Consider the following 125489-nt stretch of genomic DNA (forward strand, 5'->3'; position numbering starts at 1 on the left):
ATAAAGGTCACTAATAAATCAGAAAAAGGAAAATAGGAAATAAAGGAAAAAACAGAATTTGTGGGAAAGCTGTAGCTGTTAGCCTTATACATCTTCCAGCCAAGGCCTGTTGCAGAGAAAAATAGCAACTTAGTGAAGGACAAGGACTTTAGGTGCTTTGCATGAGCTATGGGACATAAATAGGGGAGCAACACGTGTGGGAAGGAGCTTAGTAAAATGCAATATTAATGATTCTAAACTTTATGAATGTCAAGGTACCACGACCTCTGGCCATGAAAAAGGAAAGCATCCAGACGAGGAAAAGGAAGCCTAAGAACATTACCAAAGGCAAAACCTCAACAGGTACAGTGCTGCTATGATCCATTGTGGGGGCTTAGAGCATAATTCACCTCAACGTGTCTTCTGCAGGAATTTATGATAATTAGAAAATAACATTCTGATTTTTATTTAGATGGCCTGTATTTATGCATAGACCTCATGTGGAAGGAGGAAGCAGGGTGGTAAATCTCACTGCTGTCATATTCTTCTGAGGTTCCTCTGTGCTGTGGGCACCCAGCTCCAGTCCAGCAGCATTTTGTTCACACACATCTGGGCTAAACTGAGTAATGGGAAAAAACAAGGTTGGGAATGGTGTATTAAGGAGTTAAAAGGAAGGTATCACAATGCATTCAACATTAGCCCATCTGGCTTGTGCCAGGATCAGCACTGCCAGGCTGCGGAAGGATGCTGCTCCTCTTTCTCCATTGGCATCTTGGCAGCCAAATACAAAGCCTTATCCTGAGAGAGATGCGGTGGAGAAAGAGAACAGAGCAGTCATGCTGTGAGATGTGATGGTAGCCATTAAAATACAAATTTCTTAAGAGCAGATTTGCATCTCTGTTTCTTCACTGTCCTGAACTGATTGTTTTCCAGGGTCTACGACTTCGGCCACTAACTCCCCTTCTTCCATTACGAACTCAGACAGCACGGTCACTTTAAAGTCAGAGCCCAGCGCATCCTCGCAGTATCCCGGACAAACCATGGTGTCAGTGTCCCAGGTAAGGTACAGAGGCCTGCTGGGATGGGTGCTCCACACACCTCAGTAGTCATTGACCTGGGGAGCCTTGATGAGGCTAAACAATTAGTTCATTGCATTAGGGGCCACCAGCATCATAGACTGCCTCAGATGGAGGAAAGCAGGGAGTGCGAGCCAAGACATTGCAGACCAGGAAGGGCTCCAGCCTGTTGGCTCCACATCAGCTCTTCCATTTTGCAGTTGGGAACTGGGAGGTCCAAACCCTGCTGCTAGAGGCAATCAGTGATGAGCCATCTTTGGTGCAGAGCAGGATTTAATTCTAATCTCCTGCCATGAAATCCTGGAAGTTACAACTCTGTCAGGTTGGTGGGATCAGCCCAGAGTGGAAACGTCTGCAGCTCTCATGAAAAGGCTCCCTGGGCATACATTATCTGGAGTTTATAGCCCTGAGGTGCTCAGTGCTCACAGAGCTGTAATGCTGTCAGAGACCCCAGACTGCAAGGCTGTGCTTATGCCCCAAGGAATTCTTTGGGGCGGGTTGCTCTTTTGTCTTGGCAGAGTTAAAAATGGCTCTAAATCAACCCACACATCAAAATGTTGTGACCCAGCACTATCTTTACGCTGGGTCTAAGCCCTCCCCAAGCTGGACCTGGGTGCATGGAGAGGAAGCTCAGCCATTTGCGCCATACGAGATAGGCGTATTTTTGGCTGAAACTGATAAATCTGATTTGTGCTGTGCTCTTAAAAAATATGCACGTGCCTAGAGATCCCCAAACTGGATGTGTTTAGTCAATAACTAAATGCAGATGGGCCCTGGGATGCTTTCTCCCTGTTCGATCTTTGTGCTTGCTGGGGATGGAGCATCCTACCTGCCTGGCTCCTCCTAAGGGAAGCAGTAGCATCGGGGATAACCCACCTTGTTCATAATCCATCCTCAGGAATAAACTGCTCTGTTCGTAATCCACCCTCAGGGATAATTCACCCTGTTCATAATCTATCTTCAGGGATAATACACCTTGTTCATAATCCATCCTCAGGGCTAACTCAATCTGTTCATAATCCATCCTCAGGAATAAAGCACTCTGTAATCCATCCTCAGGGATAATCCACCCTGTTCATAATCTATCTTCAGGGATAACCCACCTTGTTCATAATCCATCCTCAGGGATAACTCAATCTGTTCATAAGCCATCCCTAGGGATAACTCAATCTGTTCATAATCCATCCTCAAGGATAACCCACCCTGTTCATAATCCATCCTCAGGGATAACTCAGTCTGTTCATAATCCATCCTCAGATATAACCCACCCTGTTCATAATCCATCCTCAGGGATAACTTAATCTATTAATAATCCATCCTCAAGGATAACTCAATCTGTTCATAATCCATCCCCAGGGATAACTCAATCTGTTCATAATCCATCCTCAGGTATAACCCAACCCGTTTATAATCCATCCTCAGGGATAACTTAATCTATTAATAATCCATCCTCAGGTATAACTCAATCTGTTCATAATCCATCCTCAGGTATAACCCACCCTGTTCATAATCCGTCCTAGTCCTACCACCACGTTACAACAAGGGGGAGAGTGACCTTTTGGCTACTAACAGGCTCTCTCATGACTCTCTGCTTCCCTCCCGGGCAGGCACAGAGCCAGTCGGATGAGACACTGGCCGGCGGCCACGGCGAGTTCAAGTTTGAGCCCGAGGACTACACCTTCTCCCCCAGCAGCATGGCCCCGCAGCCCGGGCTGAGCGTGCCACTCCGGCAGGACTCCTGGTGCGCCCTGGCGCTCGCCTAGAAACCCCCAGGCTCCAGCAGAAACCCTCAGGACCAACGTTTTTGGCTGGCCCTGCAGATGGAGGATGGGCAGGATGGGCTGCCCCAGCGCTTGGGGACTGCGGGGTGCCCAGCTGCAGCTGCAGGACGAGTTTCTCTTGGAGGATGCGCATGGAAAACATTGGCTGGATGGGGCCGGGATGGCCCCGCTGTGGCACCAGCTCCCTAAAAGTCTCATCCTCAGCTGGAGCAACCCAGGGTTGCCTCTTCGAGGCTGGAGCCCTGGGGCTGCCTCTGTTTTCCTGAGGAAAAGCCTTTCCTCCTTTGAGATGAAACCAGCAAATAAATGCATCCCAGAATCTATGTTTATTCGCAGTGATTTCTCCCTCCTATGACTCCTCTGTGTGCAATTTATTCAACTTTCCAATAAAGACTGTAATAACGTGGCACCAAATAACTTAATTTTATTAAAATGTAAACTGTGTGGCCTCCCTTTTGTTTCATTGGCCACAACAGGAAGAGAGGAGAAAAAGCAGCAACGGTTGTTTTAAACATTTACTGTTTTATACTAAAAAGGATCATCTCTATAGAGTGTTAGCTTCTGAAGCGTTCAGTGTATCAACACTGAGCTCATGAGTCCCTCTTCCCTTTCCAGCTCCAAAGAAAGAGTTTTTTGATCATTATTTTAGGCAAGCCACAGGACAAAAATGGTCAAAACCTCCCAATAATAAAAGAATACCAAAATACTCTTTTTCTTTTGTATTTCCTGACTGGTTTTCATACTGCCAACTCTGAGCAGTAGAAAATCAGAAGTTAGGCCTCCAAAAGTTAAAAGTTTGAGGGATTGAAAAATAAAGGATGCATTGGAGGGTTATTTGTTTGCATTCAGTTTTGGGGAGGTTTTGAATCAAGGATTTCCATGCAAGGCAGAGATTCCTTAGGAATTGTTTTAATAAAAGCCACGTAGAATATAGTTTCTTGGATCTAACCTGTAGCAAAAGATCACCGGTGATGCAAACCCCACATGAAACCTCAAAAAGCTAGCAACAGTGTGCTGCTACAGCTTCTTGGAGCTGCCCTGATGAGGTGGCAATGGGGGGATATGCTCTGCTGGGGGTATGCAAGGGGGCTCTGAAGCACCAAAGGAGCTTGGGGACCCTAGGCCGTATTGGTATTAGTGGGAAATGAAGGGGGAGCAAGGTCATGAAGTTACTTCTATGGCCTGCTTTGTTATTTCTAAATCAAATCCCCAGCCTGGCTCGATGGCTATTTATGGCCAGGAAGCTGTCAAGTAATAGTTCCTTAATATAGAAGTTGACCTGTCCAGGGCTTCCTGGAGCAACTCTTCCTCTTGTCAGAAGAGATGGATCACTTGATTTTCATTATAAACAACAAGCTAAAGATGATCAGGGAGAGTGAATATGACATCAAGTCACAACTCAGCTGAGATGGAGGGTGCTGCTTTCCAGCATGCAATCCTTGCTGGAGAAAGACTTGCTCTAGGCACTGGGAAGCATTGGTTCCTTTCAGTGCTGCCATAGCTCATAGGCTGATCATACAACCATTGAATCACTAGGATTGGAAGGGACCTTAAGATCATTTAGTTCCAGCTTCCCTGGTACTCCGAAATACCCCAATGTGAGCATGGAGGGTTTAAGCCACCCTTTTGTCAAAGCTCATAGACAAAAACTGTTTTGGAATAGTATTTCTCGTGCCTCCAAAGCTTCATTAGCACCTTTAATCACACCAACCTCCAGTGCCAGGGTGTTAAGGAGGGGCATCTCTCCAGTGCTGGGCAAACTGTGTTTACACGGCCGGGCTCTCACCATGGATCCACGTCTCCATCATTTGTTTTTCCACTCTCTGGCCTGCCAACATCCAAACAGAGCCAGGCACAGCGGTGCAGCAGATAAGCCAGCAGCACCAGGCTACCGCGGTGCCACCACCCCCAAATCCAGCCCAAACGGTGCCACTGGGAGTCAGGGAAATTAGTGATGTGGCCTGGGCTCAAGCAACCTGCAGGCACCCAGGATGACGTGTCAGGGCAGGGGTGGGCAGGAGGGAGCAGGAGCCCTGGGTGCAGCATGAGCAACGCTCCTGGGCAGCTCCCCAAACCCCAAGCTTTGCAGGCAATGTAAAGGCAGCACAACACAAGTCACGACAAGATGAGTTCTATGGATGATGGCAGGGGGGTCCTCGTTTTTTCATCTGCATGACCCTGAGGGGGAGAGTTATTTTAAAGGCAAACAAGAAGACCCAAACAATGCCAAGATGTTGACACCAGTGGCTCCAGAGGTTTTATTTATTGCCTGTTGGTAACCGCCGACTGGGCGTCGGGATGCTCCGGGGGTTGGTGGCTGATGAAACCAGGCAGAGGGACAAGGAGTGAAACAACTGGGATGTGTGTAGTTTTTCCTTCCTGCCTGCTCCCTGCACTCACTGGATGGCATCAGCCACAACGCTGGGTTTTCATTTCATGCTCCGATCCCCAAGGCAGAAGTCATCCCTGCGGACTTCTGTCTCCTGGTCAGCCCTAATGGGAGACCTTCTATGATCAGGCTCACCCCTCCCTGCCCCATCCCCAAGCAAGACTCACTTCAGAGATCTAATTCTACTTCTCTTTCCCAAACCTTTCTCAGTCTCCTTGGTGTTCTCTCCCCTTCCCAGGCATGGTGTGCACTTCTCTCCTAGAGGTCTGGTGGACACCTATTACCTTCACTGTTGTTGTACATCTGCCTCGGAGCTATCAATTGCCTTTGTTCAAAGGTCACCTGCCCAGAGGATTTTACAACATGACTGCAATGATCTGTTCCATTTTGCACTTTATACTGATGCCATGGTGATTTTTACCAAGTCAGCGAGTGAGTAATGAAGCACTTGAGCTTATAAACACATGTTGTTCTTGTTTATGATCATATTCATAGCGCAATAAAATCATTGTGCACCCAAGCAGCTGCTTTCAAAAGGGAAAAGTTTGTTTCTTTTTGTTTTCTGCATGGAAAAGGGAAAGTTGTGGTTTCATTTCTGCTGGGAGCCCTGCAGCCCCAGACTCTCTAATGGGGTGTCACTCTGAAGCTGGAGCACAGAGAGCCATCATTTTTAATGCACTGCACACACAGAAGGCTGCAGCACAACTTGTGTGGCAGCTCAGCTGCCAACACCACCCAACTCACAAGGGGTTTGACTCCTCCTTTGCACAAGCTTTTGAGACACACAAGCCCCAGGTGAAGTTAAGCACCAGAGTCATCAGTTAGGTTAATCTATGCCAGCTGTGGAGCATGCCCATCATGGTTATAAGAGGATGGGGAAAGCTATTTCTCCTTCTTGTTCCTAGTGGTTGGTAGGTCTGGGAAGGCTCATACGGATCCAAGAGGTTTTTCCTGGGAAGAAGGTGGAAGAAAGGCTATGATCCAGGTACAACACTGCATGAGGGGGTATAGGGGCCCTGTTGCTGTTTTTAATGCCTCTGGAAGTGCTTCATAGTGCAGAGAAGCAAATTCACTGTTACTTCCCAGTCCTTGTCCACTGCTTCTCTGCTCCTCTCCGGTGCTTTTTATTGCTGAGTTGGTTGTGTGCTATTATGGAAAACAACTCATGCTGCTTTCCAGGTCAATGTGCAGCAGTAATTAAATGTCCAGGCTGTTTACTTGAGCAGCAGCTAAAGGGGAGCTGAATATTCAATCTCACCATTGTATTCATAGAGGGAGAAAACAAACAGCACTGCTCCTTTCATCACATCAGGTGGTGGTTCTTGGAGACAGCTTTGTGGCCAGGGGTTGGTGGGAGGTGGTGTCTCCAAGAACCTTTCTTTTTCAACATCAAATTTACATTGAATAACCCAAAAGACACTTAATGAGGAGCAATAGCACCTTTTGCACAGTGTTTTTATTTCAAAGCAGCTCCTTCTCAAGGGGAAGCTTGGTGAGAAGCAGAACATTCCAAAAAGGCTCTTGCTAAGGGGAGTTTATCCCCATCCTGTTGCCTTGTCTGAAAACCTCAGATCCTGTGTTTCAGTAGAAGTCCTACCCAAGAACACAGCATGTCATGGATACAGTAGGTGTTGAGAGGAAAGAAAGGGAGAGGGTTTGGACTGTCTTTATGGTCAAATGTGGCAAAAAGCTGCTTTATCTACAGTGCTTTAATGTCACTAGGATTGAGCATTTCCCATCCTTTCTGCTGTTCTGCCAGGCTGCTTTTAATGTTATTGGGAAATGCGTTGGTATTGGAATTTAAAGTAAGGTTTTCTAACAGCCATTTCTGCAGCAATGTTAAATGTGGCCATGAGTGGACCTTGGCTACTGTGGTGTTTGAAAATGTTGGAGTCTGAGCTGCCCCCAGGACCAGTTCCTCAGCTGGCACAAGGTAACAGTGCTGAATTGGTCTTCTATATCATAGTCCTGTACTGTAGGACACAACTGGCTGTCTCGGCTGCAAGTGCACATTACTCAATCATGCTGAGCTTCTCTTAAACCAGCATATAAAGGTTTAACCTTATTAGCAGGATGCTCTTTATGTTTCCTGATGATCCAGAAGAAAACAGGAGAAAGAGGGAAAATTTTATCATCCAAGTGGAAGACTGTTTTCTCTTGGATGCAAAACCAGCTGCTTAATGCCTGTGAAACCTTCGGGAGCCCTCATCTCAGGGATGAGTGAGGATAAGAGCACACATGGGGGAAAGGATGGATAGAGAACACTAAAGAGCGCATCTTACCATTACTTTCCTCCAAAACAGGCAAATGGCTTAAAGCAAACACTGCTTCCAGCCCTTGTCCCAGTCTCACCTGTACCCCCATTTCCCATAGCTCCAGGGCAAGGCATGGGACTGACCCTCCTGTGGGACCACTGAAAGGCTGAATGCGGGAGGAAAGGAGAGGTGGGTGCAGACGGGATGTGGAGCAGGGCCCTGATGTCACTGTTATTTCAGGTGTCAGTATCGTTCTTCCCATCTGTTCACTCCTTCCTTGCAATAAAAAAGAATAGTCCCAGCTCGTGAAATGAATGGAAATGACGGGCATTTAGCTGCAGGAGCCTGCTATAACAGCTGACTGGAAGGGTGCTTGAGTTGCTTTTAGTGATATGGCCTTAGTGCATGGGGTAGGAAAATGATGCTGGAGACATCACCCCACCACGTGGAAGCAGCAGGACTACGGGGAGAGGCAAGGTGGAATGGGCAGTGTTAATCATTTACCCCAAGTGTGATGGAGGCTATAATAGACACACTGTGTGTATAGGGAACTATAAGCATAAATGTCAAATGGGGAAGCTGCTGCTCAAAGGGCACCGTAAAGTGGCCTTTTGGGGAGGCAGCTTATTCAGATCCACCTTTGTTTGCTTTGTGGGAGCACATTCCTGTGCTGTGGAGCTCTGTCACAGTGAGACAGCACTGGTGGGGACTGCAGGGTGATTGCCACTCCTGAGCCTGACCTTGACATCCTTCCTCCCCGACTGGTAATGTCTCGGCATCAGATGGGGCAGAGGACTTCCATGGAAGGTGATGGCTAATGGTGAGGTGCCAGAAAAGTATATTTCTCTTGGTATATTGCAGAGTTTGCTGCTACATCCTGTCTTGCGTTCACTGAAGAGAGTCTATGAGCCTTGTGTGCCATCTCTACCCTGTGCTCTGCCTTCGGGGTAAATGTACCTGCAGTTTCTGGCTTCCAGGAAAGCCCCAAAGCATGAAAGGCCACACAGCATCTCTTGGAGGAGGCTGAGGACCCAGCAAACCTGCACTTAAAGTCCCCTGCAGGGAAATTGGTCTCATCAGTATTCCTGCAACAGGTTTTGCCACATGCCCAGGAGTGATTGGCAGTGGCTTGAGCTTTGCTTTTAAATCATGCAGCATTGCCTAATATTAAAACATTATTAGAAAGGATTTAGCAATTTAAAATATTAATAATGGATAACTCATTTTTGAGCAGCAGGTTTTAGTATCAGTGCTCCTTTTTGGACAGGCTGCTCTGAACTTACTGACTTTCACATTGCTGCTTGCCCTTATCTTTAGACAAAGATACGGAATTGGTCCTTATGTTGCTTCCTTTTCCCTCCTGCATAGGGTGCTGTGGGCACCCCTGTTTCAGAATTGGTGATACCTTTGCGGTGTTAATGGCAATAAACCTGGGGAGAGAAGAGCCACATCTGCCCCATCACCTTAAAGGCTCATGGCTGGGAGAGCATGAGCAGCATCCTGGGGTGCTCATGGGGAGGGAGCACTTGATCTGCCCTTGTACCCTACCCCTGGAAGCTTGTACCTATGTCTAAAAGCTGCAGACACTGAAAACAGATTGGAAACATCATTAGCTGGTTTGGGATGCTGGCACTTTTCCTCCTTGGGAGCTTCAGGTTGCAGAGTGATTTTCCTGAAGCATTTTGAAGCCTGTGGTTGCTCTGAAATGAAGATATTCTTCACTTTCCATTTTCTGGCTGGGTTTGGGCATCACCAATCATTTTGGTTACAGTGATGTCAACGGGGCTTGTAACATAACCACAAAATCAGTTGCACCAGCAATGCGCTGAGCAAGGTCACCAGGGATGGAGCTTCTTTTGTAAAGGCAGCCTGAAAAAATAGCAGCCAAACCCCCTTGTGTTTGCAGGAGGCAAAAGCCAAAACTAAACCCACAACAGCATCCATGTTCTCCAGTTAAAATAGCTGGTTTCTACTCTTGTAATTACATTCAGCTTTGGTTTTTTCAAAGAAAGCCAGGCTGTGGATCAGTCTGTAATTAGGAGGAAACTGGTTTGGATACAATAGGAATCTACTTATGTCTCCATCAGAAACCGAATCTAAACAAAACCAGAATCTGATCTGAGGTTGATAAGCTTTGTTGCCTTGATGTTTGAGTGCTGCTTCGTTTCCCACTGAGGTCCAAAGGGAGGAGTAAAAGAAATCCCCATCATTTTTCAGTCCTAACTCAGAACCAGGAAATTTGGGGACTTCCTCAGGAGGTTTCTTGGGTGACCAACACGCTTTCTGTTATCACCAATGCCTTTCTTTGAGATGTACAATTAGGCTGCAGAAAACACTGTAAAAGTTGAGGTTATTTTTTCCACACTGAGTCAGGCCGCCCAAATGTGTTAATTCATTGAGCACGCTGCGCTGCTGCTCACTGCCAGCTCGGGTGTAGGCTTCAGCCAGCTCGGAATGTATCCTCGGAGTGGAGGCTTATCTCGTGAGCTTCCTGAGTCTGCAGAATTGAATGAAAGTCTCACCAGGAAAAGTGGTTTGTTTTGCTCCGAGTTTGTTTTGTAAGAAAGCTGGGAATTTCCCTTCCCAGCCAAGTCTGAATCGACTCCAGAGAAGCTCGTGTGCTGCAGTGCAGCAGCTCCTCAGGCTCTCCAGGCTCCAGAAGTGCTAAATTCCTTTTTAAGGATTAAATAAATCCAGCTGTGGATTTTTGGTCTTCCACTGAAACTGAGTATTAATTCAGTTCTGATCGGAAAGAGGCTGTGAGTATGCTGTCAGTTGATTTCCTGCCCTTCCCCAGAGATGTTTGTGGTGAAGCACTGGTTAAAATGTTTGATCTCTATCAGGTTTCCAAGCATGGATCCCCACCTTTAACTCTGTGGTGATAAGGGAGCTTTCTGGTGTCATCTTGTCCAGTCCCTGGCAGTGTTCAAGGCCAAGTTGGACAGGGCTTGAAGCAACCTGGTCTAGTGGAAGGTGTCAGGGGGTTGCAAATAGAACATCTTTAAGGTCCCTTCCAACCGCAACCATTCCATGATGTTAATGCAGGAGGTCATCTGTTGCATCCGTACTTCATCAGTGACGGAGCTGAGATGCAATGAGGCAAAGTGACTTGCTGAAGGTCCAACAGGAGGTCAGTGGCAGGAATGTTTTCTTGAGGCTGGATTTAGTTATGGAACGGGAATAAAAACAATCTATATAGTAAAGTTTAGGCTACAGCTACTGCCAGGCTTCTGTGCTGCAAAACCAAGTGGGGCCTTGCTCGCTGTGTAAAGGTCAGTAGGATACTTATACCACTAAAGTGATGCCCAAACCAAAACCTCATCTATCTACAGAAGAATCCTGTGAAGGCAGCTGTGTAGTTAATAAAACGATTCCCTAGTAGGTGGATTTCAAATTCTCTATGCAGTAGTTTTCCTTAAAAGGATCATTTCAGGCCAAAAGGCAACAAAGTTCTTCCATTTCAGAACAAAAAGGGATTTTGTTGGGGAGGGGAAAACAGACTAAATTTGGAAAACACTTAATAACAAAGTTGCCTTAATTTAACAGCATCTTTTATTAGATTGCACTTGTCCAAAGAGATTAATGGACGTTTTCCTTTGAAACTCTGGGAGTCTTTCCTAGACACTGGGAATAAGTAGGCTCCTTCAAATGTTCTGCTTCCTACAGGATTTACTGGTGAAAGATTTAATACAATTCAGCACAAACATTTTAACCTTTCCATCTAAAATGCTGAATTCAACCATTTCCTGAATGTGTATAATTTAGAGGCTTGTGTTTTCCTGTGTCATGCTCTCTGGAGCATTTTATGTCGCCTTGCTCCTATTGACTCTTTTAAGAAAACACTGCGTAAGTGTACAGTCGCTTTCAGATAACTCAGATGTTTACTTTATGAATGAAGGAGGAAATGGAATACTCAAATAAAGTTATGCATCTAAGTGCCAGAAGCTAACTGCCCTCTTCAATTTGCTTGTCGTCTTGAAAGAGCCTTTAAATACAATTTATGACGTAAAGAGCCTTTCCGTAGTGCTGAGTAGGATCTCTGCTGTCTCTGTTATAAATGGATGCTCCCAGCAGCCACATGTGGCTCGTGATGAAGACTGGATGCTTGTAGGGCAGGGACAAATATTGTGTTTCCAGAAGCTCATGTGCATCCCGTTGATCTGGTGTGGGTGCTGTTTTGATGTACCTTATGCAGGCAGAGCTGCAAGTGGATGTAAAGCAAAAGGAGGGCTTCTAGCATCATCTAAGCAGTGTCATGCTAAACTTGAAACTAGGTTTAGATCTTGCAACTGGGAGAAATGATACATGGCTGCCTGGGTGAGCAGTGCTGTTTGCTGTCCTATTTCTCCTGCTCCTGTAAATCTGGCTTGTGTTTAGGGGTGTAACTCGGGTCAATCCGTAGTTACGCTTTTCTCTGCGGTATGCTAGCACCCAAGGTAATTGTGTTTTCCTTAAAGTAGTTGGCAAGCATGATTGAGTTTGCTTTGAATTGAAAAGTAAAGCAATTCCTCAGTGAATTAACCTTGCAGACTCCCCAGCCTGTTTCTCCTCCCCTTTCCTTCAAGGGGGTTTCTCCCAGGATCTTATTCCGACGCATTAATGAATCACTACAGTAATGGGAATATGATTGACTTGTTAAATGTCCTTCCTTGAGCCAGAGAGGTTATAGGATGATAAATATGAAAAGGCACATGTGGCTGGTTTGGCACTGCCAGCTGCAGGCAGGGCTTTACAGGAGGCTTGGTGTGTGCTGGGATGCCAGATGGACTTGTCTGGTGCCTTCCCTGCAAAGCATATGGCTTTGAGGCTCCTAAGCCATCATTTGGCACAAAGCTTCTCAGGTTCACATTGAGGTATAACACTTTGACCTATATCACTGTATTATGAGAAGAGAAAAGGTTCTGGGGTCTCTTTGGGTTCTGTTGGCTGGGATTTGATGGCAGAATGAGGAGACAAGGCTTATTCCAGTGGGTTCCAGTTGGAGGTGGAAACGTGTTGGCCTTCAGCTCCATACTCCTCAGCAAAACCACACCATGCTCAGAGGACAGAGTGACTGGTTTGTCCAACATCCCTGTCCAGAAGCAGGGCTATGGGCCAAACTCTGCTTCATGCAATAACCTTTGAGCCAAGTACTGCTGTCACTTGCCCCCTGGAGCCTGGGCAGTAGGTGCAGGTATTATCCCTGAATGGGTTATTCAGGGGGCAAAAAGCTCCTGCCAGTACAAATCTCCTTTGTTCCAGTTCTTATGATTTCTTGTTAGCTTTGGAATATTTGATGTTTTTTCATCCTTAAAGATTCAGCTTCAGATTTCATGTTATTACACCTCAGCCTGGCTTTATAAACAGCCTGTTATCCCTATGGGTGAGGAGGGCAGTTGGATCATGCAGGTCCAGTGGCTTGAGATGGAGCCTCAGATGATCGCACTCCTGGGGACAAAGTTGCCTGGCTCCCCACACCTCCTTCTGCACCCTAAAAGGGGAGCAGTGGGGCTGACCTGTCCTCCTAAAGCCACTGCCCTGTGCTTTAGGGCAAGTGGATGTTAACAGAATAAAGGGCAAATAATGGTACTTCCATACCCCTTGTGATTGCTGCATTAAAAAGGTGAGGTCCTTGAAAACTGGGGTAATTGAGCAAGTTTAAGGTAAAGAGCTGGAACTCAAGTGAACCTGTGGCCTCCAGGGTGGAGGACAGGGCCAGATCTGGAAGGCAGGCTGATGGGAAAAGGCACTGATTTGCACCCAACCTTCTCCCCTTCTGCCCTGCTGCATCCCCCCAGCACACAGCTCCTCCTGCTTCCCATGGTCCTTCCTTCTGTAAGCTTGAGAAGCTTTGAGAGCATAAAGGAGGCCCAGAGAGATTTGGCTTTTCCTGATGGCTTTTCCCTCTTACAGAGCACCTTGCACAAGGGCAGTGACCGAGGAGGAAAGATCCCATTCCTTTCTCTTCACTCCTAAAGCAAAAAGTACCCATCTCTGTGCAGGGACATGCTGGGTATGCAGCAGGTGAAGGTGGACCTGTGAGCCAGGCAGAGGTCACGCACAAGGTCCAATCTCTCCCCAGGCACAGTCTGCACCAGCAGTAGGATCCCTGCCGCACACTAATATTGGATTATGATCCCGAGACTCCACAATGTCACACTGATAAGGGTGAGGTTTTTCCTCTACAAGCCTGTTTCATTTTAACACGTAGGTATGTCAAGTGAAGGGAATATTTTCCCTTCTGCATCAGGCTCTAACTTTGCCAAGGCAGGAGCCTGTGTGTAAATGTCAGGGCTGGCAGGGAGGGAGGTTGTGGGGTTCAGAGGCTGTGGAGAAGGGAAGGTGCTGGATGGGCAGCTGCTGATGGGAATGGGCATGATGTGGGTCAAGAGGAGTGAAGGCAAGTCTGATGTTCATGAGTTGCAGTGGCAGAGCTGCCTGGCTCTGCATTTCAGAGGTTACTGCAATGTTACAACAACAGCAGCCTTCATAGCAGCTTTCCAGTATCTGAAGGGGGTCTATAGGGATGCTGGGGATGGACTCTTCATTAGGGACTGTACTGACAGAAAAAGGGGTAATGGGTTAAAACTTAAACAGGGGAAGTTTAGATTGGATGTAAGGAAGAAGTTCTTTACTGTGAGGGTGGTGAGGCACTGGAATGGGTTTGCCAAGGAGGTTGTGAATGCTCCATCCCTGGTGGTGTTCAAGGCCAGGTTGGACAAAGCCTTGGGTGCCATGGTTTAGTGTGAGGTGTCCCTGCCCATGGCAAGGGGGTTGGAACTGGATGATCTTAAGGTCCTTTCCAACACCAACCATTCTGTGATTTTATGGTTTTCCCAAGCTTATCCAGGTAGTATTTCTAGAGTAGGCTATAAGAACACCTTCTTTCTTGCTCAGACCTTTCTGACACAAGCAAGAGCTTGGCATAGCCTCTGAGGATAAATCACATCTTCATTTACAATGTCCATCAGCAGCGTGAGATGCTTCAAAGGCAGAGTTGGATCAAGAGGTCATGATGGCAACAGCTTATTTTACTGAAAGAATGAGAAAGCCCTTTCTCAATCCTGGATAAAGATTTCCACTAGAAACTGATGTTGCTGAGACAGAAATACCCTGGGGGCTGGAAAACTGACTGCTGCTTCCACCTGAACATGACCTGCTTGCAAAGTGCCCCTCCCAGACCAAGTCACCTTTGAGGAAAGAGATGTGGGAGTCATTTGAAGGAGAAAAATATGGTGGCACAAAGTAAATATGGATTGGGAAACTCTGTTCTCTGAGGCTGGTTCCCATGCAGGGGGGCAGTCACCTTCTCCCTCTAAACCCAAGGTCCCTGGGGGAGAAGATAAAGGAATACTTGAGGAAATGCATCAGCTTCCCTTGGGCTGAGCTCTACTTAATGAATTAAAATGCAGAAATGCATCACAGCTTGTGTTCACTGGTCACTTCCTACTGAAAAAAACCCTCCAAAACCTCTCCCAGATCCATGAGCATCCAAGTCAATACAGCACCAACCAAAACATCACAGTGGACAATGGCAACTAAAAATAGGGAAAGACAGGAATTTGCTTATAGTATTTTTAAACTTAGAGGACAAACCCATATGTAGGCAATACATAAAAACGGGGTTTGCTGCTTAAATGATGAAATCAAAGTGTGTGACTCTTTAGCTGGATAACTGTTTTGATGTGGATTTGATTTTGAAACTAATAATGCTTTTGGGGCACTACCTTTCTGCACTTACCCCAGGGCTGTTGCACAATGTGTGGGCTTCCCAAGGGAACAAATATGGATTGTTCCATAAAGAAACTAGGTGTTAGCAGAGGATTTTACCCCCTTCTCTGCTTGTTATTTAGCTGAGTACAGGAGACGGCTGGAGGACAGGGCTGTAGCTGCAGAGGAGTTTGGAAGCAGGCTCTTGCCTGGCTTTCTGTGCCATGGAGCAGTGTGTAAGGTGGCTCCTGGTATCACCTTGTGCTTCTGAGCTTGGAAACCTGCTGTCTGCACTGCACCTCAGAGAGACAAGGAGCAAGTCAAGGCTCCTGCTCCCTCTGCTGACTCTGCGAGCCCTGGCTGGTACCTGTGCCAGAGCATTGCTGAGAGTGGAAACCCTGCTACCAGAAGAGCTGCTTTGGTAAATACTCCATAGAGCAGTTTTGCATTACATCAGTAGATGAATAAACAGGAAGTGGGTTTGAGCAACACTTTCTTATGTATCTCTATGACAAACAACATCATTTTCCCCAAAGGATATCTTGATGATAAAACACTCAGGATCCAACCTTGAATCGAGGAAAACTTTGCCACTGAATTTAATGGGAACATGTTTAAGTCTGTAATCTACGAGAGCTTTCTGGGTTTGTGTTTTTTCCCTGCAGATCCCCTTTAAACCTTTAGCAACTATATGTATTTTCTGAAAGGGTTTTCTGTCTGTCCCGGGGGTATAAAATCACAATGGGAAAGAAGTGCTGCTTATAAACTGCGAGCGACTGCAATCTGTTTCCAGCTCTGCTGGTAACACCCTGTGGATATTTGCCTCTCGGAGATTAGAGGAACAAAGCAAGAAGAGAGCAGCGTTCCATTATGGTAGAGCATATAATATTGTGATTATTACTCATGCCCTCTGTCTAATTAATCATTTTGTGTGTTATTTGAAGGCAAACAGGGCCTTTGGTTCATTATCGCTTATACATACACAGAACTGGAGTCACTTCAGTGCTGTCAGACTTGGTTAATCCCTGCCTGGGTTTTGTACATGTCTGGGTATCTGAATCATGTACATGGCAAATGATCTACTAATATGTTTGCTCCACCAGTTTGTTCATATGGAGCCAAATATATGAAAGCATTCAAACTCCGGAAAGGGCAGATATGGTCCTAATGGACTTGACAAAGGCACCTAATGTTAAAGGTTGTGAAAAAAGGGTTGCTGATGAAATGATTTTCTTCTCTTTTTTTTTTTTCTTTTAAAGTATTTTGTTTGTGTTTCTTATTTATATTTTAGCCTGCTCAATGTTTTGAACTGGGAGGCAGAAAGGGGGTCAGAAAAACTCTGAACTCTATGAAAACAGGATTAAGGGGCAAAAATGTCAATTTAATCTAAAGCAGAGGGAAAGAGTGGTTTCTGAAGATGGGTGTTTTGTCGTACCCAAGAATGGGAAGCATAGTATGAGCTCAGCCAATTACCAGAGTTACTGTGATGCTGCAGTGGTGGAATAAATCACAATACCCACATGACTATCTGGGTAGCTACAACATAGAATCACAGAATAGTTAGGGTTGGAAAGGAATTTAAGATCATCCAGTTGAACCCCCCTGCCATGGGCAGGGACACCTCACACTAAACCATCTCACCCAAGGCTCTGTACAACCTGGCCTTGAACACCACCAGGGATGAAGCATTCACAACCTCCCTGGGCAACCCATTCCAGTGCCTCAGCACCCTAACGGGAAAGAATTCCTTCCTTATATCCAATCTAAACTTCCCCTGTTTAAGTTTTAACCCGTTACCCCTTTTCCTGTCACTACAGTCCCTAGTAAAGACTTTCTCTCCAGCATCCTTGTAGGCCCCCTTCAGATACTGGAAGGCTGCTATGAGGTCTCCACGCATGCATTATCCTGCCTGTACATGCCTTGTTGTATGGCAGCTTCTTTTATCCTGTCACTGAAAAATTGGGCTGTGAATTTTAAAGAAGCTCTGTATCCTGGAGGATATCCCCATCCAACCGTATCCTGGGCTGCATCAAAAGGAGCGTGACCAGCAGGTCGAAGGAGGTGATCCTGCCCCTTTATTCTGCTCTCGAGAGACCTCACTTGGAGCATTGTGTGCAGCTCTGGTGGCCTCAACATAAAAACGACATGTATCTGTTGGAACAAGTCCAGAGGAGGCCATGAGGATGATCAGGGGCTGGAGCACCTCCTGTATGAAGACAGGCTGAGAAAGTTGGGGCTGTTCAGCCTGGAGAAGAGAAGGCTGCGTGGAGACCTCATAGCAGCCTTCCAGTATCTGAAGGGGGCCTATAGGGATGCTGGGGATGGACTCTTCATTAGGGACTGTAGTGATAGGACAAGGGGTAATGGGTTCAAACTTAAACAGGGGAAGTTTAGATTGGATATAAGGAGGAAATTCTTTCCTGTTAGGGTGGTGAGGCACTGGAATGGGTTGCCCAGGGAAGTTGTGAATGCTCCATCCCTGGCAGTGTTCAAGGCCAGGCTGGACAGAGCCTTGGGTGCCATGGTTTAGTGTGAGGTGTCCCTGCTCATGGCAGGGGTTTGGAACTGGATGATCTTAAGGTCCTTTCCATCCCTAACTATTCTATGATCCTTTTCTTCTCTGCTCATCTGTACAAGAACAGCATGCGCTTTCAGGCTCTGCACTTGGAAGACTTCACGTTAAGACTGTAACATTTTGATTACAAGTGATATAAAAAGCCGTTTGCTTTATTTCCTAATTAATGACAGTACATAAGGCAACAATAAACTCAATTGCTTCCCACAGCTTTTTATATTCACTTGGAGGCATTTTCAGAAATATGACTCGTGTACCCAGCAAAATCTTTCCTTGACCAGATGTAGAAGGAAAGCGCTTTTATTGGCTCCATGATAATATCACTAAAGAGGAAACAAGCTATAAAACTAAACCCCCACACTGAATTTGAGAGTTGCTAAACCGAAGGATATAGAAACAAATACAGAGAAGATAATAAGGCTTTTTACTGATAGTGCTGTCCTGTGTAAATAATGCAGATGGGCTGAATAAGTCCCTCTGCAACAAGACTCATTAGAAACACGTACGTTGGCCCTGAGCAATTACTTTGATTGTTCCCCAGCTGCTTGTCACAATAAATGTCTGCAGAGCCACCAAGGTTGCAGCCATTTTGCTCACCCCATGTCCTTGCAGATGTATGGCCACACTGAAAACAGGGAAGTGTGATGTATTTCCCACCCAGGATCTTGGCTCGTTGCTTTATAGACCAGTATTCAGGAGAAGCACTAGCCCAGGACAGTAGATTAAACAGGGGGAGAATGAAGCACCCACTTCCATAGGGAATGAGTATGGCCAAGGAATAGATTGACCCACGGTTGTCTGGCACACAGATCTTGAGTTTGCATCTGTGAAATGCTGAGGTGCTTCTAAATTGCAGTAAAATCCATGCAGACATTTCCTCCATGGTGCCCTCCGTGGGCATCAGGAGACCAGCACCAAGTTGGGAAGCACCCAATATGAAAGTTACACTTCATGCCACCCAGACACAACAGGAAGGGGAAAGAGGGAGCCAGAGGCAATCCAAAGGGTTTAGATGAAAACATACCGGTGGGTGGCTCAGCTCCATCAGTGGTTTATTGCTTAGCATCAAGTCATAGCCTGGGTGGTAAAGAGCTAATAAAGAGCCAGCATTGTTTCGAGAGGTTGCATCAGTGACAGTTGTTAGCTGTGGGATCACCTTCAACAGCCTCTTTGATTGGCATAGTGCCCTAAGGGAAAAGTTGCCATCAACTAATTCGGAACACCAACAGTCTTCTCCTCAAGTGATCTTACTGGAAAAGAAGAGCTACACTCTGTTGTTAAATGTGGAACAACAGCACAGGCTGTGTGCCATTTATTTAAATAAGAGGACTATAAACTTCAGGTGTTGCTCATGCAAACAGCTTTATTAAAGGAAAAATGATGTATTTTGAATTGTCATCCTCGGACAAATCCCCATCACTTTGCCTTGCAGAGGTATAGCACAAGTACCCACACTGCAAACCACATTGGTCCTGTGGGAGCCGCAGGAAGCCTGGAGAAGTGTTTGGCTGAAAGTCATAATACACACTAAATTTTCTAAATTAAATTTTCCTTTTTTTCCCCCTTGGTCTTAAATATTTTGACCAGGGAAGGTCCAATGAAAGGACAAAATAAATGAACATGGGAGATTGCAGCTCTTGGCAGCATGATACAAGTGTAATGTAGTAATAAAAGCAAGTTGAAAGGTAGTCAGAGTGAAAATATACATATCAAAGACACTTTGCCTTTGTATCTGTATGGTACATTGGCACTCTGAAGGTAAGGGTGTGGGTGAATGATACCCAACAAGCAGAAAGACTAAAGCTGATTTGGAGCCATACAATTTCATCGTAGCATGGGGAAAGATGGGCAGTGAGAGTCAAGACTCAGGAAGTTATTAAATAGATCTGTATATCACTGTTCCTAAGTGACAGTAACCCCCATTTCCCTTTTCTTGATGTCACAAGATTCCTCTTCTCCATGTAAGTTTTACAGGGCGGTTAGGCAAAGCCAGCCCAAAACCTTTCTCTAGAAGGGCAGTTGCTAAGGGTCCAGCTTCTGAAGGCAACTCTTACTCTGTCATGACCTGCTGTGGCAATGGAAAGAAGGGCATCTCCTTTGGTCCAAGGCTGGACCCCAGGAACAGAAAAACATAGAAAATATATAAGGGGAAAAGTGAAGGGAAAGCGAAGAGACATCTAACGTATCCTGAGATCCCCTTCCTTTGCAACAGTGCAATCCTTATAGATTAATCAGGACGTGTATTTGCCTGAAAAGAGTTAATCTTTATTAAGAGCCCCAGAATGCCCTTCAGCTGGTGTACAACCTGGTTCAAAGGTTTTCAAGAAAAACAACATACCATAAACCAAAGGGCAACACTAATTGGAAGCAAAGCAATTCCTCTGAAAACAGCAATACCTTCCTGCAGGTTAATAACCGGAAATTAAATTTCATGTATGTTAGCATAACCCATCATAAAGTACCAGGTGAATAAGGGGCACAGGCAGTAAGGGCAAGGGTTCGGAGCACACACAGTCATTGTCCGACAGCAACCCCTATTCCTTGGTTGAAGTCAGTATTCCCAAAGGATTAGACTTCAACCTCCTGGTTGAAGGAAATGGTTTGTACAATGTGGCTCCTGTTGCTGCTTTGGTAGTGGAATAAGCTGTCCCCAGAAGCAGCACTGCTCTGTTCATGTCCTGGCACATGGAGCCAGGGCAGCAGCAAATGGTTTCTGTGACTTGTCCCTCTGATTTGATGTTCCTCCAATCCAGTGCCGTGGGTCAGGATACTTTGGATGACCCTGCCTTCTGCACTGGATACAGAAATGAAATGCGAGTCTGAAAAACCAAAGAGTTTCAATGTTGAAATGTCATGAAGCAGAGTTGGGTACAAACACATGCTGGGATGGAGTTTGCTGATGATAGCATTGCCCAAAATGGAAACTCAGCTAATATTTGGACTGCAGGGTGTGTGTCTCTTATAAGGAAATGGCTTAATCTGGAAAAAAAGGCAGAAACACATGGTCAGATCTTTTCTCCTCTGCCCTTGTTTCCTCTCCTGTCTGCACTGACACTGCAGAGGAGTCAAGAGGATGATGTATCCAAGACCAGTCTCCAGGATGCCTCTCACCAGGGATTCCTGCAGTGCAAACCATCACCCCAAGCTACGCTATTTGTAGTGGAAAATAGGTGATCCTTAAGGTCCCTTCCAACCCAAACCATTCTGCAATTCAATGTTTCTATGATTTGCTTTATTTCAGCTGGTGGTGGTTAAGCTGAAGAGCAGGAAATCCTGAAAGCCAACGTACACCTGGGCAAGAGAGAAAGCTCTCATTTACAACACAGGCTGCAGAAAGGATGATGACAACTAAACATCCCCAAGAAGGGCCAGCTCTTTACAGCAGTGAACCACGAGCTCTGCTCACAATAAGCTGCTGCTGCTGCTCAGGGTCTATTTTATTTTTGCCTGTCGCTGTGTTTGAGAGACTTTTCGTCTGTAGTCCTCTCTCCCAGTGAACCCATCCATCACCAGCACTGACAGAGGTTCCTGCTGCCCGAAACCGCCAGGAAGACTCGATGGAGCCAGAACCTCAGGGGTCAAGTCCAGGTTGTCATGTCTGAGCGAATGCTGCTCAGGATACACGTGGCTCAGCATCATATTTGGAAGGCAGCAGAGGACCGAGAAGGAGGAGAAGGAAGGATAGGATGTAATCTTTCATCCTGAGAGCAAGCATGTGGGATGGGAGTGTTTCTTATTGCTGCTGCCGGTGGGCTGGCCCCGAGTAGATGGAGGAAGGGAGTCCCCAGCCTGATCAGACCATAGCCACTGTGTCCTCAGCCCTAGCACTGCTCTCCTGAGACTCAGATCTCTATTTTTGGCTGCAGAAAAAGCACAAGATGCAGGACATGCTGGGGACACCGTGCTGAAGTCATGGGAGCTTCTTGAGTGGAAAATAAAGAGGAGATTTAAAGGTACCACTGGTAAGGGTCCAGAGTGGGTGTGTGAGCAGAGGAAGAAGGCTGCAAAGCACCAAGTAGATGGATGCAGAAGGCTTTAGGTTAAAACACACTGGTGGGTGGCTCAGATCCACCAGGACACAGAAATGAGCTGAGGTTGCCTCTTGGCTCACCTGAGAGAGCAGGCAATGGATGCACTGGGCTTCCTTCCTCTCCAGGGTACCACCACCATCCTCTTCTTCACTCTCACCAGCAACTCCAGCAGCACCAGTGTTATAACTAAATAATACATGCAGCTTGTTTTACCCAGAGCTATCACCCAAAGGTCCCTCCAACACATCCCTCAGTACTCCCAGTGCCAATACTCAACTCATCCAGGCTGGCAGCCCTTATTTACCTGAATTTACACTTTCTACCAGGCAGATCCCATAAGGGAACCCTGACTTCAAACAACAGAATGATGCCCCAGAGATGGGCACCCACTGAGCTTCCCTCCAGCAGGCACTGCAGATCCCCTACTGAGCAGTGACAAGGGGTCTCCTGGCCATAACCCACTCCCACATTGCCCATTATTCAGTCCTATCACCCTGGAAGAATGCTTTACCTTCTCTGTACCCTCCTCAGTGGCATCAGGGCTGCCTCCTGCCCTGAGAGCAGTGCAGGCAGAGGAGCCAGCACCCAGTCACACTCACGTTGCTTCAACACATTTACTTAATTAGGTTATCAAGAAACGTGTTTGGCCTCGTCTGATGCTCGGGAAATGCTGTTTGTCATTTGCAGGCACCCTGCAGGGCCCCGGGGAGCTGACAGACCCTGGCTCCTTCCTATCTCTCCTTAACTCCATTTGCTGGGCCTATTTCCCGCTGTTCTTTGCTCTGTTTCCATGTAGCATTCCCTCACCATTTTGGGATTAAAATAATAGATAACAAAATGATGCCTAAAGGAAGACCATGACAGGTAGAGGAACAAGCTGAGAGGAGTATCCAAAGGAATGTTAAAACAATTAAAGTGGTTTTGTATTAAGGAAAAGGGTATAAAAAATTCCCCCTTTTCCAGCTAATTCTCTGCAGATTGGAGCCACTTCATAGAAGTGACAATGAATGAAAGATGACTAATTATACATTGAATACTCATTCTGCCCTTCCCTATGTAGAGCAGAGGATGCTCCATGAATGTTGTGTAGCCCAAATGAGTGGTGGGCACTATCCACATCCACCCCTGGCTGCAGCACATCCATCAGTCATTGCCCAAAGCTTTCCTTTGCAAATCCCTCTAGCACAGCCTGTTTCAATGAGGATGGGCTGGATCTGGATAGTACTTCTTTAAGAGCGAGCAGGATGTCCCCCAGCCCTGCCTGGAGGGGCTGGGCTATATAAGGGAGGTTACTTGGGTGCTTGAGTGCTGGTGGAGAGGGAAGGTTGAAGGCACTGCTGGGCTCAGGTAAGCAGCACCCACCTTTGGTGATGCAGCATTTACCCCCATGTGGGTACTTGCTGCTCTCCTGGTGTGCAGCAGATGAGGTTCAAAGTCCAAACAAAGACAGTGAGAGTCATGGACCTGCTCCCGGTTGGGGCCTCTGCAGATGTTATCTCTGTTATGTATTGTCTCAGGATGGGACTTTAAGGTCAGAAATGACTTTGGCTTCTGCCAGAAGTGTTTCATTCATCAGTGAAGAAGCTTGAAATCACCCTTCCTTTGTGGGGCTTCGGTCTGAGACCCCCCCTGTTCCTGCTCCCAAGTTAGTGAGGAGGACATGACACCTACAGGGTTTCTGTGCTCAAGCTTGGCAGGACATGGTCCAGGGAAGCTCACCTATTCAGCTCCACCTGTGGCTATTTATCTCTATAGGGGATTATTGTGGTAATCCTGGCTGCTTTATTAGCCAAACCCCAGCTTTGCTGAGCAGTTTTAAGAGATTATTTCTGTTCTAACCCTTCCCAAGTCTCCTTATGACAATCCTGGGTGTATCTCATGTTTCCTACTGCTTCATAACTGTCTTCTGGTTATCCAACACTGCTACCAACAGAGTAACTTACTGCTCTGGGCAAAGCTGGGGTACCAGGGATCTGAAGAGGGTGACTCAAAGCGCAGTTCTTGTCTTGGTGGGATTGATGCAGAAATGAAAGCCTGAAAGTGAGATTTAACTTACCTAAGCTGCAGAAGGAAGCAATACAAGGGCTTTTTCCTCCTGACAGTCATGCTTCTCTGCTGAATTAAACAAATATAGCTCAGATGGGGGGAAAAAGACCCAATTTATTCTGTTCAGTGCCCCAAATCAAGGATGCATTTTCAGACTAGTCCTCTGCTCCCAAAGAATATTGCCCCTGAAGGAGGCAAAGTTTACCTGTGGGGGCACCCCATGCTATAGCTGTCAGCTATCACATAATCAGTGGTGTTCTGCTGTCTCTGCAGGCAGGTTGCTGCGCCTGAACAACCAGCTCCAAGGAAAGGTTGGAGAGCTTGATATAGATGTGCGGCTTCATCATGCGTACCCTAAGAATCCTGTGAGTACTTCTGATGATCCCAAAGGGGTTTCTTTATCTTTGATGCCATTACATGGGGTTCAGGAGTGTGGCTGAATCCTACCACCTAACAGCAAGTGATAGCACCTGAACAGCAGCAATGGTCTGGGTGTGCTGTCAGCCCAATGCCAATGCTGAATGTTTGCCTGTAACTGGTAGGGTGGAGAAAAACATCTTTAACTGCTGCTGTTCAATTCTTACTTGCACTAGTAGGACTACTATGAGATAACTCAATGTGTAATGAAAGCTGTGCTGCCTTCAGTATGTCTAATCCCCTGTGCTCATGTTGAAACTTGTGCATCATGGTTGTGCTTGTGTTGGTGAGCTGGGACGGGGCTCTATCCCCTCTGTCCTAAATCAGATAGGAAATCCCGTAACTCATCCATCTGAAAGTGATGTCTTTCTCTTCCCTAAAGATTGATGCGATTCCAAGTTTGCTCACTAGGATTAGGAATTTGCAGGCTCCTATTATCATAGTGGAGGCAATGTGGGACGGAGCGAGGGCAGGCGGTGTTGAGTGATCCTTGCCAGGTACCCAGCTGGTGCTGCCAAAGCATGCAGGGCTTTCCTCTGAATGCTTTCACCACTGGAGAAACATGACTTGTGCTGCCAAGGGTACGGGAATGTCACTTAGCTTGGGGAGAGCTTGCCATTGCAGCGTGACAGCCACTTCAGCAGTCAGTCCAGCAACGCTCCATGCAAACAAAAGGCTGCGTGCCCTGTGCCAGAAGGATTATCTTCACTCGCAGTGGAACACATCGGATGTCTGGCAACTTCAGGGAGCCTTTCTCAATCAAAACATAAGGAAATGAGATTCATGAGTTACGCAGCAGTGTCCTCTATAGTTCAAGGCATGTTGGCTAAATATATGTCACATTCCTATAGTTCTCCTTAGGATTAATGTTGTACAAGCTACATCCAAAGCCTGCTTTCCTTCGCCATCAAAAGCCCCTTCTAGATCCAAAGTTATCTGAGCCTCTTTTATGCTGGATTTCTTTGGGATTTTGTTTGTTTGTTTGGGGTTATTTTAACAAACGAATAAACATGGGTGCTTGTTTCTCACATGTCACTTCAAATATAACACCATTTCTTTGACCTGCTTCTATGTGCTTCGCTCCCTATCACAACATCCTTTAAAGACCATGACATAAGACAAGGAAATCTTGTCTGCATTTATCAGTAGAAAGCCCGTGTGTTCCTTGTCCAAAACTGCAGAACAAGCATATGGGGGTGGAAATAGAGAGGCAATGAAGAAACAGTAGCTCTTGGTCACAGGTCTTTGGGGAAATATTCCCTCAAAATGGCTCAGGAAGACTGCCTGGCTGGCATTACTTGCTGGGGTACTAGGAAACACATATCAACCTCATTCCCAGCTCTGCCAAGCAGGTACATTTAGGACAGTTAATTAAAACAGCTTCAGGGAAGCTGGTAAACTGGACTGGGATTAAGAAAGGAGCATCAGTCTGCCACCACCGCTGTGCTGGAAGGGCTGTTTGTTGCTAACTATATCCCAGATTTCCCAAGGCTGTCATACCGTCAAACGCTGCCGTGATCTGTGAGTCTTTATTCCTAGATAAAGATGTGAACTCCCGGCTCTTGTCACAGATAACAGCACAAAGCATTACAACAGCAATACAAAGACTTAAAACGGGGTTTCAAATACACAGCCATTTGTTACTGTCCTCAGTGCAGCTGCTGAGCTAGTCAGGTTGTTCACAACCGGGAGAACTGAGCTCATCCCTATGTCCTCTGGTTCTTTATGGGGTTTTTATCCTTCTGTGTTGCTAAGCCAGTGCCTCTGTACCTGCCACCAGCTGCTGCAGCGCTGATAAAGGCTTGTTATGGGGTGAGCATGCGTAGCTTTAAGGTTCTTCATGCCAAAAGTGGCCCCATGGGCATCCTTCCTGGCATCAGGTTCCTCGTCACTGCTGCTTAACTCTGTAAGTGATGGCACAGCAGGAGCAAGTACACATCAGAGGTTGCTAGGACCAGAATCTGGCCTGTGGGTTTCTTTTTTGTTGCACTGAAGGTCAAGAATTGAGATCTCATTTTCCTGTTGCAAGTGTTCCACCCATCTCCACTGGGAACTTGTAACTCTGATTCATTTGCAACATCATAGGAAAGTTCTTAAAAAAGCCAGTTTTTCTAAGAAAAGCTGGTCTGAAATGGATTGTTCAATGAAGATGCATCTGGAATGTTCTACCTGCCATGGCAATGAGTACAGGGTAAATTTAAGTCATGTTTATAGCAGTGCACAACAAGAGTTACATCTTCTGAAGGTGGTATCATTCCTTCAAGTAGAGTTGTATCAACTCTGGGCTGATAAATCTGATTTTGGGGGTCCGTATGAATTACTCATGATGTATTTCACTGGTTTCTTGGAGTTAGAAAAGCTCCTTGTACATCTGTCCCTGGTAGAAAATGCTTTAAAAGATAAATCACTGCTCCACTGTGTTACAAGTGACCTTTTCCATGGAGGTGGAGGCTGGAACTAGGATGATCTCCAGCATCCTCCTTTTGCTCAGCCCACTGCCAGTGCCAGCGGCCAGGCAGGGACCAGCAGAGCTAGAACTGGGATCCCCAGTACGGGGCCGTGGCCAGGCTCCCATTGTTCCCGGCCTGCCAGACAAAGGGTTAAGTAAATGTTTGGAGAAGATAAGGTGCCCTGTTGACAAGCAGCAGGCTCCAGCGGTCTCAGCAGGATCTCTCCCAGCAGTGATAAATGGGGAGGTTTTCAAAGTGGGATCAGCAGACGCCACGGAGAGGGCGGTTGCTGATGCCGTGATTGGCAGCGGGGAAGGAATCTGAAGGTGTTTAATGATCCCACACTCTGCCACAGCTTTCCTAAAGACTCTGTGTCTAGCCAGAGGAAAATCCTCTATCAGCCACAGAGGCTCCTGCGCCGGGTCGGTTTTGTTGTCGTTGCTTGTTTTTTTTATTCCATTAAAACATGGGAACATCCACTGAGAGGGATCCTGATAAGGACCCTCTGGGATTCTTCATCCTCTCATATCAGTTTTGTCCCTTTTAATTTTCTCTTTGAAGTGTCCTGTGTATAAGTAGGTGGACTGTTTTGTTTGGCTGACTTTAGTCAAGGGCTGTGTGTTGGGGGAAATGATGTGTATTAAACTAATAAGGTAGTTTTTAGTTCTCTGTATAGCCACATTATTCCAATCACTGTCTTGACATTCCTTTTCTATAGCTGTATTATTCAGTCACTGAATTTGCTATATTAAATACACCATCAAATGACATCAAGGGTAGAACCCATGGGAGGATTTGAACCCCCAGTGTGACATTATTTGGTATATGGACCATTAAAGAGTTTTCTTCCTCTAACAGAGCCCAAAAACTGTTTGAAGAGCTGAACACTAAATACTTTCTTTCCAGATGGGTGAAATGTTTTCTGTCTTCATCTCTAGCTGAAAGCTGCCCTGGGCACTAGGAAAAGCTGTGGTGGTAGTGTGGGAATTAGGGTAGAGCATCTGGGTATGGAAGGATGGAGCTTTGCCATGTGTATTCAGGGACTGCCTCTCAAGTCAGGGTTTTAACTGTATTCTCTGAGGAGTGAGAAATGGGTATAAAAATGGGTATAAAACACTGCCTCGTCTGATCTAGACCTGATTTACACAAAGAGGAATGCGCTGGGTGGGAAAGCTGCTGGATAACAGGGAACAAGCTCATCCTTTGGCTTCTTTTGGCATCCTTATCCTGGAAGGACTGGGATGGTGGATGAGTCTTTTGGGGGAGAAGAAAGCAGCCTAGCCGGTGCTGCCACTGCTGGAGGGAGCAGGGGATGGGAGGCTGCTCCACCAGGAAAAGATGAAAGGAGCTGGGTACAACCCAGCAAAGGGCCGAATGAGTCAGGACATGAAAAGCAGCGGAAAGTATCTGAAGAATGTAAACACCAAGGTGGAAGAGGAATTATTTAGCATGTTACGGGCTTGGAACTAGGTGCGAGGGGATGAAACAACAAGGAAAACTCACCCAGGAGAATGCGGAAGCTTTGCAAGCAGCTAAGTCTGGGGGTGAAAAGGAAAGAAATGGTTTCAGCAGAGCAGCTCTAGCAGTCTCCTTGTCTGGAGGTGGGAGGTTGATGGGGCAGGGGGGCAACCGGAGCTGCTTGATTGCAGTGTGCATCCATGCTCTCTGCCTCCTCCAGGCTACGAGCCAAGGGGGGGGTTCACACTGAGAACAAATAGGATTTAGTGCTTGTAAGAGGGGAATGTGGAATTCCCAAAGGAATTCTCATTGAAATTTTATAAGTTCAAGGAAAATCTTTTGCAGATAAATCAGGAGGTGGTTTAATAAACAGTTTGAGAGATTAGTGTTGAAACAAATCCCAGTTAAGTCTCCGCAGAGGAGCGAACAAGGGGAGATCACTGCGGCTGAAGGACGTCAGGGGTATTACAGGCACTAAACAGAAGGCTTTCCGAAAACATAAACAATGTGGGGAGGGGGCAGATTGGGAAACCCATAAAAATAAGCAGAACCACATTAAAAGGCCAAACACTGGAGCAAAATCAAGTATTGAACATGGGGTTGTGAGGGAGCTTTCAGCTCATGGTGTTGGCCAGACCTGTCCTACCCGAGCAGGAGCCAAGGCCAGGTCCCCGGGGGTGCATGGGGCTTGCACAGTCTGTGCTATGGTGGGCCCTGGCAAGGCCAGCATCCTCCTCAGAGATCAGGCATGAGATAACAGGGGAATATCCCTTTAATGAGCATCCTAAATGAGTTAGACACTAAGCAGATGTCTTCCGCCCAAGATTTCCCAATATCTGAAGAAATAAAAGGGACCTGTAGCTAAAAGACCATGTAGCAAAGCCTGAAGATCTGCAGGACATGGGAATTTGAGAAGTGATGAAGGATCTGGCAGAGAGTGCGTGCAGGTGACAAAGTCTCGCTGTAAGCAATGGACTACAAGACCAGGAAGGGGTCTGCAGTGATCTTCCCCACTGGGATGAAAATCAAACCCATTTCCATTGTAGAAACCTGTACATCAGTCAATAATATCACTGAGAAAAGGAGAGGGAGTGAATGCAGAGGTCTTTCATTTGGGACATGATTTGAAGCCAGAGTGTTCAATGGGCATCTAACCCATCTTCAGCCTTGCATCCCACTTGCTCCAGGGCACCTATGGAAGAGCAGGCACACTGCTCCCTGCCCAGGCTCCAGCTCTTTCACCTACCTAGAATAAAGCTGCAGTGATGCCCAGGTCGTCTCCTAGATGGACACACCAGGAGCTACAGTCCATAGCTAACCATGGGGCACATTTGAGTCCCCAGATACCTGTCACCAGCATCTCTGCACCACATCAGCGTGGGCAGCCCCTGTAATGAGAACTGCCATGCAAGAGGGTCCATAAGGAGCAGGAGCTCCCCAGCCAGGTTGGTGAAGGGAGCTGGGTACTGATGCTGAAGGCACAGGCAGCTTTCCACTGGTGATGACTGGCAGAGGAGCTCAGTGTCCAGCTGGCACTGGTAGCATCCTCAGGTATCACTGCAAGATCTGCCGAGACCCATCCAGATGAAGCACTGTTGGTCCATCGGTTCGATCAGCTTTGCAACCATGCTACTTGAACTCAAGCAACCAGCCCTATCCCAAAAGGATGGTCTGGGTGATCCATGGTCCTTTCAAGGCAAGATGTGCTTCAGCCTCCAGCACAAGTGGAGATTTCCTGCCCTTGAACAATGTGATCCATGCTGAGGGGAAACTGAGGCAGGGGGCAGGCGGGCTGATGGAGCTGAACCAAGAGGAGGCGGTGCCTCCATCCTGGTCCTCTGGCTGACGCTCCCCATCGGTGGTGCAGTGACAGACCCTGTAGGTGTTAATTGAGGGCCTATTTTTAATCACCTTTCCACTGGCTTTCCCTGCGCCCCGTACACACTTGCTCTGTGAAAAAGGATGTCAGAGCAGATTAACAGCTGGTTCCTGCCTGCTCCGACAGTTCTGACAATGCGTCCCTTCTTCTCAAGGTGACAGGAACACGCAGCTGCCTAATGGGTACAGAAGTGTCTATTCTTTCCCAGTGACATTTATTGTGAAATATCTGAGTGGGACTGAGAGACATGCAAGGCTTTCCCTCCCTTATCAGGCGACCCTGGTCAGTGTCCTGCTGTCAAGGACTAAAGTAATTTATGTCAGTGCTGCAAGTGTTTACTTATCTGCCCCAGCGCCCAGCTCGGCCGAAAGCAGCCAGACTGGCTCCAGTGGGGCTCACCAGCCTTTTCCTGCTGGTGGGAAAAGCTGGGTGCTGGCCCCGGCACAGGAAAGCAGAGCAGCCGAAAACCTTCCCGCAGCTCCGGTGCCACAGCAGCAGTGCGGATGCGAGAGGCAGGGCTGTGCCAGCAAGAAGAGACATCCCAGGATGGAATGGGCTAAAGCAAAGCCCAAGAAGCAGCACAGGGCATCTGCATGGGTAGACATGTGGATTTAGAGAGGGGTTTCCTGGTTGGAGTGGACCTGGTGTGATTTCCCCTGGGATCACACCTGGGAGCCTGCAGAAAGCACTAGGGAAGGACAGGTTGTCTGCTTGATGGCTTCAGATCCTTTGTTTCTCATCTCATGGACCTCTTGGGTTTTACTGAGTAATAAGGGCAGTAAGTAGTAGTAGTAGTAAGGTTTGTAACAGCAGAGGGGCTCCAGGGAGACAGAGCTACTCAGGGCACAGAGTCAGCCCAATAGTGAGGGTCCCACCTCTGTAGCAGCTTGGCAAGAGCATCCCAAACCCCCATAAGTCCTTTAAAGGACTTCTCAAGTGCTTCTGTCTTGTGTCATGACAAAACCCGGAGCTTTTAGTGCATCTGGCGCTGAGACTCTGCAACATTCCCTTAGATTCAGTTCCAAAACTCTGTAGTTCTATAAAGCAGCACAATTATCCCAGCAATCCTCCCCCAGCACCAGCCACCATCCGTCATCACTCCCCAAAGAGAGGAACAACTTTCATCTTGTCTGGGATCGCACATCCCTCGTGGCACAGCAGAGATGAACACAGGCCTGATAGCTCCGCTCCCGTGGGTGACTCCTTCCTGATGTATGTGCCCAGAGATAAATATTAAGCAGTGGTAGTTTCCTCTCTGAAGCTCCCAAGCTCTTGTTGTTGGGCTGGGAAGCCTTTAACCAGTTGGGATGTCACGGACAATAGATTAAAGGAGGCAGGCTATCTCTTGCTAAAGGGGCTGTTATTCTAAATGAGATTTTTTTTCCCCAACCCAGGGCATTCCTCAGAAAAAAATATTCCATTGACGTCGTGTTTCTCTTAACAAATATTTTTCTGAGCTGTCTCATTTCCCCACCCAGCGGGGCACGTTCAAAGGGCTGGTCCTGCACTGGGGAGGAGCTGCGAGTGCTTGGGATGGCTGTGGGCTCTCATCCCTGCCTGGATGGGAATGTTGGGGGACCCCATATGTGCTCTGATAGTGCAGCAAAAATCCTCTATGGGGAGGGAGTTGTGTAGCCATTATGATGCCTTTGGCTCCCTTCACTGCTTCTGCCTGCAGAAGTGTAGCAGTGGGGAAGCTGGTGCAGGAAGGAGGTTGAACTTTGGGCCACCACTATTTAGTGTGTAAGTCAGACCAGCATCACTGCACAGCTCCCCAGTGACCCATCTCCTAAAGGCAGCTTCTCAGCCCCAGGCTGCCTGATTTTGTGCTGGTGTGGGGACACACTCCCCCTAGGAGGGATGCTGGAGGGATGGCACAATAAGGGATGCTGCCAACAGCTCCACAAGGTGCCTTTGACCAGGGAGGAAGAAGCACATCTGCAGCAGGCAGAGCAGGAGCCTGACGTCTGCTTGGCTTTTATTATTCTTTATCCCAAATACCAAGAGATTACAGTGCAATCTGATCCTATGAAGTGTAACACCTCCTCTTCCTCACTCAAACCCCAGTGCAGAACAGTGCACACAGCCGCAGCACTCATCCCTCCATGCTCTGACAGAGGCTCGTATGCAGAAGTACAAAAGCCTTGCTTAGAAAAAAGAAATCAGATATTTATTATGCCTTTGATGTTCCATAAGAGCAGTTGTGGCTTCTGCTTAGTCTCCAACGTCTGATTGACAATTGTTTATTAGTTTTAAAATAGCTGAAATTCGTGTCAAACATTCCGCATGTTAGAAAAATGTTTATGAAGTGTTATCATGGTTTATTTAACTGTGAATGTTTAGGAAACTGGCATAAAATATAATGGACCACACAAGGCTCCGAGCAGCCTGACAATGGTAGGCACGTTTCATGGACCACGGGAGAAAGAGATGCTACCCTCAGCCTCCTGGAGAGCGCAGTTGCATGTGATGGTCTCTGGGTGTGTTGGTGCAGCATTAGGGGACCAAGAGAACAGGGTTTTGTTTCATTTTAAGGAGATTCCTCCTATAATTCTGCTACAGTAGTGCTTACAGTGGCAATTTTTGCACACTGGATTGAGCACAGGTTTTACATCCAGGGAGGAAAGGATCTCTTGTTGTGAGCCACGAAGGTTTGCTTATGGGCACTGAGTGCCCTGAGGGAGATTTCAGATGTAGGGTGTTAATACTCGTGCATCATGAACAGTTACACTACAGCAGTGTAATGTACTCTGCATTAAGATTTATGGTGTCCAAATTTGTCTTTATATTTGGGGAAAAGGTGCCTTTCTAACAGGATTGGATGAGTTTTAATCCTCCTTTCCCCAGAGCTGTGGTTTCCAGACTGGGGGTGTGCTGGCAGCTGACTGTGCACCCAAGCTCTGCACACATGGTCCTTTGGGTGAGGTTGGAGCTGGGAGCAGTATCCTCCGAACAGGAGAAACCAAATACAGTCTCTGCAAGCATTGCTCATCCTTTCTGGACCCTACTGCCCAGCAGAAAACTCTTCACCTTTAAGGAATCAGAAGAGGTGCAGATAAATATCCTTATGCAGATAAAGGCATCATCCCTCCAAGCAGTGACCGTCAGCAGCTGCTTCCCATTGATGACTAAATACAGGAGATCATATTTTAGAAATTCCCTATTTGTGAGGTTTAATGGCAGGACAGGAAGGAAATGCCAGGTTATTCTTCCCAGTGGCTGACAGAGAAGTGGAACAATAGGAAGGGATATTTTAGTCATTGGACTCAAATGCTATTTTCCCCTGATAAAAATGAACTCGTGGGTGTCTGTTATTCCAGAACCCAGGAAGACTGGCCACAGAGATCTTTATTCTGTGGCTTTAAGCCATCAGTTCTGAGAAGATGTTCTGATGCAGCAAGCTCTTCCTAGGACATTTCTCCAAGTCCAGTACAAAAAAGGAACGATCCACACCCAGATTAATTACTTTTGCCTCTAACATTCAGATTTGACAGCAAAGCATTGTTTCTGTCATTGATTTTATTGTTGACCATTGGCACATAAGTGGATCATAGAATCAACTAAGTTGGAAAAGACCTTTACGATCATCAATTGCATTGATGATCTGGTTTAAGTAGCTCTGCTTGCCTGTTGTTTTACGATACAACATTACTTTGTGTCTCTATCTCCGACCTCTGGGGCCTGACTCTGTTCCCATTCAACAGAAAATCCCACTGCTTTCCATGGATGCAGAGTGTGTAGAGGGAAGAGCTGACATGCTAGGTTGGTGGGAACCCTTCTCAGCACAGCAGAGTCACTGCCCTCGGTCACTGCCACCACTACTGAAGGCATCAGAGCTTTAGTTCTGTGCTCTTTCTGTTCCCATCACCTTCATCTGAACGTTCCCCCCATCATAAAATTTCCATTTTTAATATTTTAAACTCTTATTTTCCATAAAACTCCCAAGTATGAGAATTTCTTTTAAAGAAATATACCATTAATGTATCTTTATGACGTGCAGCTGATGCTCACTGCATGGGCTATGACTTTTTTATGTTCCTTACTTGTCCTTGTGACATTTTATTTTGACACCATATCCTTACGTTCTAAATTAAACCATATTTTTATTATCTGTTATATGCCAGTAGACAGCAGTGCCTTAAAGCTGTTGTACAGCTCCTCGTGTCCATCTCAGGGCACCTTCCCTTCTTCCTGCCCACTCCCCTCCATCCCTCCACCTCTCCAAAAGAGCATGGATTGAGTTCTCCCCGCTGACAGCAATTTACAGTCCCCATTAACAGTCATATAAATTCCAGTGGATCAAGGGAGCTTGGAGTATATGATATTCAGGCACAGCTAATAGCTCTGGGCTAATTGCCATCTCGTGTTTCTGCTCTCTGAGCCCCACTGTTTATATCTTTGGGACAAGCAAGCAGTAAAACAAGTTTCCAGGTTCCCCCAGTCACCCAAGGCGGGCTGGGAGCTGCTGGCTCCAGTAGCAGGCAGAGGGCTGGAGGTGGCAGTCATTTCCCATATTTAATGTGAGCGGTTCCTGCAGGGCATTCCCAATCTCAGGAAATGAGGTCGGTCCGACAGCCCTTCTGAAATAGTTGTATAGGGAAAAAATTGGTGTTGTTATGGTTATCATGATGGCTTGAGGGAACAGTGGGTGGTTGGTGTCTTGGGTTCACGCTGGGGAAGTCTATTAAGTGATCTACATATAATCTACAGTTTTCTTTCTGGAAGTCAGTAGTTTGAAAGGTTGATTAAAAGGATATTTATTGTACAGTCTTTGTTGGAAAGCTGGATTAATAAGGGTATTTCCCATAAAATCCTTGCTGATAAATAAGCACTCACAGGTTAATGGTCAAAGGAGTCTAGAAAGCAGGGCATTGCTCCCATTGTGGTGGATTGGCAAAGTGGTAGCAGCAAGGAAAGTTGTCACCCTTCCTCCATCAGCTCACAGCAGAGGGGTTGTTTGTGTAGGACCTAGAATATATGTGCTCTGAGTACTGCAGGGCAAAAGGAGCATGTCTGTGTGTTTCCCATTGCAGCAGTAGTGCTGGTGCTGGAGCTGGAGCTCCTGCATAAGGAATCTGCAGCAGCATCCTCCAGAGGATCATCCAAATGATGCTGAATCAAGATCAGCATCACCTCTTTGACTGTATCAGCCATTTACAAAGAGGGGAGTTGTCAGACAGGAGTGTCAGGGTTTGGATTTGTAGAGGCAAATGCTCACTTGGGGCATCCTGAACCTCTTCAGGGAAAACAGCCTGACTCTGGGTGAACATTCAGGTTAATATTCACGTGTGCTTTTTCTCTTCCTTGTAATGCCAACAAAAGGTTATTCCAGGGATGCAAAACCCAGCACTGTTATGACTTAAATCCTGCTGATGTGTGTCACTTCCAGATTTGTATGGGGAAAGGAGTCTGTTGGAAAACAAATGCAGCACAGAGGAAAGTCCAAGTGGCTCTGGATTTTCCTTGTTGAGACAAATACAACTGACTTTCAATTGAGTCCTTTTCATCCTGCTCACACAGAGAGCATCCCAGCAAAGTGTTTGGAGCAGGACACAACCCCTGGAAAGTCACACAGTGATGCTCAGAGCCACCCCACAGTCCCCCTGCTGTGTGTGTCTGCCCAGCAGTGGATCCAAAGGGGAAATCACCCCTTGGTGTGATGGGTTTGTGATGTTTCTATGGGTAGTTGGTGCTCTGCATTGGGGCACATAGTTCTGTGCACCCAAGAGAAGGGTGTTGGGGTGTAGTTACAGGTTTCCATCACTGACCTGTCACCGGGTGCGTTGGGGTTGACAGGGACAGCTCCTCTTCTTGCAGAAATAGGAATCAGCCGAGCAGGTTTGTGCTGAACTCTGTGCCAAGTTTGGCATATTAAAGACAGGCAGCAGCTAACTCCTGAACAGCACAGGCAGAGCTCCGTGCTGGGCAGAGTGGGGAGGACTCCAAAACCCAGTGCTATTTAACAGAGGAGTGGGGAAACACAGCTGAAGAAAAGCCCTTCCTCTGTGATTCATTGCAGTTTAATGCCTCTTCCTCCACCTCTTGTTTGCTCCCTTGCGAGCCAAGAACACTTTCTTTTTTGTTTTCCCTTTTTCTGCTAGAAAATGAATCCTGCCCAATGCTCCCATTTTTAATGGATGATTTGTGAGCTCATGCCTTTCATGTTGGTGGGGTGTCAGCCGTGTTTGCTCGCGACTGATTCATCCCGCCCCGTGCCGGGGTGGGGAAGGGGTTTGATTATGGCACAATTAAGCCTGACAGGGTTATCAGATGACCTCTGGAAAAATGGTAAAGCACTTTCCATCTTCTGCAAGATGGATAGATAACGCGTGAGGGGCTGCTTTGGTGCAGGAGCTGCACAGTACAGATGGGGAGGGGACTGCGGGAGGGATGCTGAGGTGGAAGGGAAAGGGCAGAAGTCCCATTTCATCTGGAGTGGGTCGTGTTTATGCTGCCATGGATAGCATCCACTTTGCAGCCATCCAGGCTTAGCGAGGATGGAAGCAAACTGTGATAAGCTTTAAAAAGTACAAAGCAAAGACTGTGTTGCATGGCCCTAAGGGGTTCAGAGATGCTGCTGGCCATGGGATGGGGGTGTTACTGCAAAATGGGGTTTAAGAAAATTAGCCCATCCTCAGTGCCAACAACACATATCCAAACCTGCCCTATGCCCTTCCCTTCCCACCAGTGTGGAATGGACAGACCCAGTGATCCCTGGATCTTCTTGTTATTCCAAAGATGCCCAACAGCCTTCAGGCCAGTCAGCAGGGATGGATGCTGCAGACGGAGCTGTGGCTGTTTGCATTGCCCTATCCACAGCCTCCCCATCACCAGCCTGTGGTCCTGGCAGTGCTGCTGGCTCTCTGCAGGGAGATGCTGAGGCTCACTCCAGAACCACCACATTTATACAAAAGAACCCCAAATGCAGATCCCAGGACCACACTTTGTGGCCACATTGGACAGACACCCCCAAGTACCCCAAAACTTGGGCATTTCGCTCTCTTTTGGAGGGTGAAAGAGGAAATGTGTGTGTGCCAGCTCCCAGGGAAAACCTTCCCCATGCAAACCCTGGGGTGGTCATTGGTGGCCCCAAACCCCATTGTCAGGGGATGCAGGCACCCAGCCTGGCTGGCACACCAGGCTTTGAAGCCCTTACATCTCGCTCACCTTGTTTTCATGTGTTTCTGACCACGTTTCAGCACAGAGAGTGAGCCAAACCTATTAATATCAGGCAGGAGTTTCACCCTCCCACCCCAAACACACTCTCCTGAGCTGCGCCTCTCCTTCCTGGAATCCTCTGTTATCCCCAGCTATTTGCTGACTTGCTCGGTTCAGCAGCTTTCATCCTCCTCATCACCTTTGCTTTGACTATTTGTAGAGCTGACCTAACCCTTTTCCAATATTTTTCCTCTTTTATTTGGGGAAGAAAAATGAGATTTCTGCTACACTTTTTCCAAAAATTATCATCAGGGATTAAATTCTCTTTATATGAAGTATTTGCATTTACTGAAAACTGGGAATGTGATGGATTTGCTAAGTTTTACCATCATGGCAGCCTGGCCATGGGTCTCTCTTCAGTCACTGTTAAGGGACAGATGCTTGAAGCTCTTTGGCCGAACTCTTTGCACTGCTTTTTAGTAGCTCTGTTAATACATGCATTGATTTTAGCCTTAAAAACTCCAGAACTGAAAGTGGCTGCATGGGACTTGGTGGTGGGTTGGATTGCGCTGAGTGATACCCAGACACACTGAATGATGCCCCAGCCACACTGAATGATGCCCAGCCACACTGAATGTTGCACGGCCACACTGAATGTTGCACGGCCACACTGAATGATGTCCCAGCCACACTGAATGATGTCCCAGCCACACTGAATGATGCCCAGCCACACTGAAGTGACTTCTATGCATCTACTTTTCCTTTTTTATTATTAATGTGACTATTAGAATCACTAATACAGTATCCTAACATTATCTGGAGCATGCAGATTTGCACTTCCCTGCAAATAATGCACTTCTATATGACGAAGTTCCCAGGAGGGTTTTCACACTCAGGTTGCTTTTAGCAACCCCTTTTCTCAGCTATATCCTGCATCCCCATCCCACATTTGGACAACATTATGACAAGATCATAAACACAACCAAAAATCCTGCTGGAGGAAACGGGACATTTCCTCTTTTCTTCAGTTTGTGTTTTCAGGTTGGACCCTTGTTCACATATAGAATGGGCTGGAAAGGACCTTAAAGCTTACCCAGCTCCAATCCCTACCATGGGCAGGGACACCTTCCCCTGGAGCAGCTTGCTCCAAGCCCCTGTGTCCAACCTGGCCTTGAGCACTGCCAGGGATGGGGCAGCCACAGCTTCTCTGGGCACCCTGTGCCAGCGCCTCAGCACCCTCACAGGGAAGAATTCCTTCCTAATAGCAAGACTAAATCTCCTTTCTTTCAGTTTAAAGCCATTCCCCTTTGTCTTGTCTCTACAGGCCCTTGTATAAAGTTACTCTCTAATTGTCTTGTAGCACCTCAAAGAGGCTGTGCAGAGGGAGGACTGCCTGTCATCAGTAGAGGAGCCATGGTGGGCAGGAGGCACAGATCGGGGCCATATGGGACGCATCTCTCCTTGGGCACAGGAAGGGCGAAGCAGCAAAGCCGCAGATGCCGGCTAAATCCAGGTTTTCACTCCTGTGATTCTGCAGCAAACCCCAGTTCAGTAAATTGATTTTCATAGTAATAAAAGCTGAACACTGGCAACCCCCAAAGCGATAAACGTTTTACTGCTGTTTAGGATTTATCTTTTATTTCCAGTCTTTCCCGTGGCTGTGCCCTGGGGGGAGCAGTTTATACGAGCTCCAGAAACGAACAGAGTGCAAATAGTTTTATTTTCTGCTAAGCATCAAGATTTTGCTGCATCCTCATGAGGCCAAATGCACTTCTTCAAGGCACAGTTTGCCAGAGGGGCAATTTGGCTGGGGTTTTTCCTAAAGGAAAAGCAAGATCAGGAAAAAAGCTGGACAAACCAGGCTGGATACGGCAAGCACAAATCTCTGATCTTTCCCCCCTCATTCCTTGATGTTCAGGTAGAATTAATCAGGTTATTTCTGTGTTTATAAGTCCCTGTAATTCCTACTCTAAAAGCCAAAGGAGAAAGTATTGAAGTGTCTCAAGAAGAATTATTCATGTCCCTTTGATTCTTGGATCAGTGTTTCCTAGTCTAGAGCGTAGGGCCAGGTCTTCTACTGGTGTACAATAGCAAGGCTTGGTGGCTTGGGCTGATTTCCACGCATGGAGAAGCTTGTCCACCTTCTTAATTATAGTTATTAATTTCTAGCAGGCTTGGAGAGAGGACATCAGTGCTCACTTGGAGGCTTGGAAAGTCCCAGAATGTTGAAGCTTAAAATAATAGCAGAGTGATGGATGAGGAAACTATTGCAGGTGCATTTTAGAGATATCTGAAACGTCTGAGCTATAACTCTTCTCTTTCTAAAGTCCCAGGTGGCTGGATTCAGAGCAAAAAACTACACCTGGCTTTTTATGCAAAGGGATGAGAGAAGCAATACATATAAATGATATTAATGCTCTCTAAACCATCCTGGAAATATTCCTTATGTAAAATATATATGACAAGTACAGATGACATCTCATAAAGTGACCCAGATGATTCAGCACTTGGTTGCACATAAGTAATGTGTCCATCCCTATCTCTATAGCAGTAACCTCTTTATGCCGTGTAATGCCATCCAGGAGAAGATGTACAGTGTTTTCTATATATAAATAAAGGCTGAGGGATCCAAATGCTGGATTTCATCAACCTCTCTTAACTGTTTCAATGCCCCACAAACCTTGACATGGGCATGTAGCACATGGGCATGTGCTGTGGCCTGTTAATGGGCTGCCAGGGCAAGTGCCTCTGCTCCTGCTTTGCCCTTTCAGACATGCTCTGCTTTCACTCTCTTTTTATTTGCATTTAAGAGCCATTTCTATCCAGCACAATGAGGGCAGGATGGGACCTGCTTGGCACCAGCTCTGAAATCAGCTTCTCATCAATGAATCCTTCCAAGAACCCATGCTTAATGAATCGAAATGTTAATTAACACATGCATAAATTCAGCAACCCTGCCTGGATGATGGCTGGTCCCCTCTGCTCCTCTGAATTCCTCCCTTTCACATCTTCTGGCTCTCTCCTTCATTACTTTCTATTTGATGATTTAACGCCATCATTAGCCAAAAAAATGACCAGTGTTGCCTTGGTAGAAACTGCTCACAGCCATGGGCTGAAGAGCTCTGGGTTGAAAAAAAAGCCCCACGTTGACATGTACCCTCCTGGGGTCCATCTCAACCTCCTTATGGTGCCTTCTGCCCACCAGCATTCACTTACCACACTCCCATCAGTTTGAATTTTGGGGACCCAGCATCAATCACCACAGGGAGAAGTGTTTGACACCGGAGCCTGTGGGTGGGCTCAGGGTAGTTGCTTTTCTTTGGTAATTAGGAAAGATTACTCGAGTGATTAAGCCTTTATTTACCCTTAGTGACTTGAGATTACCAAGCCGGAGCACTGCTCTGTCACCCCCAGATGCTGGGGACTCCTCCTGAGCACAAGGAGCCAGAGAAGATCTTGGACAAGCACAGAATTGGGCTTCAAAAGGGACTTTCAGAGAAGGATGGGTGCTTACCACCCTGGTTCTCTTGAGCTGCTGCCTTTCGTGGGTTCGCCCTCGGATGCTGAGCAGAAGGGAATATGTGAAGTGTCCCAGGCACTGACAGCTAAACATACACACATCCCAGATAGCTTGTGCTCTAGATAAAGGAGAGAAAACATCTCCTTGAGAGAAAACACAGGGTTTCTGTCTCTGCCATTCTTCATCCTTGTTGACTCCTGATTTCGATCTCCCAGCCCACCAGGCAGGAGGCTCCAGCCGCCATCCCTGGCTTTCAGAACCACTTTGTGCAGGGTAGAGTCACCTTCCCTTCAAACCCTGTCATCATCGAGGTTCCCTATAGACCATGCAGGTTACAGTGGGTGGAAACTGGCTCCCTGGGATCTTTTCTGGGGTTGCGGGGTGCCAGCAGTGGCTGCAATAGGACATAGCACACCCTGGACCCCCCCTTATCCCCTTTCTCAAAGCATCTCTCTGCACTACGCAGTACAAAAGAATTACAAGCGCCTTTTCTTTGGCTTAGAGACAGGGAAGCATTTCTGGATCTAAACCAAATATTCAAACTCTTGTTTTCTGGCATCCAAAGACATCCAGAGGGGTTTGTTTTGGGAGAAAGAAAGTGCTAGAGATTGAAAAGCGCTCTGCACAGGTTAAATACAGAGAAGGGTGCATGTGGGGGTTAGAGAAAAAAGCACCTTAATACTAATGTTAATTATTTAAGACTAAGTGCACTGAACAATATGCTGGGAATTTTTTGTCCATCAGACAAGAGTTTGGATCAATTTGTGCTGCCTTTGCACCGCCATCGATTTCCATTCCAGGACCATTAGTGCTGCCAGGGGGACCTGCCCAAGGCTGGGAGCTGCGAGCGCTGCCGGAAAACTTCTGGCCTCATCTCCGCTCTTCACATAGGATAAAAACCCTCGGAGGCTGTGCAGTGCCACAGAGACAGGTCCCTTTGCTGGCTCGTATGTGCCATCACTTAATGGTGATGGTCACTGGGATGCCGGCCAGATCCCCCCATATTGAGCTTCAAGAAAGACGCTGTAAGTCATAGAATCATAGAATGGTTTGGGAACTCATCCAGCTCCAACCCCTGCCACGGGCAGGGACCTCTTCCACTGGAGCAGCTTGCTCCAAGCCCCTGTGTCCAACCTGGCCTTGAGCACTGCCAGGGATGGGGCAGCCACAGCTTCTCTGGGCACCCTGTGCCAGCGCCTCAGCACCCTCACAGGGAAGAGCTTCTGCCTAAGAGCTCAGCTCAGTCTCCCCTCGGGCAGGTTCAAGCCATTCCCATTTGTCTTCTTATTACATGTCCTTGCCAAAAACCCTATCTACATCTTGCATTGGGGCCCCCAGAGCTGTATGCAGGATGGGGGGGGTGGGGGGTGTCTTATGAGAGCAAAGGGTGATAATGCCTTCCCTCAACATGCTGGCTATGCTCCTTTTGATGCAGCATGGGACACGGTTGGCTTTCAAGCCAAGGACAGATTGGGTGAATCGGCACAAAATCTTCCACTAATGGCCAAATCCTGCTGCCAGCCCAAACTGTTGGAGGGCCGCACGTGTGCCAGCATGGGCAGACCCACTGCCTAAAATAGGTTAGTGCTTGCAGGGCTCGACATTTCCAAAGGTGTCAGCATGATGCTTTGTTATGTTTGCTGGAGCAGCAAAGCAGCCAGCACTCAGAGATGGGGGGGAAAGATGATTGAGAAAGGAAAGGGCTCTTCTGCATCCAGATATAGATTAATAAGTGAACCATTCATCTGATAGGGCCACGAGGGAAGTTTGCAGGTATTCAGCCCCACTACAATTCAGTAATACCACTTGGCTTTATCTCTTGCCCGAGTAACACAAACATTTATGGAATTACATTTTAAGGCTTTAAAAAGTGTATTTAGAACGTGTTTTCTTTGAAGTGTTATCTTTGCAAGCTCTCATATGCTGATAAAACCCATGTTTAACTCGCAAGGAGCGCTTGAAAACTGTCGGTTCGGAGATATTTCACTCTCTTTGGCCATGATTTACCCTGGTGTTTGCTACAGCCCTTTCCCAGCAGAGCCATAGGGTTTGCAGGAAAGCGGCGGTGGGAGGTCTGTTGCTGTGGGTTGATCTTTGGAAGTGGGTAACATCTTCAAGGACTGTGATGCTTTAACACAATGAAGTAAGAGCCCTGGATTTTCATAGGCAACACAGCCTGCAAGCTCTGCTTCCTTCCCTGGAGCCTGAAGGAGAAGGGAAACAGCGCGGCGAAACAAATGACTTCAGGCTGGTTCCAGTTAGCATCCCCATCCCTCCTCCCAGCCCTGCCCAGAGATGAAGACGTTGTTCAACAGCTCATCACTCACCGGCAAGCTCCGAGCAGGCAGCCAACGCGCATACCCCGAGCCTCATTCCGCAGGCAGGAGACTTGACCCAAAGCTCCTTGAGATCCATGGAAAGGCTCCAGTGGATTTCTATGGGTCTTGGATCTCAGCAGATGTTGGCAAACTCCGCCGAAGCTAATGGGAACGTTGCTGGCAGCACAGGCTGAAGGGTCAAGCAAAGGGAGAAAATTAATTCGTCAACCAAGTGGATTTGTCTTCCCTTGATGTTTCCAAGGAGTTTCTTAGCGGGGTGCTCAATAACATACCTTAGAGAGAGGAGAGATGTGCCATTTCAAATACCAACAGCTCCAGATTGGCAGCAGCCCTATTGCAAATAGCTCAAGGGGGTGTAAATATCTCGCCCCATCCCTTTTGCCCTGTTTCTACTCCTCCCAAGCTCCACACAGGCTGTGTCTCCCTGCTGACCTCCACCCTTGCCTGGAGCTGAAATCTCAGCGCTGGACCCCAGCCACACTCACCCCAGCCCTTTTGGAGTTGCTTTCATTCATTTTCTTCCCCCCCCCCCCAAAAAAAAACACCCTCCCTCCAAAACCACCAGGCACGACTTGTCTGAACATGTACCGAACCTGATAAGACTTTGGCAACCAGAGGAATAAATTGCTTTAATAAAAATGAAACCCATTTTAAGGGGTGGGGGGGTGCAGGGAGGGAAGGAAAGCAAAAGCAAATGCAAAAATAATGTGTAGGCCCATGTGATCACCTGGCAGGAAGAGGCATTCGCAAATCAAAGCATAAATCATGGGGCTGGGAGCAGCCAGGCCAGGCATGGAGGCAGGCAGTGAAGCCCTTCACCTTCAGCTTTTATTTGCACATTCATCTCCACAAGGAGCACGGAGCGGGCATTGCTTTTCAAGGGTGATGGAGAGGAACAAGCTAAAGTGCTTCCCAAAAGGAGTATTGCATAAGGCTCCGGGGGAGCTGGCATGGGGTGGATGTGCTTGGAGCCCTCTCAGCAATGCAGGCAGATGTAGGGGAGGGTTTGGAAGAGCCTTTCCCCCTGCACACCCTCATGTGCTGGGCACACTCTCTCAGCATCTTCCCACACCAAGGCAAGGAGCAAGCTGGGCACAGGGACCCTGCAAAGACCATGGCTGGGAAGTCGTGATTTGGACACAGCGCTTGGCACGGGTCAGGGGAGAAGCTGGTCCAAATAAACCACATCCTCCAAAGGCAATTCTGCAGTTGGAGAAGGGAATTTCACAGAGATCCTTGCAAATACATCAGATGGCGTTGCCTTTTATTTGTGCTGAGGAGGAAAGGCCATCAATCACGGGTTCGCACAGCTGGAGCTGTGGCATTGCGCAACACCACTCTTGAGTGTTACCCCATGGAACAACCCATCAGCAATGAGGCACTAGGCAAGTCTTGCGTTTCCAAAGCTTTTGGCTCCACAAGGAACACAGAACTTCGCTAGCATTAGCTTAGCAATTTGTCTGTGTAAGTGCAGTGCCCATTTCAGGCCGCCTATTCCCCTGCTGGTTTTGGAGGCTATGGGAATCATATTCCAGGAGCTTCTGCAGCCTCATTTGGCAGAGAGCTACTTCTGCTTGCCTAAGAGCTGATCAGTGACCACTGCAAACTGAAGAATTAGGTTTTCCCCTGTTTTTTTCTGAAGAAACTCATTAGGTAACAGGAGACTGCTGAGAAACCAGTGATGGGTTAGTGGCACTGGATGCTCCACAGCTGGTTTGACATTCACTCTTTCCACTTCGACTGGACTTGGGCAAATCATCTCTTCCTGCCTTTTTATGGTGGTGTGACCACTTTGGTTCTGGCTTCCCATCATGGGGAAGAAGAGAGAAACACAGTGAGAAAAAACCCAGGTTTGGCACTTTTGTCATTTGCATATTGGGTATTCAGGTGCTGCCCCACTGGAGATAACACATCAAGGACAACCGGGGAGAGCAATGAAGTATCTTTCTTTCCAAGAAGCTGTGCCAGAAATGAAGTTCAATATCAGTTTTCTTGTCTTTAAGACTGAGATATTATTGATGAATTCATTACAAAGGGATAAACGACATAGTTGTGTGTTACGGGTAAACCATTTAAAGCCTACCAAGAATATACAGAGCTCTCATCCTTGCCCAGCTCTCGAGAGCAGGAGCCTTTCCACCAGAGTTGCTTCGATTCGCATTCGCATCTTCTGTCATTTGCCAAACTCTGTGCAACCGGAGCCACTTTGATGGGACTATAATTTACAGGAAGGGTTTTTCTTTCACTTCAGTGGCTGCTTAGAAACCCCCAACCCCAAAAGCATCTTTGGCTCTGAAATTCACACCTAATTTTTTATTGCTTTCTGGCCAGGGGAGGAGGAAGGGGTGAGGGAAAATGAATATTGCAGGAGACAGAGCAGAGATGGAGGAGTAAGAGATAGGAAGGGCTGTTAAGTGCAGCGTTTCTCAAACTATGGGTCATGACCGTTTAAAAGAAAGCCAAGAGGTGTCAGAGGACAGTGGGGTCCTCTCTGGTTCAGCCGAGAGGAAGTGAAATGAATACGGACTTGGCTCCCCTTTTCCTGCAAGCTCAGCATCCTGGTCCAGGCTGGGAGAGGGGCTGCCCGGCCATCCCCATCCCTTGGAGGCTGTGAGGAAATGGTTCATGTTAGTGAGGAAATGGTTAATAAAGCCCTAATTGTATTAATCTCCTCACTGCAAAAGGGAAAAGCAGAGGTGAAGATGACCCTCAGGACATGCAGCCTGCACTGAGCCACTGCCAGCATAAGGGGTGGCATGAAGATGGATGAGCCAAAAAAGAGGTATTTTCCTAGTGTTCAAGAAATGCTCATTCCAACAGGCTGATTCACGAGGATAGAGTGGGATTCACAACCCACCTGGTTCTCAGCATCCTCAGTATGGAGCCAGGCACCATGTGCTCTGCAAAGCACACCATCCACAGAGCCAGGCTGGTTTATTTTAGGGTATAAAATACACACATATTGGGCTATTGGGAAAATCTGAGCAGCAGCAATAGGAACAGGTGAATTGAGGTGGGATCATGGAAACTTACAATGTGTTTCCTGACCAGACGAGTGGTGCCAAAGCCTGACATGGACAGCTACATCTCCATCATCCTTTTGCACTTCATTGAGATCAACTGTCACCCAGTTTGCTGATGTCTTTGTACTCTTGTGCACCTTGCAAGGCAAGAGCCACATGCTCAGTGTGTTTGCAACCCAGATGGTGCAGGTTCAAGAAGGTGAAGGAAAACTGAGCCAGAGTGGGAAGGACTCATCTGCTTCTCCTTCCAAGGGAGAGGATAATGACAGCTAAAGGCCAAAGCAGCAGCAGTGGGAGGAGGTCTGGGGTGCAGGCACATCTCACCAGTGCGTGTCCAGGATGGAGCTGGCAGCGCTGGTCAAAAGAGAAGGGGAAAAGTGGTGTTTGCAGGAAATATCTCCATTTTCTGCATGATTCTGGATAATATATTGTCATTTTGAGAGGTGAAAGGATAAAAATCTGGCTTCTTGATCTCTGAGTGACCAGTGCTGCTGGCTTTGCATGGCATGTTTGCCAGTGCTGGGATCACTGGGGTGGCACCTGTGGGATGGATCCATCCCTGATGCACAAAGGACCCTGCAGGACCACAGCCACCATCCATGAGGCATCAGCTGCAGCTTCCAGGGCCACAAGCAAGCTCCATGACCCTGAACAAGTCTGATCTCTCAATCTGGCATCTTCTGCATCTGCAAAGGGCGATAATGATATTTGTCCACTTGAGAGCAAAGAGCTGGGTGATCTGCTGGAGAGCTGGGCTGTGTGAGCACCACATGTTTATCTTCTCTCACCACTTACTTGGAGCCTCCATGGCCACATCTCATGCAGGTGGGTTCTTTGATTCAATAAAGACATGCCCCAAAACCTACTGATATCCCTACATTAAGCATCCCTTCTAGAAATAGCTGTTCCCCGCTGCAGTGCTGCTGTGTTAGAGTGAAACTCAGGTCTGGGAAGTGATACCCTTCGTTGTGGTCTAAATGTTTCTGCTCCCATTCACTAATTATGACAGGAGGCTCGCAAGCAGGGAGCTCCTGGCTTCAAAATGAGTGAGGTGACTTAGAGCAGCTGAGTTACACTCTCTAGGAGCAGATGAAAGGATAAAAACCTGCATAAAAACTGCATTTACTCTGTGCCATCAGTACACTTGTGCTGGCTGCCCTTCTCCCAGCTGATCTAGTTTGATGTCTTTTAGCAGTGGACATTTAAGGTCGGTAATGCCTTAAGAAAGGTTTTTCCAAGCAGATTTCTGAGATCTATAGGAAGCCTCTAGGGTTGAAGCGGCTGCCTCTCACCTGCACCCTTTGTCACCCAGTGCTACCCAGTACAAATCCGGGGTGAAATGGTGCATCCACAGTGCACAAGGGCAGGATGCCTTTGTTATTAAGCGTTATTTAAATGCTTATAACACCAGCTATAACTGACTTAGCTTGACCTCTCTTTATCCCACTTTTACAGGGCTTTTCCATTATTGCAAGGCAGGAAAAGCAGCCTCCTCGCCCTGGTCTCATAGATGATGCGTCCATCCCTCGGGTCCAGCATCCAGCCGGGAACCCCTCCAGGCCCGCGGACAGAAGGATGCTGCCCAAGGCAAGACCCGGAGCCGTGGCAGCTGCAGGCAACGGCGGCGTTTCGGAAGCCATCGAGCAGCCTCTGGTGGATGCTGTCTGCTATATGTGCTGCGGTAGCCTGGAGCCTGCCCGCTGAGGGATGGGGTGGTTTGGACCGGGGAAAACTTCGTTATCTCATTGCGACCCTGCCTGGTTGCATTTATTAACCCCTCTTTATGGTTTTGCCTTTGTTTCTGCAGAGCAGCGTGCGGGAAGTGATCCATCTGCTTGTTCTTGCTGCGGGGAGCTCCGGGAATCAGCAATGGGGACTGCAAGCCTGGAAAAACGTTTCTGCACGGAGATGATGGTCAACAAGAGTGAAACAGAAGCGGTAGGAAACTGTACATGAACACTTTCTATGCTTTATCTCCAATCTGAGATCACCAACGGCATCTGGAGCTCTGGTGCCTATTTGCAGTGCCTGCCCCGCGGAAGCTGCACTGGTAGGTCCCGATTTCAGCTATTTCCAGTTTGTAACGGGGATAAGGACTTGGCAAGGCAGGGGGAGGATGGAGACTGTGACCCTGCCTTGTATCTAAATGGAATTAAGGATGGACAAGAAAGCTTTGTGCTGGGGCATCCTTTCTGCAGGGCAATGGAACCAAGAGCAGTAGCAGGTTCTTCCACTGCTCATCCTGCCCTGGAGCTGGCAAAGACTTCTGGCTCCTGGTGTCAGCCTGGGTTTCTGTTTCACTTTGTTTGGCCTCAAAACACTCATCAGAATGGCAACAAGACCCTGTGGATCTATACTGACTGGCAGAGAGCTGCATGCTTCAGGGCCACCAGCTCCCAGGCTGTTGCAGGTGATGCTGGCTCCAGCATCATTGACATGTGCTGTAGCTGGCACTAGGGATGTACCCTAAAATTGGGTATCGAGCTCTGTTCCCAGCTTGCTTGATTTCTGTGTCTTTAAGTGGCTGCTAATGATGTAGGGATGCTTTTGTCAGGGCCCCAAAGGTGCTAATGGGTTTTAACAGCCCTGAGTGCCTCCACCCATATTGATTGCCCTGGAGCCCATTTTAGCCCTGCATGGGGCTGCCCTTCCCTGTCCCAGCGATGCTGCAGGATGCTGGTCTCCAGCTCTGCCCGTGTCACCATGAACTCACCTGGTAACCTGGGCTCCTGGATGAATCTGCTTGTGATCCCTATCTCTGCCCTGCTCATTGCTCAGGTACTGCAGTCCAGCCCATGGCAAGGATCCCTCCTGGGTGTCTTTGATCCCTTTCAGTGAGGGCAAATAATGTGCTTTCTTGTATAAAATAGGATTTCCCCCCCCTTCTATTGAAAGCTGTGGAGTGAAAGATAATCAGTATCAATAATAGATGATATTTTTTGGTGACCAGATTTCCTTGAAAGCCTAACTCACTCTTATGCTCTGATTCTGGATGGAATCAGTGTGCATCAACTCAGGGATGTGTTTTCTCACCACCAAAACAGTTTCCTTATGTATTGAGCTGATTGTCTCAGACCAATAGATTTGGTTTTCTCTAATGTGCTATCAAGTCCTCTGGTACAAAAAGGTGGTGGGAAAACTGTGAAGGTTGCTTTCTCTATTAGCAGGAGAGGGAGAGGTTTCCCCCCTTTGCATCCTATTTAGACTTCCAAGCTATGGGCAAAAAGCAACCAGCTTTTGAACTGGTGGCTTTTGAACATTGGCTGGGTGGGTTGTCGTGGAGGATGGAGATAGCTCCCATGGAGCAGGAAGCCCAGCTCAGACTGATGCAGAGGGTTGACCAATGTACAGGGGGGTTGTACAGGGAGGTTAGAAGAATTCGATTGCTTAAGCAAAGGTATTGTCTGTACCTATCATGCCTACTAAGCAGAACAAAAGCACTAGCTATTGATAAGGAAAAGCAGACACCTGGTTCTATTGACAAGGAAAAGCAGACACTTGGTTCTATTGACAAGGAAAAGCAGACACCTGATTCTACTGATAAGCACCTATTGATAGGGAAAAGCAAACCCTGAATCTACTCTTAAGGAGGAGAAGCAGATGGTTGATGGCTGGGACCAAACCCTAAGGCCATATGTGAAGACTAAAAGCTGAAAAGTTCAAGAAGAGGAAGACTCATTTACTTCATCTTGAAGACCCCTACCCACAGGAGGAAGACTCATTTACTTCATCTTGAAGACCCCTACCCACAGGAGGAAGACTCATTTACTTCATCTTGAGACCCCTGCCCATGACCAGAGGGGGCACGGTGCAGGCGCAAAGGACCTTCTAGCTCACTGTAATAGGAAGCGAGGATGGGACATGAATATGTATAGGTGTATGGTGCAACCTTATAAATGTAGAGGGAAACAACACTGGGGCACGCATGACTTTGAGGAATTATCCCCTTGGGTCTCAGCGCTGAATAAAAAGCATACCTACTTTACAACTTGACAAGTTGTGGAGTCAATCCTCGCATCAAGACCTCCCAGACCTATCTTGGGAGTGCAGGGCTCCCTTTGTGGTTTCAGTCATGTCCTTCCCATCCAGCACATAGGTTGAGGCCTGGGGAAGGTGCTTCTTGCCTTGTGCAGTAAAGGCAGCAGCTGGAATTGGGCAGAGTGAGAAGGGGAAATGTGCATGAATTTACAGAATTAACTGGGGGAAGGAGCTATTTTTATAGACACCAATGCCTGGGGTCAGCTCTGGACACCCACCCTGGCAAACGCCTGCCTTCAGGTATCCAACAAGCCCATAGCACTTTCCCAGCAGCACATGCCCATAGTGATTCAGGAGGGGTTTCTGCCCTGCATCCACCCAGTGCTCATCCTCTTCAGAGGCTGATATGCGTTGGCAGCGGCCTCTGACAGCTCCATCTCTGAACTGGATTGCTTTTCTCCCAGGTGCAGTTATCCTGTGGTCCCTTCTCCCTTGCTGCCCATCAGAGCCCCAGGGCTGCAGAGCCTGTGCAGTGATGCTCTGATATCTTGCTGGTCTTCCAGGTGCAGACATCTGTCTCAGTCTTCATCAAACACCTCCAGCTTGCATTAGTGAGTTTGTGCTTCTTGCCTTAGAAGATTTTTTTCTTCTAGAAAAAGGGATTTTGTTTTATTTAGTTTAGTTTAGTTGGTTTAGTTTAGTTTGTTTAGTTTAGTTTAGTTTCCAGTGGTAAAGAAACTGGTGTAAAGAAAGATGTTCTGGCTTTCCAGCCTGGAAGCAGAGCAGGTTTTAGTGTAATCCTGGTTACTGTGAGCAGTCTGTGTGACCTCCAGTACACACGGTAGAGAATATTTCAATGTGCATCGCTTCCTGCTCCCCAGAAATGCCCATTCTGCCTTCCTGCGCACCAGCACAGCACTTGCAAGCAGTTGCTCCTGCCTTGGGTCTCCTCTCTCCCCACAAGCAGCCACTACCATTAAGCTCTCCTTTTAGTGCTTCCCTTCCCAAAGCCCCTGTGGGAGATGCTGCAGATAGAGCAGTCACTGCTCCATTGGAGGCAGGCATGGTGGTGGTACCCCAATGGGTCGTGCCACGCGTCCCACTGCTGCTGCTCAGAGGCCTGGCTGCTGTGGGTTATCTCCTCAAGCTCTGCACCTCCCTGTTACCCCACTGCCACTCCCATGACATCACCGGGCTGGTCTGAGCAAGGTTCTTCCATGTGGTTGCCATTAATTCCACCACCGCAAGCATCTGCCTGAGGTACCGGACCATATCGAGCAACCCATCTCTAATTGCCATATCCCTCAGTAAAGCTAAAACCCCAAAAGGAAAGAGAAAATTAATAAAGAGGCCAAGAGCTTCCCTTTACCCATTGCAGGTGGCTCGTGAGAAGCCTTGGATGGAAATTACCCCTCCTGAGCCCCGTGCTGTGTCCCTCTTGCAGAGGAACGAGCCAGGAATTCCATGCATGTAGAGCAACCACCAAACAGTCCCTACAGGTCTGCCAAGGACCACTGCTCACCAAGCACTGCTTGTTTACCTGCCACCCATTTCCATAGCAAGGGCGTGCAGCCGCATTCCTGGGAGCCCCGGTTGCTCCCTGCCTGCCCGACCTGTCCGAGTGTGGGGAGCAAAGCTCAAAGCCACTGTTTAGCAGCATTGCTGCAGATGGAGGGTGCGATTGCTGCAGGGAAACGCTGCCAAGGATGCTCAGAGCTGTGCTGGGCTTTCCTAAGGAGCCAGCTCAGCAGCTGCGCTGTGAATCAGGGTGGTGATATTGCTGCTGGTGGATGGATGCGATTTTACACCAGCCGAGGGGCTGAGCTGTTGGTTGGGGACTGAAGTCCAGGGATGTGTGGCACAGGAGGACTCAGAAGGGGAGCTCTTCTTCATCCCCTTCCACAGGAGCTCTCCCTATCCACTGGCCCTGGAAATATCACATGGAAACCACCCTCCCAACTTACGTGTCCTATTAAGCAACATGGACGCGTCCTTCCCGAGTACAGAGCTGTGCTCAGAGGTGGCTGTGCCAGCACAGCAGGGCCCTGTGCTCACTGGGCAGCTCCTGGCCGAGTAGGATGTGCTGTCTGGGTCTCAGATATGTAGGCAACAACCATTTATTGCTTTGTATCGGTGCTGGGCTGATGGTGAGCGAATGCATCCCTTGCTTTCACAGCCCCTGCATGCGGGGGAAGGCTGTTCCTGCCCAGCCTGGGCAGGGGAATCCATGCCAGCAATTTCCCAGGGGATGCTGAAAGAGCTGCACTTCAAAGGCTCAGGACGTGTCCATGTTGCCTTCAGCTCCACCAGCCCACGGTTCCCAGTGGAAGCTGCTTGTGTCAGCAGCTGGAGCTGGGAGGCAATCCTGGGCTAAGCCAGGGCCGCTGGCCAGGATCAGCCCAAGTCACCCAGCCTTTCCCCACTGGTCCCCAAAGCATCCCCACCACTGCAAAGCACCCCCAAGAGACATTCCAGGACCACAGGCTTTTATCTTGCACTTGCAAGTAGCTGTTTGTGTCAGCTTGATCATGTTCTTTCCCCTCTCCCAAGCTCTTGTGTGCCCTGGGCAGTGCTGCTGTGATTTAGTGGGATGCTGCTGCTGTCACATTTGATTTTTGTCTTCCTCTCTGAAAGAACCAAGTTATATAAAAGATAACAATTCTCATCTTAATGGTGAAGGAATGATTTAAAAGGGTCTGTTTGCTGATGTGATTGACTTCAACCAAGAGCACAGGTTGAGCTGTAATTATGGGAAAACAATCAAATCTCTATCTGGGTTCACACCATACTGGTCTTGCCACTTTGTTGTATTATAGCAGAACCTGTTGGGCAGCTTTAGTTAAGCTGAGCCTCCTTTCTGCTGCTGGGGCAAAGAAAAGCAAACCAGTAGAGCCAGTCAGACTGCAAGGAAAAATTAGGGCTTATTGTCTGTGCGAGTTCACCCACACTGCTCACTCCTGTCTGCCGTGTCCCAGATGACCGTCTCCTGATCACCACTTAACTGAGCCAGAGGAGCCGAGGGAGAGACACAGACGCAGTCCCCCAGTTGTGAGTATTGTGCCTGCACTGATTGCTATCTGTCCCCTGGCATCCCGGGCACTGTTACAGAGCTGGGAAGGGAGCTGGTGGGAGCCTTGCATGGAGGGTTATCCAACATCCACACAGCAGCGCGCCGGGGCGAGCTGTCACTTGGTGCTGGCATCCGGAGCCTGGTCCAGCCCCATCTGATGGGCTGAGGCTGCTGTGTCACTGGTTTCTTCCTTGCTTTTCCATCCCCTCTCGGAGTTTGAGGAGGAAATCTGTGCTTTCCCAGCAGTCGGGGGGTTGATGGCTTGTTGCAAAGCGGCAGCTCTGCTTCTATGGGTGTGCGGGGTTGGATGGGGGAGGAGCTGAGGTGTATGGCTGCTGCCCAGCCGGGACCCTGGGGCTCTCCTCTTTTCCTTTGGTGTTTTCCACTTGAGCATGAAAGGTAATGGGAGATCACCTGGGTCTGAAATGCGGAGGAACAGCATCCAGATCTAGCTCTGGCAAAGTGCAACAGCTACAGAGGGTCAGAGCAGCTTGTGGGTGTCAGGGGCTATGTGAGTACCAGGGAGTCCGGCTGCATTTGCATGTATGGAGCAGGGACCAGAGGCAACAAACATCAGAGCCTGCTCTGAGCAAACATCTGTGCTGTGACAGCCGTGGTGTGAGCAGAGCCGGGTCTGTGGATGCTTTGGGATGCACGGTTGGAATGCAGGGGCTGGCGGCAGTGGCTGTCCCGGGCAGGCAGCACTGAGCACCTCGAGGTTGGATGTGTTGACCACATCCCTGTTGCCAGGGTTGAGAAATCTGCTCCCTTTTTTGCTCTGTGGCAGCTGGGTTGCAGTGACCCCTGAGAGCTGGGTGAGGTGGCTCTCTGTCCCCATTGTATTCCCCATGGGACTTCCTGCTGATGCCCTCCTGGGCATGCGGATGTACTCCTGCAGGCAGTGCAGATATTCATCAATGCTGGAGTTTCCTGGGGCTCCCCCACACAGCAGAGGTGTGATGCTACTGGGAGCTGTGATCCCTCTTCCCTACTTTAAATCCAGGTTGAAGGAAGTGATGGTGGGATTGCTGCAGGGGGGAGCTGTGGGTTGAACCATGCCCATCGCCCACTCCTCCTCCCTTCTGCTAGGACAGCCCCATGATAGGGAATGCCCTGAAAGCACTAGCAGGGGAGATGCCCACAGATCCTCCCATAGCTTTAGTGGAGGACATGGGACACTTGCATCCATCTTGGGCAGCAAAGTGTCCTCAACACCAGTGTGTCACCAAGCATCTGGGACAAGCAGAGATGCTTCATCCCATAAAAATGCCTGACCGTGGCCATCCCACTTGTTGGACAGCACAATGGGAGCTGAGTTGATAAGAGAGGACCCCTCCACGATACTGCAGCAGGGCTGAAGCCAGGGCAGAGCAGGGCCAAATCCCTGCTTGGTCTGGATGAGATGCAGGATGAAGCCGGCAGCGCTCTGTGCGGTGAGGTTTGGAAGCGTGGTCCTGTGCAAGCCTGTGGAAGAAGCAGATATTTCCCAAATATGGCATCTCCTGCTGAGCTTTGCCCTGGATCTGCTTGGGAGCAGTGAGAGGGTGCACATGTCCTGGCTAGCCTGCAAGTATGCGATGTGTTAGGGGATGTGCTCAGCAGTGGACTCGTTCTGCTTGGCAGATGTGCCTGCAGCTGGCTGGAAGGATGTGTGGCTGTGGGCAACGCAAAGCCACAATGGGGAAGTTTTGCGTCCAAATTAGAGGCTTTGGGCACATTCCCTCTCCAGAAGTGGGAGGTAAGAGAGAGCTCCCCCCTGTTTCAACATAAGCTGCAAGAATTCCCAAAGGACAAAGATTCGATGGAATTAGTCCTTGGTATCTTCAGTCAAAGCTTCTCCAGGGCTTTTGGAGGCAGCTCATTTGTTCCAGCTGCTCAGCATCATGAGCACATCCCTGCACCACCTCAGCGACGGGAACCTGGCTCCCAAACCTCACCAGGAGCAGATGCTGAAGCTGGAAGAGAAAGCATCCACACCTCCTGCCCTGCTTGTTCTTGACCTGTGGAGGCCCCACCTGCATGACACCTGAAACCCTGTCATTGCTCAAATTGCCCAAAACAAACCTTGAAAGCAGAGAAGCAGCACCTGGAGATGTGCTCCCTCACTGCTGTAGGAGAGCTATGTGGGATGTATGGGAAAACCCAGGGCAGGAATACATTCCCAAGATGAGCAGCGAGCATGGCACATGTGGAGCAGAATCTTGAATGAAAGGGCCCTTTGCAGACCCCAGCCTCCTCTCACCCCAAACCTGGCACCATCATGATCCCAGCAGCTTGCAGCCACCGGTGCCAAGGGGACCATGGCCCATGCAGGTGTCCTGTGTGTGGTGGGGTTTGTTTTGCACAATAGCAAACACAGTGATGTTGTCCCACATCTTCCAAGTATGTAGAGCCTTTCCTGCACCTCCTGCTTTTATAATAGAAGATCAATATCTACTGACCACCAAGGCTTCAGCCTTACATCAGTGGATAAAAGCCTGATGTGGTTTTGCAGCCGCCTGAAAGCTGGGGCATCCCCAATGGGGCATCACTTTAGCAGGTCCCAGCCACCCAGTTCAGCTTTTGAGCCTGCACCACCAGAGGCTTCAAAGTGCCCTGGCCATGAGGATAGGGCCAGATCCAGCACCCCAAGGTCCTGTGAGCTCCCATGGAGAAGAGCTACAGGTTGTCCCATCCCCATCCTGCTGACCTGGTTCAACCAGTGGAGCCCAAGCACTCGGGATGGTTTTGCAGGACTTGCTGGCACATTGCCCCTTTTTTAAATGGTGCTGAAGAGAAAAGCTGATTCGGTTGAAAGACTTCATCACCTGCATCATATGCAGGGGAGAGAGGTGTATTCGTGTCATTTGCATGGCCATTAGCTTCGCTCAGGATGCCCACACACACCTTACCACAGGAGCAGAGGGATCAGTTTATGTGAGCATAGTTATGATGTATCTTCATGCCCCTTAGCCCACACAAGACTTGTTGGCCATGCAGGACCAGGAATGATGGATTCTCCGTTTGTCAGGAGCAGCATGGGCTCCAAGGTGTGCTGCTATTGAGCTCTTCTGCTGTGGAGGGGAAAACGGGGAGACTGAGATGCTTTCTAGGTACCATGTATGAAGACAGGCTGAGAACATCGGGGTTGTTCAGCCTGGAGAAGAGAAGGCTGCGTGGAGACCTCATAGCAGCTTCCAGTGTCTGAAGGAGATACAAGGATGCTGGAGAAGGGCTCTTCATTAGGGACTGTACTGACAGGACAAGGGGTGATGGGCTCAGACTGAGACAGAGGAAGTTCAGGTTGTATATAAGGAAGCTCTTTACTGTGAGAGTGGTGAGGTGCTGGAACCCAAAGAAATGGTAAATGCTCCATCCCTGGTGGTGTTCAAGGCCAGGTTGGACAGAGCCTTGGGTGAGATGGTTTAGTGTGAGGCGTTCCTGCCCATGGCAGGGGTTTGGAGCTGAATGATCTTTAGGTCCTTTCCACCCCAAACCAGTCTATGACTCTAGTGCAGCATAACGGGATCCCAAGGGAAGCATGGGGCGGTATCTCCATCACTCAGAGCTTCCCAGGGTATTTACCACCTGCTCTCCCCAGCTGAGGGCTCTGGGGACAGGGGAGGTGGTGGGAGCAGGCTGGGTGGAGGCAGCAGCCACGCGCCTCCGCTGCCGATGGGGCCTTGAGCTATTCCCCGAGCCTCACCGCGTCCCAATTAAAACACCTGAAAAACGCGATAGTGCTCCATTACCCGCTTCCCAGAGCATTTTGAAGTGTTAATGAAGTGATGTTTGTAGGAGCTGTGGTTACCCCGAGATGCACAGGCAGATAGGTGGCTACTTTTAATCATCTCCCAGATCCTCATGCGGGCACACAGATCTGCTCACAGATGCAGCTAAAGCCCCACCACGCTCCTGGGAGCATCATGGCATGGCTGGTGGGTCCAAATGGCATTCCTTCTTGAGCAGGGAACAGGACAAGTATTTACGGCTAAACCTGATCTGGGAGCAGGACAAAGCCTTCCTCCTTGCTGGGGAGAGTGCAAAGAGAACCCTTAACTGCTCACCCCGCTATATGAAAGCCAAAGTCCCGCTCCTGGGAATATTCAGGTATCACAGAGGACCATCTTCTCCTTTAGTGATCCTGCAAGCCCAGGGCAGCAAAGACTCTCTGGCAGGAGGAGGGATGTCCCTGTCCCCATAGGACACTGGGAAACCTCCCCAGCTAAGGGCTCTCAAGCAGAAATATGGCAACAGAAGAAGATCTCCATTGTCCTGTGACTGGTTAGAGAGGCAGAAGCTGCCTTTAGCAGGCTGGGGGGGCAGAGAAATGGAGCTGCTGGTTTTGTGATAGCTGGGGCTGTGCTGTATTATGGCAACACAGACTTTATAGGGCTGCAGTAAATAGGTGTGCAGGTTGGGACTTGAGGACGGAGCTTTGTCTTGAAGGATTCACTCTTGTTCTCCTTTCCCTACACCGGGGCATGTCTGCACACACGTGAGCAGGGGCAGCATCAACCTGCTGCTGCTGGTCCTGTTTGACTTGCTCAGGGGCTGGGACCAGCACTGGTCACCAGCAAAGCCCCGAAGCATCAGGATGAGGATGCCCCATCCTAAGGCCAGCAAAGGCGACCCTGGGGCAGGGTGTCTGCATCAAGGGCTTACTGCAAACCTGCCTTAAGCTGGCAGAGCAGCACAGAGCAGCTGCCCTGCTTTGGGGAGGCTTTTCGGGTTGTGCGAGGTGAAGGAAGGCACCAAATCCTTCTCCCTGGCAAGGCAAGAGCCAAAGCTGCTCCTCCTGTCTCACAGGTTGGCGGGGGGCAGTTTTGCAACCTGCCAGCCCCTATCCAACCCACCCACACACAAAACCAATGTGATGGAGAGCAGAGCAAGGGCTGCTCTCCCCTTTAGCACAGCCCATGCCATGCAAAGCCATATAAATAAATGAATGCCCAGCCAAAGCAAAAGGCTCCAGCACACAAATAAACCCCTCTCCAGCCCGCAGAGCACACAGGGCATCAGCAAAGCGGACCAGCCTCGTGCTGCCCTGTGCAGTACTCCTGGCACCGCAGATGTTCCACGAGTGATCAGGCAGCTTTTCCAAGTATAAATTCAGTTTATACCTAAAATTAGAGCAGGAACATCGCAGGGGAGCCAAGAAAAGAAACTTTGGCTCTTCAAAGCAGCCCTGCCTGGCACTCACCCAGCGGAAGGTATATTACATAAATCCAGCCTGAAGCTGAACAACTGCAGCGCTGCTGATGGGGAAATATCTAGTTGTAAATCCATTAAAGCTCCTCTGATCCAGCAGTTTCAGAACTTCAGAGTCCTGCCATTTTTAACTTCTTTTTATGATTATATTTAACAAGTTAAGCTCATTTGGCTAATGAGCTGCTTTATTCTTCTGAAAGGAAGCAGTGCTGAGTGTGGGGATGCGCTGTGGCTTGCTCCAACAGCTCTGGGGATGGTAAGGAGAGGCTATAAATCCCCTGGGACCAGGGGATGGGGCATGGCTGTACTGTCCTGTCCAGCCTTTCCCAATCCCCCTCATATGGGATAACAACCTCTCTGCTTGTTTTCCTTTCCCCCAGCTACAGTCAGGAGCATCCCACCCTGAAGAGCGGTGCCATTGGTACCCAGGTGATTCTGGTGGCTGTTCCAGCCCTGTGTGTGAGAGCCATCGTGCCAGAGACCTGCACCCTGACCTGGATCCCTTGTCCTACCCTGAGCTGAGCATCAGGGGATGCTGAGAGCAGGTAAGCAAAGCCACAGCCATCAGCAATCGCGCTGTCCCTGGGAGCTTGGGCTTTCCAACCCCATCAGGTCTAGCGGCTGGATGAGGAGTTTGCCTTTGGTCCCCGACACTGGGGCTCTGTTTGCAGAGGGCACCCATCACTTTGAAATACAGCCTGTCCCACTGTGGGGCCACATCTGGCACTGCAGGGTGTATATTACAGTGACAGCTCTGGGAAGGGCTCAGGGCTGTAAATGAAATCCCTGTCTGGGGGAGCGAGCTCCACACTGAGGGACTCTGTGGTCTGGTCTTCATCAGTAATGTCCCCCAATCAATCCTCTCAATCTCAAGGAGTCGGGGGCTGTGGCTTCACATCTTGGCCAGTCTGGGTGAGAAGGAAGCGGAGCTGCACCCCTTGGGTTGCCCAGGCTCTCTGTGGGGTTGCTCTGTGCTGCAAAAGGCTGAATCCTGGGAACAGATGCACTGAGAGTGATGCTCATGCAGCATCTCATAACCATGTGTGCGCAGACTGGAGGCCCAAAGTGCTCGCCAGGCTGGCTGCAGAGTAGTAATCCCAGCAGGCAGGGATGGATGCTGGCATCTCCAAAAGCACCAAACACAGCAAAAGCTTTTCTCCCCTGGTCAGATCCCAGCAGGTCACAGATCCCACTGATCTGGGGGCTCTGAGCAGAAGAGTGAGCCCCAACCTTGGCAGCACCGCAGCCACGTACAGGAGGCAAAGCTGCTGCTCACACCCCGGCCCCAAATCCTGATGCGCTGGGCTCTGCCCGCAGCACTGAGTCACAGCAGCAGGGATCCAGATCCAGCACTGAGATCCCACACTGCTCCCTCGCCCTCCGCTCCCATCACATCCAAGCCCAGTCCTGCCTCCATGAGCCACAGACTGGCACAAGCCCCAGACTGGATGTCACCTTCCTGGGTGTCCCAGCCAGAGCCCTGTGTGCCAGAATCCCGGCTGCTGTTCAGCCCTCCAGGGCAGCAGCCTTGAGGAGAGGGAAGCCCCAAGGTGGACAGGGCTGATCCGGCACCACCGAGCATCATAGGGAGCCCAAGCGGCTGCTGCTGGCTCTGCTCCCAGCTGCAATCCTTGCCCAGTTTACAGCACTGAGGAATGCAATGGGAATTCATGCCTGAGCACTTCAAAGCCTTCCCAAGGGGTTGCAGACCCATGATGGCAAGGATGGGTCTCACAACCTCCCATCTACACCGGGCAGAGCTGGATTTAGGATCCAGTGATCCCATGAAGTGCTTCCTATTAACATCAAGGCTTTGGATTTCTGTTTGGAACAGAACTGGGTATCACTTCCCTTGCTCTGCTATGGATCTTGGAGCCGAGCAGCAGAGATCCCAATCCCATTTCACAGTCCTGAGCTGCACAAGCCACAACAAGCCTCACCATGCCTCGGGTGGCTTTTACTAACTGGAAGAGATCCCCCAGAGCTGGAGAAGGGGGGTTATGCCCAGGGAAGTGGGAGCCACGAATATTCCTTATCTTTTTATCCATAGACTGAGATTCCTGCTCCTTTCGTACCGGGTTTGCTCAGAAGGCAAAGGAAACGCCTCGGAGATGCTTTGTGTTGTGCCGGTCCCCGCGTGCAGGGAGAGCACAAGCCCAGCTCCTGCTGCTGCTCGCTGGCGCGTGCCTCATTTCATTTGAAAATCAGATGCTTTAGGGGAAAGTTTCTTCTTCCAGCCCTGCGTGCCCACATCTTGCATATGCAGGTGATCCGGCACACCTCTGCTCTGCAGGCAGGTAAAGGCACAGGCAGGGAGCAGGGCTGGAGCTGTGCTGCCATGGGGCTGTAAAACCCAGGTCCCAGCCTGGCCTTTCACCCCCAAACAGCAGAGGGGATGTTTTCTTCCTGGTCATCTCTACGTGGTTGTAGGCTGAGTGTGCCGGGCGCAGGGCTGTGGGCTATGACTCACTTACCCAGCGTGACTTCTAAGGGAGAAGCTCCCATGCGGCCATGCTGAACGTCCTCATGTGGAAGTCCCTCTCCTGCCAGCGTGGGGTTAGGTTTGGGCAAGGCTTTTCTGAGCTGCTCGGGGGGTGCAGGGGTGTTGCACCCCCTCCTGCCCACACCCCAGAGGACCATCCATGATGCTCTGCAGGGATGCTCGGACACACACCCCTCCCCAGTGCCACAGTGGTCCAGGAAGGACCTGGTCCCATGGCTGTTTCAGGGGATCTGAGACCTCCCCAGGTTTTGGCTGATGGAAAGGAAAGAGTTTATCCCAATATCAGCATCCCGGTGAGGAATGAGGTCATCAGTGATGTAATGAGCTTTCTCAGCTCCAAAGTTTCCGCTTTTCATCCCTGCTAGTAATTTCAAAATTTCTGAGATTAGGGGAAAAATAAATCTTAAAATGAGGGCAAAAATTCTTAAGATTTTAAAATACTTTTAAAACCTTAAAATTCTTAAAATCATTCTTAAAAAAAAAAACTACTTTACTTCCATGCTATTTGGTCACTTCCTGCCTTTCCCAGCTTGCTGAACTGGGGCTGTTGTGGGTTTCTTTCCCCCTCTCCTCATTCTGAGGGGTGTTTTTGACTAAAAAAGGAAAAAAAACAGGGGTTTAGGCAAAAGGGAGGTAAAGCCCAACTGGAAAAGTTGGTCTTTTGGTTCTCCCATTTATCCAAGCCATCACCCTCTGTTTTCCCTGTGTCCCCAGCCTGGGGCTGAGGCAGGGTGAACAAAAATGTGTCCCCTGGATGAGCCTCCCACTTTGTCTGTAGTTTAGCAAATGATTTCACTTTCTATATGTGAGCTTTGTCCTGCTCCTAAGACTTTCCAGAACACCACAAGCACAAGATACTTCTCTTTTATTGGGTTTTTTCTTTCTGTTTTAGGCCAAAACCTGACTAATTTGGAACAAAAGGACATCCTCTCCCCAGAAGCAGCCCAGTGTGCAGCACAGCCCTGAACATGACCACGGAGAGTTTTGCAGAGTTCCTGAATAAGCTCAAGGAAATCCATGAGAAAGAGGTCCAAGGTAAGGAGACATGAGGCATCTCCCTAAAACCAGCCAAGGTCCATTTCTTTGTAGGGCCACCCTGATCTGGTTGGTTTCATGTAACTTGAATGGAGGAAGAGAGGGTGTGGGTTAGGGAGCTTTGGGAATTAGGGTTCAGCAAGCATACCCTGGAGAGAGGGAAGGAAAAAGGGATGGATGGATGGATGGATGGATGGATGGATGGATGGATGGATGGATGGATGGATGGACGGACAGATGGATGCACAGATGGATGAACAAATGGATGGACGGATACACAGATGGATGGATGGATGCACAGACAGATGGATGCACAGGGTCACAGCCTGGCCCTCAAAAGAGCACACCCTCCATAGCACCTTGGTATCTTCGATGGGGTTTACTGAGCAAATAAGTAACTTTTAGGATGCTGAGGAGGAGCAGAAGAGAGAGGTCATTCCTTCATCCAGTGCTGCTGGAGAGCAAGCCATGGAGGTGATCAGTCCCTGCAGGGATCCCACTTGCTCCAAGCGTTAATCACAAGGGATCTGGCTCCTTTCCTGCTCTTGCTGCTAACCATGGTCTGTGATAAAGGTGACTTGGGAGGTTTGCAGAAGTGACATGCCCATCTGCCAGGTGTCTTTTCCAAGCAATGTGGATTGCAGTATATTTGGATACTGAGGGATCAAGGGGAAAGTGGAAAATGCAGTAATCTATAAGACAGAAGCAGCAGAAGTATGAGGTTTTGTTAAAGAAAACATTAGTCAGCTTGGATAGTTTATTTGTCTAGGGAATAAATTATTCCTTAGGCCATACATTATTTAAATAAGAACCATTAAGTTAAGCAACCAAATGCCAAATCCAATTGTTTCCCTATTAGAATAATTCCCACTACCGATATTATGAACAAAACAAGAGCGCTTTTGGAGGATTCTGCTTTATTAATTCATTCTTCTCTTGTGTAATTTTGAGCCATGTGAGAGTTAGAGGAAACTGTTGAGCAATTTCAACCACATGTTTACATCTACTTTGCATAAAATGGGTTTGACAAGGTGTAACGTCTGCAGATCCATCAGCGAAAGATGAGCTTGTTCAGCTGTAAATGTCCTTCAAGATGCTTTGCAGCCCCAACAGGTATAAAGTATTGCCCACCTGGGAAGTGTGTGCTGTAATGAGAAATGAGGAGAAACAACACAGAAACAGACTTTTTTTGGGGATGGGAGGGAAATGCAGGCTCTTTAAATAGTGGACATAGAAAACGTGCTCACATTTTGGCACCACTTTGCCTGCTGCGTTAAACTGCGATGCGGTTTAACACTCGCAATGTGCTGTTCCTTCTCAGAAATAAGGCTGTGCATTGATGAGGTTTCTGCAAAGCTGGCCTGCTCCTGATGCTCTGGCATTGTATTTTGTTCCTGAGTGCTGGGAAGTTGGCAATAGATACCCACATCTCTGCTCTTTATCCCAGGTCTGCAGAGCAAGCTGACAGAGCTGATGACCGAGAAGTGCCGGTGAGCAATGCTGTGGCTGCTGCTTCCTTTTCAGACCTCTGGGCACTCCTCTGAGGCTGCCTGGTTCATCGAGCACGTTTTGCCTTTCTGGATTTGCCAAATCTAAACCTTTTTGGTGATTTTCATATAGAATTCCCCAGCACAGACATGGCTTGGGGTAATCCCAGCCCACCCACAGTTTGCCTTCCCACCGGCAAGTGATGCTTGTGCCAATGGGTGCTTGCTCTCTTGGGAAGCAATAAGCTGGGATGAAGCAAGCTTCCAGGGTGTCCCAGGGCAGCATCTGGGCTGCAGTATATTTGTTTCTCCTCCTGGCACACAAGCGAAAGCAATGCAGCTACACCAGACTGAGCAGCACAGTGGGCTGGGAACAGAAATCCTTCCCCTTGACAGGGGGATAAAGGCACAGATTTGGGGGAGAAACCCAATAACCCTCTTTTCTTTGCTCTGTTTCTTCAATCAGCGATGCTCAGAGAATTGAAGAGTTGTTTGCTAAGAATCACCAGTTAAGGGAACAACAGAAGGTCCTTAAAGAGAACGTGAAGGTGTTAGAAAACAGGTAAGATTGCTTTCTCAATAGGGTGCTGTTTGGTGGCAGTGAGGGCACCCTCCTAAGGGAAGAGTTTGGGTTTGCTGCCTTCCCAGAAGCAGATAGCACCTGAACCCCGTTTTTGCTCATACTCAGCGGCTGGGAAAGCTGCAGGAGCACATAGAGAGGAGCTTTTCTAAGCTGATGGTGGTGGGACTGCATCTGTCAGGGAGGAAAAGGCAGGGCTGGGCTGCACAGATGAAACCCCTCTCACCAATTCCGGGTGCCAGGCTGGGTGTTCATGCTTCTCCATGGGAAGGGCAGGAGCTTATTTTCCTCATGGGAACCATGTGGTCTCCTCCAGGCTGCGAGCGGGTCTCTGCGACAGATGCATGGTCACTCAGGAGCTGGCCAAGAAGAAGCAGAATGAGTATGAGACCTCCCATTTCCAGAGCCTGCAGCACATCTTCATCCTCAGTACGTACCATCCCCTGCCAGAAGCTTGGCTTGGGCTGAGCTTTTCCTCTCCCATATACCTGCATGTAGACCCCCATGGTGACCGGACATCAGGAAGGGTTTGGGGATAGGGACAAGGGAGCAAGTGAATGGAAGTGATGGGGGCTTGGAAAATCAGATCTGAGCAGGACGGCAGATGCAGCCCATGTCCCTCCCACAAGCAGATGAAGCCACTCACATGAAGTGGCAGAGTTTGGGGGGTTGCAGCCCTTTGCATCCCCAGGAAGATGAGAGATGCTGATGCCAAGAGCAGCCCCAGGCTGACCATGCCATGTCAGCCACATGGATAAAAGATGAATTCCATACTGGAGGAGCACCACTGGCACAGACAGGGAAGTCACAGCAGCAGCTCAGTGCGGGTAGATGGGAACCAAGTGTGAGGAATCTTCTCCCCAGCCTTTGGCAGAGCTCCCAGCACCTCTCAGGCTCCATGTGTTTTTCCCTGGGGATCTGGCTGGCCCAGTGAGGGTCGTGGGGGTAAAGGAGATAAGGAGATTCTATAAGGCAGTTAGGAGGGACACAGAGGTGCCAGCAGCCCTTGGATTATCTCCCTGTTATGCCATTGCTCCCCAAGTGATACTTTCAAGCAGTGACCCAAGGTAGCAGCTCACTCTGCTCACTGATGCAGCACTCAGTTGCTGGGTGCTCAGAGATCACTCTGACCCTCATGTGATCCCCTCCATGGCCCCCTAAAGCAACACCCACTCATGGGAGGCATCAGTGATGCTCACAGACAGGGTGCTGGCTGTGTCCATCCCACTGTCCCACAACCACCATCCCACCTGAGTCATGCTCTCCTCTGAGCTGCAAGCACCCCCAATCCTGACCAAACCCAGCTCGGGAAGATGCTCCCTTTTATCCCTTTGCCCCTGGGGTATTTTCAGAGCAGGAAGAAAATCTGGGATCCCTTCAAACCCCGGTGCCTTTTCCTCCCCCTCATCCCTGTGCACCCACGGAGCTGTGAGGAGCACCAGCTCCCTCCGTGCAGTGCCTGAATCCAGGCACAACTTGTGTCCCTGCAGCCAACGAGACGAACCGGCTGCGGGAAGAGAACAAAACGCTCAAGGAAGAAGTGAAGAAGCTCCGGAGCCTGGAGTAAGTGTTCAGCTGGGGTTCACTCCCTGCGAGGGGTGCTGGTAAGGACAGAGGCATCCCCGCAGCCAAGCAGGGCTGCGTCCAAACCATGGCATCCTCAGGGGTATCTTAGCATCTAAGTCCTATGATGTCCTGTAGATGGTAGATACCAAAACACCCGTAATGGTCTTTGATAATTCTCCTGTTTACCTGCATCCAAGGATTCAGTTTTTGGGGAGCAAGGGTATTGGGCACCCCTCCATGGGTGTTTCATGGGAAGCAAAGCTCTGGGCTGCTCACCTTGGCCATGGATCCCAGCTGGGGTTTCCATGGCTTTCCAATGGCACCAGTTCTTCTCCTGCAGCAGCCAGAGAGAGTCTGCAGGGAACAGGTTGTGTTTGGGGAAGAAGAGTGACAGGCAAGGGGCTGAGATGGGGTTAAGAGGGAGAAGTGATCTGCTCCAACAGGTTCATATCCCAGCAGAGCTCTGTGCTGAAAGGCAAGTAACCGGCCAGGCTGGCCAGTACATACAAATCAGCTCTTCCCTCCAGGGCTTAAAGTCCAAAGGAATTAGCACTGAGGGATTAGTTTAGAAATGTGTTTTCTTTGGAGACCAGAAGCACCATCCACTTAAAGAGGAATTCTCATTTTTACTCCCCAATTCTTCCCAAGGCCTGAGGAGTTTCAGAGCTGTCTGTTGGGCTGGGTTTGCTGAGCATTGAGCATTCCTGCTCTGTTCCCTGGGCTGCTGGATAGGAAGATTTCCAGCCAAACACCCATGTGTCAGCATCAGGGTCCAGCCAGGACATGGTCCATGGCATAAGCGAGGGTCTCCAAGACTCAATGACTCCCTTATAGTGACCAAGAGCATCAGCCCCACCACCTGGATACGGTGAAGGGGGACAGCCACCACATCCCTGTGCTGAACCCAGGCTGAAAGCCCAGCCAGGGACATACAGGTTCTCACAGAGCTTTTGCAATAGCCGCAGTTGGGGTTTGGCTTTCCCAACGTCACAGCTTCCTGAGACGTTACCCACGGCCAAGTGGGGAAATCAGACCTTGAGCTGTCATGTTGGCTCTGTCCCATGCTCCAGACTGCGGCTGAGCTGGCAATACCCTGCAATGGAAGGAGGCGAGTCTGAGGATCCGGTATATCCACATACATATCTGTATGTATAGTTGTACATTGGGCTTTATAACTCAGAGGTCCCAGTACAGTCTGTCTCAAGCCTTCCTTCTCCTGCCCCTTCTCTTCATTCATTTCCTCCTTTCAACAGGGACAGGGCAAAGCCCCCAGGAGTCACCTCCAGGGAAAGCAGCTCCAGTCCCAGCTCCCCGTTGGCACTGCTGTCCCCAGTGAACAGGAATGCCAGCACCGAGAGAGCAGCTCACAGGGAAGCAGAAGAAGCCCACCACGATGGGCCAGGCCTCGAGCTGGAAGAAGGTGGGTGCTGCTGGCTCCTGCCACCCTTGATGGAGCTGGGGATGGGAAGAGTAGCAGAGCCATGGTGCAGAGCTGCTCTGGGAAAGGGTCTGGAGAGCAAAGACCAAGCTGTTGGTAGCTCAGATGGACAGAATGGGTGCTGGAGGTGGGGGGAATGCTGGTCAAGGGAGAAACACTGCTCTGTGTTAGAGTGCTTGGGTGCCCTCACTGTGAGTGCTGTGCAGGTGTGGACCCACTACCCCTTTCCTGCAGAGACCGTGCTGCTCCATCGCCACACACACACAACAGAGGGGACTTCAGTCAGGGGCTGGCTTGAGCAGGTGGAGATGTTGGCATGAAATCCTCAAGAGGGGATGGCTGGTACCACCCAGTGGCATCCTTGGGAAGCGGGGGCAGCCAGCACCAAGCAGCACATACAGCAGCTCTGTGGGACCATCACCGTGGTTGTGTCTTTCTTGCAGAGAAGCCTGCGGGGCAGAGAAGCCAGAGGAGCTCCCCAAGCAGCAGGACTTCCCCAGGCACTGTCCTGCAGGAAGTCAGCCTCGCAGAAGTGGTGAGTGTCGGAGGCAGCTGGATGTCCTCAGGCCTTTTCCCTTCCCCTGTGGTCATCAGAACTGGACGAAGAGGCTGGGATAGGGAAAGAGCAGGAGGCATTTAGGGGGTGAAACACTCAGCCAGTTTGCTGTGGCCAGAGCCAAGGAGGACACCTACCAAAATACATCCTCTCTGCAGACATTGGCCCCCATAAGCAAAGCATTTGGTGTTTGGCACAGGCTCCTGTCCCTGCTGTGAGTGTGCACATCTTAATCCTCCATGGCAACACATCTAGCATCCTTGAGTCCTCTCCCCATCGCTCCAGCTCCTCTCTCAGATGTCTTGCTGGAGAAAGCTCCCAGTGAAGGAGCTGGGGAGGTTGTGCTGAGCCACATTTCAATGTAGCTCATCCTGAGTTATAGAGTCAGCTCCCCATCAACCGGGCGAGCAAGAAGCTGGAGCGTTGCGAGTGTTGGAAAAGCCTGGAGAACGTGTAAACTGTGGGAGTTGTGGGTACTGAGAACAAACACACCACAGCAGCCCTGCCCAGGAGCTGCGCAGATGGCTCCCCACCTGCAGCATCATGAATATTGCTATATTCAAAGGGCCTGGCATGCAGTGGTTGTCATTCTGTGCATTGATGCAAGCCTGCCATGCATTTAAGACACAAAGTATGTGTCAGCCGAGGGATGCTGAGTGATACGGTGATATTGGGCACTGGGAGATGAGGCTGCAGCTCCTGGAGCCCTGTTCCTGGGAACTCAAGCCGACATGCACACCCACATAGATGCTTCTGTTTTGGCACAGGCTTTGCTTACCTGAAGGCCACAGAACACTTGAAAGAGCAGGCGGAAAGGGGTTTTGGTAAGGCTGCAGGCTGGATCTGAGGATAATTAATAGGGATGGCAGGAAGGGTTGGTGACATCTCCAGGTGGGCAGGGGAAAGTCAAGTCAGGACATGTGCTGAGCCTTTCATGACAGCAGATGGAGAAGGTGATGTCCTGGCCTCACAGCCAGCTGCATCACTGGAAACACACTCTTCAAATCAGTGCAAGCCGGGAGCTTGCATGAATGAAGCCTAGTGGAATGACTTAGGGATCAGGGAATTTGCAGGGTCTTATCTTGGTTAAGCCACCGAATCATGGTTTGACCTGAGAGGAGGCACGAGACCTACAAATCAGGGCAGCCAGGAGATACCGTGTATCCCGATAGAAAACACAAAGGGGAAACTTTCTGGGAAAGCCAATGTAAATATGGGTGAGCTGTTGAGCAGGACCGTATCAAACAGAGCTCTTAGGAGCTGATTGTCTTGGTCACACCAATGAGCTTGGTGGGGCTCCCCTTAACCACGTGCACAGCAGAACAGCTCACCCATTCTCTTCCCTCTGCCACAGGCATCCCAGCGGATCGCCAACCAATTGCATGGAACCATCGCCCTGGTGAGACCCGGCTCCAGATCCTGCCTGCTGGAAAGGAGTCCTTCCAGGGCAGCTGTGTCCCCACCGGCCAGGAAGACTCCTCTCCCTCCGGAACGAGAGCACAGCCCCAGCCTTGAGGCGTGAGTTGCCTGCTCGTGGGTCATGGTGTGGGTCTGGTCATGGCCCGTTGCAACAGTTCCACTGGGAAGACTGTGTTGGATGGAGTCTTGAGGACATGGTTTAGTGTGAGGCATCCCTGCCCATGGCAGGGGGATGGAACTGGATGATCTTAAGGTCCTTTCCAGCCAGAACCAGTCTATGATTCTATAGTGGCCGGTATTCACTGTATCTGCCCACCTTCTTCTCCACACTTCTCCTACAGCCTTAGGGAAGGGGGGTCTCCCAGTTTACACCAACAAAAAATGACTGGAATCCAGCCCAGCGGGATCAGCCTATTGTTACTCCAGCTTGGTCAGAGAAACCCATAAAGGGAACCAAATGCCCTCACTTCCAGGGGGAGGAGAGGACTTGCCTCACTGGAGGCAGCAATCCTTCCTTATCTATTCTAATGGGTTTTTCTGCAGGGCTCAGCACTCCCCCAGGCTTATCCACTCCATTGATTTCAGAAGCACAGAGGGCTGAGCAAGGCCAGGGAGTTCACCTGGAGACAGCGCGTTTCCCAGAGCGGGATTAGATCTGCCCAGCATTCCCAGGAAAAGCTCACACACACGGAAGCTGCCGAATAAGCAGCAGCAGCAGGGACTGGGTTTGCAGGGCAGGTTCATGCACGATAATGACCTTCTTGGCATGGCTGTAAAACCTCCCATTGAGTGAGTTAGGGCAGGGTGGGCTGTTCCTCTGTCCTAGAGGTCTTCAGGTCCACCAAGGCACTGAGAGAGCCCAATGGAGGCTTCTTAGGATGCTTCTGGCTGTGAGGGATGGATTGAGAAGTGACTTCTCAGCAGCAGCACTGAGTGGTCACTGCATCCTCCACTCGCTCAGTTCCCTGCCTGGAGCTGCTGTGGTCCAGAGGCAGGAGAGCACTGTTGGATGGTGGGATGGTGATGCCTTCCTGCTGCCAACTGCCCAAGCCCAATGGTCACCAGAACCCTCCTCCCTAGCATCCAAAGGCAAGCACGATGCCTGCTGCTGTAACAGGCAACAGGGCACAGAAAGAGCAGGAGAGACCACACACATCACCTGTGGGAGCTGGGAAATTGCATGGAAATTCTCTGATTAATGTGATTATTTTCTTCCTGCTTCTTTCAGTTATTTGTCAGCAACGAAACCGGACTCCCCCAAGGCTGTTCCATCCTATGAAAACCTCAAACTGATCGCCCGGAGAGAGCAGCTCTGCCTGCTCCACAAGCACCTTTCCCTGCACCAGTTGGGACTGGCAAGTGACTATGCCCCTGCCGACCGGGATGGCAGCAGCTTCTCCAGCCACTTGCTCAGAGCCAAAGATGCCGATGGCAGGACACGACCACGCGATGGCTGGGAGGACCACGCAGCCCTCCTGAAGCTCCCGGCCACCATGGTGTACGTGAGGGACCAGCACCTGGAGGAGAAGCTGCAGCTCCTGAGGCACAGGGACCGGCTGCAGCATCTCCTCATGCAGCAGTGCCAGCCAGGCCCGCGGGCAGATGGAGACACAAAGCTCCCACCGGAGGAGCGGCCGCTCTCCCCATGGCCGAGCATGGCACCGGGGTGCAAGGAGGAGAGGTCCCTCCTGGAGGATGCTGCAGATGGGAAGGAAGAGAAGGAGCTTTGGCTGAGCCGGGACAGCTCCGAGCTAAGAGGAAAGGCAAAGGCAGCAAGGGATGATGGTGCAGACGCACCGCTGGACCTCTCAGACTCTGGCCGAGGCAGGGGAAGGGGCTGGCAGCACCGCCGGGAGCCATGGAGCCCCGGGGACAGCCCCGCAGTGCTGGCACCCCATGGTCCCCATGGGAGACGTGGGGCAGAGCAGGATGTCTTCTGCTTTCCCCCCTACCGCTGGCCCAATGCCACCCAGGCACTGCCTGGTGCTGGTGAGGAGGAGAAGGAGGAGGAGGATGCAGCTGTGGTGAGTACAGCCCGTGTTGGCATCAACTGTGGCCCCTACCCCTGCCCAGGATGCCCAGCACTGGTGCTGGCACTGTTATGACCATTAATGTCCCATGGGAGGATGGCTTTGCTGCATGGGTGAAGCCACAGGGATGTATTCACACATGGCAAAGCCTCAGCTGCCCAGCCCTGGCTCCCATTCCCACCTCCCCTGCCATGCCAGTGGGGTTTCCATCCGGTTCCAAGGACAGGTTCCAAGTTGGGGCTGTTCAGCCTGGAGAAGAGAAGGCTGCGTGGAGACCTCAGAGCAGCCTTCCAGTATCTGAAGGGGGCCTATAGGGATGCTGGGGATGGACTCTTCATTAGGGACTGTAGTGATAGGAGAAGGGGTAATGGGTTAAAACTTAAACAGGGTGAGTTTAGATTGGATATAAGGAGGAAATTCTTTCCTGTTAGGGTGGTGAGGCACTGGAATGGGTTGCCCAGGGAGGTTGTGAATGCTCCATCCCTGGCAGTGTTAAAGGCCAGACTGGACGAGGCCTTGGGTAATATGGTTTAGGGTGAGGTGTCCCTGCCCATGGCAGGGGGGTTGGAACTGGATGATCTTAAGGTCCTTTCCAACCCGAACTATTCTATGATTCTATGACAGGCATTGCCTGTGCCCTGTCCCACAGGCTGGTACAGGAGCTGTGCTGGGCACCACCAGTGCATAGAAACACCTCTGCCATGCTCATCCCCATGGCTGTCTCAGTCATCACATAGGGGCTGGCCCTTTCTTTCCTCCTGCCTGGTGAATGCAACATTTGTGCTCCCTGTATCCTACAGCTCACAGTCTCCCGGGCACATCCAACGAACAGCTCCACACCGAGTGACCCAGAGACCCCTGCAGAGGCCGGGGTGAGGCTGGATGTCAGCGCACAGCAGGGAGAAGCAGGTAAAAAGCCCCGGGCAAATGGGACATTTGAGAAAGCAGGAGGGTTTGGGTGATGGTATCTCACAGCCCCGAGCTCTGCGCTGGGCTCTGCACGCATCCACAACCCCCATGGACCGAAGCAGTGGCTGACCAGCACGGGACACCCGTCCATGGAACCTGGTGCTCCTGGTTCCCAGTGCTTTTGGGCCATTGGGGGAACTTGAGGTTTCACATCTTCATCCTTAAGGGTGCAGTTTTCAACTCTGGGGATGCCCAAAATTCAGGCTCAGCATCTACAGGGCGAAAATAACCTGGTTGTTGTGGAGAGAGCCCAATGTCTCTGCCCAGCACAGATCAGGAACTACCTATTGGGTGCCCTTGCACACTGCAGACCATCCTGCACTCAGCTGCTGGGTGGCATGGAGTTCTCCAGCAGCTAAAGACATCAGTTTAACATCAACCCACCGCCATAACCCACTCCACAGTGACCCATGACAGGATGACATTGCTGCCCCAGCATTACCCACCCCTCTCAGGGCAGCAGAAGCTCAGAAATCACCCCAGAGATGGGGAAAATGAAGAGGTTTGCAGGACTAGTGCTGGACAAACCATCCCTGTCTGCTCCAACTTGCTCCCTGCTGGCACAGGATGCAGGGTTGAGCACAGAGCAAGGGATGCTGACACCTGCAGCAGGAAGGACAGGATGCTCTCCTCCTTTTCCCAGCTCCATCCTCCATAAGAGCCCTTTCCATTCCCCAAACCAGCAGTGCCCTCAGTCTGGGGACACATTACGCTTTCTCCCTGCCTGACCACTGCAGGATGTGGGTGCCAGGTTTGCCCAGGGTGGGTGGGAGGCAGGCAGCAGCCATGGGGAGCGGAGCAGGAAGCACGTCTGCCCGGAGCTGCTCCATTCCAGCCTTACTGGCTGGGCCAGAAAGTTGAGCTCGCCTGGATTAGTTGGTCTGGGCGTGTCGGGGTGGTTTGGGAACACTGGAGCAGGGAGTCCTCTGTGATTTACATGCTCAGGAGATAGCATCATAGCAGAAGAATCTCAGCTGATTGCATTCTGGGTGTGGGAATACAGGGCTTTCTTCAGTTCTCACCTTAAGGTTGACACAATGCCCAGGAAACCATACACAAACACTCCTGCACTTTCTAGTGAACCTTAACTCTCCCGAGGATAAAGGAAGGATGGGAGCAGGGGCTCTATGGGGGCTTGAAAGCAGCAGGGTCTGCTCCCCCGCCTGGCAGGGGCAGCAAGGGAGGATGCTCTCCCAACAGCCCCACCCCAGCCAGACCTGGGTGTAAGGAGCAACAAGTATCGAGGGCCTGGAATGCCCCTGGGAAGGGGGCACAGCTCCGTCCCCAGCCCTTCCTGCCCTCCATGGCCGGGGCAGTTGTGCTGCTGCGGGTGCAGGCGGGGTGATGCCAGCAGCAAGGCTCGGTCCATGCGCAGCTCCGCTCCGTGCCAAGGTTGGGTGCGTGTCTGGGGCATGCGGGTGCGTGTCTGGGGTTGAGCCTTGCGGCAAAGCCCTTCTGCTGGGCAGGGAAGCAGCTCCCCTGCCTTTCCTCCCTCTGCTCCTCCGCTCCCGATCCCTGCTGACAGCCACAGACCAGCACTGGGTTCTGCATTCGGCCTCTTTACCCAGACACGCTTCTCCCCACCCTGGTCTCCAATGGGAAGGTGCAGTCTGGGGTTCTCAATACCCTTCATCTTCCCAACCTGCACATAGCCGTGGGCTTTGGGGCAGCACTTATGGCCTTAAGGTAGCAAAGTCCTGTGGATACAGCTTTACTGGGAGCTGGTTCCCCAACAGAGTCCTGTTGGATTTGCTGTAAATACTCACTTCAAGCCATGCAGCTTGTGGTGCCTCTGCTTTGCAACAGAGTTTATTGCTGAATCTGCTGCCTCAATGGGTCTGCATCTGCTCCTGAGCTTGTGGGGCCTCCTGCCAGCCAAAACCCCTTTCCTGTTGTGTTCCCTTAGATGACAACGATGCCGAGTTTGGGAAGCAGGAATCTGATGAGCCAGACACGACGGACAGTGAGGTTTGTTTGCCTTCCCCAGCCATTAGCTTAGGCTGTTGGGTCTGAGAGGTGTAGGACCGGTTATCCCTGCCCGAGCTCACTCCAGAGGGTGATGGCTCTTCCTACACAAGATGCCAAGCCCCATTCCCACACAGTTACCCAACTTGCTGCTGAGGGATAGAGATACCACCCTTCCCAGCTAGCCAAGAGGGTTTATGAGCAACAGCATTCATTACCATTCCATAGCAATGGTCACAAAGGTCCCCAGCAGTGCAGCCAGGCCATCAGCTCCCTATGAAAGCCAGGGTAGTTTATAGGCTGACTGCTGTTCTCATTGATGTAGGTGGCTGCCCCATATGAAGATGATGTCCTACAAGAAGCCCAGGCTGACGGGAAGTATTTTTGCACCAAAGACAAAGCTTATGCACTGCAGAAGAAGAGAAAAAGAGGACATGATCCCTGGACAAAAGGTGGGCAGGAGGAATTCCTTATGGCAGCAGCTCAGGGCTACAACGCCTGAGGGCACCAACTGCCTTCCCTGCAGTAGTGATGTGCTTTGGCCACGGTTGTGTCTCCATCCAGTGGAGCCCCTGCTAATGATTAGCCAAGGAAACCTGGGCAGGGAGGCCAGGAGAGCCCTCCTGAGCACCTAAGCTAACAGGGCTGAGTCCATCGTGTTTGCTCAGCCGGTCAGGGAGGTGGTGACTGGAGAAGGGCACATTCCCAGGGGTGAGATATTGACATTCAGAGAAAGGTTTCTGCCAGCGCTGTTGATCTTCCAGTGCAGCCAGGGAGGTTTCCCTGCGGGCAGAGGAATGTGTTGTACCTGTGTTTCCTACGGGTGAATAAGCAGAGCGCTGCTCCTGATAAGCGCAAGGATAAGACAATGTGAATGCCGAGGCTTGAGAAGTGCCCTGTCAGAAATACCCCACTATAACCCCCTCCGGACAGTGGGTAAAGACAGGGAAGTGTTGACCCAGTTATAAATGCAGAGGGGGCTGTTGTATAAGCATGAAGGGAGCTTGTTTAACAGGGAAGAGCTGCCCCTTGCTCTGTGTCTGGGCTTTAGAGGTGCCTGTTGGCTCAGGGAGCATCACTGCTGGGTGAGAAGCTCTACAAAGCCCTACAAAGCCAGCACTGGGAGCACGGGGGAGGAAGCTGTCCTGTGCTCCCCAGGACAGCACCATCCGACTCCTGGGACTGTGTCCAAGGATGTCCTGAGTGAGGGCTGGATGCAATTGTGGCAGGAATGGGGTCATGGAGAGGCACAATCCCTCTCTCAGCATATGGTATCTGCCATGTACCACACTGGAAGGGGGAGAAATCCAAGGACTGCATCCCAGTGGTCCAGGTACCCTCTCAGATACCCCCTTGCACCAGGTCAGTTCTCCTCCTATTTTGGCTTCTCACGTTGTTTCTGCTTCCAGGCTCCCAGCAGCCTCCTCCAGGCATCTCATGTGTGAGAGGGGTTTCTCTTCACCTTTCTTTTGCTGAGCTTTGCTTCCTGCTGTGCAGCCCCTATTTTGGGCTGAGGCCACGCTGTGCTCGTACATGTAAATCCACCTCTCTGTGGGTAACTCCTGCAGCCGTCTTGCTTTCACAGGAGCTAAGAAGCCAATGAGGGGAAGGAAGAAAGTCAAAGTGGAGCAGTGCTCAGCGGGGAGCATGAAGGAATCAGAGAACAGCTCCGCTTCCCACAATGCTGCCTCCAAGGAGACCTAACAGCGGGGCAGGATGAGAAGCGACACAGACACTGCAGAGCGAAGGAGAGGGCTTGGGGACCTCAGCATCCCACCCATGCTGGGAGAGCGGCTCCTCCTGCCCTGCTGGGCCAGGCAGTGGGGAACCCATAAGGACTCATTGAGTAGAACACCCTGGGAATCCTCACTTGGTGGCCCAGGAGAAGCCAGGCAAGGAAGAGCCATGCAGGTGATGCCTGAAGCAGCCAGGTCCCTGCTGATGGAGCAGCACATTCAGTGCCCCCTCCCTGCCCCAGCCCTGCACTGGAGCACACTGGTGCTGGGAAGAAGATGCCCTCCTTGCAGCACTCGCCGTGGTCAGGGCCATGTTCTCCCCTGGGATTTCATGCAAGGAGAATGGACCCCCAGATCCCACTCCCCATGTACTGGCACCAGTGGCTGGCCAAACGGTGGTGACCAGAGGGGACCCCATGCACAAACCTGCATTGATTAAATCCCTACCCAGGTTTCATCCATGTGTGGACCTTGTTTGACCTGGAGAAAGCCCATGGTTTCCTTTGTTAAATGAGGAGCACCAGCTCAGCACCTCCCACCGGCCTTGGCAGCATTGCTGGGAGCTGGTTTCCATGTGGATAAACTGTTCTGAAACACTGTTTTTCTGATGCATTAAGCATGGGCAAGTTTTCCTTCAGCAGTGAGTGACAGGGGATGGGAGGAGAAGGGCTGCAGTGAGCATCCCTGCACACGTCATTGCACCAGGAGCTGGGCTGGGTTCTTCCTACTGGGAAAAGCTGAAACATTCCTTAGGCAGCTCCCATCTTCCTCCCATCTCTGCAGTTTTGCAGAGCTCATTGGAAGCCATGGGGTACCTTCATTAGCAACAGGCTGGCTGTGGAAGTGCAGCTTCCAAATAACCCCTGCAGAGCCCTGTGCAGAGCATGTGTGTTAACACACTTCGGCCTTCACCTATCCCTTTGCCACAGATCCTGCCCCTGGCTGATGCGTTTCTCCTCCTCACATTCAATCCATCTTTCAGCAGCTTCTGCTTAACACTGGGACAGGCCTTGACAACAGAGCAATGGGTGACAGGTTGGAGTTGCAGAAGGGGTTTGTATCTCACAACTGCTTCCCCCTGAAAACCCCATGCAATAGAGCCCAGAGAAGCTCTTCTGGGCTCAGCCCTTTAGTCATGCTTTGCACCAGGAGCAAAGTCCCAGCTCATAAGTTACCTCCTGGCAATGCATCATCTGGGAGTCTGTGCTCAGGAATGCTTGAGACATCCAGGTTATGAAGTCGTAACTGGTCTAATGGAGAAAGCAGCACCTCCATCCCCATCACAGCTGCACTGGTGATGCCCCATGTCCACAGGCTCCAGGCAGGGCAGGAAGGAGCTCTCATTGCACAACCACCACAGGCAGACCCCAGCCTACACAGTGCCTGGGGGACCAGCTCAGCCCAGGTAACCTCCACCTCATTCTGCATCCCGTTGCTGTGATGCAGGCACAGGGGTTGCCAGTTGCAGGGCTGCTTTATCCCAGCTTAGTGTTCATCAGATCAGGGCCATGGAAGGTGGAGCAGGGCCACAAGTGATGCTTTCCCCTCCTGGGCAGCCAGCGCTGTGTCTGTCCCTTGCTCGGGCTGACTTACAGGAGGCAGCAGTACCCAGACCAGCACTGAGCACACGAGCTGAACTGGGTAAACATCTGTTAAAAAATACCCCATAAAGGGAAAAAAAGACATAAAAGAAGAAGCTGAAATGCAGTTCCATAAAGAGGGTCCTCGGGCTGCAGGGAGGCCGCCTGGCATCGGGAGAACTGGAGCAGGGAGAGAACTTCAGTGCGACCATAAAATGATCCCCTCCCTATGACGACCCCTCGATAAGCAAAATGTGCTCAAGTCCTGCCAGAAACAATGAGTGACCCAACTTCTTTTCTTTCCTCAGGGATTCTTTTCCCCTCCCATTGCACGAGGCCACCACAGAATCCACCTTCATTTATCCGACTTCATTCATGTTGCTTCTTTGCCTTTTCCCAGCAGGGATTTTCAGCTGATGCCCTGTATCTCTGTGCAGGATGTGTTAGGCCTGGCAGGGACACGTATTTCATAGTTAGGGCAATCCTATGACTATAAAACCAAACAATAGCTCTGTCAGCCCTGAGCATAGAGCTCATTGCTGAAAGAGGAATAAAATACAGACCCTGCATTTGATCCAGGCCTGGAAACTGCCCCGACCAGCCCCTGGCTTGCTGTTTCCCACCACCACGCTGCAGGAACATGGATAATTGCTGAAGGCCATTCATTCTGATAATTATGCCTGTCAGGCTTTTGTTGAAGTCAGCCTTGTCAGAGAGATGTATGTATCGATGGGGTGATAGGCTGAGCAGCCTCAGACCTGAACTGTTCTGCTGTAAGGAAGGAATTGGAGACATGCAAGGAAGCCTGGAGCTTTGCAGAGGTTTCCCATATGGAAGTTTGGCTCTTCAGGAGGTAAGGATGAGTCCAACAGGCTGATCCTGCCTTCCCTGGGAGCACACAGTAAAGTCACTGGAGGTTGGCTCGTGACCCCAAGGGACGTCTGTGACCAGAGCCAGCAATCTGTGCTTCCTGCAGAGTCAGATCCCTTGTGTTGCCACATTTTTGCTCAGCACAAGGCTGTTTTACACAACGATCACCACTGAAATCACCCTTGGAGTGCATGGGTTACAAGGCACAGAGTATTACGGCAGAGGAGAAGCTGTCCCATGAGCAGGTCAGGCCCTTGGGGAGGCTGGAGCTCACATTTGTGCTGTTCTGACAAACAGAGCTCTGATGTCACCAGTGATGGGATGTAGGTAGGACATCTGGGCTGGTGAACCAGATTCCCAGAGGAACGGGTTGGGAACACAGCTTGGGCTGGAAACTGCAGACCAGACAGAGCAAGGGTGTAAGCATCCCTGTTAGCTTCAGTGCACCCAAACCAGCAAGGATTGCTTCCTTTATTGCCCATCGTGCAAAACGGTTCCAGTAACAAACCATCCACAACTCTTTTACTTCCTGATCCTGAAGCATCTACGTGCTGCATCATTCTCACAGCTGAGACTGCTGCTCTCGGCAGACCCCCTGGTCCTCCTCGCATCAGCCTCCCACCAAACTCAGCGGCAAACTGGCATTTTTGGCTGCTCTCTAGCCCTGATTTCTAACATTTCATAAGCAATAAGTTTGTGCAGTGAATATAAACCTCCCTGCTGGAAAAAAACAGGTTGCCACCACACGAAGGTTCCTCTGTTGTGTGCGTAATGCAAACGGTGCTGTGCAGGGAAGTAGGAAGTCCAATGAGCAAAAGGGAACTGCGCCGGGGAGGCAGCTGGCTGCAATGCAAGAACCAAAAGCACCCAAAATAGAGTCATGCACATCAGTCCCTTCCCCTTAACAAACTCCTGCGGTGCTATTGCCCCCATGGCAATGGATGGTTTTGAAGGTGACTTCATTCATGCTCCTTTCATGAGGCTGAGCAGCACCTTCTCTGCAGTGAAATGCTTTTAGCCAGATCTGATCAGTAAGTAATGCCCATTTATAGTGCTGGCTCTGGAAACACAGCTTCACTCCTTGGTTCACCGCAGGAAAACTCATTCCAGGCATTACTGAAGTCTTGCTTAAGTCCTGTTTTGGGATTTAAGCTGGGCTTTTGGTGTAGTCCTTCCCAAGGTCAGATGCACCCTGCACGGGTGTAAAAGGGGACAGGGACAGCTCGGGGGTTCAGAAGAGAGCACAAGGGTGATCCTTTGCGCTTGGAAAAGAGGCTCTGAGGTCCTGGGTAGGTTTGGCAATCCCAGCACACAGTGGTTGTTTCTGGTAGGGGGAGATCTGGGGAGCTCCTTTGCTTCTTTATCTCGAGCAAAGTTTATTGTAGGAGTTACTTTAGGCTCAGAGAGACCTCAGAGCAGCTTCCAGTGCCTAAAGGGTCCCTCTGGAGAGGGGCTTTGGACAAGGGCCCATAGGGACAGGCCAAGGGGAATGGCTTGAACCTGCCAGAGGGGAGGTTGAGATCAGCTCTTAGGCAGAAGCTCTTCACTGGGACTAGGTGAGCTTTAAGGTCCCTTCCAACACAAACCAGTGTGGGATTCCATGATCTTCCCAGGCTTCCAGAGACCACCCTTGTCCCCTGTTAGGCCTCTTGGATCCCCATCTGCACCCTACTTATGTTGGGAAGAATGTGCTCAGAAATTTCTGGAGCTTTATCTGAGTCCTAGCAGCTCCTCCAGCTGGGAGGCTGTTCTTCTGCTTCCCAGCCTAAATATATTTATGACCTGTTTATTTTTGCTCGATTTTGGGCCATGGTTTCAAAAAAAACCTAACACCCAGCCCACATATGTACTTCAAAATGCTGCTTCATATCAGATGCTTAGACAAAATCCTGCAGTTCTTGCATGCAGAGAAAGCTGGTGACTTTGGTGACTCTACTGCCCATACACTATTGGAGAGAGGATTTGCAGGCTTGGCCTTCTCCTCACCAGCTCCTTATTCCAGCAACCCACGACTGCTCAGAGTGTACCCACACAGCCCAGGTAAGCAGGAGCAGGTAGAGCAGGAAGGTAGGGCAGGTAGAGCAGGAGCTCCAGGAATGAAACAAGCCTGAATTGAGTGTTAGAGATTCAGAGTAAAGCCTTGTATTTGTGCAATGATGTTGTTGTGAATGTAGAGCTACCTGCCTTCCAGTTTGTGCTGGGCTTTGCAGTTGTTATGAGTGGAGCGTGCTTCCGCTGCCATGCAGTAGCACAGTGATGAGTCCATCCTTCCTCCAAAACAGCATCCCTGGGGATGCATTAGGAGCATCTCCAGCTGAAACGGAGCTCGGGTTCCCTCCGTCTCCCTGCTGTGGGGATTCCCTCATTGTAGGAAACAGGGAGAGAAGTTGCTCGGGGTTGTACCCACTCTGTGCCAATTGTGGAAACGGTGCTGCTCTGCCACCCATCTGTTTGAGCAGCAGAGTCCCTGCAACACAGCAACATGCCCACGGAACTCACACACTGTGAGCTACTTGGCTTGGCAGACGCAGATGAAAGCTCCCCGGCATTAACAGCAGCAACATTCGACTCGCTAAATTCAGCTTTGAAGTTCACAACCCACTAAGCTACGGAGGCTGGCTCCTTCCTGCTCCATCCTGCGCTGACTCAGTGGGACGATGACATCCTACAGCTGTTTCTACAAGGAAAGATTGGGAAAAACACCCTATTTCTCTTTAAAAAGCCAGCCTTGGGTTCTAGGGAGCTGTTTGCTCTCATGGGTTCCATGCCCTTTATCCCTTGGCTTAGTTGATGAGCTTGCCAGCGGGAAGGATTTGAATTCCATTTTATCCCAATTATATTTTCCGCAGCTGTGATATGAGATGATGCTGCCAAATGACTTAGGCTCCAAATGTGACCTATATTGAATAGTACACAATTCTGGAGATGCTCTTGGGGTTTTAAGGGTAGAGTTTCTACTTCCATGTAGGCTTTTTAATGGAAGCCTACAGGAAAACTTTGCTTTATGTTTCCTATCCTATTATTATTATTATTTACTACTAATGCTCCAAGACAAGTGTTGATGCCCCACTTACAACGGTATAGCAAAAAAGGACCTTACGAAACAGCCATATGAAAAGACATAGAACCTGTGGGTGTTTTATAAATCTATCTTATATTCAGTGCCCATATTTCAGGTCCTACCATCAGACATCAGTTTGATTGCTGACGTATTAAGAGTTGTCACATAGCTTCTTTAAATGTATTTGGCAAGAGCATTTACCATTCTAAGGGTCCTGTGTTGCAGACACATGAATAGCTGCTTAACTGGATATCTCAGTACTGCTTCATTGATGGCAAGTCTGCTCTTGATATGTCCATGTCTATGGGCAAAGTCCTGCTTGGGAGCACAAGCTGCTTTGGCTCATGTGAGGTGGGAAGCACAGGGGTCTGCAAGGACCATTTCAGTTTGGGAGGGCACCCAAGCCCGCTGCTCAGAGCACCCAGCAAAGCTCCCATAGCCCCTCCGCCAGGCCCAGTGGCACGGGCAGTGTTGATGCACATCAAAGTCCCCCGAGGATGGCGGAAAGGGCAGAGCTTTCCTGCTTGGCAAGCGGTCAGAGCATCATCCCGGGATGTGGCACACATGGGGTCAAGCGCCTCGGGGTATGTTTATTCCATGCAGTATAAACAGAGCAGTCTGGGAAGCAGCATGCTGTGCAGAAATGCCTTGATGTCACTCTATGGAGATAAATACCAAGTTTATGCTCTCCCAGATCCGGGTCTGCTTTGCCCATATACGTCCTGTGATCAGCGCTGCCTCAGCTTAGCTTCAGAGGCATCGGGATTCATTCTCTGCATGGATTTTGGGGCTGCCGGTGAGTCTCAGGGCTGTGCATGGGGATCCAAACCCTCAGGGATGGTGGGATGGGATCCACCCCAGCTCTGCAAGCTGGTGAGCTGGGTCCCAGGCTGAGCTGCTTTTTATAGGTCTGATGTGCACAGCCGGCTGCTGATGGCTTTAACAGATGCACCCTCCCTGCCTGCAGGAAGGCCAGGAGACCTTGGGAACCAGAGTCACTGGGGGGGTTAGTGAGGGGATGGGGAGGAGTAGAAGCTTTAAATAAGTCATCCAAAGGGACGCGGTGGGTGCTCGGGAGCAGATGCAGTGGGCTTGTGGCTGTGGTGGGGGGAGCACCCGAGGGATGAAAGCGCTGCCTGCCCGACAGCCCCGGGGGCAGGCCCGGGGAGGAGATGCTCGGGGCCGCAGCCACCGCATTCACCGGGACAGCCCCTGCCCGCCTGGCGGGGGCACCACCGAGCCGCCTGGGCAGCCGGAGCCGTAGCGCTCCGGCGCTAGGACCCGGTGGAGCCCTACCGGCCGGTTGGGGGGGGGGCCGGAGGTACCCGTGATGGCCCCCGGAGCCAATGAGCACTGAGCCGCTGCCGGTTTCATTTACATTCGGTCGCACCGCAGCCAATGAGCGTGCGAGCTGGCGGCCGCGCTGCGCCGGCAGGCACCCCGCCCGGCGGCCGCGGCTCATTCGGAGGATGGCCTCCGCCGCGGCGTGCGGCTCCGCGCCCGCCCGCCCGCCCCGCCAGCAGCCGCGGCCGCGGGGCGACTCCCGCCGGCGCCAGGCCGCGCTCTTCTTCCTCAACAACATCTCCCTGGACGGCCGCCCGCCCTGCCCGCCCTCCGAGCAGCAGCAGCAGCAGCCCCCGCCCGCCGGCTCGGCCGAAGGGGAGGAGGCAGCGGCGGCAGCGGAACCGGCCGGAGCCCCCCCGCGCCTGCAGTCCCCGCTGCCCCCCTGCCCGCCGCCGCCCGCGCTGCTGCTGCCCGGGGTCCCCCCGCTGCTCGCCGCCGCTGGAGCTAAAGGGGAGGCGGACCCCTCCCGCGGGGGCATCTTCCTGCCGCCGCTGCTGCTGGGCGGCCCGCTGTGCCCGCCGGTGCCGCCCGCCCCGCCGGGGATGCTGGCGGCCGCTAAGCCGGGCGCAACGGGGCTGCTGAGCCCTACGCAGAGCGCGGCGGGCGGCGGCTTCGTGCTGGAGACGCAGCGACAGAGGTGAGTGAGGGGCAGGGGCCGGCCCGCAGCAATCCCCCCCCTCCGCCCCCCGGAGCGGCCGCACTGACCCGCGGGGCGTGGGAAGCGGCGGGACCCCCCCCACCCGGGGCCATGGGAAGAGCTGGAGTTTCCCAGGGCCCTCGGCCGGCGGCTCCGGGGGGTGAGGAGCGGAGCATGGGAAGCGGGCGGCCCTGGGAGGCGGTGCTGGCCCCGCTATCGCCGGGGGGCACCTGCCCCGTACCGGGGGTGAGCGGCCCCCCGGGCTGGCTGCTCGGGGAGGGGGGGTTGCGGAGTCGCTCGCTGGGTCTGTGGCTGCAGCCCTGCTGTATCCCGAGCGCTGCCTCCTGCTTGTCCCTTCGCTCTGGTTCTGCATCTTTCTGCTTCCAGCTGAAGCCGATGGAGTCATTGCTAGGTAGGACTCTTCGGGTGTACTCTGCCGATGTCCTCGTCTTTGCTGCTTCTTTATGCAGTAACTCTGTGTGTTAATAAACGTCTGGGCGCTGGGAACTTTGAGTCAGCCTCAGGGGAGGAGGTTCTGGCCTTTAGTGCAGGATTACCGCTGTGTTTTCAAGGGGCTTCTCAGCCTGAGAGTGTTGGTTTTCCAGGCGGTTGGAAGGCGGGCTCCTGCTCAGATCCTGGGGATTTGAGCTCTGAAGGAACTCTTTTCAGGCTGTTTCTGGCATAAATAGCTTTGTAAAGCAAGCTGGCCCTCTGAGCCTGCAGATAGGCAAAGCAGTATCAAAGGCTTTAAGTCTCCATGGTCTTTAGAGCTGCTTCAGAGCTTTGTTAGCGAGCTGAAACAGAGATGTCTGTGCTTTAAACCTGGGGAGCTTTGCTAATGCAGTTGGTGGGTGATCCCTTTCATCTGTGGAGTATCCTGGACCCCCAGGAAACTACTCAGAGCTTAAAGTGAACTTAAGGAGAAGTAGCTGTTTGTCTGTACAGTGTGGAGATCCTTTTGCCTGTTGTCCCTCCTGGTTTTTTTTCCTCCTTGAACAGTCATTTACCAGCCATTGCTTTTCTTGTAATGGAAGGGACCTTTCTTTCCTTATTTCATGGAGAAACTGAAGCTGGGGCTGCTAGACGGATGCTTGGTACGCATAGTTTGCACTATGGATACCAAGTACAAGTGCTTGGGTACCGCTTGTTGAGCAGGCAAGCCCGAAGCGAAGGTGTTGCTGTGGCACAGCTCCTTCCCAGCGCTCCACAAAAGCCAGAGCACTCAGTGCTGTGTGATTTCATTTCATTGCTTTATTACTGTAGTTAAAGCTCTTGAGGGCAAGTTTTACATTAAGAGCTTTACAAGCACAGTTACCTCTGCGGGTGTGACTCTCCGTGTGCCTGTGCATGCTGAGTTCTGGACTGATGGAGTTCATGTAAGTGATTCAGTCCTTTCCCTTCCCACGCCGAGTCGATAGCATAGTAAGAAAATATCCCTGGGACCTTCTCATGTGATGCCCTTCCTGCCTCTTCCCTTGGCACCTGGTTTTAGGTGTTGTGTTCTGCTACACCTGTTTTAATCAGTCCACCTCCAAAGAATGGTAAGTCAGAACTAAAAGGTAGAGAGAAGCACAAGGAGGTAATTGAGGGAATGAAAGGGCTTCTGTCTGCATAGTGACAAAACAGACCATGGTTTTTCAGCTTGGGAGAGGTGGCTGAAAGGCTGCATTGTATCGCATTAATCATCCTGTGTACTGCTTACAAGGGTGACTTGGAGTAAGAGTTCATCTCTTTTTGTACTTCTAAAGAGGAAAAGAGTAAGTGGAGAATGCAGCTGAAACCCTCAGGTTTCAGAAGATCCACATCTTTGCATGGTGATACACGCATCTTTGGCCAAGAGGATGGTTTTATGCTGCCTGTGGGGATGTGTTGGACCTCGTCCAACGTATCTCGTCCCAGTCACACTGGAGTGGGTGAGATGGACCATCTATAATCACCATTTATTTTGTTGCTGGATGGCTCCACGGTTTGCTCTGACAGAGCATCCCTTCATCCCCATGGAACAGCGGCATCTCTTGCTGCAAACACATGAGGAGTGATTCAGGGACCAACTTTCCTGCAGGACAGTGATGGTTATGCTGCTTCCCCTTCTGTGTTTGCAAAACAGGACTCAGAAATCAGCAAACGATCACAAATGGGTTTCCTTTTCCTAGGACATGGGAATCTGGGTGTTGTTTTGCTAATGTTGCTGCCCTGTATGGGTGAACTGTGGGGTCATGCAAATATACAAGCATATGAAGTCAACGGAGGGAAGGGGGAGGCGGAATCTGCGCTGTGACCCTGGACATCTAATCTTTGGTGCCCACTTAAGGCAGCTGCTCTCCTCAGAGTCCTTTTTTAGTCACTGCCAAAGCTGCTTTGAGTTGCCCTCTGTGGAGCCTCCCTCAAACACACCAGGAGCACAGGCTGAAGGGTGTCCAGATTCCCTCCATCCATGTTCAGTGACCAGTTCCTGGGGATCTCATCTTGCTGGGGTTTGCCCCAGTCCATGGGGATTGTTTTACCTAAAGCTGATGGTTTTATTGGGCAGAGATTTATCACAAAACTTGACCTTGTTTGACATGAGAAGTCATGAGAAGCTGATGGGACTGGTCAGTGTAGCTCGGGGCAGGTTGCGATGGCACCTCTGCTAGAGTTGGTGGTGAGTTATTAGTAACAGGCAGGAGCTAGGGTATCATAGAATCCCAGACTGATTTGGGATGAAAGGACCTTAGAGCTCATCAGCTCCAACCCGTGCCATGGGCAGGGACACCATCCACTAGAGCAGCTTGCTCCAAGCCCCATCCAACCTGGCCCCAGCAATGGGGCAGCCACAGCTTCTCTGGGCACCCTGTGCCAGCGCCTCAGCACCCTTACAGGGAAGATCTTCTGCCTAAGAGCTCATCTCAATCTGCCCTCTGGCAGGTTCAAGCCATTCCTTTATACAGGTCCTTGTAAAAAGCACAGCCCAAGGAGTAAGTGACCTGTTAAGCTGATGGCACATGGGAGTTTCTCGTTGCTCAGTAGCTGTCTGGTCCTTGAGGATGCAAACTTCAGCAGTGCACACCCTCAGAGGCAGCGTTCAACCTGGATGCTTGGTTTCATTGCGCTGCTGTCTGAGCATTATCAGCTTAATGACTTGAACCTTCCACTGTTGCTTTCCTGAGGAATCTTCTGTTTACAGGATCTTCAATTGCAGTATTTATGCCAGCCTGCTTAATCTGCTCCCCATCCCTCCTCCCTTCTCCTTTTCCATCTTGCTCGGTTCTTTTGTTCTTTCACAGAACCAGCCTCCCAAGGAGCAGTGGAGGGAGGCAGCAAACAGCGAACAAATCCGCATTCACAGCTCTTTAATGAATTTCTGCAGCTGGGTCTGAGCTTTCTGTGGAAACACAGATAACAGGGCCCTGAAAATAGCCAGGTTATGAAAGCATGAGGAATGGGAAACACAGCCCTTATGTCAATGCTTGTTGTGCTGCTGAGCGTACAGTATAGCATCATGTAAAGCAGCTGGGTTTGTCATCTATTCACTGCGTTTTGCTGGCCTTAAGAACAAATACAGGGACTGAATGATTTGCAACTGATGCTTCAATGTCCTTGGTCAGGGAGCTGACGGAATGCTCAGGATTGCTGACAAATCAGAAATGAGTGAGCTAATTTAGGTCATTTTAAGGGTGCGAGTTTAAACAGGAGTTGATAACAGCAAGGCTTTGGAGCAACTCTGCTTTTGAGTGTTAATTGGGTGCTGGGATTGCTGACATAGGTGTGATCCCATTGGTTCCTTGGCTGGAAGAGCAGAAATGCTTGGTCAGGCTTTTATGCTTCTGATGGTCACGGTGTTGTTTTGTGCGACTGTCAGTTTAGCTGCTGGGGTCACTTCAAGAGATATGAATATTGTAACAATACCCCCCTCTGTTAATAAACAGACTTTGTTGAGAAGGAGGAAATGGAATGTTTCAAAGTCCGAGTTTTCATCTCGAGCCTTACTTGGAATAACCTGAGCACACACAGTGCTCTTCAGGAAGCTGCAAGATCTGTTGGGCTGGCAGGCTTTGACCTTTCAGAGCAGACTGGGGTGTGCTGCTTGGGGCTGAAAATGAACATAACCTAAACCTGAGCTTTATTTAAATGATAAGGCTGCAGCTTTCTCTTGTATGTACAACTGCAGGTGAATTGTATGTGTTTAATATTAAATGCTTATAGTTTCGAGCTGCCTGTGGTACTTATTATCTGGCATTCCCAGCCAGGTATATGACTCAGAAGTAAGTTGGAACTTGGAGATCAGAAAATCCGTGTCCTTGTATCCTGTGCATCTCTGCAAGTGGGTCTGAGTCAAACAATCCCAGAGTTAACACCAAGGTAATGCAACCTCTTCACTTAAAAGAATCCAGAGAGGCTTTTAAAGTAACTTTGATCTTGAGGCAGGAGCTGTCTGTACAGCACTAAATGTACTTGCAGCTGATTTTACCTGTGGATGGGTTAGAGCTGTGGCAGTGGGTTTTGGGATGGTGTGGGAAAGCGGATGCTCTGGAAGCGCAGTTTGCACCTTTCCCTTGCTGCCCAGCTCACGGTTCCTCTGCAATAAGGGTGTTCGGGATAATGCTGCCTCGCTTCAAGGCAATGAGCCATCAGCTGAGAGGGAAAATGCTGCCAAATTAAATGTAAGAAGGGAGGAATTGGTGGGGCCTGTAGGAGTGTTATGACTGGAGCTTCCTTATCCTGGTGCTCCTTGGCTGCAGACTTGAATGCACTGCCCAAACCAAACCTTTTGTAGCAACACAGCATTTGTGGCTGTTTCCTAATGTTTTACTTGTAAGATTTACTTTACAAGCTTCCTTCGAGTTAGGACAAATAACATCAGCTTTACTGGGCTATTATTTTCCAATGTAACTCTTGACTGAAGCCTGCAGGATCTCAGTGTACTCGCTTAAAACATCATTTCTTTGATTCACAGTCTAGAACAGTTATCTCTGCCCCCTTGCCTTCCTCCCTCTGATCTCAGCTGGTGAACATGAGCCTCCTTGGGCTGAGCACTCAGAGCTCATGTTGAGCAGCAGCTCTACACTGAGCACTGTGGTGTCAGTGAGAAGGATGGGTTTAGGTTATCAGTGCTCCTTACCATGACTTAGCCCCAGAGTCCTCCTTGATAGCTGCAGAGATACAGACTGCCCTGACTTGCATCTGCTTTGCCAACTGACCAGAGTGCTGTGGGTGAAGCTTTTTCACTGGGGCTATGGTCACTAGCAGTGGTTCTCAGTTTTCTGGCAATTTACTATGAGCTGGGATGAGGCGGGGGAAAGGGTGTTTGCCTTCCATTTTAAGTGTAGCTCTGAGCTACAGATGAGCTTTTCTGCTCTGGTTTTGGGTATGGAGTGTTTGCTTTAGAAGAGAGGGGGAGCAAATTGGAAAGAGGGGAAGTGATTCTAACAAAAGTCTCAATTTCTAGTCTCCTACACTATGGATGTTTTAGTTATATTAAATCTTGAACACTTGATTTCATCTGTCCTGTGTTCCTCCTATGAGCCGGTTAGAGCTGTGAGCCTGTCAGACTGAACTGAAGATGCTTTTTTTGAGCCTTCTTTTGAAGATTGTTCCAAAGTCTTCCAGCTCTGCAGATTGAGTTTAAAAATGCAGGACCTGACATGCACACGAGCGTAATGAAACCTGGATGCTGTAATGAGCACGAGGTATTGTTGATAAAGCAGGTGACTGCAGATGAAGGGTACTCAGCTACAGCCACTCTGTCATGCTGGCTCTTCAAGTGCAGAGTTTTAAACACCTAACCTTTGGTTTATAGCAGTTGTGTGCATAACTTAAAGTTGTTATAGCTCATTCTCTGCGAAAGCTGTTAAATGAAGAACCTTTAACTGGTCCCATAAGTGCAACAAGTGAAGTGATTCACAAGACATTCATAGAATCAGAAAGGTTTGGGTTGGAAGGGACCTTCAAGCTCATCCATTTCTGTTGCCCACTGCCTGAGGCTGTGATCCCTGGTCATTCAGAACACCCTGACCCTGTGCAGCACCTTCCCCAGGGGATGTTCCTGCTGCATCAGCTCTTGCTCAGGGTGGTGGTACCCAACCTCAGCGTACCCTGCAGATGGAGCTGGGTGCCTGTGTCTTTGCTAGCCAGCCACAGCACAGGCCGAGCTGCTGCTGGTTAAAGCTGCTGCTCAGCACCATGAGCAGATCTGCATTTGCTCTGCTGTGGTCACTGCAACTTAAGCATAAAATTCTGCCCTTGTGAGGCTACAGCCTCTTGAGTGTGGGTTGGAGGGACTGATGTTGCTGTGAGAAAAACCAAGTGCCCATAAAAACACTGGGAGACCTCTCTAAACTTCCTTTGACTGGGCTTCCTCCAGTCGGTTTTGAATTGTCATCTTCCCACTTAAAAGCTTCTTTCTTTTTCTTCTATTTTTTTAACTTGGGTTTATTGTGCTGATGGCTTTTGTTTTAACAAGGCACATGATGAAGTGACAGCATCATCTCTCAGAGAGCTGCATGAGTATTTCTAGCATAATGCCCACAGTGTTATCAAGGACACACTTTGCATTTCACTTGCCTAAAAGGTCAGCAGTTCGGTGCTTGGTGAGCAGAGCAGAAAGCACAGAGGGACCAGGCTTGTGAGCTAGAAACACCTCCAGAAACAGGTAAAGACTGAGGAATAGTGGTTGTGTCCTGGCCAGCACATGTGGTTTGCTTTGTGAGAAGCAGCAGGGATCTTAGGAGTGGGCTTTAGATGTGGGCTCTGGGCACAGCAAACCTTACATCTGGTTTGGAGGTTCTGTTGCAACAGATGGCTTTCATAATACTTACTGGAAGGCATTATTTTATCCTTGGATTGTCTAAACACTCTGAGCACCAAAACAATGTGATTTATGAAAGGCAATGAATACAAAGCTCGTTTCCTAGTGGCATTAGGTCTTAATCATGTGTGGTTGTGAATCACAGCAGCTGCTGTGAACAGTATCTAATTTCTTTCCTTGTTAGTATTTAAACATCTCCAGGCTTAGTGAGCTTCCCACTTACTCTGCCTCCACCTTTATTCAGATTATGCTTCATGTGTGCTGCTCCTCGCCTGTCCCGTAGGCTGCATGACACACTCTTCTCCTTGCACGTGGCTTTACTGGTGCCTGAGGAGCGCAGGATCTCCTCCTGGCTGCTTGGGACCAGCGGGAAAGCTCCCAGTGCCCATTCCGATTTGCAGACAAACCTCAAATAAGAACACAAAGGTGAAGGAATTGGGCCTCCCCTCTCATTCTGAGGTCTTACAGAGGACCCTGCTCTGAAGCATAGAAGCACTTTTCCATGTTCATACGGCTCATTTGGCTTTACTCTTTAAAGTGAAGATTAGCAGAGGAATAAGTTAAACCAGCCCTGCTGTGAGACTTGTATTTATTCTCTGGCAGTCAGACACTTAAACAAATGTCAGGATGAGCTCCTGGGATGGTGATCTGTGATCCAAACAGCACGTTTGTGGTGCCATAAAGCAGTGAGTAGCTGCCTTTGTAAAGAAGGAGCACTTAGCTGTGTGCTTACCATTGGTTATGCAGGGTGTCTTTGCCTCTCATTGAACATCAGAGCTTGAAACCATCTAGCCATGAAAATGGCTTGCTCAGTGCTGGGCACTTCATGGTGTAGGTTCTTTGTTAGAGTAATTTGTTTCACTGAGTATGTGGGTTTGGTGATTCAGAATAAATGTGGTCTCTGCCTGCTTTGGGCTTTAATTACTGAGAACTTGTTGCTCCTGGTGAGCTGTACTCAATCTGCTTTAGAGCAGGAAACTCATTACTGTAAGCACTGAGGGCGGTAAGGCACGGGGTACTGTTAGAACAGGGATGCTCACAGTGGTGTGCTCTGAGGCACAAACCTGAGAACAGCGTATGCCTTCTGGGCTGCATAAGTGATGGCAGATGCAAAGAAGTAAGCTTAAAAGCTGGAACTGGTTTCCTTAATCCCTTGATGGCAGTATTTTAGCTCGTCAAAGCAAAGCAGGGTTCATGTCTGGCTGTTGGCTCACCTGTAAGGAAGGAAAATGATACAGCTTAATCTTGAAAACAATGTCTTGGCAAAACAAATGTGACAGGTAATGCCTTCCCATTGTAAACAGGATTTGGGAGCTGGGTTCCTTGTGCACGTTACCGTTGACAGTTGTTACTAAGCTAATGCTTCCAAAAACCAATAGATGAGTTTTTGCCCTTGTTATATTAATAACTCGGTCCCGTGATGGCTGTGATTACACTGAGGCCTGCAGAGGACCTTACAAAGGGACATCCGTGTTAAAATAAAACTCTTTCAAGTGGGAAATCGGAAACCAAATTCTATGAGGCCCTGATTTTACACGCTAATTAAAAATCCTTGACCCCCCCCATGCCCCCATCTGTCAGCAGCACGCATGGCTAAAGAGGAACAGAGATATGAGCCTTGCTGCTAATTTTAGCTTTGTGCCTCAGGGTGTGTGTCTGCATGGGTGCATGCAGTGTGGATGCATGCAGGGTAGCATCCTTCCCACAGCAGAAGGGTGATGGATGCGACTTCATCCCAAGCCAATCAACCCTGCAGGCCTCTTTGGCTGGAGGAGATCTCAAGTCATGTTACTGCCTTTAGAATATCTATGTCACAGGGCTTGGCAGTTCTGGAAGCGATGAGGATAAGAAGTCATGGCGGAAGATGCTGTGTTGCTGGAAATAGCTGAATGCCCATTGAACTCTGGCTATGTGGTTGGCTGAGTGCAAACTTGTCCATGTGAGAGTCAGGGGTTAACCAGGATGGGAGAATCCCAGTATGATTCTAGATGCTTCTGATTTAACCCTTCAGGAAGGAGCAAAACCAGCTATGGCAGAAATGCTGGAACCAAGAGGGCAAAACAGGGAGAAGCTTGAAAATGGCCAAATGGCAGCAGCACACAGGGGCTTAAGGAAGATCACGGCCACTATAAAGGCCAATATTAGGAGATAAGAAGTGGTTTGTGATGGTTGTTTCCAAACCTGGAATCAGAGCTTGGGAGTGCTGAGCAGGAGTGTGAGTGCCCACAGGGCTGCCTCACCATCCCTTAGAGGACATGGTGACCCAGGAGCAGGTATGAAAGAAACCTGCCTGTACCTGAAGCCGAGTCTGATAGCACAGGATTGGTGTCTCTCTTGCATTCTACTGTAGGGCAGGTATATCATGGTATAACACATAGGTATCTTGTATTAGTTGATTAGTAGCTACAGGGGTGGTGTAATTAAAATCACATCCAATGATTTTGGTCAAATTACACACACAAAAGTTAGTGGCATTTGTTTCTTTGATACAGCTATCAATTCTTACATTCTCACACATGGCTCTTATACAAGCACATCCTTTTCCACCCTGTTCCAGGCAGCCCAGAGAGACCTGCTGTATTCAACTGTAATAGCTGCTAAAGAACTGCCAACTTGGACACTTCCAACTGCAGCAGCATCCTGAAACTGTACCTTTGTCCTCTCGGGTGTCTGCAGGTAGCCCAGCCCATGGATAGGAAGGGGGAAAATACTCCCGGTGAGCCATTGGCAAGGTGACTGTTCTTCAACCTGGAGCTGTGACTTAACCAGCTTTTTCCTTCCAATTGCTAAGACGGAACATGGAAGGATTACCAGCGCTATACATAGATCGCTCCGAGCTGTGTCCTCTTTGCTGGCAACACTTAGGAGCTCTGTCAGCCTCAGGGCTGGGGATCTTGCATGCTGCTTGTCTGTTGTTGTTTGCTCTCTGCACTGAGGTTCTCTGCCAGTGCTCAGTGGGACTCTGACAGGACCAGAGGAGGACAGCACCAAGGCTGGAAGTGCTCAGAAGCTGGGTTTCCTCAGTGGGAAATCCATCAGGATAAACGTAAGGGTTGGCTGCTGTTTCCCAGGGTGGGAGTCAAATTGCATCATGGCGTTCATTTGTTGGGGTTTTATCTGAACACAAGATTTTTTGGTGGGCTTTTTGTTAAGTGCATGTTTAGCTCATCAGGGATTTGGCACGGTGTTGGCTTGTGTGTCCATGTGTGCACATGGTGATAAGAAGCCATGGCGTCATCCATAATTCCTCTGCTCGACAGCCCCTTATCTCAGAGCATGGGCTGCGTGTGTTTTCTTTCTTGGTGGGTCCCCTCAGAGGTGCTGGCTGTGTAAACACGGGGGCTGGGTTGAATGTTGAAGTTCTGGGAGGTTCTTGCTATGTTGGCTCCCAAAGTAGTGGGGAGGAAGCACCCAAAAGTGACCTCCTGGCCAAGGATGTACCAATAAGCAACGTCTCTCTAGCTTGTCAAGGAACTAGCTGGTACTTCCAACAGGCTGTTTTCAGGTTCAGGCTTCAAATAGAAAGTTCTTTAGGATATTGCTGAAATGACAGCCTGCTCCACAGAACTCACAAGCATTTTAATATCAGATACTTTGATTTCTAATTGTCAGGTAGCATGGCAATAAAGGTGTGCGTAAGGTAACTTGCAGTGCACACAGAGGCATTGGTATTCAGTTTTAGTGTTTAGTTGCATTTGGCAAAAACCATTCTGTGTAAACTACTTAAAATCCTTTGAATTCCAGTGAATCAGGCCAAAAGCAAGAAGTGTTATCCTAGGTGAAGCTGCTTAGCACACGATAGGTGACTCGATGGTTTTCTCATCAAAGCTAGCAGCTACTGAAGTGATCTTGTGCAGGCTGTTGCTGAAGCTTGGATTGGCTGTGTGAGAAGAGCACTCAGACTAAAGCAAATATATACAAATCAGTGCAGACTGCTCAAAAGTGTTAAATTCTGCAACGTGCTCCATGTACTGCGCTATTTAATAAGGAAGTTCTTTCCATTAATGATGTTGAGGAATCTAGCAAGTCTGACTGCAGTGAATGAGCTGCGTTGCTGTAAAACATTGGCTTGAGCATAGAAACTGTTTCAGGTACTCTTAACTGGATTAATGAGACCTCTTTATGTGCACCCTGCTTTAAGGTCTGAGGGTGAGTGTAATGCTCATCTGGGATTCCTTCAAGGTGACAAGCTTCGCTTGAGGACTGAAGATATTTACAAGCATAGCTAAAACTGAAGTTTCCTGTTGGCAGAGTGGGGATGAGTCATTGTGGTTTTGAGTGCAGGGGCAGGATCCTCCCTTCACTGCAGCAGGGTTTTACTTACAGATCAGCTCTTGGAGCAGCAGGTTCAGGTGTTTGTCGCTCTTGTGTCTGTTAATGAGAAAAGGAGGTGGTGTTTGGAAGGTGTAATGCTTGAGATGGGGCTCCACCATGGAGGTATTACATTGACACTGTTCAAGGAGAGGTTGGACACAGGGGCTTGGAGCAAGCTGCTCTAGTGGAAGGTGTCCCTGCTCATGGCAGTGGGGTGGAACTGGGTGAGCTTTAAGGTCCTTTCCAACACAAACCAGGCTGTGGTTCTAGTTTCTAGTGAGGGTCTGGCCATGGCACTCTCAATCCATCCACTCACAGCAGGATCCTGTCACAGAACTCCGTGCTTTTTTTGTACCAGTGCCTATTGTCATTGGCATTAGCTGTGTGTTCCCTTTGCTCACCACACATGGCGTCTTTCTGTCTGCATCCAGGGGAGGAGGAAGGATCTGGATGTTACCAGCTTCATTCCTGCCAGGAGGTTTGACATTGGCCTCTGCATCGCATGGAGGGTGTTTTTATTGCAGGTCAGGTGCCAAAGTAGACTGGAGAACCATGTGTATGTGAAAGCATTACATGTTCTTGTGCAATTCTCATTGAAAAGCAAAAAAATAGCAATGATTTAAAATCTGAAGTGCTGGTGAAGGACACTGAAGCTGTGCCAGGAATGTTCTTCAGTAGGACCTGAATAGCAGTGCATACGTAGGAGGCAGTCTATAGCAATGCTGAATGTGGTAGCCCTGTGGGAGGATTTACCTCTCCTGTGTTCACAGAAAGGGACACTAGTTTTTCTTAGAACCATAGAATTGTGGAATACTTTGGGTTAGAAGGGACCTTAAAGATCATTTAGTTCCAACCTGTTTGTGTTCTCATTTTCTTTTAAGAATAACTGAACAGTGCTGTTGAGAATCTGGTAACAGTTTCCTTCTAGGGGCAAAAACACAGGTTTTGTATGGGAGTAGAAGTTATTACAAATGCACAGAGAAAGGGCAGTAGTTATTTTAATGACACCATAAGCAGACTTTGGGAAGAAGAAACATGTTCATTAGTTTGGTGTTCATTCTCTTCATATCCTTGAGAGCACAGAGAAAAGGGGGAACTGTTTCTTAGGAAGTTGCATTGGGGAATGAGGAGCTAACGTGGTTTCAGGAATACTCAGACCGAAGTGTTGCTTTGCAGAACCTCCAGATAATCAGGATGCTCAGGGGGCTGGAGCACCTCCTGTATGAAGGTAGGCTGAGAAAGTTGGGGCTGTTCAGCCTGGAGAAGAGAAGGCTGCGTGGAGACCTCATAGCAGCTTTCCAGTATCTGAAGGAGGCCTATAGGGATGCTGGGGAGGGGCTCTTCATTAGGGACTGTAGTGATAGGACAAGGGGTAACGGGTTCAAACTTAAACAGGGCAAGTTCAGGTTGGATATAAGGAAAAAGTTCTTTCCTGTTAGGGTGGTGAGGCACTGGAATGGGTTGCCCAGGGAGGTTGTGAATGCTCCATCCCTGGAGGTGTTCAAGGCCAGGTTGGACAGAGCCTTGGGTGGCATGGTTTAGTGTGAGGTGTCCCTGCCCATGGCAGGGTCTTTGGAACTAGATGATCTTAAGGTCCTTTCCAACCCTAACTATTCTATGATTCTATCACTGGTATGTACAATCACAGGAATAACCTCTTGCCTGCAGACAGGCAGTTTTAAGTAATGTTTATGTGAATGTATAAGGAAGAACACCACAACACCATCTCTTCTGAAGTGTTGGATTTCTGGACACCATGCTCAACAAAAAGCAGATGGATTTTGTTCATGTCCAGAACTCTGGTTTATCTCTTCTGTAGCAAAAAACCAGTACGGTCTGGTTTCTTACCCAGCTCAGGCTGGAGAGGTGGAGTCACCAGGAATAGCACATTGTCCGGCTGCTTAAAATGAAGCGCTGGGCTTCAAGACCAGACTTAATCCCAAGTAGCTTTCTTTGATCTTTAACTTGAATCAACTGAAGCTGCAAATGGCTTTGCTGTGTAAAAACCCTCCCATAGCTGTTAACAATTCATAAATCCCATTTTTCTTGACCTTTCTCCCCCTGCTCCTTGCTCCCATCCAAGGTGCCATGCTTTTGCTTTGGTCCTGGTTGTTAACTTCCAGGCATGAGAGCTTGTCTTGGTCTGTCTGGATGGTGCCAGAGCTCTGGTATGGTTTAAAGTTGGATTTTTGTCTTCCAAAAGTAGGTCTTGTCAAGCCAAATTCATACAATATTTGTCTTATATGCTGCTTCTGCATTGACTTCCATGGCAGTAGCGTCCATTAGTTGAGTTGTTACGTCTCTTTGGAAGAAAACCTTGGACTTGAACACACGTGGCTTGTGCTAAAGCTGTAGCACAATATGCTCAAACAAAAGCAGAAAATATGGAATCTGATAGCTGTAGTGTCAGTGTTTTGCTTGGGGTAGATGAATGTGAGTGCATTGTTCCTCTGGAAATTGCAGTTGTAGTTTCACAATTCGTTTGTAGATCTCTCTCCCAACAAAGAATGACTTTGACAACAGTCGTGCATCTTCCTTTGGCAAAGTCTATTTTTTTTGCTTAACTGTAATATCTTATTACTGTCACACTAACTCCCATGATTCCTACTGTTATTCTCCTCCTGTCTTCCATTCTGGGATTTCAAATGAGTACTGAATACTCTTTGCTTCCCCTAATAACCCTCTCTATTGTTTTCTGGAGAGATCTGTCAGTTTTATTGAGCTACAGCCATAGACTCTGTCTGCTGACTCCTGCAGCTGGAGATAGCTGTGTTCTGAACAGAGAATACACACAGATTCAGTCATCTTACAGATAGACCTGCATCTGCCCGTAGATTGATATAAAATGACTTATTCCTTTGCATTGATGGGAAGGAGCTTTTTGTGGTATATTTTGAAAGATTATTTAAAGGAGGATTTGGAAGTGTTTTAGCTGTTTGATTTCTAGGTAGGTGGCGTTATGTGTTGAAGGTAGTGCTCTTGATAATGAAGCTGGTATAAATGTATTTCCAGGGTTCTGGAGGGGGCGACAAGTTCTTGGCCTTTTTAGGAGCTTCAAACTGTTAGTTAAGCCCTCTTCCAACAACAGAAAGAACCCAAAGAACCTGCCGTGTGTCCTAAGAGCTCATAGATCTGTTGCAGTTCATAAACTCGGAGGCCATGAACTAATACTGTTCACTCTTCGTGGTGTTGTACATTTTACAGAAGGCGTTTTATCTCCCAGCGCTGCTCTCTAGACTTTTTAGAAGACATAGTGGAATATGCCAGTGTACGAAGGTACTTGTTTCAAAAGCAGCATTAATCTCAACTCGTTGCATGCAGTCCTCTCCTCCCTCCACCCTCTTCCACGCCAATATCTGAGGTCCTGCATGCACGTGCTGCCATCTGATCATACAACCGGCGTGACTTCTTTGTCAGAGCCCTGACCAGGTCTTGGGTTTTTGTTTGTAATTGCAGGAACAAGCCTATTTCTGGGTCTCCAAGACACAAAAGTTTGAAGAAGATGCACTTCATCAAGAACATGAGGCAGTATGACACCAAGAACAGCAGGTAACTTCTGAAGGGCAAGGTGCCTCCTGTACTCGGGTGAAATAGGATGTGCCCAGTAGACTCCAGTTCAATGTAGTTAGCCATTTAATATCAGCGGCAATAAGGTGATGTCCTGGTTAGTTTTATATCTTCTGTTGAAGGCAGTAGGTGCTCATATCTACTACCTCTGCAGCAATATTATAATGGTTCTGCCATCCTACTTTGAGCAGGTTAAATCGTTCTCTTCTAACACCTTCCTTATCTCTAGCATACAAAGAGGTGAATGCTAAGGAGGATTCAAGGAGAATGGCTTGGTTTAGCCAAATTCTTGGCTCAGTTGCTGGGCAGAAGAGAAAGGTTGAGGCTGCATTTGCATTTATTAATAGAGGTGTAAGGCTTCATCTAAGTGTAAAATATTATCTACATCTTTTCATAAGGCCTATGTAAAAATTGCATAGATATATATTTAAAGACCAGGATCTCCTGTGAGGAGCTCCAAGGTGATGACAGTTACTGAACACTGGATTCTGATGTAGAGCTTGGTTCTAAGCACTTACAGGCATTAAGTGCTTGCATCTAAACACTTTCAGAATGAAACCTCTGCTCTTGTGCTGCTTTCTGAATACATCAAATCCATAGCAGTGTCTGTAACTTGCAGAGTGATACATGAAGAGTCTTCTGCTCATGTTCCATAAAAAGCTGCTTTTCATGCATCTTAATTCATATCCTGATTATTTTTTTTCCCCATCTGCTTACAGGATAGTGTTAATCTGTGCTAAACGAACACTGTGTGTGGCTTTTTCTATCCTACCTTACGGGGAGAGTTTGCGGATCAGGTGAGTTGTCTTTAACTGCTGGGTGAGTATGGTTGGTGTAGGGCTCCTGTTTTGAAGCAGGTGAACTTATTTATCCTACTATTTATGTGTAAGGACAAAAGCTTTCTAGCAGAGCAGTAAAATCAGGCATTGCCGCAGTGTCAAAGGGTTCATTCAAACTCAAGAGGAAAAGAGTGGGAAAGGGAGACTTGTCTTCAGGTGTTGATTCACGATTTCAAGCACTCCAGTCCTGTGAAATCCCTGAAAGCCACTTTGAACAGATGATGTGATTTGTTACTGGACATCTAAAGGGGTCAGAAATCAACTGCCTTTAGTGCAATCAACTAAAAAACATGGAGCATCAGGGAAGGATGTTGCTGCCTTTACTGGAAACTTCCATGTTTTTATAGTGGAGTTACACCTAAATAAGTTAGGGATGCTCTTCCATTCTTCAAGCCATGAATGTCACTATTTGCAGTCTAAGAAAACCAGAAACAGTTTAAACTGAAACTGCTTTTGGTGTTTGTACTACATAGAACTGTGAATAAGATCACTTACGAGAAACCGAAGCTGGTAATTGGACTTCCCTGCAACCTTGCTCAGTCCCTTGTGCAGTCTGAATTGATTCTGTGAAGGTCTGTGATCCACAAATAGACCATAGAAAATACTAATTTTATTCAAACCCACTTCTGGCAGAACAATTGTATTGTCACTCCTGTCCTGTGCATAACTTACACACGAAGGAAACAGATGTTTAGTGGTGGGAATTGCATTGTATGCAAATGCCCTTGCCACAGAAATAGTTGATGGGAAAATATTTTCTCACTTAATAGGAAAGCAGGGAGGTCACTGGAGCTGGTTTAGAGCAGTTCTGAGCACTGTGTCATTCTGCTTGTAAGCTGGCAATGCAGTTCTTCAACTGAAAACTGCTTTTTGGCATTGGAATATAGGTGACAAAACTGTGGTGCCATCACTGAAGCAGCGTTCTACTTCATTCTTAGTTTGAGCTTGTGTGCACAGTGGCTGGAAAATTGCCTTTCTGAAAGCTGGAAATCTAGTAGTATAAATTACGTTTGCTGCTAAGTGAGCATTTGGGTGTTGGGAATGGCATGGTCTTATGCAGAAAAATAACATTGGGGAAAAAAGTTTACTTTTGATAGGTGTATTAGTATGATTTGAGTTAAAATGAGATGAAATTTGGTTTTTGAACATGAATGTCTTCATGTTTTGAAGAGAGTCATTAAAAATGAATGTTTTCTTGGAGATGGTGGGATTCAGGGATTGCCCTGTTCCCACATAAGAGAACTGAGTGTTGAATTTGGCTGTAGGTAGTGAAAAGACCTGGTATTTCCCAGACAGGAATGTGGACTTGTGCATGTTGTAATGGCACATGTTCTTATCTGCATTTAGTGATCTAAGAATGGAAGGACAGAAGCAGCGACATCCTTCTGGGGGAGTTTCAGTCTCCACGGAGATGGTGCTTGGACTGGAAGGAGTAGAGCTGGGTGCTGATGGCAAGGTAAGGAAATACGTTCTTATCTTCTTGACTCTTGATTCGTAATGCCAGTGCCCAAACCATTGACCAGGGTGCAGGGCACAGCGGGTGGGTGAACTGGCTGCTGTCACCCTGGCATTGTTTCATGCAGGGGCAAATCACTTAATCTGTGCAGTTTTTGCCATCCCTAAAATGAGAGCTGTGACTTTTCAGAGCAGCAGAAGTTTGCTTAGATCCTTAGTTTGAAATACTCAGCTTGTGATAATGCTGCTTCTGAAGAGGCTGTTGAAGCCTGTGATTGCTTCTGCCTCTGCTTCTGGAGAATTGGTTGGATTCTGGTATCTTGGGCAACATGAGTGATGTTTTGATAGAAATATGGGCAAAATAAAAACACTTTAGTTTATATACTGCCAGAATTGGACTGATACGACCCTCCCTTTTTGTTTGCTAGCCCACCAGATTTCCTACAACACTTGCATACTGACAGTGTGGAAGCAGTATGTTCCTCATCCAACCTTTCCCTTTCTTCCAGTCCCACAATTTCAAGGTCTCCACTCCCAAATACTATATTCTAGTAGCATACTTTCTAATCCCAAAATTCTCTATTCTATGAAATTCCAACTTGGAGTTCCTGGAGTCTGTAAATCCTAGACCTCCGCAAATAAGCTTTGCAGTAAGCTTCCCCCTCTAACTACTACAACTCTCTTCTTTAAGGTTGTGTCCTATGCAAAATTCCTGTATCCGACCAATGCCCTCGTGGTTCGCAAAGCTGACAGCCACGGTGCTGTTCCCTCGTGTCGAGCTGGTGCTTCTCGGAGTCTTCCTGGGGCGAGATACAAACCTGTGACAGCAAAAGCAATACCAGCAGGAACAGACCTTGGTAAGGACCAGTCACCAGCTTTGTCATCACTCTGCACATGGCAGAAAAGCTGAAAAGGAATGTATTTGTCTGAAACAGTTGCAAGGAGCAAAGTGCATTATTGGGAAGGATGTGCTGGTGCTGGATGAAGACTCATTTAGCACAGCCTAGTAAAGAAGGCTTGTTAATGAAGTATAAATGCTGAGCCTTAGGACTGAGACTTGCATACATTCCTCTGCCCATCTGGCCAAGTTCTGTTTATGCAGTTCAAGGAGCACAAAGCTTTTCCTTGGAAGTGTGAACTTTTACATGACTCAACAAGAAACATCTGGTGTAGAGGTGGTCCTCCTTGCCTTCTAGTACAGCCAAAGAGTTTGTGACGAGAATCCCTTCTCTCATGTAAAAAAGCAAACCTGACAGCTCCTCTGTCTGCTAGATCAGCGTATAGGCAAAGCAGTTCAGTCTTGAGCAGTTGTTTTCCGTGCATGTTTGCAGATGACAAGCTTAGCTTCCATTAAGTCAAAAATTATGCATCAGGCACATGCAGGAGAAAGAGCTTTGTGGGTTTTAATCATTCCAGTACCCAACTGGTGTATTTCTGAAATGCAGACATGCAGAGTGCCTGTACTGTACCTTGGTAAGAGACAGGGACCTGCCAACACTCAAGTTTGCTGTTTGAAAATGCTTTAAAGAGGGAAGAGGGAATTTAAAGCTCTGTACCTTGTGCTGTCCTCATTCCCTCAGGAAGTGAAGCTGGGGAAGCCTCAGAGTATGATCCAAATATCCTGGATGATCCTCAATGGCCCTGTGGAAAACACAAACGTGTTCTCATCTTTGCCTCTTATATGGTGAGTGACTGGCATACCTGAACAGAGGAGTGAATGCCTGGAAGATCCCCCTGTAAAGACCTTCCTTGAGGAAGAAAACTTCCTCTGGGAAGAAAAAGTCCTGACTTTTTGAGAATTGATTAGGAAAAATACAAATATTTGGGTCTGTACACTCAGTTTATTGAGGACCAACCTGACACCTATCTCCATGGGGTTATTTGCTTCTTGTAACCATTTGCTTACTAGTCCTTTGTGAGACTTTATAGCTGAGATCCAACATTACAGAGATGTTAAACTGTGAATAACAAAACTCAGGCTTGCCTTTGCGTTCGCATCTTTGGAAGGCTTGCTTGGCTGTGAGTACTGCTCACAAGAGAAATGGTAAATTTTGCCTTGTGTGTTTCAGACTACAGTCATTGAATATGTGAAACCCTCGGACCTTAAAAAGGATATGAATGAAACCTTCAGAGAGAAGTTTCCTCATATCAAGCTGACGCTGAGCAAAATTAGGAGGTAAGAAACAAGCACTGAATAATGAGAACACCATCTACGCTGTGCAAGGCTGCTTTATCTTCCACTTGCATGGAGCAAATACTAGATCTATTAATAGTATATATGATTAAACACTAATCTCTTGTTGATAGTTGAGCTGACTGTAGGATGACAGCTCTGTACAGGAATGTTAAGGATGCTGTGGAAGGGTAACAGCTGGTTTTCGTAGTTCCACCTGAAAGGGTTTTATTCCACCAACTGTGGTGTGACAACACTAATAGCCACTTAACAGTGAAGTGTTAGCCTTGAAACAAATCCTTGTAACCTGACTGTGTGGCTGTAAGTGCAGCCCCACTCTAACTGGATTGTCTTTCTGGACCCTCCAGCTATGTTCACCTTTCAATTACCAGTTGGCTGTTGATGGACTCTAACAAGATTCTAGGATGAAGAGTGTTAGGTTTGGGGACTCTTGGTAAAGAAAAGCATTTTGTGAAGGCAGGATTATGCCACTCAATTCCTCATCTTCCAGGAAATGCATCTGGCCACTCATCAATGAGATGTACTGTTGTGCCTTTAGAGAGAAGTAATCTCGCTGGTATTACACATCACTTAATGCAGCCAGGGCCTCTGAAATAGCCAGCTTAAACACAGCTCTGCTGAATCACCAGGGCTACGTGTAACTCTGCTCCAAGGCTTGCTCAGGCAGAGTCTGTGTTCGGCTAGCGTTCTGCATGCTCTTCTTTGTAGCTGAGTAGTGTGTCTGCACAGAGATCTTCTTGCAGGAGTAACATGAATGGCAGCTAGGAGAGGTAGCATCCACCATGAAGTCTGCCTTAATGCTGAAGCACAGCTTTCACTGTTGTGGGAAGTGTGTAAACCAGTCTGCCTTCCCCCTCAGACCTGATTCTTCCACAAGGTGTGTAGTAGACAGGTCTCTCTGCAGCAGCTGCTGTGATCTGCACGACTTTGATGTGGTATTCTGTAAGTGAGGGTTGTTCAGGCGTATGATATGAATCACAAACCAGTTTGGGAGCCCAGAGGGAATCGTGCAGCAATAGCCTGTGTGTCAGTGAAGCAGCTAAGTCCCCAGTGTTTATGAGCATGTGAGGAACTGTTCTTCCACAGTCAGCTATGTTAAATGTTTGTGCATCAGCTCCAGCTTTCTGCCAGCTGGACTTCTCCAGTCTAAGGTTATCCTCATCATGATTATACAAATAGGAGATTTGCCCCTGTGCTCTTCTGCGTGCCCCAGCTGCAGTGTTTCCAGAGCATTTCATAAAAGCTGCCGTGTTTGAGAGGGTGTTTCTTTTCCTATTCCCAGTTTAAAGAGGGAGATGCGGAACCTGAGTGAAGAGTGCAATCTGGAGCCAGTTACTGTCTCCATGGCTTATGTTTACTTTGAGAAGCTCGTCCTCCAAGGGAAACTCAACAAACAGAACCGCAAACTGTGTGCTGGTGCTTGCGTTCTGCTTGCAGCCAAGATCAGCAGCGATCTCAGGAAACATGAAGTTAAACACCTTATAGATGTAAGTACTTTGGGACTTGCTTCAGGTGTTGTCAAAACCTTCTCTCTAGTTCATAGAACAAGACAAAGATCAAAGCAGTGCATGCTTGCTTTTAATTTAAGACCAGCTCTTTAAGTCAATTTTAGGTCTCATTAGGGCTCTTCCTTGATTAATTTCTGTGATTCATTAAAATTACCTAACTGGTGCAGTGTAAGGTCCTGCTGATCCTACAGTGAGGTTATTTTTGCACTTACTCAAGCAATTGTGACTGTTGCGTGGGTGTCACAGCTGAGCTGATAAGCTGGTTTACTTGTCTGATCCCTGGCAACACTTTCTGGTCCTGTAGGTACAGCTTAGGCCAGGCGTCTCTGACTCCTGTTTCATGCTAATAATTAAACAGTACATTGGTGTCCTGTGGATTAACTGATTCTTTCTCCCCCTTCTTTTTTGTATTCCTATCATAGAAACTAGAAGAGAGATTCAGATTCAACAGAAGAGATCTCATTGGTTTTGAATTCACCGTCCTCGTAGCTTTGGAACTGGCGCTCTATCTTCCCGAAAACCAAGTTTTACCTCATTACAGACGGCTCACACAACAGTCTTAACCAAAGCTACGTTCAGCTGACAGCCAGTGGCGCTGGGGATGGCATCACTGAACACTGCTGGTGCAGTTGCCACCAGCCCTTCCACACCCCTGCGTGCATCCTGCCCTGGCTACAGCCGCTTTTGGAGCTTGCAGTGTGTCACTGAACTGTTGAGGTGTGCATTGTGGCCACGTATGGCAGGTCTGGGGGATGGTACCAGAAGAGTTAATGAACTTTAATTTTCTTTTGGACATTTAAAGCACAGAGATTCACCAGTCAGCTGTCATGGCTGCTTATTATTCCTTATTTATCCTTTTGGTTTTACTAAAACTGTTCTTCCCTATGAAGAATACTATGGTATTGTTTCTTTTTGTTTATTTTTAAAGCCTTTATTATATTCCTTGAAACTAAAGGAAGTGTCACTTCCATTCCAGTGCACCATAAAATTCAGAGGTTTCTAAGAATCTTCGTGCATTTTTGTGTTAATGAAATGCATACTTTATTTTTTTAATGATGTGCCTAAAACTGGCTGGTCTGGTACCAGTGCTTTTTAAGTTAGTTATTTTATTTACTGGGGAATCCTGAATCCGTGTAGCCATTTATTTTTTACCTGCATTGGCCTTGCATATAAGGAAGACAATTCCGGTATATCTGCACTAATGATACACAGGGCATCTATTCCCTACTGTACTACAGACCTATAGTAGTAAGACTGAAATTACTTCATTCCAATTTAGTTGTATATTCTTAAGGTATTAATAGTCATTTTATTTAAAAGATTGAAAATCTCTTGTGAAGTACCTACCACATGTTGACCAAGGTTGCTGCGGCAAAGCCATTGCCATCCAAATTCACCTTTTAGTCAAGATGAGTGCTTGACAAAGAGCAGTTTTGCTATCAAATGTTTCATTTCCAGTTTTTGTTTCAGCGTTCCACGGTCTGAAATGAGCACCTTTCTAGTATGACTGTGTTGTATATGGTCTTACATGTTCTGAGCAAATGAGTCAGTAGAGCTACTGCTGCCAAATGAAGCCAATGAAACAAAGCATGCTCAATATTTAAATGCTACCTTTTTACTCCGTTCTTCCAGCATTGGTCACTGTGATGGTCCTCATAGAACTGGCATTTGTTGAACATCTGAACAGCCCAGCAGTGCTCAAATGCTTACTCAGAGGTTAAATAACTTCTCTGACCATTGCCTATTCCTTCATTTACTTTAAATATCCAGGTTGGGCATGAACTCTTGATTTGTTGTTTGGAACATTCTGTGATACTGGCTCTTGGGTTGATTTTCTGAAGCAATATTATTATACAAACTGCGGCCGTTTGCAAGGAACAAAACTGATGCTTGGCTATTACAACTGAGAAACGTGTCATTTAAGTCGGACTCCTAAATGAAATACTAGACCTCGTACTGAGGCAAGGGACTTGCTCTCTAATATGTACAGTAATGTAAATTCCTGTTCCTTGTATTAAATGTTGGTTGTAGCCAAAACCAAAGCTGAATCTTTCCTTTTCAGCTGTGTTTTGTCTGAAGCTAATTTGGCTTCATTAGAATTGCATCAAACTTTACTGGAGCCCCTTCCTCTTTAAGAAGGGCTCAAAGTGTATTTTTCATATATAGTGACTATCAGATCTTTTGTAACTGTGTTCAGCTGTATGTAGCTTCAAGTTATTGTGTACAATTTAAAGTGCTTGTGACTTCTAACCCAGAAGGACTTTCCGGTTTCCGTCAGTGAGATGGTAACGAAGTTACACAATAAGCTTGCCAGTTATCTTCCAAAAGGTTTAAAAACTTGCCTACTAGTTAAACTTTCTACTGAATATAACTGTCCTTGCATGCAAGTAGTGATGTACTGAACATCTAACGTATACTTAGCCTTCAAATTAGCTAACAGTGAAGGCAACAGTGTGGTCTACCACTCCTTAAAGTTACTAGGGGAAGGGACAGAGGTAGAAGTGAGCATAGGAACTTCTGGCACAGTTATCTCCAGCGCTAGCAAACCATTTTGGTATAAACGAAATTGGAAAATGCCTTTCACTGGGAACTTTACCCTGTAAAGAGTTTTCTGTAACAAAATTAACTTTCCTTTCTCGCCATGTAAGGAAAACAATGCACTTGGGTTTGCCACCCACTCTGTTCAGTGGAAGTTTGTCTAGTTGCAGTGGGCATTTGGGCTGCAGGGGCACACGCAGAACCTACAGTTTCACATCCTAACCAGGCAAGCTTTTGTCTTCCCTTTCAGAATAACGCATTAGGTTAAGGAGCATTAAGTTCAGAATGGTTTGTTTTGTCTAAAGGTTACTGAAACGTTGGCTTGGGCACATTGGGGGTATTGGTGAGCTCAGAAGCTGGAGCAGAGGTGAGAAACCCTGCAGTGGAGCCGCACTGGTGTCAGTGGTAGAGCGTGGTTTGGGGATGATGCTGCCATGGGGTGCAGCTCATGCATCAGTGCCTCCGTTGTGGCGTCTGTGCAGAACCACCCTTTCTACACAGATACGGTACCGTGTGCGTGTCTGCGTTGGGTTTTGTTCCTAGAGTGTAGCTTGCAGTCCTGTGCGGGAATACTTCCCACCTAAAAGCTGCCACCATGTGGTAAAGGACTATTACTGCGTTTATCCATCAATAAACTGAAAGCGGGAGCCGAACTCATCCGTGGATTTGCCGCTTTGGCATTTTCCCAGCCCAGTTCCTCTTGTTGTGAAGGGAAGCGCTGGTTTGCACGGAGGCGAGGGGGGGTGCTTGTGCTGTGGAGCGTGTAAAGATGCTGCTGGCTTGGCTCAGCGTGAACTCTCTTGATGAGAGCTTGTACATTTTTTATGTGTTACGGTTTTGTCTTACTCCATTATTTAAAAGCCTGTTTCCATGTTTTTTGGTTTTTGTTGTTTTTTTTTTTTTTTGTGAGGTGAAGATGCTGTAAAATAAACGCTGTTTTGGTACGTGGTTTGTAATTAAACGCCTTATTTCGAAGCGACTCGGTGCCCTTCGGGTTCTTGGCTCCATGAGGAAGGGTGTTCCTCGACGGGGGTGTCGGGGCTGACACCCGCGCCCCGCATCCCCTCAAAGGCCGAAGGGCGGCAGCGCTCCGGTTCCCCCGTGGCCCCTAAGCAAGCGCGGCCCCATCGAGGCCATTTAACGGCCCAATGACGCAATACCCCCGCGCCGGAAGTGCGCTGCCCCCTTCCAAGCTATTTCCGGTTCCGCCGCCCGCCCTCCTTCCCTTTCCGCCGCGGCACACGCGAGGTAGGAGCGCGATGGCGGCTCCGCTCCGCGGGGAGCGGCCGGGCCGGGGCTCCCGGGGAGGGGGGGGGGGAAGCGGGGTGCGCGTCTCGTGGTGCCCGCGCTGCTGTGAGGCCGCGGGAGGGGCAGCTCCGGGGTGGAGCCCGCTGTAGGGAGCGCGGTTTGCAGACCAGGCCTCGCTCGTTGTAGGTGTTACCGCTTGGTGCCTGTGCCTCCGCCGCCACCCCAGCGAGATGCAGAACGACGCCGGGGAGTTTGTGGACCTCTACGTCCCTCGGAAGTGGTGAGTGGTTGGGCCCTTGGCGAGAACCGGAACAGAGGCAGAAAGCAGGGGCTTTGTGAATACCTCTGAAACAAATATATATGTGTTTTCTGTTTATTTCCGGTTTTTAAAATGCTTTGTGTAAAATATACAAAGCAAAGACTAAATATAAAGTGATGACTGTGCATCTTCTAACTGCCAGCTTTACAGCGGCAGTGTGTACAGTGGCAGTACAGCTCTTGTATGGCTCATGCCAGGAGGAAATACGCAGGTTTGTAGCTACAAGCACAGTGAACCTGTGAAGTGAGCCCTTATTGCTTTTATAGCACACCTTAAGTACAGTTTTGAGATTGTAGTAGGTGTAACAGTGGGAAACTTCTTACATGGGTGTTAAACAGCAACAACAGGCTAAAAATAAACCATTTGTGTGTATTTTATTAGGTTTAAGTCAGTGGCTTTTACAGCCTGTGGTTTCTGGGGGGTTTGCAGCCTGAGTGCCTTTTGGCAGCTGTCATGGCTCCCCATGAAGAAGGCACAGAAACTGCCTTCTTATCAGTTACCTTGATTGCTGTATTTCATACACTTTAGAAAAGCAAAGCTTGATATTCTGTGTGATTTGAAGGCCTGTGCTGATGTGTGTCCACTATAGGGGTGAAATGGGTATATAGAAACCAAAATGAAGGCATAGTTGGCAACTTAGCATGACCCTGCCAAGTGAAATTCTCCATTAAATGTACTTTAAAGTTCATTTTAATTTTCTGAGCCCCGAAAGCTTAAAACTTTATTGCCTGAACTCCCTGTGAAGCTTTAATTTGCATGTAGGTTTGGTGTTAATAGTGGCTTTTTTATTGTTACTGTCTGTTTCCTTTTGGTTAAATGCATCTTGTTTTATTCCTTAGCTCTGCTAGCAACCGCATAATCGGCGCTAAGGATCATGCTTCTATTCAGATAAATATTTCGGAGGTAAGTTTTATACCAAATATGTGGGGAGAGCTGCACCTTTAAACTTTGGATAGAAGTTAAGAGATAGAACAGCTCCAAATAAACTGGAGACCATATAAGTATAGAGCTTGAGGGCTTACACACAGATGGGTATATTACTGTGTCACCCCTGGTTATTTTTCAGCCTACTGGAAGATAGTCATCAGAGGAAAAGCTCTGCACAGTCTGTTCCAGGGCTTAACAGTTTGAATAGAGCTTCCTAACTGTAGATATTTAGTGTTACTAGGGAATTCCTTGCCCTGAAGAAAGGGAGAAGAAATGCTTCCTCAGGGGGATTCCTACCCCTTCTACCCTCACCTGGCTGTAAGTCAGTACTGTTATTCAGGGTGCACAAGGGCAACCTGCTCTTTTAACTTCTTTATTCTTGTTGATCTTCTCTGTTTTTTCTAGTTTGTCCAAAGTCAGAGTTTCCAGAGCAGATCTTCCATGTTTTGCTTGAATCATTTGCGTTAATTCTTGACACTGCTGCTCCTGATAGATAGCAAATGAGTCTGTGTGCTTTGTGCATTATCATTTCACTAACTCAGTGCTTGGGGTATTGATACTTAGAATTCTTCCTGAGACACGCTGGTTATATGTGTTGACCTGATGTTGTCCGTTTAGTTTTCTTTCTGTAACAAGGAATTTGTTCCTGTCTTAATTTAATCATCAGTGTTACTGCAAAGTCCTCCAAGCTTAATGTATATGCTGAGAAAACCACAGTAGACCTTGACTTCAGCAGGATCCCAGTTAATGCACGTGGGCTCAAGTTAATAAGCTTTGGTTTAATAACCAATACATTTATATCCCCAGTTCTTTCCCCTTCACCTGCAAGATTTTCTATCTTATTTTCTGTCCTAGCCATATTGTTAATGGAATCATAGAACCGTAGAAGAGTTCGGGTTGGAAAGGACCTGAAGATCATCCAGTTCCAACCCCCCTGCCATGGGCAGGGACACCTCCCACTAAACCATCTCAGCCAAGGCTTCATCCAGCCTGGCCCTGAACACTGCCAGGGATGGAGCATTCACAACCTCCCTGGGTAACCCATTCCAGTGCCTCACCACCCTAACAGTAAAGAACTTCTTCCTTAGATCCAGTCTAAACTTCCCCTGTTTAAGTTTGAACCCATTACCCCTTCTCCTATCACTGCAGTCCCTAATGAAGAGTCCATCCCCAGCATCCTTATAGCCCTGATTCAGATACTGGAAGGCTGCTATGAGGTCCCATGCTTTTAAACAACCAAGCCTCTTGTATTGTGTCTGACTAAAGAATTAACTTTTTGAGAGGCTCTGCTTCTGATTTCCTGTAAATACTTCCCTTCTTCACCATGTTTCATTCCTTCAGTGATCCTTATTTCTTGTTTGCAAAGACTCTGCTAATCAGTAGAACTCAGAAACAAACCCTCATGGTATTACAGGTTTCACTGCATTGTTTAATTTCACAATTTATATTGTTTAGTCTTCCTGTTCTTCAGCAACTGCAGGAAATGAGACAATTTGTCTCTCAACTTGGATGCTTTTCTACCTGTGTAATAAAACTGTCCCTTTCCACCTTCACTTAAGTTTTCTGTAATACTGACCTTAATTAAAAGAAACATGAAAGAGTAGCAAAGGCAGTAAAATCCACAAGTGAACTTTACACTGAACTTCCCAGTTTTTTCATAACTCAAGTGTTTTCTTCTTTCAGCTTCATTTTCTATTGTCATCTTGTTACTTTGTGGTCCATTTTATAGATGCACCATGTCATTAACTATCAGTTCTCTGTGAGAAGATACTCTATAGTGTCTTTTGAACTTCAGTATCGGTATTTGCCTTATTGTTTTGTAATTTACAGAAAAAGACTTGCAGTGTAAGAATCTGCATGGAGTAACTTGCTTGTAATTCCAGGTTGACAAGGTAACGGGCAGAGTAAACGGCCAGTTCAAAACATACGCCATCTGTGGACCAATTCGTCGAATGGTGAGTACTTTCCTGACCTCCAGGATGCTTGTGCTTCCTTTTATATTGATGAGGAATTGTTTAGATTTAGATTTGACTCTGGAAACACAGCGTGCCTTCAGCTCATTCAGGAGAGAGCTTTTGTGTGGGGATAATGAAGGCAGAGTGAAGACGTGACCAAATTCACTTGCAGGAATCAGTTTCTTCTGGTTATTTCTTAATCCTTTGGTTTGTAGAATTAGGTATGTTTAGATTTTTAAACTCACTGAAGGATGCAAGTGGTTTTATTCCTTTTAATGTACCGAGTTACTAATATCTGGCTTTTATCTGTTGTTTAGAATTATTAAAGATACTACCATGACTTAAATGTATTAAACACGGTGTGAAGCTTCTGGAGTTCATCAGAACTCTGCTTACTCAGAAATACATCTCACTAATTCAAGTGTATATTTTATCAAGTGAAAACTATTTCTTATCCTAAAGGATGTCAAAGAATTTAACAGTTTGTTTTGAAAACAGTAATCTGTGCATATAAAATGTAGTGATCTGTGGAAGGCGTTGGGCAGTTCACTGCCAGCATTAATGCTGCAGCTGCTTCTCTTTTTAATGTGTATTTGGCAATTATTTGGTCACTTCAGAATCATCTCTCTTTGTTTTTTTAAAGGGTGAATCAGATGATTCCATCCTGCGTCTGGCAAAAAATGACGGAATTGTTTCCAAGTACGTATGTTTATCTTCTCGTCTAACACTTGCGGGGGTAATTTCCATACCCAAATCCAGCTTCTAAGAGGAAAATGTATACACTGTAGTTATAGGATGATTACACAGTTGGACAAAAATATTTACCTGAGCTGCTGAAGCAAACTGGCTTGTAACAATGTTTGTTTCATTTTCTTCTAGGAATTTCTAACTGAAGAAACTCTGGTATGGAACATCTGATGTAAAATAAACACTTCAGACCTATATCGTGGTGTGTCTTTTGTTCAAGTCATAAACATCAGTAGATTTATTATAGTTAGTCTTAAAAGACTTAGGAATGTGTGTCGTCAAAAGATACGCAGATTCCGATTATGAATTCTTGAAACAAATCAGCTTGTAAAGCAGTGCCAGAGTTGAAAGTGAATAATTTCCACTGCTTTACTATCATCTTTCTTTCCCAGATGTAGTTAAGTTTCTAGCAACCTAAATGCTGCTTGCTGCTTTTTCACTCAAAAAACCAAGGGGATTCTTTTCGTTATCGTATCAATGTTTAGTGGGGTTTCTGCTGATGAAGGCTCACAATATTTATTCTGTCAATGATACATTCTTTAAGCAAATTATTGTTTTTAGGTATGGTACTAGCAGAACCAAGAGAGGATGCAAGTGGTTTGCTACTACATCTTGACATTGTCTCTCTTACCTATCAGTTCCCTTTCTCTGGGTAATTTCAGTCACTGGGATTTTGAGCTCACAAGTTTTTATTACGTGGTTTGAAAGAGCTGCTTCAGGGTTTTACCTGTGGTACTTCTGGTGCTCAGTTTTAATTTGAACTGGTTGGTTTTCTGCTAATGGAAAGCTGCTGTAGTTACTGTGAAAGGAAAATACATATTGGCTCAGATTATGCTGATAGTCAAACCACAGGCTTTGCTGAGGTATCAGCAGGCATTAACTTTGGATCCACCCAGTATCTTGGAAGTAAGGTAGGTTATCTGCAGGGCTGAGGTCAGAGATAGGCTGTCAAACTGAAGTGTTTAAAAAAGCTGCAATCACCCTGACCTTGCAGCACTGTATCCTGACACCTCTGAGCTTCCTCCTGCTTTCTGTGCCAGAACACCAGGAAAACGTTGTTTCAAACCTTTTTGGGTTTTGTCTTTGATCAGCTCTTCACATTGGGCTTAATTGCATTTGGAAGTGGGATAGTCAAGGTGCTAGAGCTGTACTGATGAACATTTGGGGTCCCACCATTCATTCTAGTGGGTGCTTCCAGCAGCATTACAACCTTTTATGTCTTACCAGCATTAAGCACTGTATTAAATTGCAAAAGCTCTCCACAGTCTTCTTTCCTGTACTGTGCAGAAATAGAGAATTGCAGTAAGTGCTAAGCTAGAAATAACTGCTGGCACCAAGATAGGTCTGAGAGAGGGAAGAGTGTCTGGAGCAGACACTTAATACTTTTGTGTCTTAAAATGTCTAGTTAAAATCACTGGCATCTCTACTGGGAAAAGAGATTTCTGAGTTACTGTGGCTGTAATTCAACAGGAACTTAGAAGTATGGTGCAGCTGGAATTCTACAAGGACTTAAAAGCCTACTGTCTTTTTTACTGGTATAATGCTTTGCAGGAGGGATACAAGAAAAGGTGATACCCTTTCTTCCAGGTGCTGCCTTTGTGTTGGTGGATTTTGTTAACACACATCAGGTTTATTTATCAGCTGATGCTTTATCAATTAGAATGCCATACATGCTTTTGGTAGTTTTAAAATATGCTGGTGGGATGCACCTAGTGTTGATCATTTCTGTTGTTAGCCACATTTTACCTATTTCATGATACCTACAGCTACACACAGGCTGTATGTGTGTACCTACACATACACTTCAGGTTGTATGTGCTGATTGCATGTTGTCAGGAATTACTGAGAGGTTATATCCAGATTACACCGTGTTTGCTCCCATGTGATCATCTCTAGGACAGTGTTTGCAGTCCCTTAAATCTCTCATCAGCCCTCTGAAAGTTTTCTCAAGTGATAGCAAGTGTTCTGGTGATGCTTTCCTGTTTATGCTGCAAGCTGTCACCATGTAGAGCTGGTTACCATGTGTCTTGTTTCTGGCTTGTTTGCAAGTTACTGTGGGTGTGGGAAACCAACCTATGACTTCTCTCAGGAGGGCCTGAAGCAGGGATGCTGTCGCCTTTGAACTGGGGAGGGTTGCTGAACTACCCACGTGTAGCATCTTTCTCCTTATCTGTGTTTTTCTTCCTTAGGCATGTCAGGGTATTTTCTTTGACACCATGGCAATCTGTTGAATCCAAGCATAGCAAATCAGGCTGTGTTAATGTGTAGTTGCACTGTGGTGTGGGGTTTCAATTTGAGTTAGAGAGGTTTTATCCAAATCATAAATTAGGATCTCATGTGTAAGACACCATTTAAATATAAAGTACAAAACTAAAGGTTTGTTTCAGGAGAGAAGGCTGAAATCAGCAAGCTGTTCACCCTTTTTAGCATAGCTATAAATTAAACATCTTTGACTGCACAGGCTGTCTTCCCACTGATAAGACCTGAAATTAGTCGTCCTCCTCCAAGCTGATAGAACTTCTAATAGATAAACTCCTGGATGTTCCAAGTGAGAGGGAACTCAGCAAAAAATACCAAAGAAAGACTTAATGTTGAATTAATTTTGAACTTGGTAACACAGAAATCATGCAAGTTTGTTACCTGTTAAATACCATGAGCAGAAAAAACCCACTTTATTTGTGAGCTGTTTTCTTCTGCTGTGTAAGTCAACCATGAAAGATGCATTAATAAAACGGGAGGGGAGACAGGACTGTTGGTTGTGATTCTCCTGGAAATAATTCATTTTTCCAGCAGATAAATCTCTGAAAACACTCTCTGGAAAGACAAATAGAGTCTCCAAACTGGAGAGATTTCAGCTTGGCTTATGGCCAACGCTCATTACTTTCCTTTGTGCACAGCAAAAGGAGATAAGTTTTAATTGGACTTCATGTTTCTTTCTGGCGTATCTTAAATAAGCTACTTTTGCCTTGGCGTTAGGGTAGAACTTTAAATAAACCCAGTAACTGTTTACTGCTGATAACTGCCTATTTACTAAAGAGTTTAAATATTGTTGACTTGCTTCTAATCCCCTGGGACTCTGGTCATCCATGTGGATTTCAGTGGAATTCCTCCATAAGGCAAAGTGAACTGACAGCTTAAATGTTCAAGATGAGCTTGAGGTCTCTCAGATGTCTTCTTAAGCCATTAAACTCCATTAGCACACAGCTATACTGAATTCACACTGCTCTATTGATTCAGTATTTAAGTTGTGATTTAAAACTGTCTTTGCTTTGTAGCACTGATTGTTGCCTTCTGGTTTTCAGGCTTTTCAAAATCTGAAATGAATTCCTTTTTGATTCATTTCCTGTCAAAATAAGGCTTCTGAAATCTCACAGTGCCATATCCTAAACCCCAGTTCATCTGGAAAAGGATTAGTGCTGTGCTAAAGGCTTCCTGAATTTCACACTGTCTTCACCAGCAACACTGCAGAGCACATGAGGGCTAAAAATTCCTGTAGAATCCTGACAAGGGAGCACCCGTGTCCCAAAACTCCATTTTGAGTTGCATTTTCCAGTATTGTGATGTAAAATGCTCTTTGTTTTCCTGGGACAGGAATAGTTCAGACCTTGTAGAGCCATGAAAGGGAATGAACTGTACTTGTACTGTACAAGATGGGCAGAGTTGCCCTTACATGGTTACATTGCACCAAGTCGTGAGATTCTTTCCTGTTACTTATGAGGACTTGGCAGTGGCATCCTAAAGACATCTGATTTAACTGGGGCTATTTTAAGTGTCTTTGGCCAAAATCTTGCTGTGCAGACAAGAGCCTCTCTGCTCCTTAAAACACCTGCTTTCCCAGTAGGAGCTTGTGGATGTCTCCTAGCACTGATTTTCCCTTTAAGCCTCGTCATTCTTTCCATGAACTACACAGCATTGACGAGCTGCTGGAGTCCATCTCGGCCACAAGCATGCTGTGATCAGAGGTCCAGGTTTTGGAGGCCGCTGCATCATCTGTTGCTGGGGGCACAGAATTAGCAGCTTTGATAACATCGCCCTTGCTTGCAAGGTGCCAAACAGGCACAACGCTGCCAAGGCTGAGGGCAGCACCCCTGGCAGCACTTGTGTGCATGGCAGAAAGGAACAATGTGCCTTGGGATGGGAGTAAGAACGCCAAGAGCATCTTTTGCCTTCATGTGCATCCATTACTGCAGCTCTCTTCTCCCTGGCTCAAGCTCTCAAGGAGTGTATAGAGCAGAGGCTGGCTCTCCAGTGCTCCCTACAGAAAGGAAGCTGGGACAGCTTGCCAGGAATATCATGTACTTTCCTAAGGCATGCAGCGATGCCGGATGCTGCTGACAGCCTACCTAGAGGACTGAGCTGAGCTCAGTGGGATGTTCAGATCTGCCTATTCCCATCTCCTGTTCCGTTCACCCTTGGTGATACACAAAGGTAAAACCCCTCTGCTGCAAATAGTTCCTTGAAGAGGTCAAGGGCAGCTTTGATTTTGTTAATTCATTGACCATTTTGCACTGAGGTATCCCAGGGGAAGCAGCTTCCCCACATGTATGTTGGACTAATCAGCCATGGAAAGAAATCAGGGAAAACTAATTAGGCTTTTTTTCCCGCTGGGAAATACCCTATTGTTTAACATCAGACAGGGGCTCTCCATTAAAGAGTTCCTTCCTCAATAGGAACAGCAGGTACAGAATTTCTAAGAATTAGGAGCAATTAATAAGGTCAATGTGATGATAGGTATGAAGATGGGCTGAGAAAGTTGGGGCTGTTCAGCGTGGAGAAGAGAAGGCTGCATGGAGACCTCAGAGCAGCTCCCAGTATCTGAAGGGGGCCTATAGGGATGCTGGGGATGGACTCTTCATTAGGGACTGTAGTGACAGGACAAGGGGTAATGGGTTCAAACTTAAACAGGAGAAGTTTAGATCAGATATAAGGAAGAAGTTCTTTATTGTAAGGGTGCTGAGGCACTGAAATGGGTGCCCAGGGAGGTTGTGAATGCTCCATCCCTGGCAGTGTTCAAGGCCAGGTTGGACAGAGCCTTGGGTGAGATGGTTTAGTGTGAGGTGTCCCTGCCCATGGCAGGGGGGTTGGAACTGGATGATCTTAAGGTCCTTTCCAACCCGAACTCTTCTATGGTTCTATGATTCCATTAACAGTATGGCTAGGAAAGAAAATAAGATGGAAAATCTTGCAGGTGAAGGGGAAAGAACCGGGGATATCAATGTATTGGTTATTAAACCAGAGCTGGATGGTGGGAAACCTCCACCACCCCCTGCTTGGAGGCTCAGCCTCAGGGTGATCCCCGGCGCTGCCCATCCACTTACAGGGATGTCTCTCACAGCTATTTCTTTACCTGAGCCCTGTTTCCCATTCCTGCAGCCATTCCCAGCCATGTCCCACCACTGCGGAGGGGCTTGGCCATGGCCGTGCCTGTGGCGGGGTGCCTGGAGCCGGCCGGAACCGGTTGTGTCCGGTGTGAGGCAGCCCCCGCGCCTCCCCTCAGAGGTGCCTGCGCCCGGCACCGCTCTGCTCCTGGTCAAAAGGTGGGTACAATTAAAAGCTTTGGTGCCAATAGAGCTGGGCTGGTTCATCCTGGAGAGGAGAGTGCTCCAGGGAGACCTTAGAGCAGCTCCAGTGCCTAAAGGGGCTACGGGAAACCTGGAGAGGGGCTTGGGACAAGGGGCTGTAGGGACAGGCCAAGGGGAATGGCTTGAACCTGCCCGAGGGGAGACTGAGCTGAGCTCTTAGGCAGAAGCTCTTCCCTGTGAGGGTGCTGAGGCGCTGGCACAGGGTGCCCAGAGAAGCTGTGGCTGCCCCATCCCTGGCAGTGCTCAAGGCCAGGTTGGACACAGGGGCTTGGAGCAAGCTGCTCCAGTGGAAGGGGTCCCTGCCCATGGCAGGGGTTGGAGCTGGATGAGCTTTAAGGTCCCTTCCAACACAAACCAGGCTGGGATTCTATAGTACAGCTGGCGAAGGGCTTCAGCAATGCCTTGGTTTTGCATTGTGCTTCTCCTGCAGCAGATCTGCACAAGAATTATGGTAAAATATGTGTATTTATCCATATGTCACACCGGGGAAAACAGTGGTGCTCTGAAAGTGAGGTGCGCCCATGTATCAGACATCTGACAGCACCAGGATTAAATGCACATTGTGTGCTACCTGTTAACCCATGGCAGATGTTCTGAGAGGATGGAGGATGAGCCTTGGGCAGGAGGCCAGGCTTGCTGGGTATTGACTGTGGGTTATTGCAGGGATAGAAGTAAATGTCACACTTATTCTGATGAGCCGACTGCAAGCTGTGCACTGGGACCCAACACCAACATCAAAATTAAGCTGCTGCTTATCTGGCTCTAAGTGCAATCATCTTTTCACTGCTCTCCTATAGCAACAGATTCCCAAGGAGCACCTTGATCCATCTATCAATGCATACCAAAAGGCAATGCACTGGTGTCCTGACGTGACGTTTCGCAGGCTGTTTCACCCACTCTCGTGTTGCAGTGCCTGTCAGGTAAGTAACATTGAGCAAGAATACTAAGATACACAAAGCAACGTTTTCATAAGGCATTTAACACAACTCTATATGGGTTGCTCATTGAGCTGGGAAATGGGATACTTCATGTTCTAGGCAAAGTGTTCCAACTCTCTGAGGCTGAAGGAAAATAGCGCTTCAAAATGAATTGGGTAGTGCATGGGGAGGTCGCAGAGATCATTACTTGCAGCTTGTCCCTGGTTCATTCAGTTCTTCCCTCTACAAGGGTTGGGGATTTAATTCTCCCTTTGACTAGTGTGAGGCTAAAGGAAAGGGATTTACACGCCTGATTTCAGTACTGGCCAATGGAGCCGTGCTCGCAGCAAACTCCCTCTGCATTCCTGGGAAAATGGGGTCATGTGTGCTGGATTGCTCAGCGAGCACACCAGTGGATCTGTGGCTGTGCAGCCCACAAGCCAGCTGTGCTGAGGGAATAACGCCCTTAAGAAGTCAGTTCTGCAGGGAAGATCAGAGCCTGATGATGGGTCACTTTTGCTGCTGTCTTATGTCTGCTCTCAAGTGCCTGGAACCATCATCCCAGGGGTCGGTACATTAGCTGCTAAGCTCAAACCTGGAAGAGTTTCCAGGCAGGCTGACCAAAATCTGAGGATCTAAGACTGCGTGTACCCAAAACTAGCTAAATAAAAGGAAGCTAATCCCAGATGGTGCTGATTAAAATGTGAACTACAAAAGGCAGATTAAGGAAACAGCCTTCAGTTTGCTAATATATTAACTGAGAGGGAGCTTGATCACTGTAGCACAGAGCTCCTGTTTCTGGAAACCCAGCACATCTTGACACAGCCTTTGGAAAGCCTGCATCCTCCTGCAGAAGATAATGGTGCTGAGCTTTGGGTCTTTTGAATACAGAGGGAATTGGTGTCTCAGTAGTCACCTTCTTGCTGAGTTATGCAAGTGTGACCATGTGTGGCATGAGTCTTTAAGTCTTAATTCCCTTTAAACTTTCAGGAAAGCCTCATACACATACATGTATAATAGCTTTCCGTGTGGTTATGTAAAAATCTCAACCTGTGTCACCCCATCAGGTATATTGTGGCTCATGTCTGTTCTGTTACTCAACCTTCATCACCTTCAATGCCTTTTAAAAAGATAACAAAAAGGTGCTGGTTGGTTGTACTGAGCAGAGAGCTGCTCCTGGTGTGCTTCCCATGAAGTGTGCATCACAGCAAAACTAGAGCACTGGGACCAGCCTCAGGAGGCCTAGATTCAACTGCTGGCAGCAATGTTTCTTTCAAGGAAGATATGTTGACTGCTACATCCCACACTAGAATTTACCCATCTCTACAGTGAATGTGATGGAAAAAGTAGGAAGCTTTGAATGGATTTGAGGAATGCTCAGAAAATGTAGTATGATGTGACAGAAAGAATGTATACTTTAAAGATCTGGAGGAAACTCAGTAGAGTTGAGCCAGAGGTAGGTGGCCTGTCTTACTGGTTTTATCCTCTATTCAGCAGGGAAATTTTACAGCACCAAATAAAATAATCCAGGTACCTTTTTTCTCTTTGTGAATCCAGTGACATTTATAGGGGTAGGACTCTTTGAGGGGGTTTTCCTTTAAAGATTGGGTAATGCGAGGGAGGGTCCTATCACAGTTGATTGCTGGAGTGACTGATTTACAATGCTCTGCAGCTTGAGATAGTGCATCTGGTATCTGGAGACTCTAAAATGCAAAAGGCCGTGCTCATGGGGAGCCTGTTCTGTCACCCATTTCTTGGTCAATAGCTGGGAGCCAGGAGTGACAAGACCCGCAGGTCATTGTAGGCTCCACCACTACTCCAGGGCACACGGCTGTAGCTGCCGTGTTTGCTCATACTGCTCTGGCTCAGCCTAAAGACTTCTTGGATCTCTGAGGTCGATGGAGCCTTTAATGCAAATTCACAGGATACCATTAGACTTAGATCCCCATCTTCATGACTTTGCTAAAGCTACACCAAACACTCTCCAGAAGTGCTCGGAGCTGGGAACAGAACAAGCCAGGAGAAATTCCAGCAAAAGGGGGTGGAACTGATTCCTGCTCCAGATAACAGTTGTTATCAGAGAAGCTCATAAATCCACCCAGTTTAAACAGCGTGTCAGGCAGCATCCCGTTCTGCATTGTGCATTGCCTCGAGGGATCTACAGCTGCTTGTTCTGATCAATGACTTCCATTCTGTCTTTCTGTTCCCAAAAGTCACTACTTCCTGGAAAATCTTTGTGGGGGTGCTAGTTCTGTCTGTGTGGCCTTAGGGAGAAGGAGCAGAACATGTTACTGTTCCCATAAACAGCCCCAAACTGCTGTTCGGCTCTTACTCAGGTGGCTGGAAAACTCACTAGTGAGTAAAAGAACATATTGGCAAAAACAACGTGCCGGAAGTATGGAGGTTGTTTAAATGTTGACTCTGGGATCTGATTTTCTAATCCAAAGTGTCTGTTGGAACACACAGTCTTCATTAAGACACAGAGTTAGTGTCTCTCCTGACACTTGCAATTAGACACCCCACGCTTGAAGCATGAACACAGGGCTAGCATAGCATTTGCTGCATCACTGTCACCCTTCTGGTGTCATCACTGCAGCTGCAGAGCTACCCTGCATCCTGGCAGGTAAAGATGATTTGAGGAGGAGGACACAAGACCACACCATGGTAATCTGTATAGCTTAACTTTGCTTTTTGCTGCAAGCATTGGTTTTGAGATTCTATGGCTTAATAAAAATGATGGAAAAAACTTACTGTTTGGAAAAATAACCCACAGCTTTGGGATGGAAAACTATGGATTTGTTGTTGAAGAATGGTGCAGAACAAAGTCTTGCAGAACAAAGACTAGATGCTGAAGTAACCTCATAAAATGCTCTTTAAGGAAAACACCACATCATACACTGCTGGGATGAATTGTCCAGAACAGGATGCTGGCAATAACTGTTATTTTGGGTGAACCTATAAGACAAGACTCTAGACTCACCCCACACAGCAGAGAGGGATGTATGAACCTATGGGACTTGGTGTCCATCAGGCAAACGCATGATGTCTTTATAGCAGGCTGCGGTGTCAGCAGGAGTACAAGAGGGGAAGGTTGTTTCTTCTGCCATATGAAAATGCCCAACACCTTGGCTACCTTCACAGGTGTGGAGTATCACCTCCCTGGAAACTTGGGTCATAAAAGCTGTGTCCTTGAGGGCAGACCTGGCCCTCTGCTTCCCATCATAGTGAAATTTCAGAAGCAATTGTTCTGGTTGCCCTTAATTGAACATCTGGCGTAATAAAAGGGAGATTCCTAAGGTTGGCATCAGAGTCAGGAAGGAAAAGGAGTCATTTTGGAGTCCTTCCTTAATCCCAGGTTCTTTGTTGGTGCTCTTTAATTGACTGTTAAATCCTAATCACATGAGAACCTTCCCTGAGCACAATCTCCTGTGATAAATTGCCCAGTACTCCTGGCAGAGGCACATTTTGATCTCCAGCCTTTATGAGCCTGAGTGCTCTGTGATTACAGCTGATTTTTGGAGAGGGAACAAGGCAGGAATGGATCTTATTTCATTTTAAATTGATGTAAAAAGACAACTGACCCCAGATTTGGATGAAGATACCATTTTTTTTCTGCTTGAGGCCTTTGCAAATGTAGCTATTTTTGTCAAGCTTTTCAGCAGATGCTTACAGGGTCCAGTTCTTATCAGCCAGCCCTTAGGGGGGAGCAACCAGAAATTGCACAAGGTCTCACCCCACAGGCAGGAGTGAAGGAAATGGGTTAGGTTAGGGCTAGGTAGGAACTGTTTATCTCTTGAAGGCAGCCTGTACACAGTCAGATCTCTAGGATCAGGAAAGAGAAGTTGAAGGTGGAAATGGTAACTAGATATGAAGAAGGAACTGAGCAGATAAGAGCAGGATGGGAAGGAAGATCTGTAAGTCATTGAGAAAACCTTTCTTGTCCTCCAGTCCTCTAATATTTCCCCATTAGATTCTGATTTTCCCCCTCAGAGATTTCACCCTATGTCTTGGGGTTTCTGAAAGCAACCGGAGCCACAAGGTGCTGGCATCCCTGAGGAGCACAGATGCTTGCATGGGGTGAGTGTGCAGGTGACAGTAAGGGACTTCTGGGATGCTCGTGACGCCATGGCACTGTGTTCCACAAACCTTGGGAATAAGGAAAAAGGCAACATCTGAGAGCTGGGCACCAGAAAGGTCTCTGATCTTAGAGCTCCACACTTGGAAGAGGGGCAGAATTCATTTGCTCTCAGATACAGATTTCCAACCCACTGTGAAGCCACTTACATTTATACCCAGCTGACAGGGCACAGGTTTAGTTTTGCTCAGACAGTCTCCATTTAGGGATTCCTCACCTGATGTTTTCTTAACTCTCAGCAGCAAAACCAGCAAAGGACTCCATGCCTGCCCCTGGGAAGGTGGTGATGTGCAGCAGCAGCCTAGAGGTTTGCTGGGACAAAGCCAAGGAACCAGCGTCCTGTAGCAGGAGAGAAGCAGCCCTGTGGGATGCAGCTTGCAGCATGGACATGGCTTAGGTATGACAAGAAGTCTGGCAGTCTGGCTGCATGTGTGTGCCAGATGCTGACAACTACATCTGGCAGAGGCATGGTCTGGAGTGAGTGTCCCTGGTGTCAGGCATCTGTCTCCTTTCAATGCAAGGCTTGTAGTGGGACCAGCATGCTGGGGGTGATTTTCCCTGTAACTTTAAAGCTCCTGCACTAAGGGACATGGGAGTGTGTGTTGTGGTGGGCTCAGGAAACAGCCCTGGCAGAGTCCCTGCACTGGGATGCACCCTACCTCAGATGCCTGTTCCCAAGCATGCTGCCTGTGTCCAGTCCAGCAGCAGCTGTGACAGGGCCCCATGTCCCACCACATGCAGCACGTCCTTTGGCATAGCTCTGCTGATAACAGTGTGTTCCCTAAGCCCATTGCAGGCACATCACAGACCATCTCATTTTATCCAAATACCATTTCCCTCCCCAGTCCTGCATCATCACCAGGCTAGTATCAGCGCTGTGTGACAGTACCAAAGGAATGCTTGATAATATACCTTCTTCTCCTCAGCTTTCTCCCATCTCCCCTTAAATCCAAAATAATTTGTACTTTCTTATGACCCCAAAGGCAGCAAAAACCAAACATATCAGCATGAAAGTAAGCACTTTAATCAGGAAAATCCAGGATTTTTTTATTTGCTTTAATAATAATAACAGGACCCTGAAGGGATTGAGACTGAGAAAGGAAGAGCAAATAAAAAGAAATGCTATGTATGTTGTGGCTAAGAGCCAAAGGGCCTCTGGGCCAGGTCTGGATAAAATAGGGCTTAATTTCTGGTGTGAGAAACCGCTAGAGTGAATCTGTAGCAAACAAAGGGTAATTCACAAAGGAGCATAGGCCACAGATGGAGGAGGAGAGGGCAGCCTGCCAGCTCTGCCAGCTCCTGTGATTTTATCATGTCTTGCCATATCAGATGGTTTCCTTCCAGCTTCCTTCTCTGCTCGCTTTTGTAAAAACCAGCTCTTCTACTCCTGAAGCCTGTAGGGCAAAACTCAGAGTACACCCCAAAGATGGTCCAGAAACCAAAAGGCAGATGAAAACCACCAGATTTCATTAACTTCAGGGAAATTAAATTGACGTTCTTAAACAAGACCCAGGGAGAGGAGGGTTTCTCAAACCTTTGGGCTGGGCTGTGTGAAATGCTTGCTTGGCCCATGAGCAGCTGTTTACATTTGAAAAGAACTGCTGTGTCAGCAGTGCTGGTGGGCTCATCACTCAGTGACTGCATTATCTCCCTGGAGAGCTTCCAGTGCTGTGGAGTGTGAGATCCCCCAGAAACTGCCCTCTTCCAGACCACCAAAACCTCTTCTCTGTGGATCAAGGGGGTCAGAGAGATGACATAAAGCCAGCTATGGGAACAGGGTAATACAGACCTACCAAGGGAATTCTCTCCACAATGGGAATCTTGCCCAATTCTTAAAAGTCCACTTTTTTCCCCTTGGGAGCCTACCAAAGAGCGTGTACCAGACCGGTGGCATTTCCATCACAGCCCGCAGTACGGGTGGTACCAGTGGGAATGAACTGCACTCACAGCCTCTTACGTACCCTGATTCCTTCCAATAAATGGAGCAGAGAGAATAGCTTGTTCTGAGAATTTAAAGCTTTGCTAGTAGTTGCACACTGTGCTTGATGCCCTTGAGATTTAAACAGTTGGCTGGTGAAATATACGTTGTTTTAATTGCTCAGTTCTGGGCAGTGAGTTTGGTCCTTGGTTTGGTCTTAACCAACTGAGCATTTACTGCAGTTACAGAAACTAACAGCATTACGTACAGTGGAGACAGCTTTACAGTTGTTCTCATAAAGCTGTTTGTGATGCAGGATTGCTTCTCCCAGAGGTCACCCCTCTGTTTTCCCATGGCATTATCTGATTTTTGAGGCCAGTTGTGGACTTGGAGTTCTGCCCCCACACATTTCTTCCAGCTGTTGTAGATCATGGGATGACACATGTTGGTCCACACAGGGCAGCCTGTGGCCATTTACCAGCCCAAGACCACATCAGTTCATTCCTCATTTTGAAAACACCATTATGGGAGTGTAGGGAGCACAACTTTTGGGTCACCATGTCCACTTTGGGCTTACTTCAGGCCGTGATGACTTGCGCTTTCCCCATAAGCTTTGTGGTTGAACACAAATGGCCATGAGGTGCATCTGTGGAGCAGTTTTGGCTGGTTTGAGGTTCAGTCTCAATAGAGATGCTTCTAGAAACTGCTGCTTGAGTTGCTGCCACTCCAGCAGACCGAATCCATCAAGTTTTCAAGCAGAGATTGGGGTAAGGAACTGAGATGTCGCAATGTAGTTGATGGAGAGGAGGTTGGTGGAGTTTACATCAAACCCCAGTTTATGTTAGTGAAGCATTCAAACCCCATCCCAAAAGCAGGGAGGCTGTATATACCATGGGAAGGCAAGGGATGAAATAAAACCGCAGTTTGCATTATGTCTTGTGGTAGGAATCCAAACGGATCCAATCTCCTCCATGCTGGTGGGACACTGTTGGGCACAGGTATATACAGAATACACCCAAGGCACCAGCTTCAGGGCCAGCAGTCTCATAGCACTGGTGAAATATACATTAAGATACCTCCCAAGACAAATGTACTGGGAGTGACACCCCTGGCATCATTAAACCCTCTGTGAGCACTGCTCTGCTCACTGCCTGCAGGTGCAGATTTTCCCCTGTGTTACATAGGCTCAGTGTGACTAACGGAAGGGAAACAAGGAGTGTTTGACACTCGTTGGTGTCATAATATCAAGTGATGCCCACCCATTGCTTGAATAGTGTTTTACCCTTGCAGGGCTCTGACAAAGAGGGCTGTGTTCTTGCTGTATATGATTAACTAAATCCCGTGTTAGATGTAAGAGACTGAATGGGGAGCTGAGGACACTGCAAAGATAAAGGATGTAAACTGTACTGGCACAGGCAGTGCCCCTGCAGCAGTGGTGTGTAAGTGCATAGAGAGGCTGGGTC

General features: G+C 48.4%; 4 protein-coding genes and 1 long non-coding RNA gene across 7 annotated transcripts in view; all 5 read left to right on the forward strand.

The window, feature by feature from the left end:
* GATA5 (GATA binding protein 5) overlaps window positions 1-3159 on the forward strand; it is an 11569-nt gene extending 8410 nt beyond the window's left edge. The window contains exons 5-7 of one of the 2 annotated variants that reach the window (XM_061361582.1): window positions 255-342; window positions 961-1037; window positions 2663-3159. In XM_061361582.1, coding sequence (XP_061217566.1) covers window positions 255-342; window positions 961-1037; window positions 2663-2818 — 321 coding nt within the window. In that variant the 3' untranslated portion in view covers window positions 2819-3159. Of the gene's footprint in view, window positions 1-254; window positions 343-912; window positions 1038-2662 lie in introns of both variants that reach the window. The other variant, XM_061361581.1, reaches the window with a different exon arrangement.
* A 3927-nt stretch (window positions 3160-7086) lies between these two features.
* On the forward strand, window positions 7087-8668 carry LOC133216739 (uncharacterized). The gene is made up of 2 exons (XR_009726713.1): window positions 7087-7158; window positions 8342-8668. It is a non-coding gene; the product is annotated as an uncharacterized LOC133216739 (long non-coding RNA).
* A 53036-nt stretch (window positions 8669-61704) lies between these two features.
* On the forward strand, window positions 61705-76071 carry RBBP8NL (RBBP8 N-terminal like). Its single transcript, XM_061361583.1, has 13 exons — window positions 61705-61841; window positions 63289-63331; window positions 63795-63890; window positions 64225-64337; window positions 65399-65471; window positions 66728-66894; window positions 67356-67447; window positions 68823-68986; window positions 70116-70911; window positions 71718-71826; window positions 73793-73854; window positions 74177-74303; window positions 75437-76071. The coding sequence occupies exons 1-13, from the start codon at window positions 61775-61777 to the stop codon at window positions 75553-75555; spliced, it is 2028 nt and encodes a 675-aa protein (XP_061217567.1). The 5' UTR covers window positions 61705-61774; the 3' UTR covers window positions 75556-76071.
* A 6496-nt stretch (window positions 76072-82567) lies between these two features.
* CABLES2 (Cdk5 and Abl enzyme substrate 2) lies at window positions 82568-105788 on the forward strand. Of its 2 annotated transcripts, XM_061361591.1 has the most exons (10): window positions 82568-83079; window positions 97382-97453; window positions 97634-97726; window positions 98464-98541; window positions 99931-100039; window positions 100730-100895; window positions 101619-101722; window positions 102108-102214; window positions 103515-103719; window positions 104163-105788. In XM_061361591.1, the coding sequence occupies exons 1-10, from the start codon at window positions 82568-82570 to the stop codon at window positions 104301-104303; spliced, it is 1587 nt and encodes a 528-aa protein (XP_061217575.1). In that variant the 3' UTR covers window positions 104304-105788. The 2 variants fall into 2 exon arrangements, with proteins under 2 accessions (XP_061217575.1, XP_061217574.1); XM_061361590.1 differs by lacking the exon at window positions 97382-97453.
* Window positions 105789-107452: 1664 nt separating this feature from the next.
* RPS21 (ribosomal protein S21) lies at window positions 107453-111669 on the forward strand. The gene is made up of 6 exons (XM_061361584.1): window positions 107453-107526; window positions 107713-107806; window positions 108685-108748; window positions 110656-110727; window positions 111371-111426; window positions 111607-111669. The coding sequence occupies exons 2-6, from the start codon at window positions 107757-107759 to the stop codon at window positions 111614-111616; spliced, it is 252 nt and encodes an 83-aa protein (XP_061217568.1). The 5' UTR covers window positions 107453-107526; window positions 107713-107756; the 3' UTR covers window positions 111617-111669.
* The last annotated feature ends 13820 nt before the right edge of the window (window positions 111670-125489 follow it).

This window comes from Neopsephotus bourkii, unplaced genomic scaffold (assembly GCF_033783945.1).
Source record: "Neopsephotus bourkii isolate Nb327-2 ecotype Australia unplaced genomic scaffold, CSIRO-AGI_Nbou_v1 NB_1060, whole genome shotgun sequence".
Taxonomy (NCBI): domain Eukaryota; kingdom Metazoa; phylum Chordata; class Aves; order Psittaciformes; family Psittacidae; genus Neopsephotus; species Neopsephotus bourkii.

Excerpts from the sequence above, each read along its gene's own strand:
- RBBP8NL (XM_061361583.1), top strand. The coding sequence starts at position 61,775 with ATGACCACGGAGAGTTTTGCAGAGTTCCTGAATAAGCTCAAGGAAATC. Across the intron at positions 66,895-67,355 it reads AGGCCTCGAGCTGGAAGAAG|AGAAGCCTGCGGGGCAGAGA; the intron begins GTGGGTGCTGCT and ends TCTTTCTTGCAG. Across the intron at positions 71,827-73,792 it reads CGCACAGCAGGGAGAAGCAG|ATGACAACGATGCCGAGTTT; the intron begins GTAAAAAGCCCC and ends GTGTTCCCTTAG.
- CABLES2 (XM_061361591.1), top strand. The coding sequence starts at position 82,568 with ATGGCCTCCGCCGCGGCGTGCGGCTCCGCGCCCGCCCGCCCGCCCCGC. Across the intron at positions 100,040-100,729 it reads AGCTGGGTGCTGATGGCAAG|GTTGTGTCCTATGCAAAATT; the intron begins GTAAGGAAATAC and ends CTCTTCTTTAAG. Across the intron at positions 101,723-102,107 it reads TCATCTTTGCCTCTTATATG|ACTACAGTCATTGAATATGT; the intron begins GTGAGTGACTGG and ends TGTGTGTTTCAG.
- RPS21 (XM_061361584.1), top strand. The coding sequence starts at position 107,757 with ATGCAGAACGACGCCGGGGAGTTTGTGGACCTCTACGTCCCTCGGAAG. Across the intron at positions 108,749-110,655 it reads TTCAGATAAATATTTCGGAG|GTTGACAAGGTAACGGGCAG; the intron begins GTAAGTTTTATA and ends TTGTAATTCCAG. Across the intron at positions 110,728-111,370 it reads GTGGACCAATTCGTCGAATG|GGTGAATCAGATGATTCCAT; the intron begins GTGAGTACTTTC and ends GTTTTTTTAAAG.